Source organism: Rhinolophus sinicus, linkage group LG02 (genome assembly GCF_036562045.2).
Source record: "Rhinolophus sinicus isolate RSC01 linkage group LG02, ASM3656204v1, whole genome shotgun sequence".
Lineage (NCBI taxonomy): Eukaryota > Metazoa > Chordata > Mammalia > Chiroptera > Rhinolophidae > Rhinolophus > Rhinolophus sinicus.
Genome location: NC_133752.1, coordinates 9,642,496 through 9,786,674, shown reverse-complemented (window position 1 = coordinate 9,786,674; position 144,179 = coordinate 9,642,496). Strand labels below are relative to the sequence as shown.

General features: G+C 40.8%; 1 protein-coding gene and 2 long non-coding RNA genes across 3 annotated transcripts; 1 reads left to right on the top strand and 2 right to left on the bottom strand.

Moving 5' to 3' along the window:
* Positions 1-55,292: 55,292 nt before the first annotated feature.
* Positions 55,293-57,326, bottom strand: LOC141568238 (uncharacterized). The gene is made up of 3 exons (XR_012491312.1): positions 56,970-57,326; positions 56,080-56,264; positions 55,293-55,458 (listed from the first exon to the last, which is right to left on the bottom strand). It is a non-coding gene; the product is annotated as an uncharacterized LOC141568238 (long non-coding RNA).
* Positions 57,327-58,494: 1,168 nt separating this feature from the next.
* LOC141568236 (uncharacterized) lies at positions 58,495-63,832 on the bottom strand. The gene is made up of 3 exons (XR_012491311.1): positions 63,695-63,832; positions 59,032-59,107; positions 58,495-58,605 (listed from the first exon to the last, which is right to left on the bottom strand). It is a non-coding gene; the product is annotated as an uncharacterized LOC141568236 (long non-coding RNA).
* Positions 63,833-87,951: 24,119 nt separating this feature from the next.
* On the top strand, positions 87,952-141,848 carry TAPT1 (transmembrane anterior posterior transformation 1). Its single transcript, XM_074321651.1, has 14 exons — positions 87,952-88,511; positions 98,476-98,606; positions 107,076-107,194; positions 118,221-118,383; positions 121,195-121,330; positions 122,829-122,926; positions 123,107-123,176; positions 124,755-124,835; positions 127,166-127,275; positions 128,645-128,704; positions 129,099-129,167; positions 132,702-132,778; positions 136,894-137,054; positions 139,653-141,848. Exons 1-14 carry the CDS (start codon positions 88,025-88,027, stop codon positions 139,868-139,870), a joined length of 1,980 nt encoding a protein of 659 aa, XP_074177752.1. The 5' UTR covers positions 87,952-88,024; the 3' UTR covers positions 139,871-141,848.
* The last annotated feature ends 2,331 nt before the right edge of the window (positions 141,849-144,179 follow it).

Below are 144,179 nucleotides of genomic sequence, written 5' to 3'. Positions count from 1 at the left end.
ACTGAGAAGTCCTGACATTTACAGTTGGCAAGCTAGAGATTTAATAGAACTGATGGTGTAGTTTTGTTGGGAAAAAGGGCCTTAAAGTAACAACACTCCAGCAGCAATGAGCACACCTAGTACCCACATTGTCATTTCTGATACCATTCTTCAATAAACGGAACCAGAGCTCTTTGGAGAAATGGCTGACTCCAAAATTTGGAGACCTGAGAACCAGGAAAGCGAATGGTCTAAGTCCCAGCCCAAAAACACTCAGGTGGGCGAAATTCTAACTCCTCTTCCTCAGCCTTTTTATTTTACTTGTGTTTTCAGTTGATTAGTTGAGGGTTAACCCACATTAAGGAGTTCAATCTGCTTTAGTCAGTCTACCAATTCAAATGTTAGTCTCATCCAGAAATACCTTCACAGACCCCCCTAGCACAATGTCGGACCAAATGTCTGGCACCTATGCCCTGGTCAAGTGGACACATCAGATTAACCCTCACAGTTGGTGTCAACAGTGGTCCAGACAGCATATCTGCAGGCCTGGCGGCTGGGCTCCCAGCCTCTGTTCCACTGTCTGCACGGGGAATTCAGCTGCAAGGCCTTCTCTGCTCCCACGGTGAATGCTTTTAGGGGTACAGCCCCACTGCAATGATGAGGGCACTTGAACATCACTGCCTGGGCCTGTTGTGAGGACTGAATGAGAGCGGGGAATGCACCGTGTAAGCTGGTCAGTTCCACAGAGGGGAAGGCTGTCATTATTCTGCCGTGTTTCCCCGAAAGTAAGACCGGGTCTTACGTTAAGTTTTGCTCCAAAAGACGCCTTAGGGCTTATGTTCAGGGGATGTCCTCCTGAAAAATCACGCTAGGGCTTATTTTCCGGTTAGGTCTTATTTTCGGGGAAACACAGTACTTATTTGCCTACAGCCTCCCAGCATTTGCATGGTCTTTACGTTTTCTAGGCAGAAATGAAAAGGTAACATATCTGAAAAGCTAAGCTCACATGAATTCGCAAAGAAAGGATGGTTAGTATTGCCTGAATCAAAGGGAAGAATAGCAGCTCAAATTTCTGTGTTGCTTTTGGCACACGCACCACTTTCTGATGCATTGTCTCATGTCATCCTACCAACGTCCTGTACAATAGAGTGTGTTATCATTCTGCTTTTTGTAGATGTGGAGAAAGACTGAGAGGGGTTAAGTGACCGGCCCGAGATAACACTGCTAGGAAGTAACTGAATCATGTTTTAATGCTAATCTTCAAATTCTAAATCCATATTCTTTTCACTATATCACAATTCCTCTGCTAACAGGAAACAGTAAACTCAGCCCTTGGCAGCATAATTATCTATAACAAATTTCTGCTAATAGCTGAAAACCAGATTTTTGGTTCTTCACAATTTAAAAGAACATATCCAAGTGAGGGATAATAGTACAGTAATCCCTCACTTAATGTTAGCAGGCTCTGCCACTTTAAGGAAAACAGTGTATAATGAAACCAATTACATCGCAGGCTAATTGATGTAACAAGAGTTAAGTTCCTACAGCGTTACATCAACGTTATAACGAAATAATGTTATGAAACTACGTTACTTTAGGACTTGTTGTATCTGAGGAATCTACTTTTATTTCACCTGTTGATTCACACATTCTGCCTCCATCTAACCATCTAATCAAATTGAAGGCCTACTATGTGTGAGCACCATTATAGGGCCCTCACTTCACTACGTTGTACTCCTCGGTCCCTTTCTTTGAGGGTGAAGCCTTTCCCTCTGTGTCTGTCAGCACTCTGGGCTCTCCCATGCATTCAAACTGAGGTGCCTGCCCTTTGCTGGAAAGGGGAGAGCTAGGAAGAACCCTGAGGGTTATACCAGGGCTTTTTGGTTAAGTTCTGCATTCACTAAGGAATTGAGAATACAAAGGGTGTGAGGGCAGGGAGTTTGGGGGAACTGGATGGGGGAAGATGAAGTTCAGTGATGCTCTTGATTTTAATCCCCACATCACTCATTGCTGTGATCTTAAATAAGGAAGCCTGGGACACACACACACACACACACACACACACACACAGCACACATGACGAATCTGTCTTACCAGCATCAGCATCAACAACATTTTTATCCCAATTATTTTGGTTATGAGTATGTCATATGTGACTAGATGGAATGTCACAAAATCCAAGATTACAGCCAATAGTGTGTTGGTCATCAATATGGCACACACTCACTATGACAGGCATTGAAAGGAAGAGTAAAGAAGACACAATTAGCTGAACAAAATGAAGATATATATGCACAATAATACATGAGGCACACAGGGACAGATCCTCTTGGTGGCAGTGTATTGGGAAGAAGGACTTGTGATATTTGAGTTAAGAGAATTGTAAAGAACTTTTTTCCCCCGAGTAGACATCTTGATGAAAGCTTTTCATATCACGAAGCAGGGCTGTGTCTTTTGTTTCTTGTGATTTCCAGTAGGAAATTCTGCATTTTGCACCCAAGGGTGTGGGTTTGACTTGCTATGCTGGTACATAGTAGGTCTTGAACAAAAGTTGGTTTCTTTTTTTCCTTTGATCCAGGAGGATATTTGTGGAATACTTTCCAGAGGAGCTGCTTTAATTTGGAAAGTAACAAATTCCTCAGGAGAGAGAAGTACAAAAACATAAACGTTTTCCTGATTGCTTTTATATCTAATCAATGTCTCTTATTCCTCTCTAAGATGCAGACCAAATGTGGCTTTTGTCAGGAAGACTCCTTTCCATTCTGACAAGTACCACTCAGGGTCAATGCATCTGCTTCATAACCTCATGGGACATGTACCTGGGGAGCTGAACACACCTCACTGAAGTCTCTGCAGACATTACTTCTTCCCTATTGTTACTGGGGATGAGACACCATACTTCTAGCTTAGATGAACCCATTCATTCTTAAACTGGATCCTACCCCCACTTATCTACTCAGCTACAGCAATTCTCTTTCACTTATTTTCACATTTTCATTTTCTCCTTGGTCCTTCCCAACAGCAAACATGCTGTTATTTCATCTAGCTTTTTTAAAAACTCTGTTAACCTCATCTCCCTTCCATCTACTTCCCACTTAATCTCTGTCACATTTGTGCTGCGTCCTTCATGGAATTTTCCTCAGCCAACAAACATCAATGTTCCTCTGAGGAGGCTGACCATAGCCAATGATTAAGTGGCATGAGGTACAAAAAAGCTGGCCCATTGCCTTGAGATGGGAAGAACTTTGTGGTGCAAACTGTTTTCCAAAGCTTTGCTATGAGATCAGACTGAAGCTAGTTGTCAACTGAAACTGTATTTCTGCTTAGTTTTTTCCCCTTCCCTATACCACTTTCCTCACTTCACCTTCTCTGAAAAGTCTTTCCCCAATAAATCACTGGAATGAGAATACTTATCATTGGTTGGGTACTTTGCATCTAGAGAAGACTCTGCTTCTAGGAACCAACCCTAAGAATATCAGTGCCAGAAGTGGGTGGTCCTAGGAAGCTCTTAGGATGGGATTCTCAAATTGGATCTCTTGCTGGCTGAATGGCAATGAAGACCTTATCACTGGTGTTAGGTGAACTCTAGATCACTCCTGACATAGTCAAACACTGTAATGGCTGAGACTTTTACCTGTGATGAGCAGTTGGAAAGAGGTGCACTTAGCTGGTACATTGTCTTTGGCACTCAAGAGACGTAGAAGAAATAACAATAAGAACTGGGGAATCAGGTGGTTGATTCTAAGCAACATTGATTTATTAAAATGGGAAAATGACAGGGTCATATCTATTAGTCGACAATTTAAGCAAAGTGTGGGAGTCATCAGGTATTTTTGACAGTATTTAAAGACCTTTAGAGCTATAGGACAGACATTGCTTAAGCTCAGGCACAAGACTTAGTTTTAAGAACGATGGAACTTCAGAGAAATCTGAATGGTCAGCCTAGGCAAATATCCAATGAAAACGTGATTGGATACAAAACTAGTGGCACTGTGAGTCTTGAAATGGGGGTATCTGGATAAATGTACATGAGAACACTGACCCCAGACACCTCTGAACCTTCTGGGTCTACAGAAGTGACCCCGCGCTCCTGTTTTGGAAGTTAGAGATCCCCTTGTTTGAAAACTATGCAGAGGTCTAAAATGAAGCAGGTGACTTCCAATGTAACACAGGCATTCATCAGAATCTCTTTTCACCTTTACTGCTAGCCACCAGATATGTAATTAGAGGTACATCTCAGCTGGACAGGACTAGAAAAGCACCAATCCTGCTAAGCAAGGAAAGAGACTATGTCCCAAAGGAGCTGTAGGACGAAGCTTACGTGGACCAGACAGTGTGACTGGGAGTAGATCCTGAGCATGCTGGACCCAGGCAGAGAAGAATAAAGACAGTGGAGAGCTTATAAGTATGGGACACTTCTTTGTCACACAACATCTAACCTCCTGACAAGGGCCCCATGTGATGGGTCAAACATGTTTCTGGAATAACTCTTAGGAGCTTGAGAAAAGTAATGACCCATATTATAAGAAGGAGGGATGCCAGAAAAATTATGGAAACCCATGGAGGAAGGAATCATGAGCCTTAGAGAAGTGGGGATAGTGGGATATTGTCTATCATATGAGACCAAAAAAATGTGCCAACTAAACACATTCCTTGGGATGGATCAGAGCACAATTTTTTTTTACCAAAATGATAAAGAATGCTCCGGTGAGAGAACCACAAGCAGCGAAAAACTGAGGAGTGATTTTCTGCTGCAGGTGAGGACTGATGATAGCTGATGCTGCTTCAGAATTGGGTTCCCTAATAGCACTGAGGACGACAGGAGCCTGAAATGGAAGAGGCCAAGTGGCTGCACTTAACAATCAGAAACAGAGTGAACCTATTTGCCATAATGGACACCAAGATTGGAATGGCGGCCAGGGGTCCATGACTGATACGGATCTTGGAAATGGCTCATAAAACATGCTATTCTTAAGGACAATACAATATAGAGGGACAACCAACAAGTCTATTGCTTAAAATACATAATCAGAGAAGTTCTGAGAGAGCGTGATCAGAAGGCTCAGGTCAGCTGCCCCAGGAGAAAGTCATGATTTTCCAGATGTACAGACCAGAGGAGTTCTCAGATCCAGAGCCCATTGACTAAAGGGAAGACAAGATCTCCATGGGGAAAAAAGAAAAAATCTGCAACTGCTCACAGTAGTGGTTACCACTCCTTCCCCCAAATTAGAAAACAATAGCAAAAAAGAAATAAATAATTAAAAAGAATTATGGCCATTTACTTAGATAATTGTATACTGGTGACAAATAACCAATCTTTCAAGGGCTATAGAATACAGGGTGTGAGTACACACTAACATCCAGGAACCCAAAGTGCCACTCGTGTCCCTGTTGCAGTAGAGACTCTGGCGGTCAGATAATAAATGGAGTCCTGGCCCAGGTCCACCTCACAATGGATCCATTGGATCCATAGACTCACATTGCTATTTCCCTGACTCTTGAAGGTGTAATCAAAATGGCCATACTTAGCTATTTGGTAGAACTCTCACACTGACCTGTAGAGTAAAAACTATAGTAATAAGAAAGGCCAAGTGGAAGGCCCTGAAATTGCTCCTCTTTCCAAGATAGTAAATCAAAAACAATATCTCATCCCTGAGTACATGGCAGATATTAGTGTCACCCGCAAATCCTTAATGGACTGTCATATCCCATTTACTTCACTAGTGCAAAAACCCGATGGATCATGATAGATGCCTGTGGACTATCACAAACTTAACCAAGTGTAGTCTTTTTTTGTAGCTTCTGTGCCAGATGGAGTGTCTTTCCTAGAGGAGATTAACAAGGTCTGAGATATGTGGCTATTGATCTAATGAATGTGTTTTTTTCCATACCCATAAGACAGGAAGACCAGAAGCAGTTTGTATTCCCACAGGACAAATAAGAGTACACATTCACTGTTGTTGCAGGGCACTGTTAATTTTCCCATTCTCTATCATCATATAATCCACAAGGAACTTGACCATCTGGCCATCTTGAAGATGGTAATGAACACATAACTGGAATGTGTTAATCCTATCAAATAGCAACCCATTTAGAGGCAGTTGTTGGCCTGATAGTGATAGAATAACCTTTGGAGGGTATAGCTGAGGAGTCAGATTGAAGATGGGTGCTATCCCTTGAAGATAGAGTGCTAATGTGTGTGAGGTGGTATATACTTTAAACTAATGGCTATTATATGCTGATATGTGTCCAATAGGTAGAACACATGGGTGAGAGAACTAGGGATGGAAGCAGGATGAGCCACTTAGGAAATTTGTGGGTATTTTGCCTGCAACTTCAGAATCTGTAGGAATTGAGGTCCTGGCCTTCAGAAAAAGGGAAGCTTTCACCAAGGGATGCAGAAGAGTGCTACCTGGTCACTTGGGGATGGTCATGGAAGTAGACCAGCAGTCACAGAAAGCAACTGCTATACCAGCAGGGACAGAAGACCCTAATCCTCGTGAGGATGTAAGACTTCTGCAACATAATAGGACGAGGGAAAAATACATTTGGTATGGAAGTGACCCTCCAGAGTGGCCCTTGGTAGTTCCATGTCTTATAAATGGGCAAGCACAATAACTTTAGTCCATGGGATTCTATCCAATACCCTTCTTGGGGAAAGACCTCCATCAGTGACTGATTGACATGGGGGTACAAAAAGCTAGGCCCTGTCGTCTCAAGGTGGGACTAACTCTGTTACATTATTTGTGCTTCCGAGTTTCCCCATAGGATTGAACTAAGGCTAGTGTCCAGTTGAAATCACATTCTTGCTTGCCTCCCTATCCTGCCTCCTTCACTACCCTTCTATCAGCACTCCCAGGAAAAATCACTCGAGCAAGAACACCCCTTTCAGTCTCTGTTTCTAGAGAATTTTGCCTAAGACACAGGGGTTTTCGACAGTTTTATTCATTGATATATCAAAGTCTGTAGGACAAAAAATGCACGGTGTTCAAGAGGGACCTAGATAATCTGTGTTAACTAAAAGTGTAACTCGTCACTCCAAATTGTCATGCTTGGTTTCCTTGCATGTATTGGTTGATTGTCTGATGGATTGATTTGGTGGTTTATTTAGTGATTTATTCACCTAAAATCATATTTCCTTCCAAAGAGGACAACACTGCCACCATGGCTCCATGGCACTGCAGGCACTGGGCCCTGACGATTCCATTGGCACATTGGCCATGGGTCCTCCATAAGCTGGATGTCCCTGTCATAGTGGTTCCACTGGCCACCAGAATGGATTCTCCACTGTCTCTGTTCCTTGTATCAAACACTCACCATGTAGTCATAGGCATTTGTGTCTGATTAGCTGAGTCTAAGGCACCAGCCAAAACCCTGGCTGTGGGGGGAGCAGGGAAAAGTGAGAATCTGACTTGTAGCTCCTGCCATGGCTGGCAGGCTCTGCCCATTGTCATCAAGAGTCTTAGTGACAGGCTTCCCCAACTACAGAAAGTGGGTTCAGATTATAGGGAGCCAACAGGGTGTCCATATGCAGTCCATCACACACACTGCATCGCTCTTAAGTCCTGCTTGCTCTATCAAAGAGGCTCCAAGGCCAAGTCTTTCAACTGGTTATCTATCTTTGCAACCCCAGTTGTAACTCATTCCTCTCTTAAGATACCCTCTTTCAACTGTCATCACTGATTTGTGTAGACTGCCCACCTCATCCCTACGTCTTTCAGCTGAATATTTTGTTGCCCATTTACTTTATTGAATTCTGAGACCTTCAGTACCCATTTCCCCTTTCGCCACCCCAGTCAGGATTGTGACTAACATCTCCCAGTTATGAAATGTGGTGGGGCAGCCTCCAGACTCTTTTTAGCTTTTTTATCAATCCTCTTGGTCACCATTTTGTGATGATCTATTGTCAGGAACTAGCACACAGCCTGGAGAACAGTAGGCACTTAGCACAAGAATTGGTAAATGAACCCACGAAAAAAATCAATAGGGAGTACGTGGGTGAATAAATTGATGGATGTTACAAAAAGTTACCTCTCTGGCTAATAATGACATAGAGAACACACAGATTCTGACTTGAAACCACAGCAACACAGACAGTTTCAATCCATTCCTTGGAAAATTGTGTCTGTATTCCAACATGAGATTTGACCTCCTAAGGCTGCTTGGTCCATGGGAAGTGTGGAGTGGGGCAAGGGCTGTACTCTGTTCCTGACTGGGGGTCGTAGGGTGAGCCTACCCCCAGGCATAGAACAGATGGGGAGGACCCAAATGGTTAGTAATAAGAGAAGCTAGTCCCCTGGCAAGACCCTCCACTCTTCCCATCTTTTCCTCTATTTTTCTTGGCCTTCCCTTGGTGGCCAGGGACCTTAAAACCTAAAGGCTGAAAAGCTCATTCTCACCTGAAAGAAATGTAAGTAAACAAGGCATTACAATAATGAATTCTACAGCAAAAGGTAGGAACAGAGTGAAGGAACCATTCTTGCAAAGGATTGGGCTGGAACTGGGCCATTTTCCAGCTGCAACAGCAGTAGAAAGGCTTTTGTGGGTTTCCAGACATGTAAATCAAAAAGGATACTTCAAGACAAAGACGGAAGGCGGAAACAGTTTCTTCACCATTGAACCCTCGACCTGCATTCCAAAACCGGCTTCAAGGCTGAGAAGCTCTAATCCTTCAACCAAACAGACGGAGGTAAAAAGATTGGATTTAAAAAGACCTCTCAGGAAATGAGATTGTCAATAGCTCTGGACACAGCACGAGTCAGAGTACTTGGGAAAGTTAAAACGAGATGAAAAGAAGAGTCAAAAACTTCGCAGATTATGTATAAAGCAGGAAGCTGGAACCAGCTGAACTGCCTCACCAATTTTTTCCCCCTCTCCGTGGATGCTTTAAATGCCAAATCTGGGGTTTCAGGACCTGCCGTTGATATGAATGCAAATGCAGCGCTTCTTTTGGTGAATTGTATTAGTGTCAGGGACAGGGACTCTGCTTGCGATTTGAGTCACAGGAGCCAACTATTTCTGATGTTTTAGTAGCAATTTGGATAAATATGCTGAAACCAGTATGTTCATCCAGGTGTTGGGCAAATTTAGCCCAGGGTGGAATGGGGCCGGCACAAATCTGTATCCCAGATGAAAGATTCCGAGTTACAAATTAGTGCAATTGGAACAGAAGAGATTTGACCAAGGGAAAGCTTGAAGAGATCAAAGGAAAAGTAGAGGATAAATTGGATACAGTTGCATGCCAGTTCATTAGAAGGCAAAGGGTACTTAATTATTTTACTCCATTCCCCCTCCTCCAAAGAATTGGGTTAATGCTTGCACTCTTAACAGTTTGGCCCTAAATTTCTCCAAATTATAAGAAAGCTCTGTGTCACAGTGATACGTTAAATATGAAAAAATTGTCCTGCATCTTTATTAATCTGGGTCTGGGCAAGAAATTTCAAGCGTATTCAAAATCAGAACCCTGGTTTTTTGTGTGTGTTTTTTTTAAATGTATTTATACATAGGTGTCATCAAAGAGGTATATTTATATAGGGTGCCATCATTTCTCTGTATTCTCATTTACTTATTTATTATTTCCTCTGTGAAACATTGACGTAGGTGGAGCCATTTTAAAATAGAGTCAGAGCAGTCGTTCCAGAGGAAGTGGTTGTACATCTTGCTCCTTGAACCTATGAAATGTTTGAATTGGGCAAAATAACTTTTGGACTGGGCCAAAGCAACATGGTCTTACAATTGTTTGTAAAGCTAACAGGAAAGCAGACGTCTTGCCCACGAGCACTACAAATAATGGACAGTCCTTCTGAAGACAGAATCAGTAACAAGCCATGTGTAGCTGAAGACTAACTCAGTTTGTGAACACCAATAGAAATGCCTTTCTTCTAGTCACATAATTATTTCCCTTCCTTTTCTCGTAAAAACCCCTTGCCTTCACCCTGAAATCGGGACACAATTTGGGTTTCTTGCCTGAATCTGTGCCTCAGAATTTTAATTCTGTGATCAAAAGTAGATGGTAATTACCTCTTTCTTTGACTTTTCATTTTCAGCTTAACACCAAAAAATGGGCTTTCACCAGACACTGAATCTCCCAGCACCTTGATCTTGAACTTCCCAGCCTCCAGAACTGTGAGAAATACATTTCCGTTTTTTATCAGCCGCCTAGTCTGTGGTATTTTTGTTAAAGCAGCCAGAATGGACTAAAGCAGACAGAGAGGGTGAGAGTATAAGCAGGGAAGCCAGTTAGAAGGCGATGGCAGAAGTGCGAGAGAGGAAGGCTGGTGGCCTGGACTAACATGACCATAATTGTTAGGAAAAGAGGCAGAGAGGATATAACTTGGAGGTGGAGCTGACAAGGAGTCTGTTGGAATGAATGCAGGGCATTTTGGAAAGAAAGGAAATAATAATGAATGTCACCTACGTATATAATGTGTCCCACGAGACTAGGTTGGATGCCTTAAGCATGGTATGAAGCCATCATAACTAGTGACACGACAACTATTCTTCAGTTCATCCATCAGCTCTTTTTTAAATTTCTATTATATATTTTTATATAATATGTTAATATTGTAGTATATCTACATATGAATTCAATTATTCCTATATTGAGAGTGAATTTTATTGATACATGCCCAATCAGACTATTTTAGAAACCACTGACTGCAAAGTGCAAGACTTGAAGCTGGTTACTAAGTCTCTCTGGGATTAAATTCAATTGTCTATAAAATAAGGAACATGGAAGTAAAACTGAATATTTCTTAGACCTTCCCCTATGCTGGTATTCTATGAGTCTATCATTTTATGTCTGAAAAGTAATTTCTCAAAACCTATAAAAAAATGAAAATTAGAGCGTAGAACATAGAGTGCCAACTATGAGCCATACCCTAGGCTAACAGCAGACCGGGTCTTATATTAATTTTTGCTCCAAAAGACGCATTAGGGCTTATGTTCAGGGGATGTCATCCTGAAAAATCACACTATGGCTTATTTTCCAGTTAGGTCTTATTTTCGGGGAAACGCAGTATAACTTATTCAATGCAGCAGACCTGTGAGGGAGATATTGTTGTTCCCATTTTCCAGATGCACAAACAGAGTCAGATATCTAAATAAATGTCAGATAAGAAAGTGGACTCAGAGCGGTCACATAGTGAGAGAATTAGGAATTTAAAACCAAAATCACACTAATTGCAAACTTCTGCCCATCCAACATATTAAGATTCTGAAGCAGAACACAAAATTTATTTTGGGGTTTTTATCTGACTTATACGTTTATTTATAAGAAATGCTCTTTCATTTTCCTTTGGAAGTGCCAGGGGTCTTGCCAATTATTACTGTTAACTTGTATATGCCCCATTTCTAGTACAGTGCCAGGAACATGGTGGCGATCCATGAATATTTGTGGAAGGAAAAACTGACTGACTGACTGAATCACATGGTAGAACATATCCCATGCCAACTGAAAAGCCACTCTTGTAAACAGAGAAACTCTCCTACTCTGAATTTTGATTTTGCCATAACAAATAAATCCAATATGAGCCTTCCTTCAGATCTATATTGCACTGAATACAGAACCAAAACATGCATTTAAATCACTTATATCTAGCTTTTTATGATGCCATTGAGAATGGTGTTCTTTTTGCATTTGCAGTTAAAGGGTAGAACAGATGGTGAAAGTTTAGTTTCAAGTGATGGGCCTATTAAAATAACTTATGCTGTTGAGTGACTGTTCACTCTAATGGCTCCATTCATTATATCTGAGTTTATAAGCTCCAAAATACTTGGGAAGGGAATAAGACTTCAGGAAATGTTTGCTACATCAAGAGATTTCCTGGATTAAGACTGCCAATCCACAAACTCTATCCTTGAAAGTGAGTGCTTGTGGAAGGCTTCACGAAACAGGATGTCTGTTTCATGGAACACCCCACCTTGGGAAGAACCTTTCCAGGAAGAGACCTGGAGTTAGGAAAGAAGGTTCAGGGGAACAGGTGTCAAGCTCCCTTGAACCATATTTCCTTCCCCTCCTTTTCTGTCTTCTATGAGAGTGGGTTTGACTAAAGAATTTAAGAATCACAAAAACAACTGTAAAGATAGGATGAAAGAAGAGAGGAATCACAAATGTCAAATGAGACTGGAAAAGAAGGCTGAGAACCAACTGCAAGAGCTCCTTATTGACAGTGTAACAGCAGGGAAGTCCACACCAGAAGCTGGGTTACATCAAGTCCTTTCTATCTACTATCCTGTCCCACATTTACCTCAGTTTGGCTGGCCAAACCATAGAGTGGAACGCACGTCCTGAACTGGAAATGAGGAGATCTGGGTTCTGGCAACAATGGCTGTCAACAAGTACTAGGCACTACATTCTGTGCCAAGGAATCCAGTTACATCACTTCATCTAATCTCAACAGCTCAGTGACAACTTAATATTGTCTTCCTTTTGCAATTGACAAAGGCAAGAATGCCCAAGTCACCAAGCCACTAAATGGTATCTCTAGGACCCCAACCCAAGCCTATGTGTAAACCACTGGGTTTAGCCCACAAAGGGCACAGGTGACCTTGGAAGGATGAGGGGTCAATGGGGAAGTCAGAAGTGATGAGGGAGAGGCTGGCCAAGTCTTAAGGCAAATTATAATGGAAAGAGAGAGCTATGGCAGCCAGAAAGAGTCAAGGGGTGGTTTTCCAAGATGGCAGAGGCTTGGGAATATTTAGGTACTGATGGGAAGGAGACAAGAGAAGAAGGCAACAAGGAGATAAGAGAAGGGAAACTGAGGAGGGAGGAGATAATTAAAGGTGCCCTAGGGCAAGGTGGCTGAGTAGGTCACAAAGGAGGAGACAGTGCACAGGCAAATGGCTTATCCTTGCAATGGAGCATGGGAAATTTTCCCAAAGGCAAACCTGTGGGAATAAGTTAACATATAGGAGCAACACAGTAAGGGACAATCAACTCAGTTAGCCTTGATTGTTTTTAGCAAAATAGAAGGCAAGTCTGTGAATTCAAAAGGGAATGATGATTGGATGGCAGCTTAAAGGGAGTGAAGAGGTTTGAAACACTGCAGAGAATTAGAAAAAGAGCTGACTTGAGAAATGTACAAGTGTTGCCAGGCAACATTGAAGACTCAGATGAGCTCAAAGAACAGTGACTCAAACACACCATAGTTCACACTAACGTGGGGAGGCTTGATGCAGTCGTGGCCAGGAGCCAGGTGGGCACTGGGGGAAGAAAGCTGGTTAGATTGACCCAGGCATGGGGGTTACAGTTGCTCAAGAAGAATGACCTAAGACACCTCCCTCTCTTGGCCTCCAGTAATCACCAATCACCATATTCTGCTGAGTCCATTTCCTAAATTTCTCTTGTGTCTATACTTGCAGTCTTGGCCCGAGTTCAGGTTAACGTGACGTCTCACTTGGATTATTGTGACAGCCTCTCTTCAATTCTCACACTATATCCTGAATCGACATTTTTAAAAAGTAAAATGATCACATTCTAAATCCATTCAATTCCTTTTTTTTCCCTCAGGACAATATCTATACAAAAACTCCTGGGACTTAACTCTCACCAAGTAGTCATCAAACTTTCTAACCACACTGAGTGAGTTTCCCGTGGTCTCCCAAAAATGCCTGGCTTTTTTTTTCTTGACTCCGAGACTGTGCCCCTCTTTCAGAAATCATCTTCCTCCAGTTCTTCAAGGGCTAAACCCTTGTTTCTCTCTCAAGTCCTATAGGATACCTCATTTCTTCCAGCAAGTCCTCTCCAGCTTCCAAATCTGAATAGCTGCCTTCCTATTATGCTCCCATTAACACTTTTCCATCATAGCATTATCACTCTGTGTTGTAATAGCAAGTTTCTTTCTCTGTCTCCTGCCAGTAAATTTTGAGCATCGTGAGACACCGGTATTGTGTCTTGTTCACCAGTGGGTCTCCAGCACTTCTCCCCATGTCTGGAACACAGAACACATTCAATAAATTCTAGTCAATATTATTGAAAACCAGACCTCCAAATTCTGAGTCGTTCTTATCTGTAGACTCTCTTATCTGTAGCGTAGAGAGTTAAAAACATGGCGCACATTTATTTGAAAAAGGAGATTTATTCATGACAACTGAATGAGCTAACCAGCTAGTATCATTAAACAAGCAGCATTTATCCCTATGGCCTGAAAAGAGTCCATTTTGATGAAGAATGTGCCAGGTTTCCTACCATCAATGCCAAATTATTTCCTAATTAACTCACAGGTACTCTCAATAGGAAAGTCCAGTGTTGATTATAAATGAGAATTAAGATAGGAGAATTGCTGCCTCCTGGATTTTAAAAATATGTTGTAGTTATTACATATTCAAGGCAATCTTTGAAAAAGTTTTATGCAATGTCTGATCTGTTGTCAATCCTATTTACTATGTTTTTCATCTCAGACATTATAACTTTTATATTTAGAATTTTGATTTGTGTCTATTTAAAAATCTCTCCTATGTCTCTATTTCACATGTTCAGTCTTTTCTCTAGCTTCTTAAACATATGGACTATGGATATAACTTTTAATGTTCTGTCTGCTCATTCTATCTGTGTTATTTCTGGATTGCTTTCAATTGATTGATATTTCTCCTAATCATGGGTCATATTTCCCTGCTTCTTTGTGTACCTGATAATTTTTGATTGGGTGACAAATAGGATAAGTTTCTCCCCACTATTGATGCGAACTCTTGTTAATAAATGCCTTGTGAGAATTGCAAGGTTTTCCGTGTTGGCTGTTGGGAACAGGCACCATTCCCATGTCTATATAAGCTCTAGACACTGTTCTCTCTTATCCTTTTGGTGGCTCTTTCCCTGGTCTTGAATGCTGGCTTCAAATGCATGCATTGATGACTATGGGAAGCCAGGCTGGAAATTTTAACATAGATGGGACGACTCCCTAGGACTGCACTATAGCTGTGATCAGGAACTTTCTTTCACTGCCTCTCTGTCAGATTCCCTGCTCCCCAGATCCTATGTGATCCTATTTCTTGGTTTATACCCCTTTTATGCTGAGATACATCTCCCACTATCTTCCAAAGAATAAGAGTATGGGAGATAAAAATTTTAAATCCTTTTCTGTCAGAAAATGGCTTTAGTTTACACTCAGGCTTGATTGATAGATGACTTAATAGAGAATTATTTGTTGAAAATAATTTTCCTTTAGAATTTTGAAGACATTGCTCTGTCCTCTAGCATATTGTGTCACTGTTGTATTTTCTAATGCCATTCTGAATCTAATTTCTTTGTACTGACTTGCTTTTTTCATCTAAAAACTTTAATTTTTCTCATGTTCACTGGTAGTCTAAAATTTCTTGATGATGTGTCTTGCTGTGGGTCTCTTTTTATTCACTGATGGGAATTCGGGCTGTGTGTGGGGTTGCTCAATCCAGAGAGTAATGTCTTTTTATTCTGAGAAATTTATCTGTACTATTTATTTGAATTTCCTCTCAATTTTTGTTCTCTTTATTCTTTCTGGAATTCCTATTAGCTGAATATTAGAAGCCCTAGATTGGTTCTCTAATTTTTCTTATCTCTTCTATCCTAATATTCACATTTTTTGTTTTAGCTCTACTTTTTGAAAGATTTTCTTGACATTTCTACCAATATTCCTATTTAATTTTTCATTTCAGTTATTATATTTTTAAAATCAAAGAGTTATTTCTTATTGCTCCTATGCTGTGTCACCCTGTTCTTTTTCATGGATTCAATATCTTGCTTCATATCCTTCAAGACGTTAATAATAAAATTTTTAAATGTTCTTTTTCTCTCTCAGTTGTCTTTATTTCATCTGAGTTTCTTTTTCTCTGTTTCTATCTCTGTCTCTCATGTGGGCATCTTTCTGAAATGTTTCAAGTATTGAATGATACTTCATATCTGAGGAGACACTGAAACATGACAGTAAGCCTCACTGACGTCCTGGAAGCAAACAGATTTACGTTGGGAGACCGCCCCATGGTCAGGGGGTTGAGTCTGTAGCAGTTTTCTCTTGAGCAATTCCATTTCCCCAAAGAAGAATCTTGTGATCTCTGTGTGTGTTGGTGGTGGTGGGACAAGGATGAAATACCCCTGGCTGATGAACATCTAGAAGCAAGTTAGGGAGCTGGGACTGGAGGCAAGCGCAGTGTCTCATCAACTAGTCTACAGGCTTTCACTTAACACCTCTGATTTCAACATGATGCCTCATGCCTCCACCCTCATCTGGTATCCTGAGACTACCCCTCCAGTCCAGCAGAGGCAGAGCAAGGTGTGGGGGGTATGAGGTCTACTCTCTGTGTCAGATTTTCAATCTGTGTTTTCTGTTTTGATCCTTACATCAGCCTTCAGCAGTTCATGGAGTTTCCGAGCCCCCAGATTTTCTTGGGTTCTGTGGGGTAAACACAGACTCAAGTGAGGTTGGGTGAGGAAGTCATGGGGACCTAGATGGCCACAGATGAATAGACCGTTCATGACCAAATGAAAACCCTGAACAAAGGCCAGTGAGTAGAGTATGTTCAATGAGAGAGAGAATAGTAAAAGAGGGGTTGGAATGAAAGACACAAGCTACGTAACGTAAGGTTAGTGAGGCCAAAGAATGAGGCTTGGCTTCAGGTCACTGAAGATCTGACTTCCTTTTTAAGAGTTCCTGTTGCTGTTAGGAAACTGGGTATGACAAGATCATAAGGGGAAGCAGAGAGACCAGCTGGGATGGATGAAAAAGGTAGAGGCTTGGGAGCTGGGAGTAGAGAAGGAGAGAAGTGTTAAGATCAGAGACATATGTATTTGGGAGGTAAAATTGACAGCACTTACTGATGGACTGGATAAGGAAGTTGAGCAAAAAGGAGGAATGAGGGATGATGCCTTGGTTTCTGTCTTGGGTTGATGAAGAATTGTGGTACCATTTGCTGAGCAGGTAATGACAGGTTAGACGACCACGTGGAGGTGAAAGTAGATTGGGACTTCATTTTATACTGATCCACGGCCTACCTGGGGCTGAGAAGTGCTAGTACAGAAGCGCAGGCTTCGTCTTCCTTCTGCAGATTGCCACAGAAGGCCAGTTCAGCCTTCCACTTACTTTGCACAGAGTGAGGTAGGTGAAACCGAGTTCTCTATGAAGTATAATAGGCTGGAAACCAGTGAGGTTTAAATGAATGTATACCCCAGACTCCTCTGGGTTACAGAGCAATCACCCATCTTAAAGTATGACCGTTTGCCTCACATTTCTAATGCCATTTCAGATCTGCCATTTTATTCAGCTGGATTTCTTTTCAATTCAACCTAATTTTAACTCCAATGTCCAAGTTATTTTTTCCCCATTATGTCCATAAATGGAAGCAAATCATACCACCTTGTGTAAATACAGCTGTTTTTCTCTCTTCTCTTTTCTCATGTTAGGTGAAAATCTTCTTCCTTCTTTTTTTATTAACAATACCACCTCCTCCCTGTGCCCTGCTGAGTTCCCGCCATCAGCCCTTTCTGTTCCTCATCTCCTGTGTTCTTTCCTGTTTCTCTGCAGGAGCCCTGCAGAGATGTTTTCCTATATAATCAAATTATAGGTCAAATTCATCAAAGAGATAGCACACAGGTACATTTCCTATGAACATTTAAACTAATGCGGTAAGTGACACATCCTTTGTTTAAGTGGGCTCATTGGTAAACAGCAATGCACTTCGATAACGAAAAAGGAAGCAAAGCGTTCAGCTGAAAAGTGTGCCAAAATGCCTGGTTAAACTGAAAAGCTGTGCAAATGTACATTGCCATCACCGCCATTATTATGACCACATTTGGGTATTATATATTATGTGAGATAGTTTACATGTTTTCTAGTCAGTTAGTTGCTTGCAATAAATATCTCTCAGGTGCCTAATAGAAGGTACACACTGTGCTGAGCATAGGAGGTGCAGAAATGACAGAAGGTGGTCCTCTATGACAAAGGGAAAAGGCAAAGGAACAAAGCACAGAAGCAGATACCTTCGATGGAGGAAATGGAAATGCCGGCAGGGAGAAGGAGAATAATAACACTGCAGCGGGAGGTACTGTAGCTGAGTGCCTATGTGGGGTCAGGTATTGTGAGTATGCTATACATACATAACCCACGTGATTCGCAGGGCGGCCATGCAAAATAAGATTATGGCCTTCGTTTTGTAGAAGAGAAAACAGGTACAGCAAGAATAAGTAATTGGCTGAAAGTCACGAAGATAGGGAATGGCAAATAGGATGAGACAGAGAAAGCTCTCTTTGGCACCAAAGCTGATATTTCCCCTTTCCGTTTTCCCAGGCTTTATATTATCCTGAGCTTTCTTATGAGCATATATTACTCTTTACATTTTTTAAGAAGCTAGTTTATTTTTCAAAAATGCCCCAGCATATTCCAAACCATCTCAGCTAGTGTTCAGAGACACGGACCTCCTCAATTCAGGAAGCCTCTGGATTCTAAGACCTTAGTAATGGCGACTATTATTTACCCAGCACCAAGCTTCGCTCTCACAAACCCATCCTCACTTAGTCAAAGCAATTTAATAAGATGGGTCCATATCCTTACTTAACAGTTGAGTGAATTGAATAAACTGAGTCTCACAGGAGTAACATGACTCAAAACAGTATAAATAGTTAAGAACATGGGTTTTGTTCTCTGACAGATGGGAGCTCACATTCCATCTCTGCCACTGTGTGACCTTGGGCAAGTAGCTTCACCTCTCTGAGTTTCAGTGTTCTCATCTATACATAAGACAAATAATGTACCAAATTCATAGGAGTGGATTTTTTATTTTTTTATTCAGATATAATTGAAACATTTTATTAGTTTCAGGTATACAGCATGTTTCCATATTTGTATATATTCTAAAATGATCACCACAATATGTCTAGTTAATACATCATCACAAATAGTTACAAATGTTTTTCTTGTGATGAAAACTTTTAAGATTTATTCTCTTAGCAACTTTCAAATATGTCACACAGTGTTAACTATAGTCACCATCCTGTATATTACATCCCCATGGCTTACCTATTTTATTACTAGAATTATGTAGCTTTGACCACCTTCACCAATGTCGCCCATCTGCAAGCAAATACTTAGCTAGCTACATACAATACATACATACATATAATTTTCTAATCTTTTCTTTACACAGATGGCAGCATACGATATTCTTTCTGAATCTTACTTTTTTCACTTAATGCTTTAGCAATCTATCTTCCCATAAATATACATGGATAACTTCTTCCTTGTGTAGGTGAATAAAAATGTATTTAGATTGTTTCTGCTCTTCTGCAATTACAAACAATGATGCAAAGAATCACTAGCACATGCATCAGTTCTCCTGCATGAGATCATAAATGCTGGATAAATTTCTAGAATTAGAAGTGACAGGTCAAAGAATGCATGCATTTGTAACTTTCAAAGCAGCTTCAAATTGTCCTTTTGTAGAGTTGCGCAGATATAAAAGTGCTTGCTTTCCTGTGACTCCAACAATTTCCAAATTTTGGACTTTTGCCAATCTAGTAGGTGAATAATGACATATCCTGGGTAGTTTAAATTTTTCATTTCTCTTTTTACGAGTAAGTTGAACATCTTTTCATATGTTTTATATTTCCATTTATATCTTTTTTATTTTCTATCTGTCCACATCCTTTGCCCATTTGTCTTTTGATGGCGAGAGTGAAATAATAGAAAATATATATGTTGGTCTCTGCCTCTGGTTCCTGGCACAGAGCTCCTAAACCCCTTGTAATTTCCTAAGTGATAAAAACAACAGGAACATCTTTTGTTCTCCTATTTAGTTTTTGGCTCTGCTTCTAGACCCTGAGTTCCTAAATCCCTGGAATTTTCTGGGTGATAGGAGGGTCACCCAGGCACTGTTGTAATGAGGTGACTCTGGGTGGGTGCCTGGGTCAGGTCTGGTCCCCAGAAATGCTAGGCCATGATTAGAAACTTAGAGTTTTCAGCCCCACCCACCCATTCTCCAGAGAGCGGGAGAGGGGCTGGGAATGGACTTCATAAGTGATCATGCCTGCATGAGGAAGCCTTACTTGTTATAAAAATCCAAGTGGTGTGGGGCTCGGAGAGCTTCCCAGTTGGTGAACACGTGTTGGCGCTGGGAGAGTGGCACATCCAGAGAGGGCCTGGATGCTCCACCCCTTCCCACATACCTTGCCCTATACACCTCTTACATCTGGATATTCATCTGTATTCTTATCACATCCTTTTATAATAAACTGGTAAATAGTAAGTAAACTGTTTTCCTGAGTTCTGCTAGCCACCGTAGACAATTCATTAAACCCAAAAAGCGGCTTGTGGGAACCTCTGATTTATAGCAAATCAGTCTGAAGCAGAGGTGACAACCTGGACTCGAGAGTGGCATCAGAAGAGCGGGTGCAGTCTTGTGGGACTGAGCCCTTGACCTGTGGGATCTGGTGCTTTCTCCGGTAGCTAATGTCAGGATTGACTTAAATTTTAGGACACCCAGCTGGTGTCACAGAACTGGTTGGTATGGGGAAACACACACACACACACACACACACACACACACACACACACCTGGTGTCAGAAGTGTTGTGAGTGTGCTAGTAGGGTGAAAGTAAGGGAGACACACAGGAGAAGTGAAGGTTTTCTCAATAGTGGGTCTTTCTCTTACCATTTCCTAATTAGTCATTTGTCTGGGACATGAGTTGCAGTTGTTTCTCCTAATCCATCGTGTGTTTCTGAAGTTGCATTGTGTTTTCCTCTGCGTTTTTTTTTTTGTTTTGTTTTTTTTCCTGTAGAATGGGCCTGGAGTTGGAAGCCCTTGCCAAAGCTGTAAGCCTCTGGGTTATGTTGATTAGAGCTAGTGATCTTGCTAGAAAAATGACAGCAATTGCTACTAATAATACACATCAAGTAGTAAAAAGAAAAGGTACCCAGTTGTATGATGCAGTTTTCTTTTTCCTTAAAAAATGAAAATTTGCTTTTAAAAAGTGATTTGCTCTGAAGTCTAAACTTTATAAGGTTTGCACATGCGTTTCTCTTTTACTAAAGAGAACTCATTTGGATTTTTAAAACACCTTAGAGAAAGATGCTTATCTCTTCTCTCAGACTAGAATGGCTATGATTTTTGCTGTAATACTTGAACCATGTGACTTTACAAAGCTTCTACCAGAGGATTACATTCAGGAGTCAATTTATGAAAAGTGAACAAACTCCTTCGGAAGTTGGTTTGAAAAATGAAAGGTAGAAAGTGACAACTTTGTGATACCATTTAAGACCCATAGATGGTTTAGATAAATCCAACACTTATACTAAACCCTGGCTTAGGATCATATATAATCATTCTAAAACCTACCCATGAAGGGCATTCCTGGGTGCTTTGAAGTTCAGGGTGGTTTTGACCAGAGATTTTTCCATCATCACAGCATGTCACGTGGCAAGTGAGTGTGCAAGAAACATTTGCTGAATGACTGATACACTTTGCTACGCCAAGTACAGTTTCTAAGAACACAGAAATTTATCTGAAGAAGCAAAGCACCTTCATTTTTTAGTATGAGCCTTGGACATGGAAAAGCCTCGCATCTTTCTTTGCCCTTAACTGATGAGAATTACTTACAGGCTCATTTGACGTAGGAATAGCAGTGAACACTTCCCAGTTGGTGAACTTCAGCAGAGATGTCACTGGCTGCTCCTTGCCCAGTGCTTCATTGCAGCTCTAAGGCAGCTGATGAGCCATCCACACAACACACCCGCCTTGGCTCCCAGATTCCAGGGCTCCCAGATGGCCTAGACCAGGAGACCTTAAGCCGAACGGGCAAGAATACAAAATCACCATACTCTCCCTACCTCTCACGTCTCTACAGTTGGCACTATTAAGACATTAAACTCTTATCTATCATAGCTAAATACGCATGGAGGGATGTGAATTCTGTGAAAAGTCCAAGTTAGTCATGTATTATCATACATACATTGAGCACTCGCTATGTGCCAGGCACTCTTCAAGCTCGGGAGTCCCAGCAGTGAACAGGACACACAAGACCCCCAGCCTTCATGGGGAAGACAGAAAATAAATATGTGCCAGCATATAAGCAAACAGGGTCATACAGGGGACAGGGTGACTGAGACAGAGTAGTCCAGGAAGGTCTCTCTGAGGAGGTAAGTTTTGAGCTGGGAGCTTCAGAGAATGAAAATGAACCAGACATAGGAAGAGCTAAGAAAATAGCAATAGAGGAGCAGGGATCTATGAGGGGGAACACTGTACTGAAAGAAATTCAAAAAAGATTCAAAGAAGAAGAGGTGAGGGAGTTTCAAATAGTACACACACACACACACACACACACACACACACACACACACATATGTGAGGTCTGACAATTAAGTTTGCGAACTTGTTCCAATGATGTTGCTCACCTTTTTTGCTATCAGAGGGATTATTCATTATGAATTTCTACCAACTGGACAAACAGTTAACCAAGTTTACTCTTTGGAAGTGCTGAAAAGGCTGCGGGAAAAAGACAACCTGAACTTCTCACCAACATTTCATGGCTCTTGCATCACAACAATGCACCAGCTCACACAGCTCTGTCTGTGAGGGAGTTTGTAGCCAATAAACAAATCACTGTATTGGAACACCCTCCCTACTCACCTGATCTGGCCCCCAATGACTTCTTTCTTTACCTGAAGCAAAAGGAAATATTGAAAGGAAGACATTTTGATGACATTCAGGACATCAAAGGTAATACCATGTGAGCTCTGATGGCCATTCCAGAGGAAGAGTTCCAAAACTGCTTTGAAGGGTGGACTAGGCGCTGGAGTCAGTGCATAGCTTCCCAAGGGGAGTACTTCAAAGGTGACCATAGTGATATTCAGCAATGAGGTAGAGAGCACTTTTTCTAGGATGAGTTCGCTAACTGAATTGTCTGACCACATGCGTGTGTGTGTGTGTGTGTGTGTGTGTGTGTGTATGTAAAATAACCACCATTGATCCATCTCAACTCTCCCATTATACAGACATGAAAGCTGAGACTCAGAAAAATTAATTTTCTAAAGGCCACCTAGCTTGGGCAGCATGCATAAAGGTGACCTTCCTGAACCCTAGCCAGCTAGCTCTCCCTACACTATGATGCCTCTTTTATATACGCCTACATGTCCAACATTAAACTTCCATAGGTATTCCAAATCTGTAACATGCCTCAAACATAGAGGCAGGTAAAATGATTTAGCTATGAAGTTGGAGGCTGTGAGAAAAACATGCAAATGTATATTAAAGTCTTCCCTTCAGAGAACTACCCAGTCAGTCAGGATTCTCAAGCACCATAAAAGCAATTTTAAATGATTTTTTAAAAAAAAGTCACTTAAAAATCCCCAAAGAGTGATGGAAAAGAGAATGATGGCTAAGATGGCTTTAAAACAGTTACTTCAATCTTGTCAAAATGAAGATTTCAAGGGAGGTCTTATGAATAACGTGCTGGAAAAAAATTTGTATATGATTCCTTAGATATATATTATGAAAAAATATGGGGAAGGCTGCTGCATGCCCAGCAAAGACAGGATGGGCTTATTGGTGCTGCCCATTTCCAGAAAGAACACAGCTTCCTGACTACTGACCATGGGCCAGCTAAGAAGACTGGCGTGTGCTTGCTGTTCTTGTTGGGTCAGGCTTCAACCCAGACACACTCCGGATTCAGACGTTCAGGGGACAGAGCCCTTCACCCTGGATTCTTCTTTTCCAGACTCTCTGACCTCCCTCTGCCTCCCTTCCCCCAAGACACTCATTCCTGAAAGTCCAGCTTCAATCTGCCTAGAACTGGTATGGTCCAACCCACCATCTGGAGAGGACAAAGATGGCTTGGACTAGGGTTTTCCAGAGTGTTCGAGGAAAAGCATCTCTAAGATGAGTAAATCTGGGTGCTAATAGTGTGCCCACTTATTCAATACCTTGGATGCATTATTAAGCTAAAGGGCACTCTCTCCTTTCTACTGAGGATGAGAAACGAAACAGAGGAAGGAATGACGAGGACTGAGAGGCCCAGTCTGCGTCCTATGCACTCTTCACCCTCCAGAGAGGCAAAAGGAAGTTTTCCCTAAGGCCTTTGCTTGTCTAGCTCTGTCGATTGCTCCAGCTTCGGTTTCCTTTCAGAATTTTCTCCTGCTGGAGTGTCTGATGGAGGCCTGATCCTGCTTAGGGTTCAGCCATCATGAATCTCACCGTCCATTACCTGGGCCCTAAAGGGAGGGGAAGGTTGGAGACATTCGGACCAGGATCCATGCGAATCAATGTCATGCAATTCTCAGAAACTGGGTTCCTTTTGTATGGGAAGAGCCTCCTTCTCGCAGGCCAGATTGACAGAAAAGGGATAGGAGTGGCAGTCAAGAAAGTAAATTGTTGAGGCTCTGTCTTTTAAACCGCATCCTGCAGTTTGAAAATAAAGCTTCTTATTTTTAGAATGCCAGCAGAATTGTTCGGGCTCTGCCCCTGCAGTTTCAATAATGGCCTTGGGCTCTAAGCCCTGACCTTGAAAAGAAAACGTTTACATTGTAAATTTTCTGGCAGTATGAAGACTATTCTATCCGGGAATATCCAGCAGAGGCTAAGAGTTCAGAAGAGGCTTTTCCTTTCTTCTGAAAGTCCTAATCTATGGGGCTTTCACAGCAGCAAAATCAAACTCTTAACAGTAATTGTGCACGGGTTCTAGCTGTGAACTTGCATAAAATCTGAAATTTCACACAACCAATCGTGTTCTGGGGATTTTCCCACTGATCATCAGGAAATGGAGCTTCTCGAGGGGTTTGGAGGAAATCGGAGTGTGCAGGGCAGGCCTTAGGCGGGACACTTGCTAACAAAATGTCTTTAAATTCATCCCTTTTTTCCAAACACACACAGCTCTGCTTTGTTGGCCAGCCCTGGACTTCGGCAGACGAACACAGATTCTGATGTGAAAACAGACTGCGTTTATTCCAGATATCCTAAGTCAGCCTGCTAAGGCACTCTGACATTCTCGCATTTTTCTGGAGTTCAGCTGGAAAAGGAAAGATTGGGAGTGGCTTGATGGCTGACTCCAGGTGCTTGGATGGAGTGTCAGGTGGAAGGATTATGTCCATTCTAACCAGTGGGCAAAACAATAGTCAGTGGTTAAAAGAAACAGGAGAGTTGTGGTATATATACACAATGGAATACTATTCGGCGGTAAGAAAAGATGATATAGGAACATTTGTGACAACTTGGATGGATCTTGAGAGAGTAATGCTGAGCAAAATAAGTCAGACAGAAAAAGCAGAGAACCATGTGATTTCACTGATATGTGGTATATAAAACAAAAACAACAAAAGAACAGACAAACAAATGAGAAACAGAAACTCATAGACACAGACAATAGTTTAGTGGTTGCCAGAGGGTAAGGGGGGCGGGGGGGTGGGGGGTGGGAGATGAGGGTAAGGGGGATCGAATATATAGTGATGGAAGGAGAACTGACTCTGGGTGATGAACACACAATGGGATTTATGGATGATGTAATACAGAATTGTACACCTGAAATCTATGTAATTTTACTAACAATTGTCACCCCAATAAATTTAATATAAAAAAAAAAAAAAGAAACAGGAGAAAGATTTCAACTCCTATGGCGGGGGGGGGGCAGGGGGGCGGGGGCGGGGGGGGGATCGGGGGGAGGGGCGTCCTCTCTAATCAATAGGACTGTCTGAAGTTAGACTGAGCCAGACCCAAAAAGCTGCAATCACTAAAAGATGCCCAAGGAGCTTAATCATTACTGACATAGTGGGGACTCCTTCATTGGCAACCCCGATTCTGGCTCTCTCTGTGGCCATGGGCCAGCATCCCAGAGTGGCTCATGCTGGCCTCACAGAAAAGCTGGCAGCTTTGGGAAAAGGGGTTATAGGCATGGGTCACCTCTCTGGGGTCTGCGTCCTTAGGAAATTGTCCCTATGTGCCAGGACTGCTCTATGAACTCATTTAAACTGCACAGTGACCCCAAAGAAGTAGGTATTCTTATCATCCTACTTTCTAGAGGTGAAATCTAGGGCACAGAGGTTAGAAAATTTGCCCAAGGTCACCGGACAAGCAAGTGACAGAGGAGGGAACCCTGGCTGTCATTCTCCAGAGTCTACTTTCTTAACCTCTGAACTGATCTGCCTCAGAATGGGATCTGCGGGCTCGCTGACACCCAGCTGTATGACCGCCACTCTGCTATATCTGCCTCCCCTGCCAGATCTTCTTCCACTGATAGATCAGGATTCTTCTGATGTCAATTTGGTCACTACAATATCCCCTTTCCTCCCTACCCAGACCACGAACAACCCCAAGGTTATCCTTTTTGGTTGATAACAGGCCTTTTGGTCATTATAATTTTTAAATACACCTCCCCACATACACACACAGCATCCAAAGCTGAAGGAATAAAAGATTTGATGTCAGCATACACGTACTTTTTCACAGCTGAATTGCATGGGTATTGTGAAATCAGAAAGAAATGAGGTCAAGGCACATATATACAAAGACACTAAATCTATATATGTATCTATAACTTTAGTGTCTTAAAGGTTTGTGTGTTTTCTTAAATTCTTGTTTGAATATGGAAGACAAAAGGAATAATAACAGCTAACACTTGCATAGTATCATGTGCCAAGCACTATCTTAAACTCTTAATTCATTTAATCCTCACCCAAACCCTATGAGGTTAGGTAGCACTATTATTCCCATTTTAAAGATGAGAAAATCGTGGTATAAAGAACTTAAGTCACTTTTAGTTGTAGTACCTGAATCAAAAATCCAACTAGTATTGTCAGGTGAGAAAGGATGGTGGCCCAGACCAAAGTAATTTTGGAAGAAGTGCAGAAAACGTGATTCATTCAAGAGACATCATAGAAGAATAAATCAATGTCATTGGAAATGGGCGACAAAGGAGAGGACACAATCAAAGATAGCTCCCAGGCTTCTGGTTGGCAGAGATAGGACTGAGTTCCATGTACTGCCCACCACCATTCAGGATCTTGCATTACTGTGGTTTATTTGCTATGCTGATCAGCAAATAGAGATACATTACTATTAACAAAGGTCTATAGTTTACATTAGGGTTCACTCTGTTATGTATTCTGAGTTTTAACAAATTTACAATGATATGTGTCCACCATTATAGTGTCACACAGAATAGTTTCACTGCCCTAAAAATTCCTCATGCCACATTTACTCATGCTTCCCATTCCTTCTCCCAAACCCTTGGCACTGGTCTTTGCACTGTTGCCATAGTTTTGCTTTTTTCAGAATGTTAAATTTTAAAACCATATAGCACGTAGACTTTACAGGTTGCTTTCTTTCATTGAGCAACATACGTTTAAGTTTCCTTCATATTGTTTTGTGGCTTAATAGCTCATTTCCTTTCATTGCTGTGTAATACTCCATTGTATGGATATACCACAGTTTTCTTATCCATTCACCTATTGAAGGACATCTTCATTGCTTCCAAGTTTTGGCAATTATGAATAAAGTTGCTAAAAAAAATTTCATGTACAAGTTTTGTGTAGATAGGAGTTTTCAATTCATTTGGGTAAATACCAAGGAGCATGACTGCTAAATCATATGGTATGAATGTGTTTAATTTTTCAAGGAACTGCCAAAGCTTCTTCCAAGGTGGCTGTACCCTGCCCCACCCGCAACACATGAGAGTTCCTGTTGCACCATGTCTTCTGCATGTGGTGTTGCTGGTATGTTGGATTTGGACCACTCTATAATAATAGGCATGTAGTATCTCTTTGTCAATGTAATTTGCAATTCCCTAATGACAAATGAGATTCATTCAGCATCTTTCCATATGCTTATTTGTATACCTTCTTTAGTGAGGTATCTGTTCAGGTATTTTGCTGATATTTTAACTGAGTTGTTTTTTTCCTTATTGTTTAGTTTTAGAAGTTCTTTGTGAAGTTTGATTACCAGTCCTTTATTAAATATGTGTTTTGTAAAGATTTTCACCCAGTCTATGACCTATCCTTTTATTCTCTTAAGAGTGTCTTTCATAGAGCAGAAGATTTTAATTTTAACAAAGTTCAAGTTATCAATTTCTTTTCATGGATTGTACTTTTGGTATTGTATCTAAAATACCATCACCAAACCCAAGGTCACCTAGATTATCTTCTCATAGTTTTATAGTTTGCATTTCACATTTAGGTCAACAATTCATTTTGAGTATCATTTTATTTTATTTAGTCTTAGTGGTTGCCAGAATTCTAAGTCCACTTTCACATAACATTGTACCACTTCATAGGTAGTGCATGAATTTCACAGCAGAATATTATCAATTCCTGCCCCCATTCCTTAGGACGTTGCTGCCATTCATTTCACTTATCCATATGCTATCATCACATAATACATTGTTCCTATGATTGATTCAACCAGTTATCTTTTAGATTGATTAAGAGTAAGAAAAACAAAAGATTTTATTTTACCTCCATTTGTTCCTTCTCTGTCATTCTTATTTTCCTTATGTATGTCCAATTTTCTGAACTGTATCATTTCCTTCTCCTGAAGAACATCTTTAAATATCTCTTGCAAGACAGGTGATCTGATGAGTTTCCTCAGTTTCTGTTTGTCTGAAAATGTCTTTAGTCTTCCTTCATTTTGGGAGGATAATTTTGCTGGATATAGAATTCTAGATTGGTGGATATTTTTTGGAACACTTTAAATATTTCACTCCTCTCTAGTCATCTTTGTATGGTTTCTGATAAGAAGTCTGATATAATTCTTATCCTTACTCCTTCTATGGATAAGGTGCTTTATTTCATGATTTCTTTCAAGATTTTTCTCTGTCTGTGGTTTTCTGCATATATGATATGCCTAAATTTTGATTTTTTTGTTTGTTTGTTTTTATCTTTTTGATGTTCTTTGAACTTCCTTGATCTATGGTTTGATGTCTAGCATTATTTTTGAAAAATTCTTGGTCATTAATATTTTAAATATTTCTTCTGCTCTATTTTATCTTTCTTCTCTTTCTGGTAGGTCCATTACATAGATGTTACACCTTTTGATACTCCCATAGCTCTTTGATGTTACATTTTTGTTTTTCATTCTTTTTTCTTATGCAGCTTATTTTTAGGAGTTTTTACTGATCTAACTTCAAGTTCACTGATTCTTTCCTTGGTCATGTCTAATCTCCTAATGAGCCCATCAAAGGTATTTTTCATTTATCACTATTTTATTTTTTAAATTTCTAGAATCTTCTTTGGATTGTTTTTCTTAGAAATTCCATGTCTCTGCTTATATTTCCCATCTGTACTCCTATGTTATCTACTTCTTTCCTTAACATATTAATAATAATTATTTTAAATTTCCTATTGGATAATTACAATATCCATATCATATGTAAATCTGGTTTTGGTGAATTTCTTATCTCTTCAGAGTGTGTGTGTTTTGTTCCTGGCTTTTGGCATGCCTTTGAACTTTTTGTTGAAGGCTGGACATGTTGTATCAGGTAATAGGGACTGAGGGAAATAGGCCATTAGCATAATGATATATGTTAGTCTGGCTAGGACTTGGGCTATATTTAATGTTTATTGTGTCTGTAGATTCCTGAGGCTTCAAATTCCTTTAGTGTCATTCTTTTAGTGTCCTCTCTTGACTTTGCGTTTCCCTATGTACTCTTCCTCAGAGAGAGAGTTTGTGTCTTCAACTTCTTACAACTGTAATCCACTGTTACTTTAGAGCCCTTTTGGTGTGGTAGTATGATGTCAGAGAGAGAGAGAGAGCATTCTCTAATCTTCTGCTTAAATCTCAGCCTTTTAGTGGGCCTGGGTCTTGGGCCTGTGACTTTCACATTGTTTCTTCAGAGGAACAACTATGTTCCCCTGCTTCCTATTTCTATCCCTGGCTACAGTATTCCAAATCCAGTGCCTTTAAGCCCTGTTCCTTGATCAAAATGAGTTTTTCTCCCCTTAGGTGGGACAGAAAGGCAGTAGTGGGGAAGAATTCCCTTCTTTCATCTGGAATAAAGCCCCAGCAATGTCTTTTCCTAGGCGAATAGGCCTGTGTCATGAAGAAGGCTGTGGGCTTACTTCACAATGCCTGCTATAGTTACAAGTGTATTTCTCTCAAACCCCTCACCACCACCACCATGAGAACCTGATGGGATTTCTGAAGGAAAAGCCCATGAAAGTTTGGGGATCCCTAAGACTGATGAGCCCCAGCAGTTTCTTACTGTCACACCAGTCCATACTCCATATCTGGTAATTTGCTAAAATTGCCATTTAAATGTTTCCATGCGTTCATAACTTTAGTAGCTTCTCTCTAGGTAAGCAAATCTCTGTCTCCCCATACTCTGAGGTGGGAGTTTGCCCTGAGTTTATACTTCTGTCATGAATCTGATCTTACTTTTCTGATAGGTCCAGGAAAAGTTATTGATTTTCAATTCATCCAGATTTTTCTTAAAAGAATCGGAGTTGTGTGGCTTCTAAACTCTTTACATGTTTGAGATGAATCTCAAAGTCCCTGCTTAATGTTTTGTGTTGTTTTTTGTTGTTTTTTTTTTTTGATGCTTCTTTATTTTAATGCATTCCATTGGACACTTGTTGTGATCCCCAGAAATCTTCTTGGGCCTGTATTTTGTTACAGTAACTTCTGAGAAAGTTCCAAGCGGTGGACTTTGAGTAGCTGGGAAAGGGAATAACCACAGAGCACATGGCCTCCAGCTACACCATGCACTTCTTGTTTCCTAACCTGGAGCTTTTCTGACACAGCACCTGTCTCTCTGTGGGAACCTACGCAACACTTACATGCCACATGCAACCTGGAAGTAAAGGAGAGTTAAGACCAGGAGACCACTTTCCGCTAATAGGGGAAAGAAGGTGATGGATAAATGCTTTTCCCTTTTATATCACAGGAAAACAAGAATTTCAAAAAGCTCTCAGAAGATCCTGGTGGGATAAGACACCAATCCCCTGCAGCAGTGGCCAATCAACAGTTTGTTCTTAGATTTGCTTTTCTAGCTACTCTTTCATTTCCGCTCTCTGGAATTACTTTCTAGATGAACAACCTACAGGCAAGTCTTTGTCTCAGGCTCTGCTTTTGGGGAACCCAAACTAAGACATAATTTATTTTTAAAGAAATTCTATAATACAGCTGTAAATGGAGAAAAACAACTATTTGCCATTAAATAGATGATAACTGTCCTCCATGACTTTCGATGACGTACTCCTCTTAGCGTCTTCTCTCCATCCTTCTGCATTTCAATATCGCATTGTCAGTTTCATAAAAGTTCCTGCTTTCACATACCTCCCTCTATATTTTGAGAAGTTAAGAAGAAAAAAGAGAAGGAAAGAAAAGAAAATTATGCCATTAAACACTGTTGCTTGTGCTCTTATGGTTAGAAATGGATATTATCAAGAGTTAGCAAAGCACTACTCCAAGTGTGTTTGTGGACTGGCTATTGGTCTGAGAATGGCTTTTACTGTGTACAGCTAACAGCTTGCACACGAATGTAAATCAACTACATCATTACATGCAATATTTTAAGTAACTCTTTTGTAATTAAATGTTTTTATTATTTTAGTTGGCAACCTTTTTTGGTATCACAGCTACCTCAGTGAAGGAAGCTCTCTTATCTCATGGTAGACTGGATCTTTGAGTAACACTGAATTAGAGAGGTATAAAGTACTAACTGAACATTTCTTAGTATGCGCTCTATCCTAAGCAATGTTCTGTGGGCTTGAGTCATATTATCTCATTTAATTCTCAAAAAATCTTGTATATCAGATAGGTGATATTATTGTTCTATCCTATTAGTATTTGACAGATAAGGAAAATGAGGGCTAGTGAAGTTTAGTAGTATGTCCAACATTACACAGCTCGTAAGTGGCAGTGGTAGCCTCCAACATGCCCTTCGAAGTGGCCCCCTATGATCCTGGTTTCCTATTCACATTTGTGTGGTTGGCTCACGTATTATATCAACATTAGTATGTGTGATTAAACAATACAGAAATGATAGTATGTGACTTTCAGGGTGTTACAGACTGGATATTTGTGTCCCCCCAAAATCCATATATTGAAATCCTATCCCTCACTGTGATGGTATTAGGAGGTGGGTGGGTCCCTTGAGAGGCTCCATGAAGGTGGAACCCTCATGAATGGGTTAGTGTCCCTATAGAAGACAGTCTGGAGAAGTCTCTTGCCCTCTTTCCATGTGTGAGGATATAACGAGAAGATAGCTGTCTGTCCCTAAAAGAGGGTCCTCACCAGACACCAACTATGCTGGTCCCTTGACCTTGGATGTCCAGCCTCCAGGGCAATGAGAAATAAATTTCTGTTGTTTAAAAGCCACCCACTTTGTGCAATTCTGTAATAGCAGCCCAAACTGACTAAAACACAAGGCTAGGTCATAAAAGATACTGCTGCTTCCACCTTTTCTCTTCGATCACTTGCTCTGGGAGATTCAGCTTCCATGTCACATGAACACTCAAGCAGTCCTATGGAGAAGTCCATGTGGCAAGGAACTGACGCCTCCTACCAACGGCCAACACCCACTTGCCATTCATGTGCATGAGAAATCTAGGAAGAGGACCCTTCACCCCCAGCCAAGCCTTCGGAGGACTGCAGCTTAGCTGACCTCTTGACTACAACCTCATGAGAGACCCCAAGTCAGAACCACTTCACTTAGCCACTTCCAGGTTCCTGACCCACATGATCTGTGTAAGGTAATAAATTTTTATTGGTGTTTCCAGTCTTTAAGTTTTAGACTAATTTGCTATATAGCAGTAGATAACTAATACAGTAGTAGAACAGTCTGGCTCCAGAGCCTGCTTTCTTCATTGCTTTGTAAGAAAATTAAAGATGGAAAAGGAATGACTTCCTCCTTAGATGATATAATGTTATTTAATGGCATACCATCTACCATTATCTCAGCTAACACCAGTGCATTTCAAACGAGAAATACAGGGGTGGACAAGAGAATGTGAGATTGGAGTAAGATCCACCAGAATTCAAATCCAGGCTCAATCACATTTCTCATTTGGGGCATGTCCAAAAAAGAGGCCATCATCCCTAGAGAGAAAAATGACAACTTGTAAGGTCCAATCTTTCTAAGCAAGGCAGAGAGCTGGTGATATAGAGAGAGAGTAGAATTCAGAGATTGATGGATTTTTCAGAAGTGAGGGTGTTTACAGATTGGTTGACCTTTAGCTGCAGATGCCTATGTGACACTTGCTGACTAGATCACTTTCAGCACTGTGGCTGCTGATGCAAAGTGGCTATTGATCAATTAGGATGGGTTTAAAACCAGGGCTGACAGTTACTTGTTGCTTTGGCCAAGGAACAGTGAGCCTTTCCTAGGAAGATAGGAAATTTCTCTTCTCCCTTAAGCCATTTCACATCAATGTGCTTATCCGCAGAAGAACAAAAATATTGTAACAACAGCTACTGTTTATTAAGTACCTACTATGAGCTAGTTGCCATACAGTCTCTGTCACAACTACTCAACTCAACCATTATAGCGCAACACCTACCATAAGCAATAAGGAAAAAAATGAATGTGGCTGTGTTCCAATAAAACTTTATTTACAAAAATAGTCAGCAGGTCAGATTTGGTCTATGGGCCATAATTTGCTGATCCTGCTCTAAATTACCTGTAGTGCCAGCTATGACATGCTCTTTCTCCTCTCCTAGCTTCTGGATACACTGTTCCCTCTATCCGTATTACACTTTCCCTTCTCCTAAACTGCTTTCTCCCACTTGTCCTTTTGCTCTGTACTGAAGCATTACTTTGTTGGGCAAAGGTGCTCTCCACGCCTTTAGACGATTACAGATCCCCCTGCTATGTGCTTCCCAAATGTATTTCCTTTTTCCTGACCCCCAGCTCCCTTTATTGTAATTATGTGTTTCTGTATCTTTCTTTTTGACAAATGGAGCTCTGTGAAGGCAGGGATCAGGTTTGTCTTCTGCACCATTTGATCCACAGGGCTTAGCCCAGTTCCTGGCGCATAGTAGGTGCTTGATAAATATGGAGGAAGCATGAATGATATTACAGAGAGCATCTAAGACAACGTTTGACCATTTCTTACTTGTGTCTACCTATTTTACAATTTTTCCTAAGGCTACTTTGTTCCCAAGAAAGAGATTCTACGCTTATATATTTTGTTCAACTCACAGACAATTTTGCCTCTATTTCATAGTGTAAGATTCAAAATGAGGAAACGTCTGTGAAATTCATGTTTAAAGCACTTTCATTCTCTTGCCACTATTTCCCCGCAATAGTGACCTTTAAATTTAGCCTGAGTATAAGTAGGGTTGTCAGAACATCAGGTTACATTATGCAATGCAGCTATTTGTGCCTTTTAAAGGCGCTGTAAGGTCCAACAGGGACTGCACAGCGGGAAAGGTACTGATGATATTCTCGAAATCACAGCAGCCAGGATTGAATCTGGAAGTGGGTCAGCAGTCGAGAAGGCACACGCTTCTTGGAAATCAGTTCCATTGAAAACAGGTCCTCATTTATCTTTCCAGAAAATAAGTAACCCTTGGTTCTTGCGTGGCCTTGCCTCTTCAGGCAGATGGGAGTGAGCCTTCTGTTGGAGGGAGAAGCACGGAATTGTGCTGTGGAACTTATTTTCCTCTTTCAGAGGTGGTGTGTGGAGCTGTGTACTGGGCCTGCAGCACGTTATGGAGTCACTGACTGTTCCCCCTGATCTGAGGCTCGGGGGCTCCTGGGCTGGGGAGCAGCTACTCCTCCTAGGCACGGGCCATCTCCCCACTTTTGGAGCAGTTTGGTTACTGCCCCCATCTCCTCGTTAAGCAACAGCTCTAAGGCTGAACTAAGGGGCTGCTAATGACACTTCCAGCTCTGGGTCGTTTTCTTCAGGGCAGTTGCAGAGGCAGCAAGCAGGGTGGGGTGGAGAGAGGAGGGAGAGGGGATCAAGCCCCAAAGGATGAAGCAAGGGATTGTGCACGTGCTGTTGTGTAGCCATAAAATGAAGGCCTCTTGCTCAGCTCCTGGTCCCAAAGAATATGCTATCGGCTGAAATCTGAGAAGAGAGATGGGAAGGAAGCAAATGATGCAGACACACGGGGATCATAAATGAAAGAGGATTGGCTTGCTCTGTGGGGAACTTCAATGTGGCACTCATCAAAAGTCACCTTCCTGAGCTTTGACCCCGCCCAGTCCAGTTGAAATAACAATGGCCTGTGCAAATTTAGTTGTTAAAGCCCATTTGCTTGTAGGCAGTATCATCTAATAATAACAAGAACTACAGTTGGGCACTGACTGCATTCATTCTGAGTGCTCTACACATATTAGGTGCATCCATGAGAAACCGACATGCTTCTAAGCCCAAAATGGCTAAATACCAGCACTTTCATGTTTCCATCTAATATTAACTCTTGCTTTTTACAACAATCCTCTGAAGACTGTTGTTTTCTGGTGTCATGAGCACATGTGCCACTTTGGCCAAGGTGCCTGGTTTGCTTTCCTGTAAAATGGGACTAATCGTACTATTTGCTTCATAGGGTTATCAGAGGACGGAATGAGTTCATAAATGTAACAGTGCCTGATACTTAAGTGTTCAGCCAGTATAGGCCATTATCATTAACTCTCCATAAAGTGATGTTTAAGGTCTTCATTCTAGAAATGCCGGCTTCAGTGACATCTAATGTTGTTGTTGTTTTTCTGCCTGGTACATATTTTTTCATCTTCTGTGATAGCACCCCAATTTCCCCTTCAGATAACTCATCCTCCCCTGCCAGGGGTTGTCAACCAAATACTCTTGTCTCCCCTAGCTATGGAGTTGAAAGGGAGCAGTTACCCCAAAATATGCCTCTTGGGGATACTGATTATTTTTAAGAGACAAAAGACTCAGGGAGACCTCTGACTTTCTCCTAGCTGTCTAAAAGAATTTAGATAGAGAACCTGCTCCAGGAAAGGAGCTTCCATCATAGATAACTACAGTTCAATATGAACTAGTGTGTGATAAACCGGGAGGAACATAGCAAGGCCTGTTTGATCAAAGTCCCCTCTGTGTCCCATTGTTAAAGATGGCCGAGTAAACATTTCTTTACCAAACATTTGCTTTTCATCTCCATATGAATTACCTCCCTCCCCTTTGAAGTCCCAAAATACAGCCCCCTCTTTCTTCTTAACACAAGATGGTATATAAGGCTTAACAGCCAGATTTTTCCATGGGTCCCACATTCTTACAGAAGCCCCATATGTACGCAATAAATTTGGTTGGTTTCTCCTGCTAATCTGTCTCATGTCATTTTCCTAATAATTTTCTTATTTTCCAATTACAGTTGACGTACAATATTATATTTGTTTCAGGGGTACACCAGTTGATTATTAGACCAGAAGAACTAAGAGGGAAAAGAGGGGAAATTTCCCCCTCCCCCACAGAGTATACACGTGGGCCAAGTGGTTCGGTCCTGCATCCTCTACTTTCAGAGCCAGGCTTAACTGTGTTTCCTCTGATTCTGTAGCTATTCTGTGTCTTTTCAATAACACAGTTGGGGAGGGAGGCCAGTGGGTATGAGAGGTGAGTTAGCAGATTGCTTTATATCGTTGCAACCAAAGATCCTTAATGTGTATATCATTGGAAAGAGGCACGTTAACCTCTTCTTTCTAAACTGTGAAACTAGCTAGCATATGCGGACTCTCTGTCTAGACCTTTATTATGTGCTTATATATGTTTAACACAACTGCAACATTCGCCCCATTTCACAGATAAGGAAATTGAGGGCCTAGATTTTCATGCCAGCTCTCCTCCTCAGTGGCTGTGTGTTCTCCAGCAAGGCTCTGAACCTTTCTGAGTCTCTGTATCCTGAGGTGTGAGGTGGGATTGGTTATACTGCCCACTCATTGGATGGTTTTTGAGAATCAAACGAGATGACGGAGGTATAAAAGCACTTCATAAACTGGTTAAGTGCCATATAAATTAAAACTGTATTATGATTTCCTTTGGCCAAAGGATACATTTTAACTCTTCTTGGTGCCTAATTTAAGCCATTGTTCTTCTTTCTACATCATCACAATCTTTTTTAAAACTGGTTTTTAAGGGAAAGTCCCAACAAAGAGGCACCCCAGGATAATGAGCTTCTCTTTCTCTTGAAAGCAGTGTTTCACCTCCGGGGAGTTGCCCACGGCTTCATTCATTCCCTTGCCAGTTCGATCGTGGCTGAAGCTTCTGTTCTCCGCTTTTCTGATCAAACTTAGAGCCCCTTTCTCTCCTGTAACTCTTATTTCCTTCCTGTCTTTCCCAATATTCAGCTCCCCGAGCACCAATAAATGCCAGCAGTGACTACACACAGCCTTGTGGGGGTTTTTAGTAAATTAAGGATTAGATCCAACTTCCTGTATAAGAACCGGGATTCAAATGAAGGTTTTCCGAAGTCTACTGAGGATTATGTAAAGAGTAAGCAGAAATCATGAAAACTAGGGATATTATTTCCAAATGCCAGTATTTTAAGAGACAGATTATGCAGGGGATCAGGCTGCAGTATATTAGCAAAGGATAAAGAAAAATGAGGAAGGTAAACATATTTCTCTTGTGACCACTAAATGAATGTTCTTATTGGCTCATAGCGCCATCTCGTGGACCATTTTTAAATAGGCCTTAGTTTTCGTTTCTGATTGCCTTCACTTCACTGTTCTAATCACCTAAGGCATCCAATGAAGCCTGCAAACGGTATCCTGATAACCCCAGAGAGTACAGATGATCACACCTGATAGAACGCATATATTTGTTGGTCTCTCAAACTCACTAGGCATGCTTGACCAGGCAGCCCATGCTTCAACTTTTCCCTCTTGGCCCTCTGTAATAGATGTTCATGATTCCTTTCTCTGACAATTTCCCTCCAGCCTTCTTCACCAAATCCACTTACCTATGTAATTCTTAAGTTCTGATCTTTGCTGATGCATTCTACGTGCAGTGGTTCTTTGCCTTTTCATAGATTACTTCACCCATAGAGAACTTGGTCTGCCACGACCACGGTCCTTCCTTCCGGAAATAGGACACTATGACCATCTCCTCCACACACATACTCTGTCTCATACAAACACATGCACATACACACACACATACATGCTCACACATTTCTGCCAAAAATTTTAGGGGGCTCACGAAGCTGACTCCACATCTAGAACATTTGCTTTACAGTATTACCTTCAGTGAGGTTATGGAATCCCAGACTTGGAACCATCACATCTCTGAAAATACGTCTCAGATTCCCATGTCTCTTTCTATATAGTCCATTTCCAACTGCCCTCAGTTTCTGATTTGAACAGCCTGCTCTTCTTATAGCTTAGCCTTTAGTCATGTGATCCCCTCTCACAAAATGCCTCTGGGCACGTTCGAGTTCTGTTCACCATTCAAAGCCCAGCTCACAGGCCACCATCTCTGGGAAGCCAATCCCTACTCAGAGAAAATTAAACTTTCCTTTTTGTTACCTCTTAGAGCATTTTTTAAAATCTTCACATAAAATATTTAAGACCTCCCACAGTTTATAAATGACAAGTAGATGGTAGATTCTTGAGAAAAGAGAACTTGTCCTATTTATCTTTGTAGGTTCCATACTTGAGGGAGCACCTGATCTTTTAGCTGTTCCTTTAATATCTGTGAAGTTGGGAGACTTGGTTTCTCACTCTACACCTCCCTATATGACCATGAGCGAGGTGAAGCTTCCAAGCTTTGGTTCTCCATGTGCACAGGGATCTGATAGCTCCCACTTGTGGGTCCTTGACAGGACTCAAAGAGGTGATGCATGTAATACACTTGTAGATTTCCTCGCACACCGTGTGGGTCAAAGTATGTTTCTTGCATAAGAGGACACTCAGAGGAGGAAGAGGAGTTGAGGTCACTGTCTTGCTCTGATTTAGGAAACAAGTAGTTTGTCGCTTCTTTCACTAAAAAACGATTAAGAAATCTCTAAATGTTAGGCACTGATCTAGGTACTCGAGATAAAAGGTGAACCAGCATTTTGCTCTAATAAGTCCAATCTTTGAAACTTCTTAATCAATATTGAGATGCCTCCCCCAGGAGGCATTATTATAGAATCATATTTATGAAAGTAATTTTTTAAAGCACTGTTTTATGTAGGCCTGTGTGGCTGGCTTCTGTCTGAGCTGATGGCTAGCAAGAGGAATTTGCTATGGCCGGTTTCAGTCTCATGGCAGTAATGGTTTTAACAGCAGCTGCAAGTTGTCCATCGTGCGGTAGAAAGAGCACTGAAGTTCAAGGTGGAGGGGCTAACTCCAAAGGACACGTCCTTTTCTCCAAACCACGTTGCCCAGAAAAGAATGAACCCCGACTTCTGTCATTCATTGAGGTGCTCACAACTATTGATAAAAATGTGTTGATTGTCCTCCAGTATGATTTATTTATAAAAATTCTATCTAGAGGTTCATATTTTTAATTAAAATCTGTTTATCTAGTAACTGAAGAAATATCTTCCTGCATTCTGCCATATTACTTGCCAAATCCCTCCCCAGAATGTCGATCCACTTAACACTCCCAGCAGCTGAAATGTGAAGCTTCCTGTTTCCCCCCATCCTTGCTGTCCTTGTCAGACTTAATATTCTCTGACCATCTGCATTTTGTCCACCTGATTGGTGCAATGTGGTACCTCATTGCTGTTTAAATTGGGCACTTCATGAGTGAGGTTGAACTCGTCCTAAATTTGTAAGCCACCCTAGCTTTCCATTCTTATTTGCCTGCTCAAAATTTTGTCCATTGTGTTCATATTCATGCCTTTTTCTTGTTGATTTGCGGGACTACTTTCTATATTGTAGATACTAATTCATTCAAAAGTTCTACTATTTTTTTCGTTACCTTACAGGTTTATGTTTCACATTTAAGTCTTAAATTATCTAAAAGTAGTCCCATTTGTATATGGTGTGAGGCAGAGATCTCACTTTATTTTTCTCTATAATACAAATCTACTTCCCCATGTCAACTTCTTAAGAACCTACCTGTTCTTCATTGATGTGTCTTGCCATCTCTATCATCCATCAAGTTCCTAGATATGTGTGGATCTGCTTCTAAACTTCCTGTTTTGTTCCATTGCTGTAGTTGGTTATTCCTGCACCAGTGATATTTTTGTAGCCATGGCTTGGTAGTATGTCTTCATATCTACTAAGGAACTCCCTCTTATTTGCTCTTCTTTTTAAAAATGTACTTGGCTATTCATGGGCTTTTCATATTAGCCACAAATTTGAGAATTAATCTGTCAACTTCATCAAAAAACAATGCTGGAATTTTTTTGAATTGCATTTAATCTATAAATTAATTTTAGGAGATTTGACTCCATTATAATTTTAAGTCGTCCCATCTGTGGGCATAGTGGGATAGCCATATATTCAGGTATTAGTCTATATCCTTTAATAAAGCTTTAAATTACACTCTATTCAGATATTATGGATTCTTTGTTTAGTAAATTCCTGGATGTGCTATAGATTTATTACTATCATGTTATTTTCCATTATATTTTCTAGGTTTTTACTGTTCATATAGAAGAATACTAAAACTGGAATGGTCTCTGCTAATATTACTGACATCTCTCATTAGTTCTAATAGTTTGTGACTCTGTTGGAGTTATTATGAAGATTGTTATATTATCTTCCCTAGGTGGTTTGTAACAGGAGGAGGGGCTAAAGTCCAGTCGCTCGTTGCATCCTAGTAAGTGTAAGCAGGAGAGGGAACCATGCCTCAGAACGGTAAGCCTCCGGTTTTGTGCTTTGTTCTCCATCTCCCACATTTGCCTCCCTCACCAGGCAACACTGACCTCCATATTAGTTTCCTAGGGTTGTCTTAACAAAGTACCACAAATTAAGTGCATTAAATTGAATAAATTTATTGTCTCACAGATCTGGAAGCTAGAAGTCCAAGATCAAGATTTCGGCAAGGTTGATTCCCTCTGAGCCCTACAAGGAAGGATCTTTTTTATCTTCTCTAACTTGTGGTGGTTTGCTAGCAATCCTTGGCATTTCTGGGCTTGTAGAAGCATCACCTCAATCTCTGCCTTCATCTTCACATGACATTCTCCTTCTGTGTGTGCCTGTGCCAAAATGGCACCTTTTTATAAGGACCCCAGCCCTATTGGATTAGGAGCCACTCTACTCCAGTATCACTTCATCTTAACTAATTACATCTGCACCAACAGAGTTTCCAAATAAGGTCATATTCTGAGGTACTAGGGGGCACACACTTTAACCTGTTACAGCCTACAAAGAACCTACCTGGACCTCTGCCCTGAGGGCTACATTTTCATGATCTAATCATCTCCTCCTTGATGTCAAGAGGAATGCAGAGGAGGTTTGCCCTCACCTGTTATTTGCTTCCCACCCCATTTATATGGGAATGTCATTTCTTTGTGGTCTCAGCGGGGGCTGAGATTATGCTACTGTTTTTCTGATTTGCATTGGCAGAAAACAAGGAAGAGAGCAGCAAACAAGAGACAGCATCCTCCATCGGCAGTGCTTGCTCTCTTCACTCTGAGCTGCCATTTTTCCTCCAGATTGTGGGCTAACCACTGCTTTCTCTTTGGGAGTTCATTATAGTTTTTATTCACATTCTTAGCTCCGTCTATCTTGTTTCATCCATTTTAATGGATGCTTTCCAGGGAGGAAGACATAGTCTGTGTTCATTTGATATCTAATCAGAATCATCCTTTGCCTGAGGTTGTTTTCTAGACACCTCAGTACGCAGGTCAACCCTTAGTTCACCAGCTATTTCTGATTTAGGGAAGAAATAAAAGGAGCTTCCACAATTCTCACACAATGGAGGGACATGGGTAGGTAATTAAAGCTAAAAGCAAAGTTTTACAATATTTTTTGAAGTTAAAGATTTTTGTTCAAGAAAGACTAAGCAGCTATAGAAAAGTTAGGACATTGATAAATGATGGTTTTTCCAGACATGGTTATTGTTAAAAACAAAAGGATGCTTGTTAAAGGGCCATGGCTACATTTGTTCTTTCTCAGCATTATTCAGTTGGTACTTTGTTGTGGTTCTTCCTCCGGTTCTAATGCACTTTGAACAGCTGCACATAATGGCAGGAGCCATAAGGTGGGAGGTGAGAAGCTCAGGGCCTTGACTTTGTCACTAACTGAGTCACCTTGAGAAGTCACTGAGACTCATTTCTCTTCTCTGTCAAGCAAGGTGTCAGATTGTCCAAGTTTTCACCAAATGCAGCGTGAAATAGTGTGTGCTGGTCATGGAACGAAGATGAGTGTGCATTGTATTTTTTGTTAGTTTCTCTGGGGACTTAAGGTAACTAAATCTCCAAGAAATGTTGCTCTTACTTTCTCTGACACTTATAGCTCACAGATAGTTGAGATGACCTATTTGAAATGATTTGAAATCGAGTTGGTTTTTCTGACTGTAACAAGAGATTTACAAACCTACAAACAATTTGACCAGAATATCTAAATTTCTATTTGGATAAAGAATGAATATATTCTGAAAACATCTGAAAGAATGAAAAAAGAAGCAAGGGCTCTTTTGATTTAAGGATTTTACTTCAAAAAAAAAATGAAGGAGTTGTAAAAAGACCTTCAAAAAAACAAAATAAAATAACCAAGTTTCTGTGTACAGCCTGAGAACTCTGAGAACCACTATTTTCTCTTCTCATGGAAAAAAAATCAGACCCCTGCCTCAGAACAGGACAACTAAGAATGCTGGTTGTTCTGAGAGACAGGCCATCCACCTACTATGAGGGAAGGAAACATATACAATGTCTTTAAAAGTTCTTTTGGTTTAGAAATTATGCTTGCCCGATTGTTGCTTTTTTCAAATTGACTATTTGTCAGAGCAGTTTTTGGTTCATAGCAAAGCTTAAGCAAAAAGCAGAGCATTTTCATATAAACTCCGCCTTCACACATGCACAGCTTCCCCAACTATCAACCTCCCACACCAGAGCGGGACGTTTGTTACAATTGTGAGCCTGCACCGACACATCATAAGCTCCCAAAGTCCATAGTTTACGTTAAGGTTCACTCTAGGCATTGAACATTCTATGGGTTTGGACAAATAATGGCATATATCCACTATCCTAGAATCTATCATAATGTTTTCACTGCCCTAAAAATTTCCTGTGCTCTGCTTGTTCATCCCTCCTGTCCCTCTAATGATTGATTTAAAAAACAAATCAATAAGCCTTTTTATTTTGCAATAATTTTAGATTTTCAGAAAAGTTGCAAAGATATTACAAAGTTCCTGTACACATCTCAGCCAGTTTCCCCCACTGTAAACAGCTTACATTTCCATGGTACATCTGTCAAAACCAAGAGACTGATATTGGTATGTTTCTATTAGCTAAACTCCAAACTTTATTATGATTTCACCATTTTTAAATTAATATCATATATTGTTCCAGTATCCAACTCAAGATACCACATTGCATTTAGTTGTCATGTCTCCCCAGTTTCTTCTGGTCTGTGACAGTTTTTCAGTCTTTCCTTGATGGTCATGACCTTGAGAGTCTTGAGGAAGATGGGTGCGATATATCTTATAGAATGACCGATAATCTGAGTTTTCCTGATGTCTTTCCCATGATTATCCTGAGGTTCTGTTGTTGTTTTTTTAAACAAACTTACAGGTGTGAATTACTGTTCTCATTACATCACATTAGGAGATGCCTGATATTTGCATGACATCATAACGTATGACCCTGTGATGGTAACTTTCATCACCTGGTTAAGGTATAGTGCTTGCCAAATTTCTCCACTGTAAAGTTATTCTTTTTTCTTTTCCCTAAGCTAGTCTTTGGAAAGAGTCACCAAGTATAGCCCACTCTCATGGTGGGAGAGGGGGAGAGGAATGTGTGGCAACTAAGCTCCAACTTTTGAAGGGCAGAAGGGCAGACGATCTACACATATTATTTGGAATTCTCCTTTATTGCTTGCTCTTTCAATGTATATGTTCCATTTCATTTTGTTTTGTTTTGTTTTGTTTGTTTTAGCCATATGTCAATGATGTGGAACAGTTGGCTCATACCAGCTTGACAGAGCCTATTGTTACATTTTTAGGAATTTTGCAAGCTAATTGACATACGTTGGCAGCCATGGTGGGAGTATTTACACCATAGATATTGGCAAACACTACAAATCAGGGCCTCCTCCCCATCCCTCCCCCTGCCTCCTTGAGTCCTGGTGGTGAAACAGATTCCAGCATACCCTTGTATGGTATATATGACAAATAAACATAAAATGACAAAGAAGGCAAAGAAAGATAATGATTATATACCACTATGGGCCCTTTATTTCTTTGCTGATTGAAACAGAGAAAGGAGTCAAAACAGGTCCCCACTCTACCACCTCACCCCTGCAACAGATGCTCCATCACTGTGTACAAAGAGGCTCAGCTGTAAGTCTAGACAACCCATCTGCTGTTTGCCCCCATCAATGAGTAAAATGCAACACTTCAGACTCCCAGCTGATAAGCTTTTAATATTAACATTTATTTACATTATCCTGAACGTGAACATAAGGTGTCTGGATCGTGGCAATCATTATTACTTACTTATGGCAATGACTGCATCCATTCCTCAGGCCCCCATTCTTTCCACTCTGGATGGTGCAGTGACAGCCACACTGGCACATCCAGAGGAGTTACTCCCACCACACGGAGGAACCCTGAAAATATGAAGCTGGGGGCTTAGATACATACTGACCTTCCAATCCCCAGAGAGTGGGGAAAAAACCCAATCTCCTCAATCTATATGTATTCCCTTTGGTTAAAGAAGAGGAAAATTCCTGGGATTTTTACCATTTGGAATATAAATACGTGTAAATGTTTCCAAAAATAGATAGGACAGACTGGAGTACATAACCAAGGGCTTTCCCTGCTTTGGGGATGTAAACAGATGGAGAGATAATCTCCAAACCCTTCCTGAGGTCTCCGGGCAATTCAGTCACACTTTAACTGCCCAGGTTGGATTTTTTTTTTTTTTTTTTTTTTTTAGTTTCAGGTGCACAAGACAAAGCAAAACTTAGTTCCAGATTTCTTTGCTCAGAAACCCCTAACCATGTTGAAAAATAAACATATTTTCTCTACTGTCCCAACCATCTGGTAGGACACAGGAACAATACAGATTCTGAAGTTTGATTTAACAAGAACGAGAAAGAGAACAGAATGCCTTGGCTGTCCTCAGTCTCTGGGGTCTTGCATTTTATTTTGTTGTAATTCAAAATACCAATGTTACAGTTTGATCAAAATTGAACATATAAAGTTTCTGAGGATGGTGTTTGGTCTCATGAAGAGACATAAGTAGCAAAGCCTGCTTCTCCAGGAAAATAGCAAGCAAACTCAACACTCAGAGTTGGTGACATGTTTCCCAGTGAGCTGAAGCCCTCAGAAGGCAGTGACCACAAACACAGCCTATGGCTGACTCTGTCTCCATCCCCAGGGCCCACTGCAGACTTCCTGAACTAGAATCTCTGAGATTCTAGTGCCCAGGAATCCATATTTTTACAGTCTCCCAGGAAATCCCAAAAAGCAAACAGATTTGGCATTAACTGGTCCAAGTTTCCTTCCAACTCATATGGTTCTGGGATAGGTGTACAGCTCCACCTACAGGTGATACTCGGCTTCGCAGCAACTCAGTGTAGCCCACCAGTTACCAGAAGTATCTTTCATCGCGATATAAACATAGAAACCTGAAACATCTACTTTTTGTTTTACAATCATCGCCTTCATCGCCTTCTTTAGTATGTCCTTTGAAAAGTTTTGGGGAAATCTTGGGCAGATTCTATAACTTTCTAGACATATCCGGTTATTAAAAGTGCAAACCGATTTAAAATTTCAAACTTAAACAGTTTAAATTGTATCTGCCCTCTACACCCTCCCTCACCAGCACCCAATTCAGGCTGGATTGTAGGCGTAAGGGATTAGGGTAGAAGTTTGGGGCATGATCTACCCTTTTCTCAGATCCCTGAAGGTGAAAGGACAGATGTGGTAAGCCCTGAAACATAAAGGCCTTTCCCTCCCTCTTTTTGGTCTCGCTCTCCTGAGGTTCCTGGAAAGCAGGAGGCGCTATACTTGCTGAAGGGGCGGGAGATGCCCAGCCCCCTTCTGAGTGAGATGTCCTCTTCCCATCTGGGGAACCCCTCTGCTCCTGTCTTATTCTCCAACTTCGGTTTCCCTCACGTGAAGCCTAAAGGGCCATTGGTTCGTCTTCCATATCCTCAGGGTCACCCTGTGACAAAGCTGAGGTAGATGTTCCTTTCATGCTTTCCTTCTCAGGTCCTTTTCCTGCTGGCACAGAGGGCCCCAGCGAGCCTTCTGCCTTCAGGAATATAGAAACCAAAGCAGTTATGGGATCTTTGCTCGTGTGTGTCTCCAGGGGACATGTCACGCTCTCTCAAGAACTCACCACTCTGATGGCAGCACCGGGGGGGTTGGCAGGCTCTGCAAGTTACCAGGGCAAGGGAACAAAATGGCAGCCAATCTTTGTGAGACACCTCTGGTCCCTACACGTGGCTTCCTTGGAGCTTCACCTGGTTGGGCTTAAGCAGGAGGGAGGTATCCCTCTCCTCCCTACCAAGGCCAACAGCCCTAGATGTGAGTGAAGGGGAGGAATGATGAATAGTGGTAAGGCCAGTTTTGCCCACCTCTGTGTATTTCCTGGCAGGAGCCAAAAGATCCCAATCAAGAGTTAGCAGCTCTCTTTGTCTTCATCCGTGGGTCCTAGTTATCAACAATAGAGGGTAAGGAAAAACCCTGATTAGTACTCTAACACACAGTCGTATCCCCCAGGAGGCTGACTGGAGGCAAGACATTGAACCCCAACCAGTCTGTTCACCATTCCATTCCCCATATCCAACAAGGTGTCTGTGACATGGTAGGCACTCAATAATGAATTAATTAATTAATTAATTAATTAATTAACTAACTAATTGGTTCTATGTTGAGAACCAAATTAGAAAATAGAATCTGTACTTAGAGGTTTTGCTGGGGGGCAGCAGCCCGCAGTAACTAGAACTGTTAATAACAATAGCAAACAAGCACCCAACCAAAGGGCTGTGAAAGCATTCTGGTTTTAAATTCCTCATCACCCCTCTGGAGTAAGTATTATCACCATTTTATAGATGAGGAAACTGATATTTTGGTAAAATGCCCAAGTACTCTCAGGATATGCCAAGATTTCTCTCATTAAGCTTCCTTGCTTGACAAAGAACCTGCAAGTTTTCCTTTTTGACTCTTCAGAGTAGGGATGGCAACGAGGTGTCATTTCCCATGACAGCATTGAATGGTAGGGGTTGCCCCAAGTACAGTGCTGATGAGAATGCTGGGATTCCAGCCCTATTGATTAATTATGCCTGCCATGTGCATGTAAGGGGGCAAGTGGAGTGACACATGCCATCCCTGATCCAGGTATCTATTGATACTTTTTCTAGCCAAAGTTAGAAGTTGGCAAAGTCTATCTTTGGGATCTCTGGCACTCCCTCCCTCTGCCATCTCATGTCCCTCCTCTTTCTTGGACTCAGTGTCCAGTCTTTCCCCAACTCCCATTCTCAGATGGATCCCTTCTACTTCAATTTGCACATGTCTGTTTTGTCTCTCCGTGAGGTCCTTTGCATTCAAGCTTACACTCCTTGGCTGCTCTAGAACGTGCACTGGATCTAGAGTGAAATTACCTGAGTTTCAGTTCTACCTCAGTACATAATTCCCTGTGTAATCCTGTACAATGGACTTAATTTTATGCAGATTATCATGACTCCTGCCAAACCGACTGCCAAAGTTGCTTTGAGAATTAAGTAAAACTATGAAATTAAGGGGCAATATAGATCCTATCATTGGGACATGGCAGCATTTGTCTGCTGTTCAAGGAGGCTCAAGACCTGGAGAGGACAGTCTCCAGGACAGGTACAGCTTCTCAGACCCTCTGGCATTATCCCACGTGGGGCAGCATCGAGATACGTGGCTAAGATGAGGGGTTGGAATTTCAGCTCTACCACATACCAGCTATCTGACCCCGGGCAATCTGTGTCTCTTTTTCCCTTAAAAATAAAAGGAATAATGACAGTTTCAGGTAGAAACAGGGTTGTTATGAGGATCAAATGAGACAAAATGTAAACTCTTTTAACAGTGCCTGATGGTAAGTGCACAATAATTGTCAGCTATTTTCTACCTAAGCTTCCCCTTCTATTTAGTTCTGACAACCCTCATCTTGGCTTGGAAGGCCAGTTACTGACTAGGGAGAACTCAGGAGGGGTAAACTCCTTGGAGAGGTGAACACGCCTCTCTCAGGTATTTCTTTTGTCTAAACCAGTGCTTACACCTGCTTTTGTGGTCCCTGCATGGAGAACGCCATAACTGCAACTGCACAGCTATGTAATGAATGGCTATTAGCGCTTGTTTTGTCTATTAGTTTCCCCATAAGGCATTGCCATGGATTGTTAAGAGACTCTGACCAGGGTCAGTGGTTTAGTAAAAGCATACACTTTGGAAGTCAGCAGGTGTGAATTTGAATGGCTGTGTGACATAGCACAAGTTACTTAACCTCTCTAGTATGGTATGGCAGACACTCTTGGTTAGCCAATCTAGTATTTATGTGCATCTCCTGTCTCCTTTTTCATTTTCTTTTGCAATGGTTGGAAGGCTAAGTGCTCATTTTCCCAACTTCCCTTGCTGCTTGAGGTATCATGTGACAATGTTCTGGCATGTAATTAGAAGTCTTCTGGGGTTAGAGGAGGCTTCTGGGAAATATTCTACTCCTTCAGTTAAAAATAAAAATTAAAAATAAACCTAGTGCCACCTCTTTCTTTCCTCTAACTTTTCACCACAATGTGACATGGGGTGGCAGACTGCTAGTCATCCCCAATATCCATTCCCCCATCTGACTTAGTAATAGAACCTGCCTTGGCTTTAAAGAGCACATGGACAACCAAAGTAAAGATGTGATGCCTAGCTTCCCTTGCAGCTAGATGTGGCAATAGAACTAAGTTCTCTGTAATGGATGTGAACAGAAGTGGCTTATGCAATTTCCAGACAGGCTGTTGAAAGTGCTGTGTGTACCCTCACCTTCCCTTTCCTATGGGCTGGAAGGTGGATGTGGTGGCGACTTAACTTGGATCTTGTGGACAAGGGTACCTTCTCCCTACTCAGAGATGGGAACAACAAGATAGAGGGAAGCCTGGGCCTCTGACTTTGGCTGTTATGTGAGGGGTATAATATCCCTCCATTTTATCTAAGACACAGGTTTTGTGTGTCCCTGCTACAAGTGTCCAACTTGTATCTTAACTGAAACTGACAGATTATTATTATGGCCCTTTCACAGATGAAGAAACTAGTACTCAGATTGATAGACTGACTTACACGTCAGGAATGGGCTACCTCTGCCTGGCTCCATGCCTACATTCTTTCCATTATGCCATCTTGCCTCGAATTGTGGCAAGGTGGTGATGTGCATGTGTGTGTGTGTACATAATGTAGGTTATTTTATTGAGTTAATCTTTATGGAAAAAATAAAACTTTACAGATTAAACAATATTTTAATCACACCAGGGGCATTTGGGATTCAAAGACATTTTTTAAAAAAATCCCTTTGTAAGGTGGAGGCTAACTCCCCAGTTTCATTTTGTCTTGTTATGCAAACTCAGATTTTCCTAAACTACATTTAGTTTACCAAAAACAGATTACACACACACACACACACGCATGCACACACACACGTGCGCGCGCACACACACACATAGATAAATATGTCTCAATTGCCTTGGTAGCCTGTGATATTTGCTTTTAGGCTTCATTTATCACATTGGAAGAGGGAACAATGGTGAGAGGGTTGAAGGACAAGATGTGTAATTTACACTGCTGAATTTTTAAATAAAACTTCCCTAGGCAAATCACACTTGCAGTTTAAATTGTTTTTCTGTTGCACGAATGATTTAGAAACTAAAAAACAAAACAAAACAAAACAAAAAACATTAGAGGGAAGAGGATGGAGCAAACTAAGCAGGTTCCGAGCCTGAAATGACCATGAGTTTAGCGGGAGTGTATTACTGCAGCCCCTTAATTCTGCCATCTGGCAAGGTTTTCCATGGGATTAATGAGAGCCTGTGGTACAGCATTACCAGAAGGGGAACAATTCCAATTATCAAAAGAACTAAACCATAATTACTATGCAAATGATTTCAGTAATGTAATAGAATAGACTATTTGGTCATTACAGGGCAGACAATTCACAGTGCTAATTGGGGTTAGTCTGTTTTCAGAAAGTAAATAATATTAACAATAAAATAAATCCAAACTAATATTAGGTTTGATTTTGCTTGCAATCAAGGAGGATGGTCTGCTTCTGAAATTACATTTACATTAAAAGGATAAACCCTGCTTGCTGCAGTCTCTGTCAGAAGTAAAATGACTCTGGATTGAAAATACCGGGAACAAAATGATACTGAGATGGATTTAGTATTTGAGAGAAGAGGTCAGCAGTGGAGGGTCCTCAGGCCAGAAGACAGACTTGGATATAGACAATCTTTAATTCTCAGAGTTGCCTAAATATACTGGTGGCAGGAGATAATGGCTCAGAACTTGAAGAATAAAGGACAAAGAAAAAGGAAACTGCTGGTAATTCATCCTTTTTCCCCCCAATCTCTCTTCCATTACCCAATTTTGAAATTTTACCTTACCACCTACTTGTTCTATGATTATTGTTTTTTTAATTTATTTTTTTCTCTTGTCCATGTGTTTATTATTTTTATTTTTTTATTACTTTCAGGTGTACAAAACAATGTAATAGTTAGACATTTATCATTTATATACCTCACACAGTGATAACCCCCCTCCCCTTGTTTACTACCCTTCTGACATCGCATACAGCCATTACGTTTCCATTGTCTCTATTCCTCATGCTGTACCCCGCTTCTTGTAACCATATATATATATATATATATATATATATATATATATATATATATATATATATATATATATATAGTTGTAGTTGACATTCATTATTGTTCAGCTTCAGGTATACAGTGCAGTGATCAGGCATCTACAATATCCCTGAAGTGGTCTCCCTAATGAGACAAGTGTCCATCGGATACCCTACAAAATCTTTACATTATTGATTACATTCCCCAAATTGACTTTTGTATCCCCGTGGCCATCTTGTGGTTACCAATTGTGCTTTCTAATCCCCTCACCTTCCCCCTATCCCCATCCCCCCCATCTAGCAACCCTCAGTTTTTCCTCTATGTCTCTAAGACTGTTTCTGATTAGTTCATTCATTTATTCTTTTCTTTAGATTCCACATATAAGTGAGATCATATGGTATTTGTCTTTCTCTGTCTGACTTATTTCACTTAACATAATGTTCTCTAGGTCCATCCATATTGTTGCAAATGGTAAGATTTCATTCTTCTTTATGGCTGTGTAATACTCCATTGTATAAATATACCACAGTTTCTTAATCCAGTCATCTACTGACGGGCATTTCGGTTGTTTTCCATGTCTTGGCTATTGTGTATAGTTCTGCAATAAATATAGGTGTGCATAAATGTTTTCCAAATTAGAGTTTTGGATTTCACTGGATAGATACCTAGGAGTGGAATTGCTGGGTCATAAGGTAGTTCCATTTTTCAGATTTTTGAGATACCTCCACACTGTTTTCCTTAGTGGCTGCACCAATCTGCAATCCTACCAACAGTGCACAAGGGTTCCCTTTTCTCCACATCCTCACCAGCACTTGTTGTTTGTTGATTTATTGATGATAGCCATTTTGACTGGGTGAGGTGGTAGCTCATTGTGGTTTTTATTTGCATTTCTCTAATGATTAGTGAGGTTGAGCATTTTTTCATATGTCTGTTTGCCAGCTGTATGTCCTCTTTAGAAAAATGTCTCTTCATGTCCTCTGCCCATTTTTTAATTGGGTTGTTTTTTTTTTTGACTTGAGTTGAGTGAGTTGTTTATAAATTTGGGATATTAACCCCTTATTGGATATATCATTAGGAAATATCTTCTCCCATTCAGTAGGATCCCTTTTTGTTTTCTTGGTGGTTTCCTTCGCTGTGAAAAAAACTTTTTAGTTTGATGTAATCCCACATGTTTATTTTTTCTTTTACTTCCCTTGCCTGAGGGGATATATCAGTAAAAATATTACTCCGGGTAATGTCTGTAAACTTGCTTCCTATATTTTCTTCTAGGAGTTTTATTGTTTCAGATCTTACATTTAAGTCTTTAATCCATTTTTAATTTATTCTTGTATATGGTGTAAGGAGGTGGTCCAGCTTCAGTTTTTTTGCGTGTGTCTGTCCAGGTTTTCCAGCACCATTTATTGAATAGACGTCTTTACCCCACCATAAATTCTTGCTTCCATTGTCGTATATTAAATGACCATATAGGCATGGATTTCTTTCTGGGCTCTCTATTCTGTTCCATTGATCTATGTCTCTGTTTTTATGCCAGTACCATGCTGTTTTGATTACTGTAGCCTTGTAGTATAATTTGATGTTAGGTATTATTATACCTCCCACTTTGTTCTTATTTCTCAAGATTGCTGAGGCTATCCAGGATCTTTTATGGTTCCATATACATTTTAGGATTATATGTTCTATTTCTGTGAAAAATGTCCTTGGAAGTTTGATAGGAATTGTGTTGAATCTGTATATTGCCTTAGGCAGTATGGACATGTTAATGATATTAGTTCTTCCTATCCATGAGCATAGTATGTCTTTCCATCTATTTGTATCTTCTTTAATTTCTCTCTTCAGTGTCTTATAATTTTCTGAGTACAGATCTTTTACTTCTTTGGTTAAATTTATTCCCAGGTATTTTATAGTCTTTGAAGCAATTGTAAATGGGATTGTTTTCTTAATTTCTCCTTCTGATATTTTATTATTGGTATATACAAATGCAACTGATTTCTGAATATTAATTTTGTATCCTGCTACTTTACTAAATTCATTTATCAGTTCTAATAGTTTTTGATGGAGTTTTTAGGGTTCTCTCTATATTGTATCATGTCATCTGCATATAATGACAATTTTACTTCCTCCTTACCAATTTGGATGCCTTTTATTTCTTTTTCTTGTCTGATTGCTGTGGCTAGAACTTCCAGCACTATGTTGAATAGAAGTGGAGAAAGTGGGCAACCTTGCCTTGTTCCTGATCTTAAGGGGAATGGTTTTAGCTTTTCCCCATTGAGTATGATGTTAGCTGTGGGTTTATCATATATGGCCTTTATTATGTTGAGATATGGTCCCTCTATTCCCACTTTCTTAAGAGTTTTTATCATAAATGGCTGCTGGATTTTGTCAAATGCTTTTTCTGCATCTATTGATATGATCATATGATTTTTATTTTTCATTTTGTTAATGTGGTGTATCACATTAATTGATTTGCAGATGTTGAACCACCCTTGCATACCAGGAATGAATCCCACTTGATCATGGTGTATGATCTTTTTAATGTATTGCTGAATTCTGTTCACTAATATTTTGTTGAGGATTTTTGCATCTATGTTCATTTGGGATATCGGCCTGTAGTTTTCTTTTTTTGTAATGTCTTTGTCTGATTTTGGGATCAGAGTCACAGTGGCCTCGTAAAAAGTGTTTGGGAGCCTTTCCTCCTTCTGGATTTTTTAGAATAGTTTGAGGAGAATAGGTGATAATTCTTTTTTGAATGTTTTGTAAAATTCACCCGTAAAACCATCTAGTCCAGGGCTTTTGTTTGTTGGGAGCTTGTTGATTACTATGATCATCATTTTGAAATTAGTTTCCTTCTCAAGACCTCCTTCTTCCCATTCCATGCTATTAGTAAAGCATGAGCTCCTTCCCTCCCAGTAGAGGAATCCCATGCTTTCTACCTCAGGTGAAAAGACTGGAAGCCTTCTTCCATCACAACATTTTTCTCCCCATTTGTACACCCACTGGGAAGGCACATGACCTGAACTTGGACAGTCAAGATTCATTCTCCCAAGATTCCCTCAAAATGGAGTCCTTATTCCAGCAGCAGTGAATTTTGAGGCTTTCCTGAAGCTTATCTTCTCACAGCAGACACAAGTCTGTGGCACCTTCCATCCTTTTTTTAAACCACATTCTCCGGCCCTTGTCTCATTTCCTGATCCACACAATATCTCTCTAACTAATGCCCCTTTTATACGATCTTTGCCAGAGTTTGTTTTTGTGGCTTTCCAAGAGGAAACCCTAACTGATACACTTCTCCTAAGAAATTTAAGGCATATCTATATGACATCCAGTGGAAGGGGAACAAAAGAAGGTCATGATTATCTGGTAAATTTGGGGCTATTTCTAAAGATCTCTTGTAGTCAATTTAAATTTCGCAATATCCCATGAGTAGATGACATCACCAGAAGCAGTGGAGGTAACGGTTAAGAACCAAGCTCTGAACCCAGACTACGTGGGTTTGGACCTCACTTCCTCTGCTTCATAGCTGTATGACCATGGGCAAGTTGTTTATAAGTAAAATGGGGAGAGCAAGAGTATGTTCCTCCCAGGATTGACAGAAGGAATGAGTAGTATTCTATGAACGTGTAGAGTTCATAGAGCAGAGCCTGACACTGGCAAGCATTGTAAGCATGTAAAATATGATTATTAAGACTTCTGAGAGACGGTGCTAGGTATTTTTGCAGTAATTGTTTTTGTGTAAGCATTTTTCCGCAAATATTTTCACTGCACAGCTAATTGGCCACAAGGCAATTTCACTATAAAAGATAAAATTATTGGTTGACAGTTCGGTTTACATTTGGCAGACTTAATGTATTTAAGCTAGTTGGCAGTTTGGTTTCATTTCACCATTGACGAAGTTCTCACAGTTACTCCTATATTTATATTATATAAATCTTAGCCTTCATAATGGTCTATACAGTGACAAGTATATGTGATGGTCTTAAAATAGTGGATAATAACAACTATGTATAAATCCAGATTGCAAAGCTATGTGTCAAGTCAGATTGCAAGAAAATGATATCAGTTTGCGAATCTTTTGGTGAGCAGTCAACCCTCCCTCCCATCAACACCAAACCCAGCTATGGCAAATATAAAAGAGGCAGCTACTCATTCACAACAGACTTCGAAAGCATTAATTTTCAACTCTGTGTTTGTAAACTGAGATCTATCTTAACGAAGGAAGAAAATGTAGCCAAAAAGCCAAAAAGCCAAAAAAAAAAATAATAATAATAAATCTATGAACAAGACTTTGAAGACTTTGCAATAAAATCTGTTTAACTTTATTAATTTTTCTTGTTTTACTATGTCCTTTTTATTGTCCCGCTTGTATATTTTGTCATTTTATTTTTTTACGGCAAATTTGCCTTACAGCCAATTAGTGGTGCAGTGAAAATATTTGCAGCAAAAATGCTTACAGAGAAAATACCAGACACGCTGAAAAACGGGAGGCAAATAAGATTTTTAAAATAATGATTCAATACACTTACTTGACATCTGTGTACATGGAGTTATGTAGCATCCAAAATAGTCCCCTGGGGCTACAGATATTCCCACGATTCAAGTTGGGGTTTTTTCTTCTCAGAATTGCTTCTTTAGAACTTTATTTAGAGCCTGCAGTTCAGAAGTGTGATTGCCTTTGGTCTATTTCGTTGCTAAATACAAAAAGAAAGCAACTATTAAAGCATGTGGAGTATACGAGACCATCTGCCGCTGCGGTCCCCACACCCAAAAGCTCAGCGCTGCAGGTGCCGGCACAGGTGAGGAACTCTGACTCAGGGAACCCAAGCCCCGTGGAACAACTACAAATGCTTGCCTGGTACCAAAGTCTCCAACCCAAGACCCGAAGCCTCCTTGTGGTCTCTGCCTAGGTCTCAGATGGCTTCCAAGGAAGCCTCTGTCCCGAGAAAGGTTCCAGCTTGCCCCCTCATCTTGCTTCTGGAAGGCCTTGATCAATACCTACCGCTGCTCCTGCTAGTGCTGTCCCCCCCGCCCACCCCATGGCTGAGGTGGGTCATCCCCAGCCCTGTCCAGAGCTTTAGGAAGCTCTCCAGAGGTAGCCAGACTTTGCTGCACGTGACCTTGAACCACTTCCCTATGGACCTATGGGGTATTTGAGAGTTCACCAGTGTCTTACTAAGTTGAACCCTCTACACAGTTCCAGATTTGAAGACAATGTCACTATCAGTACTCTGAGTAAGATATTTGCGCTCCCAGCTGCCAGTGAGAGCAGGAAATCAAAAAGTCCTGGTTCTCCCGCCCAGGCTGCAATATACACTGTGCTTTGCATGCGGGCCCCTGATGCCAGCCGATGTCTTGGTGCAGGTGTAGCGGTGGTGGATATAATCAAGGGACAGGCATATTTCAGGGCATGTCCGAATCCGAGAAACAGTGGTGACTGAATGGCAGCGGGCCTTGCCCAGTCAGCTTCTGATCCCGAAGGGTGGTCCAGTACCCAGTCCTGTAGGGGACACAAAGGGTGCTACTGACCTCCAGCAGGAACTGAACTTCAGGTGGCGGGCAGCTGGCTTGCCAGTGACGCAGGCCCTGGGAAGGTTCTGAGCCCGACTGGTCAGGCTCTTCGTTGAAAGCTCGTTTGGTTCCCTATGGCCTCAGAGGCAGGTTGTCTCTGATGCCAGTAGGTGCCATGGGTGCCAAGGACAGCTCACTAAGTGAGAAGAGGTGTGGGAATAGAGGAGAGGTTGCAACCGTCAGCCAAAGCCAGAGCTGCTCAGAAACTACAGTTGGGGCATTCCCGTGGAAAGCACAAAGATCAGGGAGGGAAACCTCTGCGGTGCAGGGGACGCAGGCCCTAACATTGAGGCAGACAACCACAGAGGTGGCCATTCACTGGGCTTTTGGACTAGAGGTCCCCAGCATGCAGCTCTGGAGAGACCCCTGCAGCACTTACTAGGCCAAGCCCAGTGGGTTGCAACGGTGACAGGTCGGTGTGGCTCTCCCTCCAAAGTTTTGGCACTAGGCACGTAACCCCAGGCTAGCAAAAGGTGCCAGGTTGCAGACACCCTGAGTTCTGAGCATTACCAGATGTTGGGATCAATGAGCGTGGTCATTTCCATAGAGCCTCATCAACACCTCAGCCACATGCTGATGTAAAAATAGGATAGGGATGGGGCAGAGGGAAATTTAGATGTTGTGGGGTACCAACCTGCTCCCTTTCCCTTGGAAAACAGGGACAGTGTCTCCAATTCACCATTTGCACTCCAGCACCTAGAGCAGCGCCTCTCATTGAATTGGAGCTCGATGAATATGTATTCAGGAACAGTTCCAAAGAATGTTTCTAAGTCTTCAGTGGGAGACTGCAGGCGATAAAAAGACATTTTCCTTCAGTCCGACTCGTCTCCTTCTACTTCTAAAGTGAAACGCAGTGGCAGTCGTGACCCCTTGTCTCCCGGATTTTTCTCCCATCATTTTTTCTAATCTACTCAAGGAGGGAAAATGTATAGTTAAACCACTAACCTGTAGAATCAAACATGAGTAAATGTTTAGTGAGCTCTGTGGAAAAGGAACCTTGCAGTGTTCAGAGGTAAACAAGAATACGTGGCACAGTGATGTGAACCATTCCCACTGTATCCGGCCTAAAAAGCCCACCTCAGACGCGATCAGCTGCAAGTGTTTCCCTGTATCTCCTCATCCCGGAAGTAAAGCTTGCCCTTAATCTCAGGCACCAGATTCTCGTGGTACACTTTGCTTTGGTTGTTTCGGCTTTTTGGCTCTCTGCTCTTTGGGTTTGTGTTTTGAAAATAATACCAAAAAGTAAAAGAAATACGGAAATGTATAAAGTAAAAACTAAAAATTCTCTCAGCCCTTGAGGACTGTTTGTATTTCTGTTATAGGATTTCTTTATTTTCTTTTTACTGTGATATTTTAAAAAATTCAACTTCTTTCTCTTGGCCCTTCCTACTACTTGGAAGTTAATAGCATATATATGCATCTGACTCACTTTCGATGTACTTCAGTATTGTAAAATTAGCGATTTGAGTTGAATGGGTAGGTTTTAATAGAAAGGATGGGGACGCCATTTGGGGCTAGCACAGTGACTGGCACTTACAAGGAAAGTTATGTTTGTTGAATGAATGAGTGAAGGATCCATCCTCTGTGATAGTAAAACAAGGGACTGAGGTATGTTTCGGATTAATGAAGTTTATGAGTAAAAAGTTTCCTAAAAGATGTAAGAAGAGAAGGAGAAGAAAATAAACATCAGTCTTAGTGATCACGTCTTCAACAATGTTGGTAAATTTAAGCTGGCACAAATTAGCAGCTTTTGTTTCCCAACTTTTCATACTTCCCCCTTCCTTAACTACTAAAGCATGTGCACACAAGGCTGAATTACATGTAGTAATGCTTTCTTTCAAATTTTGAAAGTAGATATTCTTAAAGAAGGTTAGTCTATACTTTTATTTTTCCCATTGTCCTTGTTTCATTTTCAAGGGGATCCTGGCCTCATAAAATAAACTTAAGAGCTCTCTGTCTCCCTCTGTCACTGGAAGTTTGCATAAAGCAGAAAATAGACTATGAGTCTTACTGCAGTAGGTGACTTGCTTTTCATGTATTGGGAATTTCAAATGCTAAGAACTTTGCTGAAAAATTGAACAAATAAATCCCCAGAACTGGGCACAAAGAAGGTGGGGTGAAGGGCCATGATGGGAGAGGCCATGACTAGGAGAAAGTACTTACTAGTGTGGGGCCTGGTGGCGCAATGCTCTCTTCAGGCAAACACTCAAACTAATGATGACTTTTACTTCCCAGGAAATTCTCCTTTTTTTTTTTTTGAACTTCCACATCTGTAAAACAATTAAACATGAGAATTTTCAAAACAAAGCTATACGTAAGGATAAAACATTGAAAAAAGTAAGATGCCTTTGAATTTTATTATAGTCCTCCAAAAATCTAACAAAGTAACTTTTTATCTGTTAAAAAAGACTCAAAAACATACATATTCTATAGAGCTCCTATTTTCTAGAGCGTTTTCACTCTCAAGTGGTACAAAATCTGGGGAGGAGAGTAACACCAAAATTCCAATACAAAACTACATCTGAAATCACTGACATAGCCCTCCTGCTATGTCACTAGGTGGCAGCATGTAATAACAAATAATGATGTTACAGCGTGGTAAATAATAAAACTGTAAGAAGCTACCTTTATAACAAACATCAGTCTCACAAAGAGTCTAAAACAATAGAAAGAACTTCAGTGCTCTTCCAGCTTACCTTTAAAGGACAGTGGATCTATTTAGAGGCATTCTTTTTCTCCACGCATTCACACATTCTATTTTAAGTAAAAATGCTAGAGACAAAAGTAAAATGGATTATAGGTTTGGATTCTTTTAGACAATCTTTTCTTTGTTAACATTTAGCTAAAGGAAACAAAAACTCACTTCTAAGCAAAGGGAGCTTTCAAAGATACCAACAATCACGTATAATGAAGCCTTTCTCAAAATCAGGTTTTGAATTGTATTTGTCCATTAATGATCTAGAAAAGAAAAGTTGAAATTTTACCTCTACGGAAACCCACCAATGCAAATGAGATATTTAAGGCCACAGGTCGCAAAGAGGCATTCTGCAAATTCAGGGCATGGCCACGTTTTGCTTGGCCTGAAGTGTGTGTGTGTGTGTGTGTGTGTGTGTGTGTGTGTGTGTGTGTTTTAAGAATTGCCCATTTTCACTTTTGAGCTGTACTATGCACAAATCCAGGCTTCTGGCTTCTCTGGAACATTCAGGAGATCTGCGGACACAGGGCCTATATTTTTCACATGCAACAAGAGGCTGGAATCAAGGGGTGGCCACGCCTTTTAACCAAGCAAGCGCCTTCCAGTTTTTCTGGTTTGTTTATACTCTTTGTTATTATTTCCTATCTTTATTAGTTTTCTATTGTGTAACAAATTACTACCAACTGAGACACTTAAAACAACACCCATACATTAGCTCCCAGTTCCGTGGGTCAGAAGTTCCAGCAAGATACGGCTGCATTTTCTGCCCAGGGTCTCACAAAGTGAAAGTCAGTGTGTCAGCCAGCCTGCATTGCCACCTGGAGCTTGGAATCGTGTCCTGAGCCATCTGCTTGTGGCTGAGTTCAGTTCTGTATAGTTGTAGGCCTGATCTCCCAGTTTGCCTTACTGGTTCCGAGTGGGGATATACTGCATTCTTTGCCACGTGGCCTCCTCCATCTTCAAAGCCAGCAGTGGAGAACTTGTCATGCACCAAGTCCCACTCATGCCTCAGATCTCTCTCTAGGAGGAGCCCAGACCCCTCTAACAACTCGCCTGATTAGGCAAGGCCCACTCAAGTAAATCCCCCCTTTCTTAAAGACAAGGGCTCTGTATGACATAACCTAATCATGGAGTGATGTCCCATCACAGTCCCGGTCCCAGGGATTATACAGGCCATGGACAACATGAGGCAGGGATCTTAGAATGCTGTCTACTGCATTCGGCTAAGGGTCAGCTTGCCATTATCAAACATGTACTGTGGTGTGTTTTTTTCAGATTAGAGTTTAAAGGACATTGAACTATTTCTGAATATACATTTCTATCAAAAATTGAGAAAATGACAAGTGGAAAGGCTCTATAGTTTGAGGGGGGGGGGAAATTCCCACATGTTTCAAATGAAAATAAAGTGGACTATTTTTAGATTCAGGCCCCAGGACTCACTTATGTTACCCAGCTGGCCCCCTTGAGAGTTTCAGTCTGTACCCTCTGCTTTCAACCACATGCTGACATCTATCTCCACTGAAAACAAATGAGGTGCCCCTCAAAATGCATCTCATGCGACTCCTGGCTCACCACCTCTACATCTCCCTGTCCTCTGGAATCTGGCAACTTAAATCTTTGGGGTTCCCCAAGATGAAACAGTGGGCTTTCCTCTATCAGCGCTTCTCAAATTATCTGTGGCAAAGAAACTTTATTCCCCCAGGCCAGCACAGATTGATGCATTGCATTTGTAAAATGCAATCGAAATAAAATGGATCACTGATTATGTTCTCAGATGTTGGAGCAATGTTAAATTGCGATAAAAGTTTCTAAATTTGATCTTGTAATAAACTGTTCACGGACAGTTTGACCTTTCATCAAACATAGGTTCAGTGCAAATCATATATAGTATCAATTTGCACATATTGCGACAGCTATAACAGCTAACGTTTCTTGTGCAATCATTATGTTGCCAAGCATTTTTCTACCATTTTGTACACATTATCTCCTCCTGCTCTCAAAGTCAACTCTGAGGAGTGGGTTCTACTGTAATTTTATAGGAATGAAAACCAGGCACAGAAAATGTAAACGATTTTCCCACATTCACACAGAGACTGTGTCCCCAAATGCCACACTCTGTGGCCATTCATGTGACCGATATTCATGTGGCCACAGGGGTATTGGAAATTGTACGTGATTTGGTGGCAGGGACGAGGACTCCAACCACAATGCCTTCACCTCCCACATACATGACATGGATCACATTATTTAACCTCTCTGAGATTCATTATAGTCACCGAAGTTCAGTATCATAATATCTGTATATCTGATGGAACCTGCAGTGAGGGCACGAATTCCGTCGTGGGGGCCTCACCCTCATGACCGAATTACCTCCCAAAGACCCCGCCTCCTCATACCGTCCTATTGGGAGTTCGGGTTTCAACATATGCATTTTGAGCAGAAACAAACATTCAGTCCACGGCACTGAGAGAAACCAGATCAGGGACTTCCTGAGATTGGCAATAAGGGACACTGAATGCAAAGGAGCATGAGAGGACCCTTTGGGTGATGGAATCAAAACCATGTCTTGATTGTGCTGGTGATTACGTGGGCATATACATATTTCAAAACTCACCAAACTATGGATTTAAAAGGGGAATTATTTTATGTAAATTTTACCTCAATAAAAATAAAGTTAGTGAGCCAGCAGTAGGACTCGGTGACACGGCAGGGAAGAGGCCTAGTAATTGTATCAGCATAGCTGTCATCTGTAGCTTGCACGATCTGTGGGTAATTCTGGTCGTCAGGCCCCATGCTTTCCACTCTAGAATATACTGAGGACTCAACACAAATAGCAAAGAATTCTCAGTCTCTCTGCCTACACATGCTGCACACTTAAATCTATTGTTCTGCACTTTTGTACATCTGCTTTTCTTTCCATTATCCTCACTCCTGCAGTTGCCCAAACATACCAATGTAGCTTTCAAAAATATACATATACATGATCTGATTTACATAAAAATCCTGTCAGCCATAAGCCTAGCATAGCAGACTTTGGGACTAAAAAGCCTAATTGCTATAAAATATTAAGTGCAGAATACATCACGTGTTTATTTCTAGAGTTGTTATTTTCACCCAATGAGGAAGGAGCTGGAGAAAGTGGAAAGGATAAAAGCCAACATGTAAGCAGGAAATCTGGCCTTGAGGAAAACCCAGGACACTATTTATTGAGATGGAAAGGAAGAAGAGCTGAAAACAGAGGTGTTTTAAGGAGGATGCTACAGATTTGGTGGCCTTTTGTCTCTACATAGCAGGAGGTAGACAGGGAAGGTTGGGGCTTGAGAGAAAAGAGAGAAGTTGGACAGCCACTGTGAGGAACTGGAAACAAGCTCACCACAGAAGGGCAATAATAAGTTAGTAAGTCAGCATAGGATGAGCTGTAGTTAGAAGTCACCAGTCCCTGATGGTTCAATCAGTCTGAGTCAAAATTTGTCCCCTCCAAGAATCCTGGTTCTGCTTTATGCCTTTCACATACAGGCATTGAAGCATACAGGCATTGGAGAGATAGAGACATTCTGTTGGTGTTCATACACTCTCTATATATATCTGAGTGGTGAGAATATAGAGCTTTTACTATATGCCCCTACGTCTTCTCCTTTCCAGTTTAACATCTTAACCTGTAGCTGTTCTGCCACCTTGACAGCTTTCTCTTGGAAATAAATAACAACAAGAAAATCAATACTTCTTCACATTACTTTATGTTATAGTTAATTGTATGTGTCAATTTGACTGGGCCACAGTGCCCAAATAATGGGTCAACCATTATTCTAGATGTTTCCACATGGGTGTCTTTTGGATGAGATTAACACTTACATTGGTGGACTGTGGGTAAAGCAGATTGCTCTCCATAGTGTGGGTGGGCCTCATCGAATCAGTTGAAGGCCTGACTAGAAAAAGACTGACCTAACTGATGCAAGAAAGAATCCTGTCAGAAGACTGTCTCTGGACTTCACCTGCAACTCTTCCACAGGTCTTCAGCCTGCTGACCCATCCTGAAGACTGTGGACTCATCAAGCTTCCACATTGTGTAAGCCAATTCCTTAAAATATATCAATCGATAGAAGATTAAAGCGATAGAGATAGAGACATTCTGTTGGTGTTCATACGCTCTATAAAAAGTGTTTCACATAAGCTATCTATAGGTTCTTCGTGGAAGTTATGTGTGCTAATCAGCTTCTGCAGCCTTTTCAAACTTCTTTTCCTTGGAAAGGGACATAAACATTTGTCATCCCTCCTCCATTTCTTCTCACTAACTATAATTTCCAACCTCTAAAGCCACAGAGTCCACCGAATTTTCATGATATCTAGTATATCAATATAGAGCTTAAAAGAGTTATGGAGCAATATGTTAAGATTCAATTCATTATTAGCACTTTTAAAAAATAATGAGTGACCAGGAGCTTCTTTCTTCCCAACCTTTCCCACTCATCATCAAATAAGTTACTTTTATTCAAATAATGCAGGGTTTCTAACATACCAGATGTGAATATTATTTCTAAAGTGGATTGGAAATCCAGCACTGACTCTCTCAAGAATGAAGAGGATTTGTTGGAATACAGATGACTAAGCTTGTGTTATCCAGAGCGGCAGCAGCACAGCTACGGCTGATGTGATTGGCAACTCACCCACGTATTTCCAAAAGCAGACCGCCTTTTGTAGATGGATGACGTCATACCAGCATCCTCTGCTCATGCTGCGCTCTCAGGCTCCTTCCGTTGACCCGGTTCATTGACTGATCATTACTTTGAAGCAAACAAACCCTTGTTCATGTGTCTAGGATGAAAAATAAGTGGAGAAACCAAATACATTGGCTGTTTCCCTTTCCTTTCAACTCTAGTTATGTAGGGTTTGGTTTGGGGGCAGGGCTGCTTCAGATCATTGGCACCGACACAGCCAACTCAGATATTAAAACAGAAAAATCATTTTCTACTTAATGGAAAACGTCTACTATCCTATGCGAAACCCTTTTACCCTGTACCTACTCTCCCTCTTCTCTGTGGAAGAATTTGTGGGAATTTGTCATACATTCCATATTTCCCCAAAAAATAAGACCTAGCTGGATCATCAGCTCTAATGCGTCTTTTGGAGCAAAAATTAATATAAGACCTGGTCTTATTTTAATACAATATAAGACCAGGTCATATAATATAATATAATATAATATAATATAATATAATATAATATGTCATATCATATCATAAATATAATATAATGCCCGGTCTTATTTTGACATAAGACTGGGTCTTTATTATAATATAATATAATATAATATAATATAATATAATATAATATAATATAATAAACATAATACCAGGTCTTATATTAATTTTTGCTCCAAAAGACGCATTAGAGCTGATAGTCTGGCTAGGTCTTATTTTCGGGGAAACACGGTTATAACTAGCTTTGGGCTTAAGCCAAAATTCTAAGAAACAGGAAACTCCCATTTCTTATCATATATACTTTATTTTTAATTCTTTTCTCAGTATCAAATTTATTATCCCATTATAACCTGCATGTGAATAAATACTCACAAATCTGAAGTCTGATTTAGGAAGAATGACAGTATACAATAGTTATTATGCTTATGATATTGGGTTACAAATCTGAATAAGACATTCTAAAGACCTGTACTATAGAGGAATTTGTAAAAAGGGTCATCTGGGACATGTTTGAGTTTGAGGGAGGATGATAATTAATTGCTCCTCTTCGAAGGTCAGAAATAATTAAAAAATAGAATCAGATGCATGGAGGACAAAGCATCAGTCTTATAGTTCAGAAAGGCTGGACTGGAGAATGTAGCTTATTCTGTTGCACATGGAGGCCGCCCATAACTTCCCCCCACTACCAGCTCAGCAAGACCGAAACACCTGTGTCCAGAGCCTCACCATACGGAGGTGGGGGCCGTGAATGCATGCTTGTTGTTGGCAGGTAGATTCCAGAGAGGGAACCAAGTGGCCTACTTTGAAGGGAGGATCAAACAATCAGAGAAGCTTAGACAAACAGAGATCTGACTTTCTCCACCTTCCAAATCAGAACGGTGGAATGGTGGAAGAGGAGACACACTAAAAGTGGCCCTTGCATCTTTTTCTTCCCTTCCTCTTTTAAGGAAAGATACGATGGGGGATAAGAATGTCCCCTCCATAGAAAGAACTAAAGGCTATAAACATGCAGAGAGAAGACAAAGATCACCAAGAAGTGGAAAAACCTAAGGAGGTCAGCAAAATGGTGTCCATTTGTTCTGAGGCTGCAATGCTTCCTGTATAAGAAGCATTCCTACCAGAGGGAGAGTGTGAGTGAAGGAGAGGGGGAAAGGCAGTTGTGCTGGTGGGGGGAGGCGGAAGTGAGGGGCCTAGATTTAAATCCAAAAGCTTTGATGCGGGAATGGAAGAGGAGAGTGATAAGGCAGTCTGGGACAAGTTGGGGAGGTCCCTGGGTTCCAAGCCAGGGAAGTTGTATATTATTTGGCCACAAATTGGAAGGCAGTCAAAGTTTTTGAGTAGGAGAGGAACATAATTATAGCAAGAAGCTTTAAGAAGATTAAGTGGGCAGCAGGGTTCAGAATATATTATCTGGGGAGAATTGGGAAGCAGGAAGATTAGTCAGAGGCTCCTGTATGGGTTTTAAGTGAAATTAATGTTAATTAGTGTCATCACAGTGGGTCTGGAAGGCAAATGACATTTGTGTAGTGCTTAAGAGTTTAAAGTTCTTACCGCACTAATCATTTGACATGGCAATTGTGGGAAGTAAGTAGCTCAATGATAGTAAGTAGCACCGTATGTTAAAAAGACTCTAAAGGACTTGGTGACTATACACAAGCAGGAAGGCAAGTGGGGAGTCAAAGATGACTATCGCCTTCAAGATCTAGAACGATTCATCCGTTCATCAAATATTTAATGAGTTCCTACTATAGTGCCAAGAACTGTTCCAGATACCAGGCTTTGCAAAGAAGTTGACAAAGACCTTATCCTCAGGAAGCTTATGTACTAATGAGAAGAGATCATCCATAGATATGTAAAGAATATGAAGTTTAGGGGGGGAAAGAAAACAATCAGGGTAAGAGGGTACAGGTTCAGGGAGGTGCAATCAGAGAAGTCTTCTTTCTGGAAGTAACTTCTGAGCAAAGGCCAGAAGGGAGAGAGGGGGTGATCCACAGAAAGTTCTGGAGAAGAGTGTTTGGGGCAGAAAGAACAATAAGGGAGGGAAAACCCCAAGCGGGTACATGTGTGGTGTATCAGGAGACATCAAGGAGGGCAGGACCTCTGCTCATTGTGTAGAGGAATCTCTTGTAGAGGGAAAAGGGTGGATGTACGTGTGTATGTGGACCCGAGAGAAAGCACTATAGGACTCCAGGCAAGTGACGGTGGTGGCTTGGACTAATGTGACATTGCTAGAGAAGATGAAAAATGGCAAGATTCCCAATGTATGCTAAGAGAAGGGTTATAGGATTTTTTTTATTGGATTTGATGTAGAGTGGAAGAAAAAGAAAGAAATTAGGGCTGTGTCCAAGGTTTTTGCTCTGAGCAGTTGGGTAAGTAGCTGTGTCCTTACTGAGATGGGGAACAGTGGACAAAGGAATCAAGAGCTTGCTTAGAACCTGTTATCTTTGATAAACCTGCTAAACATTCAAGTGGAAATGTTGCAAAGGGTTTGATTCTGGAGTCATGGGGAGACGTCTGGGTTAGAGACATAAATTTGAGATGGCTTTTCCATTATCAAAAATAGAGGAGCCAGGAGGAGCTGGTTCTCGAGCGTATCCAGTGTTTATTATTAATACTTACTATGTGTAAAGCACTTTTCCAGGCCCCGGGGATGCAGAGACCAAAGACAGAGTCCTCTCCTTCAAAGAACTCACAGTGTAATTGGAATACAAGCAAGAAAACAACCAAATATACTGTTGTGTGATAAGGTCTCACAGAAGTTTCTGGGGGGTGGGGGTGGGGTGATGCTACAGGAGACAGAAGGGAGGTACCACATCCAGGAGTTCAAGGAAGTCTTCCTAAAGAAGGTGATATCTGACAGAGCTTTTCAGGGTTGTCAGGCAAAAAATAAAATAAAATAAAATAAAATACAATCCAGGGCCGGCCCGGTAGCTCAGGTGGTTAGAGCTCTGTGCTCCTAACTCTAAAGGCTGCCGGTTCGATTCCCACATGGGCCAGTGGGCTCTCAACCACAAGGTTGCCAGTTCAATTCCTCGAGTCCCACAAGGGATGGTGGGCTCTGCCCCCTGCAACTAAGATTGAACACGGCACCTTGAGCTGAGCTGCCTCCCGGATGGCTCAGTTGTTGGTTGGAGCACAGGCTCTCAACCACAAGGTTGCCAGTTCAATTCCTCGACTCCCGCAAGGGATGGTGGGCAGCGCCCCCTGCAACTAAAAATTGAACACGGCACCTTGAGCTGAGCTGCCGCTGAGCTCCCGGATGGCTCAGTTGGTTGGAGCATGCCCTCTCAACCACAAGGTTGCCGGTTTGACTCCCGCAAGGGATGGTGGGCTGTGCCCCCTGCAACTAGCAACGGCAACTGGACCTGGAGCTGAGCTGTGCCCTCCACAACTAAGACTGAAAGGACAACAACTTGAGTTGAAAAAAAAAAGTCCTGAAGAACACACTATTCCCAATAAAGTCCTGTTCGCCTTCCCCAATTAAAAAAAAAACAAAACAATCCAGGCCCAGGGAGAGGGGCTTTTCAGGTGGAGGGAACAGAGTTAATAGCACAGAGATATGTGATCACATGACACGGCCATGCAACTGCAGTTATTTAGGTCTGACTTGGAAAGAGGGTACTTGTGGGAGAGCAGCAAAAGATGAGACTGGAAAGGTAGGCAGGGAGAGATCATGAAGGCCCCATTAGGCCATATTAAGGAGTCTTTTTGATGGGAGGAAGACTCATTCAGTTTCAGAAATGCTGAGCTTGACATACACATGGGACATGTCTGGAGGGTAACAGAATATGGAAGATCAGACCTCCAGGGAAGGTCAAGGCTGGAATCATATTGTTAGTTCTATCTATCTATATCTATAATATTTGAGCTTCTCCCTCATAGAAGAGGAGAAGGAAAAGCACAGAGTTGTAGGCAACGCCCACCATTCAATGACTGGAAGAGGAGGGTGTTAGGATGAAAATCAGGGCAAGAGCACTCAGGAACATTTCAGAACTGGAAGAGCACATTGTCACCAGAGCCAAGGAAAGAAGATTCATGAAGGAGAGGGCAGTAGCGGTTGGCAATGCCAAACACTAATCAAGGTTAAAGAGGATAAAAATGGAGGAAGGTCATCATATGTGGTGACCAAAGGAGCACTTGGTGACCTTTGGGAGAAAAATGTAGGAGAAGGCAGAGGTAAAACTCAGCAGCAAGGGGTCTGTGTGCTTAGGATTGGAGGAAGAAAGTGAAGGCAGAGAAGGTGGACCTCCAAGTTCTTCATGCCCAGGCCCGTCCCTGCTTCGTGCCAGGCATCTGCCTTTTGTACACAACCTTCACTTGGCCCTTTTTCCTGGCTTTCTGTCCTGTCTCTCATTCCCACTGTTTACTGTCCCAGTGTGATGGCATCTCCTGCCAGTAACAACTCCAGCATCCAGCCAACCAGCAAGCCATGAACTGAATCATCAAATAGATTCTATCAGTTTAGGAAATAGGTCAACGGTTACCTCAATGAAACATGTGCTATCTTAGATTCTGTAAAATGAATGGAATCTCTTTAAGGACACCTTCAACCTGCAAGAATCCTCACCAATCTGTTAAACAATGTTTACCCCCGGGTCCTGGCCAGTAGGAGGTTACAATGGTGAAGGATACTTTTTAATTTTTACCATATACAACATTTTATTGTTTTACATGATTGCTGTTATTTTATTGTTGTTTTACATTTTAAAAAAAAGGTTGGTTTTCAAATTTAAATATTTTGGTTAAAAAAAAAGACATACCTCTATTCTTCTATTCTGTAGAGGTACAATTTGTCTAAGACCACCTATACTTCTTTTCCTTTTGTTTTCCTCCCTTCACTCTTTGGCAGTCATAATTAACTCAATGGAAATGTTGGCAAACTCTTGAGTCAGACATTTGTTCTTTTTAGTGTTATGGCCATATCTAAATAACTGTTCTGTATCAATTGATATCTAGCTTTTAATGGAATTGGATCTTTGCATATCCAAAAGCCACTTATGCAAATTAAAACAATGACTCCACTCAATAAACTGGGAATGATAACCACAGTCATCACGAAAGTAAGTGAAGCTAATCAAAGCCCCATCTTCATAATTTTCTTTTTAGATACCAAGAGCTGAAAGAAGTGGAATCAGGAAGAGAATAATTGGCCACTTATTCTAATCCCCACTATTTATAATAGTAATAAACAGCACAAATAGCAAACAAATTAAGCACTGCTCCCCCTGAGCCAATCAATTACCAAGCCATGACAACCTTACATCCTACGACTTAAATCTTTTCCTTCTTTCACTAGTTCATTCAGACCCTATCTGTCTCCCCTGGGCCATGTCAGCCACCTCCCAGAGTCTACTTGATCCTCTTAAGTACATCCTCATTGGTCACTGGAATGAACTCTCGAATAAAAAACTCAAGCCATGGCCTTACTTAAAACTCTACAACGGCGCTTCAGCCACCATGGAATGTTTAAGCTCTCTATCACAGTGTGCAAAATCCTTGGTTTCCTGTGCATCTTCTGAGCCCAGGCTCATAGCAGCTCTTTCACCCTGACTTGGGGCTATTGTGTGGAACTCAGACCACTGCATGACTCCACCTTCTCTGGTGCAAGTTTCCCTTGGGGGAAATTTAGTGTCCTCTTCTGTCACTGCATCTTGGTCAGGACCACCAGAGACCACAGTCCACTGTGGCAGGTTTTTCTAATTTTAACATTTGGTAGAAGGACTCGGTGCCTCACTTCCTTCCCTCTCAGAGGCATTTAGGAGCCATATGCAAATACATGTACTCCTTCCTTAAATCTCTGCAAACTGAGGGCAAGTATTTGCTAAATCACAGGAGTGGAAAAAAATTGTTGTAATTGTGTACCATCTTCCAAAATCAAGATATGCTTAAATTCTTATATTTACCTGAAGGCTACTGCTCCAATATGACTTCTTCTAAATAAAATTTCCATCATACCAGGCACTCTGTTACATACATATCATTGGATTTGTATAAAATTCAACTCACTATAGATATAAATACACACATATATCTTAAATCTTCATATTTCTGCTTAGAAAATTCCTTTTCTGATAGCAACCTTTAATAATATTATTGCTGTTTGACAGGTGGCCTGATAGATCATTTCCTTGGGTCAATAGAACCGAGGTTAGAGCCTTCTCTGACTTTAGTCAGAATCCAAATGAATGAACCCTCTCAATTAACTGTTTATTATTTCTTCTGCACCAGACTTCTAAAAGAAAGAATGAAAGAAGCTGATATTTACCGAAACGTCAGAGATCATTTTCAGGAAATGTTGAAATAGCGTCTGAATCAATAGCCCTCAATTACACACATACACACACACACACACACACACACACAATATCTACACTGCTTAGGATCTAATGACTCTTTGGAAGACAAGGTTTTCAACTTGGCCCCTTCAAGCCCTTTCACTATGTGTAACCCTTCTCTTGGAAGATCTTACTCACGCATCTAGAAAATGGTAACTGCAGAGACAGGAATTTCCACTAGATGAAAGAAAAGTTTAGAAAAAAATGCTGAACGCTATGAGAGCAGTAAAAATATCTACAGGACATCGTCAACTACCAAGCTATGATCTTTTTAAAGATCCTTAAATATGTAATAATACAAAAGTCAGCCAGATGTTTGTCTTCCAGTCCTCCACCTCTCTGAGGTTATCCATCCTTAAAAATCCACGTTACAGCAGACCAGGCACTTATCTAAGGGTATTAGGTAGCTCTAGACTCTCTGGAAGTGTCAAGGAGTCACATCTGGAGCTATCTAGGATTATTCCTACAGTCTTACCCAAGTTACATAGGACATCCTACCCTTTTGGCTTAAGATTATTGGGAGAGCGAAATAAAGCTTTGTGCCCTTCTTCACATTATAGCTCTTTTGTTTCCCCAAGTAATAAGAACATTGTAACCCAACACTTATCCCATTTTTGCCTTAGCTCTCTGGGAATGCAGAGCTGAATTCCGAGCTCCCTGAAGTAGCTAAAGGGCTTGACAGCATCCACGTCTCTTTTGAAATTGCCTTGTTTATACGGATTAAACATTATAAAACCAGGATGGAAATTCCAAATAAATTAATTTAATGAAGTAGAAAGTGTAACATATAACCATAGTCAATTGCTGCTAGATCTATATACAGACATAATATAGTCATGGCCTTTTAAATAGTTTCTAGGTGATAAAAAACAAATATCTGCAGCTTCACCTTTGTTAAGTCCCCATGTCATCTGAGGTCATTATTCCTTTAATATCCTAATAAAATTGCCTGGGGCCCCGTACTGTATAGCTTGGGACACTTATTACGTGCCAGGCACTCTTCCAAGCCTTTTGCATATTTTATTTCACTTAATCCTCACCAAGACTGAATGTGACAAGCACTGAATGTGCAGCTCAAATGACAGGAGGAAACTGAGGCACAAGGGGTTAATAAGTTGCCGAAGGAGTCAAAGCTGTAAGTACAGAGCAATGACAAACCCAGGGGGTCCTGTTCCCCAATCTGCAGGCTCTTCTGCTCACCTATTCTGAAATCACCCAGGGGAGATGTATTGAGAGACTATCCTAGGGCCATGGGAGCTGGAACAGTGAAGAAGAACAAACAAACACTTGCAGGGTGAATGGAAGTGAGGCAAAGAGTACAAATAACCGGGGTTTCTAGTTTCCGTGAACCAAAGGAAGGGGGTCAGAATGAGTAAGAGAGGCAGCAGCAGCTTCAGGGGTAACAATAGTGTTTTCATGTGAGGCAGGCTAAATCTGCAGCGACATCGCAGTAAAGCACCAGAAAATGTGTATGTTACTCCTAGTGTCCCCTCCCTCCCTCAATCTATGGCACCCCGTCCATCTTCCACAACCCGGCGTGGTCACAGGGGCTCTGTCCTCTGCTCTATCCAAGTGGCTTCTCAAGAAAGTGCCTACTGTTGATGTGTGATACTGTGATTTTATAAGAAATATTTATTTGGTCTTCTTCTGGGTTCCTGGCAGAGAGCTCCTAAAACGCTTGGAATTTCTTAAGTGATGGGAATGTTAAAGGTGCCTTTTATAAATCATTGAGGTGTCTTTTGGAAAGCACTTAAGGGTGGGGGCTGGTTGCCAGGGGAACCAACCAGGTGATTAGAGGGTTGGAACATTGACACTCCACTCCCCCCCCATCTCTGGGGAGGGGACAAGGGTTAAATCAATCACCAAAGGCCAATGATTTAATCAATCATGGTTATGTAATGAAGCCTGCATGAAAACCCAAAAGGACAGCATTTGGAGAGCTTCCAGCTTGGGAGACAAGAACACATCCACATGTCACCATGCCAAGCCTCAAATTCCACAGGGACAGAAGTTCCTTTGTTTGGGACCTTGTCCCATGTGTCCCTTCATTTGGCTGTTGATGCAAATCTTTTAATATCGTCTTAATAAACTGGTAATCTAGTGAGTCAACTGGTTTCCTGACTTCTGTGAGCTGCTCTAGAAATTAGATGAACCCAAGGACGGGGTCATGGCAACCTCTGATTTATAGCCAGTCGGTCAGAAGCACAGGTGACCATGTGGACTTGGGATTGGCATGCAGTGGAGGACAGTCTTGTGGGACTGAGCCCTTAACCTGTGGAATTGGATGTTATGTTTGGGCAGATAGTGTCAGAACTGAGTTGAATTGTGGGACACCCAGCTGGTGCCTGCCTGAGAATTCCTTGGTGGTGGGAGAAAACACCCACATGCTGGAATTGGTGTCTTAGAATCATAAGATGCTATTGACACATTTGTGTGAGCAAATGTTCTCTTACTGGGTGGCTCTGATTGTAAACACGAGGCTTATCCCTGTCAAAGGAGTCAGTGACGATCAAGAGAATGTGCTGGAAGGAAGGCTACCTGGCATCACAGAGAACCTACCCTGCTTACGTGGATGAGTCAGCCACCTGCCAAGACAAATCCAAACAGACCAGGTTCTCCCACTAATCCAAGGGCTGTGGAGGGACAAGGGTAGTTCTTGGGGTCCCCCCAGAAGGCACAAAAGCCATAGGGACTAGAGAATACTTTAGGATGTCAGCTAATTCCCTACAGTATCCATGCTTTCTTTTGAAAATGTTCCTGTTCAAGGCACCATCTTTTTAAATTTAAGCATTTCTCTTCTCTCTCTCTCTCTCTCTCTCACTCTCTCTCTCTTTCACCTTCTCTCCTAATTGTTTGTATTAACAGAAAGTCATTGAAAGATGCAAAGGACTACTCATTGTGTCATTATTTATAATAGCAAATGATTGGAACAATCCAAATATTTATCACTAGGGAACTTACAAACTATGATATGTTCCCATCATTCTGTACATTCAGCCTTGAAGAAAAATGAGGCAGACCCCTATGTGCATGTCCCTGGATACGAAGATAAACTGTTATCTGTGAAAAAACAAGGCACAAATTGCTAAGCTGTATGCTGCCTTTCATATATATATATATATATATATATATATATATATATATATATATATATTCTTACATTTTCCAAAAGGAATACTGGAAGAATACACTAGAAACAAAATTAATTACCTGTCAACAGCTGAGGCAAACAGAGGGGAGAACACAAAGATGGAAGCAAGAGTCCCCTGCGTATAACTATGTAATTGACCTTGGAATCACATAAATGTTATAAATACTCAAAAAAGTAATTTAAGTGTAAAAAAGCAATGAAAACATTTCATGAAGAAATTCAAAGATATTTCATAGAAGCAAACCATACATAGAAGTCAAACCGTGGTGTATGGTGCTTTAAATAAAACCCAAGTAGGTGAGCGGACGAATGCCTGGTCAGTCCTCTACACGGCTTTCTTGTGATGGGTGTGAGATGAGCATGAAGGACACTAGCAGGGGAAAGACAGGAAATGGGTGGAAAAAGGAAGACAATCTGGCTCAGGAAGAGAGTGACAGAACAGGAAGGGAGGAGCAGCACAGACAAAGACTGCACTTCTCTACCCCCACCCTTGCAAGTCTGCAAAAACCTCTCCCTCAGTCTTGCCAGAAATCCTTGTCATTTGCCAATACTTTTTTAGGGGACCCTCTTCTAAATATTTAGGGTACCCTCTTCTCCTTGAGCAGGAGACTATTTAAGACACTAAACGGTGTCTTTTTCCTCCTTGGGCGTCCTCTTTCTCTCCCTGCTCCCCGCCCCCACTGGGACACAGGTACCTGCCGTGCTCATGGCATCAGGCAGCAGATGTGAAGGACAGTACAGGAAAGCTGTCTGTACATTCACTGGCCCACCGCTACCTCATCCTAGGGGAGGGTGAGGAAGAAGGAGAAAATGACCACTGGGGTCCTGAGAACGAGAGGATCCAGCTCTCATTCCTGGTAGACAGGAGAAGACTCTGGCCATGGGGCTAGGACCCACCTTAGGTGGCCGGGCCCTGGTCCTGTGCTCTAAGCAAGACAGGGGAACTGCCAGTGGTACCTGGTGTGCACGGGTTATGCAGAGATGGAGCAGCAGGAGCTGTGAACAAAGACCAGAAAAGTTCCCACCCATTCATCGGCAGGAGCCCGGATCCAAGAATGGTGACACAGGTTGGGAAGAGGGAGCCCTGGAAAGGAGTGAAGGCCTCCTTCCCTTTCCCAACAACCTACCGTAACGTGAGCCTAAAGTTAGCATTACATGGGTTTACAGATCATAGTTTACTGCACACTTCAATTTGGGGGAGGGGGGGAAATGTATCTCTGATTCTTAGTGAACCTAATTAGACACACTTAGACCCCAAGGGAATAGTGGCTTAGGGCAGGAAGAAAAAGCAGGCTGCCTCTGGACTTTGAAATCACATAAACATTACAAAATTGTCCAAAAATAAAATCACCTGTCCTATCCACACCGGTGCCAGTGCTGGGATCCAGAGGCAACAGCATGTCGGTGGGATCAGGAAACAGGAAAGCAAACAAAGACAGACGCTGGAGAACTTGTCAGGGGAAGATGCAGATCATGACTGCTTGGTCCGCCTTTATTTCCTTCATGTGCCCAGAACTCAGTTCCACAGAGGTCAAACAAATACGCTCAAGAACGGCCAACAGAATTGGCCTGTACTTTGTCCTAAAGGAAAACAACAACCCAACCCAAGAGTCAGAACAGGGACCAGGTAGAAGGGGATGCTAGCTAAAAATATAAAGGAATGTCCTCTCTTCAATGTCCTGGAGACGCAGGAGCTGCTCTTGGTTGCTAGATAAAGAGGTAAGTTTTCTTAAGGTAATTGCTGTCCTGGAACCAAACCAGCTTCATTAAACAAAGTTAACCTTTAGAGCTGTGTGAACTGGCAGGTGAAATGATTACATTAGGATAAGAAGAGTGCATTTCATATGTTCAGTTGGCCTCATAAGATTATTATAGAATCTACCAAAAAAACCCACAAAAAACTTCAGGCAACCTACCAGTCCCTGCTTACCTAGACGAACTGGTTCTTTACCTTGCCCACCTCTCCCATAGTATTGCAACAACAAACTCACCTGCTGGACCCAGAGCTCCAAGGGGGCTGGGATGGTGTCTCTTTGTGTTTCTACCTCTGCTAATTATCACAGTGCCTGGTGCTAGCACCTGCCCAAGAACCAGGAAGTGAAGAGATGGCTGGCTGGTTAGGTAGGAGCTCAACGGACGGATAAATGATGTGTGATAGCTCTTATCCCATTATTTGTTTTTGCTGTAACTTGTGCAGTCTCAGGACAAATGGAAGGAGCCGGGAATGGGCGGGGTCATAGCAGAGTTCTGTTGCTTTCTTTGATCTGACCTGTGAGTGATGGATCCAAGCAGATATAGTAACCCCCCGCTAACAGATAGAGAGCGAGGGTATCAAAGCACATCTGATGTCATGGTGACACGTGACAGCAGAACATTTTCAAAAGCAATAAAGGTCAAGGGTTAGGGCAGATGATAGCATTATGGGCTTAAGGACAATAGATAAAATCCCTTTACTGAGAATTTTTTTAAGTGTTGAGCAAATAGTGATGGTTCAGGGTAGAACTCCAAGTCCAGTAAGGAATCAGAGGATTAATTGGGACAGCAAAGTAGAAGCCCAGTTGGATGGGCCAACTTATTATGGTTATATCTTGTGGGGCACGTGATGGCTGAGGACTCACTGGATATGGAGCTTTAGGCAGCAAGACTGATGTTAGCTTCCACCCCTGCAAAGCACTGAGGTCCTAATATGCTTTCTGGGATCCCATTCCAGCTCTCCTGTATGTTTATCCTCTCCCTCCAACCTGTCAGTGCTTAACCATGTTCAAATCTCTCTCCTATTAAAAAGAAATAACAACTAAACAAACAAGCTCCCCTTCCTATCGCCAATGTTGGGAGTACAACTGTCCCCACTCACTTCCTCTCACTCTTGTGAATACTCCCAACTGGGTATTTCTCCACTCATAGGATGGCTCTCACTGAGAACGTCATGGTATCATTGCTGCTAAATCTAAAGGACATGTTTTAGAACGTCTCCTGTGTTCCCTCTGCAGCATACATCATCGTTGACCATTCCTCTGCCTCGACTTGACTCCATGATAGCGCCCTCTTGTGGGATTTCCTACCTCCTGCCTCTCGTTCATGGACTCCTCCTTAGGCCATTTCTTTCCGGAAGTGCTCCTTGTAGTTTGTCTGGTGCTCTTCTCTCATGCTCTACATCCTATTACGAGATATCACCCATTCCCTTGGCCTCAACACTAGATGCAAATGACTCCTAAATTTATATTTGACCCCAGATTTCTCTCCAAATCACCAGACATATATACACATACTATTTCCTGGACGTCTCCCCTTGGCCACCCATAGGCTGAATAATGCCATTTTGAGTCTGTCAGTCTGAGGTAGTTTGATCTGAAGGACCAAAATGAAACTGACAGGGGCCAAAATAATACATAGTAAAATTTGTTATAATGAAAAGTTGACTTGAGAATTATATACCATTGGCAAATTTAAAAACTGCAAAAAGTGTTTCAGGAAAATATTAGGCTGGGCAAAAAACAAAAAAGTAAACTACTGTTGACAATAGCAAGGGCAGCAAATGTAAAAAATATTATTGCTTATGCATTGATGAAAAATAAAAAAATTGATAAAAGATTACATGTGCAAAACCTGACACAGTAAATTTGACATGGTAAAAATACTGAACCTAAAAGAAAACTTACCATGGTCAAAGCTATAATCTGTAAAAAATTGACAAAGATGAGAAATAATAAGTGGAAAAATCCAACCTTCATTGTAAAATGTACACGAGACAGATTTTATCTGATGAAAACAATGTTGGTAAATTAAAATGAAAACTGAAAAAATTGGAAATAGTTTAAATATGCCATATAAAAAATGGATCAAAGAATTAAATTGGCTTAATGGAGTTCACCCCAGAATAAATATTTGCCACAAAATTCATCAGTGTTGATATCATCCTTATGGAAATGTTTATGTTCAGGGAAAAAACCCCAGCAGGGCCAAAATATACAAGAGCTCAAAATGATTAAGTTCAAAATGTCCTGAACTCTCCATGGGCACTTCATATCCCACAGTTTCCAAACTGGACTCCCTTTCTATTCCCCACTGACACCCCAAACCACTTCTCTTGTGTTTCCTCTCCCTTCTTTACCACTGCCCCCCACCCCCATCACATCTAATCATGTCCTGCTTTTCCTGGCTCCTGAGAATCTCTCAATATGTTCTCATCGCCCCATTCGCATGGTAACTCCTGCCATGGCGGCCATTATCACATCTAGGCAACATCCTCTTCACGGTCCTCCTGGTTCTCTGGACCATCTCCAACCACTCCACAGGCTGCCAAGGAAAGAGATCTTTCTGAAACACGAACGGATCATGTACTCTTCACAGATCCCCTGTGGTATTTACATCTCCAGACTTGACCCTATGGCCACTGCTATATTATGCCTTTCTCCGTGTCTTGACCTACTATCCTCTCTCTAGCTCTAAGGCATTGCATAGACTTCCCTTTCCACCCCAAATAACGATGCCTTCACCATGACCCACAGGACCCTTGTGCTAGTGAATTCCTACATGTCCTTTGAGACTTATATCGCAATGGTCTGCTTTCTGGTCTGTCTCTCCCACTAAGTTATAAAGGTCTCAGGACAGGATCATGCCTTATTCACCATTATATTCTTAGTACCAAGCATGTGTAATATACAACCTCTCTATGTTTTTTGTTAAACTGATGGATGGATCCTATTTAATCTTCATAACAATTCTGCACAGCAGGCATTACTATCTTTATTTAAAGAAGTTAGTAATGTCCTTAAGTTCCCACAGCAAGTAAGTAGCAGTTAGGATTTAACCCATAGAAATTTAACTATACATGTTTTTTCTATTCTACCACTCAGTGCTTTTTAATTGGATGCAACCCAAACACAGATATGGGGACACAATTTCTACAGATATGGCACTGAGAGTCAAAGAGGGAAAATAATGCATTAAAAAATAAGTACAACACAGTGCGGTCCTGCAGTTGTAGATGCATGGACGATGGGTATATACAGAAAAGAGAATGGCCATAAGGGAAAGGGAGGTTGGGGAAGATGGTGAGGGGGATGCTAGAACATGGATTTAAAGGATCAGTAAGAGCCCGACTGGCAAAGCTGGGAAGCAAGTCCTGGGCAGATGTAGAAAATGAATTTAGTTTTCTTACACATCAGTTTCTGCATCAGAATAAACTCAGAAATTAATATTCTCTCTGAGTGTAATATAGATGATGGAGCTGCAAAGGCCAATAGTTTGACATTCCCAAACCTTAGGGGGATTAAGTGTATAAGAGTAGAAGTGCCAGTGAAGATGTTTCTCAGAAGCACCGGGCATTACAATGGAAGTGTCTTTCTTGGATGCTGCCAGGGTCCTCAGGCAGCCACTAAGAATGGATTTCTTCATGTCTTGGACCTTATCGACCTATTCTGCTGTGCTCCAAGTGCTAATTAAAATTGTGTGCCGAATGCCAAAGTAAAAGTATTTCCATTAAAACAATGTGTCAGAATGAAATGGTTCAAAACAGAGTCTGCTTCCAAGTTGACATACAGTTCTTACCCGACCCCATAATTGTGAGGGTAGAGGACTGAGATTAGGACATAAATTTTAATAGTGTATTCTTTCTGATGTTTATGATTACTCAAAATAACCTAAAGCATACAAAAAGCAACTTCCAAGCCATTATCCCATTTTCGCCTTGACCGTTTATCCTTGAAATGGTTTGATTTGGGCTTTTGAGATGAAATGCAATATTTTATATGTGAAGAAAATGTTGCCTAGTATCAAAATGTATCTCTGATTCCCTGTCATACCCTAATCCTTTGTCTTGAAGCCTTTTTCTTATGGCTAAACAAAACACATTTCCAAAGAAAGTTTGTCCTACAGATGTTATACTGAGATACATTTTCAAGAAAAAAGATGTTGGTGGAAGTTCTTGACTAGGTATTGGACTTAGACATTGAGAATAAGGCTTAATATGTTGCAGAATCCAAGACCAGAAAGAACCCAAGCGGCACTCAGAGAGTTAGGAGAGTCAGCTTTATTACGCCAGCGGGCTCAGTGGTATCCTTCCCAAAAGACTGAGCCCCTAGCTAGCAAGGTTTTGAGCAGGTTTTTATGGGTTGGGGACTTCCTTGAGTTGGGGAAGGGGTAGGTGTCATCTGGTGATTGGCTCGGGGTGTGGCTTGGAGGGGGTTATGCAGAAGTGGGCTGGGGCTTTGACTGGGGACCTCTCTCTCCACTCGGGCCACCATCTTAGCTCAGTTCCACATGGCAGGGAACCATTTTAAGGTCAGTTTCCCCATCAAATACACAGTAAATGCTCAATAAACACAGACTAATGTTCTCATCGTTCTAATCCAACAATAGGGCAAGCAAATCTCTACATACTACAAGGCTCAGAAAAACTATGAATTATTCTTTAACTTGTGAGGAAGGCTCAGAAGTAGTGTTAGCAACCTTTTATCCCCCTAATTCCTCATTCCACTTCCTGACCATTTTTGCCCATTCTTCTGTCTAGTCATTGCCCTGCCTCACCCGCCATTGGCTCCCCATGATTTAGCCCTGGAAACTGGATCTCAATCACGAAGTTCCACTCAACCACTATGCCATCTTCCTACCTCTCTCACGCTACTGACGCTCCTGCATCTGCCTGTAAGTCCCTTCTGGTACCTCCCTCAGTCCCATTTTCCACCTGGCAAATACATCTTCCAAACCCATTGAAATGCTACTTCCTTCTAAGCTGTCCTGGCTGCCCCAACGCAGAATGAATCAGCCTCTCCTTTGGATTACCCAGGCACTCCATTCATCCCTCCAGCGTGGTACTTATCACATTGCAGTGTAATTACTGTGGACAAGAAACGCATCTCATTTATCTTTGGTACTCTAGGGCTTTGTACAGTATCTGGCACATAAAAAACATTCGAGAAACGTTTGCCAAAGAAGAAATACTCAAGCCTGTTGATTGAAGGGAAGAAATTTAAGATAAATGTTACAATTTAGAATAGGGTACTTGAGTCCATCAGAAGAAAAATAATAGTACAAGCTTATGCCAAGTCAACATTTACCTTCAGCCTAAAATAACCAAGAAGTCCCCAAAATCTCATAATTCTAGAACTGAAAGGAAACTTGGAGACAATCTAGCCCACTGTCTGCTACATGGATCAGGAAACGGAGGCCCAGAGATCATCGCAGGTTTCATGACTAGTCAGTGGCAATACAGAATCCTAAACCAGCCTCCTGGTCCCAAGTTTCTAGCTTTCTCCATTTTACTCTGCTGTCTCTCTATGTGAAGACTTTTTCTAGTCTACTGCCACTATTTGAAAATAAATTCTGTGGTTTAGTCTCAAACAAATATTTTACCCACTTTGGCACAGAAGAAAAAAAAAAACCCAAAACACGCTTGTTTTGAGAAAACTGTTAGCTTGCTTGCATGGGTGAATCCACCTGTGTGTTTATATAGGTCTCTGGAGGATTCATGGACATTGCCTGTCTGAATTTTAGTTGAAAAAATACAGATTTAGAAGAAAAATCCTCGCTGATGTGTTTTTGAAAATATATATACCCTTAATACAAAGAAAACTATTTGCTTTCAAGGGAGAAGCCAGTTACACCATCCATAAAACAGGACACTGTACATAAATATAATACCAATTAGGCTTTCTCTATGGAACAGTATTAATATGTTAGAGGGAAACAAATGACAGAAAATTTAGAGCAGACATTTAGTTACCCAAAATCAATGGAATCAACTTATTTTTGTATCTTTAATTTCTTAATATGAGATTGATTTTAATTACTTAATAGATTTTATTGTTTACATTGAGATAAACTAGAAACTGTGAAAGAGTATATCAAGCCTATAAAAATAAAATCAAATTTCATGAAACAGTATTGTTTGGAAAAAGGATATCTAATTAACCATGTCAGATCACAAATTCCAGCACCATAACGTTAAAATCAAATATTAAAAAATGGTTTGCAGCACTAGAAATGAATTTGTATTTATATAATTGGCGTTATTAACACAGCTAAGTATATGAATGAAAGGTCAGAATAAAAGTTAACAGATAATTAATAATGATCAGTGTCTGATTTAGTCTGTTTTCTTAGTAATCAAGTATTTATATATAAATTATACATGCCAGATTTTTAACTCCAGCTCGTATCCGTCACCAGTGGGCATATGTTTAGGACAATGTGAATCAACGTTAGTATTAGCTTAGGCAAAGCACTATTAGGAAGCTAAAACTGTACCAAGATGATAGTGTTTGCTACAGCCATAATACTTTTTTCTTTTTATTGCTATTTTGAAAAATTAGCCACAGCACTGTTTTCCTCCATGAAACTTTACACCCAAGTTAATAGTATTTATTAAGCATCCATACAAAAGATAAGAGGTAAAAGTTGTTCATTATTTGACATTGATACTAAATTAGCAAATGTCAGAAATTACAGAAGGATTTTATGTATAAATATAAACTTAGAATATTGAAAAAAAGAGGGGAATATAACAGATGCTTATAAAAGAGCAATTTGAAAATTTGAGGCCTTGAACTCAGATAAACAAATTTCTAAAACCTGGAAAGCAGAAACCCTAAAAGAGGAATAGTTTGAGAACCTGAAAATGTATTATGCATTTGCAATACATTTCTTTAATCAAGACAAAGAAAGAAGCAAATACTTAGGATTGTATAAAGAGATAAAACTTAAATAATAGATCTTTATAAAATTCAAAGAGTACATTCACTGGTAACTGTCAAAAACAAAAAGGAGAAATAGAAAATGTATTAGAACGGAAACTCTGATTAACGAGCAGAATGAAAGCTAATTACAAGGGTAGGAATGCATGATTATAGCCCAGAAAAACTTAATGGGCATGAAAGTAAAGAGAAAAATTATTCAGTTATCTTGATCCATGCAAGTTCAACTAGAAACCCTAGAAAAAAGTACAAATTTGTCCTAAATATCATGTAAAATCTTTTGATTACAAACTACTATTTGGTAAGTGGACAAAAGAAGAAATAAATCACCCACCACCAGGGAATAATGTAAAAAGGGCAATAAAAAATTCTGAATGGCAAATCCAAGAGCTAATAACATGAATTAGGAGATAAATAATATCTCCTCTGTTTTGTGAATTATAAAATTAAAGCTTTTGCTAGCTGTAATTATAGAAAAGGGATTTTGACAGTTATCAACAAATTTACTGGAAAGTTCATTCTGCAAATAGGTTCTTGTTAATTAACTGACTAAATGATTAAAACCATTCTAAACATGACACATCAATTTTTTATGGATATAATGAAAAATGAACATTCTTCTTTCTCCTTGCAGAGAGAAATCTGGACAGGAAAGCTTGCCAAGTCATCACCATGGTCCCTTTCAGCAGTATTTTGGAATTTTCCAGAAATTTAAAATCTAATACAAAATAAGCCTTACATCTGATCATGTATAACAGGTCCTATTAGCCAGTAAATCGTGGATTTATGTTCCCACACTTTTACTTCATAAACAAAATGGACTTGAAGATCTTTAGAATAGAGTACCTTTTGTAAAACATCCCTCTTAACAAAATAGTTTTCAATAGGTCCTGTTTAGAATGGTTTTAGTCCTATATTCTTGTGCCAGAGAAATGCTTTTAGAAATAAGATTTTGCTTATTTGACCATTTTAGTTAAGTTGTACCAGGTACGTTAGAATTAAAGACACATTATTCAATTTGTGCTACATCTTCCAGAAGCAAAGAGTTGATGTCCTTTAGAAATCCATGGAATAAAGCCCAGACAGGACTAAAACTAATGAGTATCAGTCCAAAAATGATTGCCAAAGATAGAAAATATTATTGCTGAAACTCAGAGGTTCAATAAATTTACTGCAAAGACTTGCTCTGGGCCCAGCAATATATTTTATTATTATTTTTTTAACTTTTATTTATTTTAATTGTGTTTTTCCAGGACCCATCAGCTCCAAGTCAAGTAGTTATTTCAATCTAGTCGTGGAAGGGGCAGCTCACAGTGGCCCATGTGGGAACTGAACTGGCAACCTGTACTCTAACCAACTGAGCTAACCAGCGTCCCCTATATTTTATTTCTTTAGAACATCAGTTGCAAAGCTGTTCTGGTTTTTTAAAAACATCAACTCTTGCTTTTCTTTTTGAAGACAAAATAGTGATAAATAAAATTCTGCACTGCATTGTGTGTATGAGACATGTGGCATTTATGGTTGAGAAACTATTAGTCGTGTCCTGCTGAAATAAATTTTCAAATGAGAAATATAGAATTAATTTAAATTACATCGATCAGTGGGTTGAATCTATACGACCAAAATTAAGCATATAACAGTAATCATCTCCAATCCCATTTCAGCTGAGTGCCAACTTAGAGCACTGTGCTTGGACCTTGATATATCTGGGTACAAGATGGGAAACTTGTTCAAAATGTAGAAATCCTGAGGTCTGGGGTGGAGATGGGAAAGGTCAGCAAGAACCCATTAGTTCCCACGCAAAAGGGATGAAGAACTAATGCATAAATTATAAAGAAGTTTCATTAAAGACTTACAGACCTTTCGTGTGTTATCAGTCAAGTTACTGCATTTGAATCCCTGCACTGAGATTTTAGAACCATTTACAAAGTCATTCTCTAATTTAGGATTCCATGCTTTTCTACAAATATTCATAGTGTAGGCATATCTAGCTATTTTTAACCCAGGGGTCCAAGAGTCTGAAAAGGAGTTGGCAAAGATTTTAGCACAATATTTTGGAAGAGGCCATTTAGTACAACATTCCGTACCCGGGAAAATGAAGCAGAGAGGTCACATGTCTTACCTTAGGTCAGAAGACTAATTGGAGAGCCAGAGAGTTCGGCCTTCAGGGTTCTTTTGAGTCATCAAAGTACTTGATGTTTATTTTTACTCAGGAAAAGCATATGAAACTAATTTCAAATATATTTTAAAGGCGATATACTAGAAGTGCTATCAAGAGATAAATTGCTTTGTAGTTAAAAAGTAAAACCTACTCAATCTAAATGAAAAAAAGCATTTAAAGTTACCACTAAGGGGAAAGAAGAAGGGAGATTTCATTTTTTCCAGCTCCTACTATAGAATAGATATTGCCCCATTTACCAGTGAAAGACACTGAGGGCTAGAGTTTATAAGCTTCATACGATAATTTTCTGGAGGTTGAATCCATGGTTCATACACAATGAGTTCAATGTATTTTGTTTGGTTACCAAATCATAATTATCAAATCTTTACTAAAATATGAAGTTATTCAATTTATTTTTTTTAATTGTGTATACTACTCACCAAATTTTCATACTTTTAAAAAATATTTGGTGCTTTGCTATTTTCAAAACACATGGTAGATATTACAATCAAAAGGTACAAGAATATACTTAATTAAGAATACATGTCGTAATTTTACAAACTTAGTTGAATTTATATAATATTTATTATATTTCTATATTAAAATATAATTTTGAATATATGAATCCCTTAACAAAACTTTCTTAACGCATTGAATTTTTTTTGTTCTATGTTGTTTACACATAAGACTCTCATTCTCCTTCATCACTTTTCTCTATTGAAACTATTTCCCACCCATGGAGTATTTCTTTCAGTAGAAGCTAGTACAGTGACAGGCTGACAGCACACCACTCACTATTTGCTGAATTAATGTTTAAGTTGAATTACTATAGCTCATTGTCATTTAAATCCTGTTTTTATCTTTTAACTTAACTCAGAATGTTATTTGATGTCTCTTTAATGGTGAGGTTTGTCATGTTTTTGAAATATTCCTACTATTTCCTAATGGTGGTATTATAAATCTATGCCTCTACCTTTCTTTTTACAACTGATGTAAAGAACATTGTATCTTAACGGCTATTCATTTTCCTCAGAGAACTGCTGGTTCGTCTATGCTGTGTAACTCTTTCTTACCTTAAGATTATTTGGCACCTAATATTTTGAGGATTTAGAATATGGTCATTCCTCACTATCCACTAGGGATGGGTTCCAGGACCCCCTTGGATACCAAAATCCAAGGATGCTCAGTCACAAAATGGTGCAGGATTTGCATATAAACTACACACATCCTCCTGTGTACTTTAAATCATCTCTAGATTACTTGTGATACTTAATACAATGTAAATGCCATGTAAACAATTGTAATACTGTGTCATTTAGGAATCAATATTTCTGGATTTTTTTCAGTATTTTCAGTCTGAGGTTGGTTGAATCTGGGGATGCAGAACTGGTGGATATGAAGGGCCAACTTATTTGAAAATAACCTTTCCTAGATTCTGAATAACTTGCAATAGGTTGAATTAACTCAAACGAAAACAACTTTTCACATCCAATAAGCAATCTGATGATCTAATCATCAATACCTATACAAGGGAATAGTGTTAATTGAAAAAAATTACTTATGTTAACATGTTTTAAAAATGTTTTCAGCATGTTGACTTCGTTATGGGTTTGTTTCATTGAATTATTTCACCAAGTGTCATATAAAGTAATGTAGCTCCAGTGAAAAGACCCAGTTGACGAGAAACTACGAGTCCCTCAGCTTTCCCATGTCCACTTTGCTCCTCTTGCTCCCCGATACCTTCAGTAGCTGGCCTGGACCCCGCTGCTATCTTTCTCTCTTTGCAAATTATTTAAAAGGATAGACACAGCCTTTGGAACACCATGTCTTTCCACGGGCCTGACGTAGAAAATGAAGAAATCCATTCCTACAACTGGATGCCTGAAGAAACAGAAATTCTGTTTTTTTTCCCTTCCAGATCCTGTGGCGTTAAAGGCAGGGGCAATAAGCCAATAAACTTGGTAAGACAGTAAATGGGAACTGACATAAATAAGCAATAAAACCCTACTTCCCTCTGGACAAACAATAAATAACAGAATGGGGGTGGTTTTACACTATAAAAGATTAGAGCATAGAATTTGAGCTGTAAGCAATGTTACAGGCCATAAAGTTGTCGGTGCCATTTGATTTTCAAAATAATACTTAAGATTTGCCCAGAGCATTTGTTTTTGATGGATTAAGGTTCAGTTTTGACCAAGTATAACCCACACAGAGAATTTCATGGAGGAGGTTAGTGACAGGAATGTTTGGAAACGTAATCCTGTGAAATGTTCCGTTTTATGAAGGATGAGGATTTTCCAAAGGTATGGTTCCTTTTTTCAAGGGCTAGTTGAGGGTTAGTTCCCAGCTGTGGGGCTCAGTCCATCTTGGTCCCTCACCACTGCTTCCTGCCCTGTGGTCAGACTGTCAGGTGGCTGTTCTCAGCATGCTGCCCAAACAGCCACTGATTTAAACTTGCTGCCAGTTTGCAACCGTATACTCACTAGTGTCAAGAAACCCTCAGGGTCTTTTAATGAATCAACACGAGCTCGGTTTTGCCTTATGCAGCTTCTTCACATCTGGTTCTCAAGTTTAGGTCTAGGGAAGTTTCATGTTCGGGGAGGAATTACAGTTTTCCTTTTGTTAATCAAAAGGGCAACAGAGGGACAGGTGAGTTCTGAAGTTGGCATTCGAGAAACTGACATGCCACGGTTCGCCTAACTGGAGCACGCAGCAAATACGTGGAAAGCAGGTGACAAAGGTCCCGGGGCCGTCCCCATCACTTCTGCTATACCAGTGGCAAGTGGTCTCGACACCGCGCTCGGTGCCGGTGCCGAGTCACACGCCAGAGCTGCAAAGGACAGTCCGCCCCAAGGAAAGTGGACGCCCAGCTGATGGAGCAAGGGCCGCGACGGCCAAGAGCCTTATCCTAACTCTAAATCCGAAGGGCAGTCTAATTATGTCCGCTGGTGCGTTAAAAGCATAAAGCATCCTGCTTCTTGAGCTGGGTCCCTGAGGCCTGTAGCTTCCCTCCGCGCCCCCACCTGTTGGGGAGCATCCCCGAGATCATTCTTGCCCAAGTGCTTTGGAAACAGTCAGCGGAAACCCAGAGGCCAGGGAATGTGACAGGCGACCATAAACATGCAGAAGAGATGGAGCCCAAATAGCGGACATATGGGGCCGGGCCTGGCGGGGGTCGGGGATCTGGAGCCCGGCCCTCGCCGCCGCGGCCGCGCGGGCGGTGCCAACGCCGAGCCGGCGGCGCCGACGCACTCCGGGCACCGAGCCTGCAAAAAGGGCCCCGGGCGGGCGGCTGGACAGCTCGCAGACCGCGGGCAGCAGGCGCAGCGGCCGCCTCCCCAGGGCTCCTTCGGCGACCCTCCGCCCGCCGCAGCTGCCGCGCCCGGCCAGCTCCCGCCCGGCCCCGGCCCCGAGCCCCGGAGGCGCGCGCTCTCCCCAGCCGCGCGGCCCGACTGCATGGAGCCCGGCGCGGGGCCCCGACCCGCGGAGCCCGCCTTGGTGCGGGAAGCCGCCGCGCGCCACGGCGAGGTCAGGAAGAAGATGGCGGCGGCCGCGGCGGCCTCTCACGCGCCGCTGACGCCAATGGCGCGCGCCGGCCGACGGGCCGCGGACGGCAGCGGCGGCGGCGGCAGCGGCGGCCTGGGCTCCGGGGAGGGGCGGGGCGAAGCCGGGAGGGGGCCGGCCGGAGGCGGAGGCCGCGCCGGAGTCTGGAGGGAGGCGGCGGCGATAGTTTGTTCTGCTCGGAACATGGCGGGCGTCGGCGACGCGGCCGCCCCGGGAGAAGGCGGCGGCGGCGGCGCGGACGGCCGGGAGCGGGACGGCCGTGGCCAGGCGGAGCAGCCGGGCGGCAGCGGTCACGGGTCCCCGCCGACACCTCAGCACACGGAGACGCTGGGCTTCTACGAGAGCGACCGGCGGCGGGAGCGGCGCTGCAGCCGCGCAGGTGAGGCGGGCGGGCGGCGCTAGGCCGCGGCTTGGCGGCGGGGGCCGTGGGACTGCGGGCAGCCCGGGCTGTGGGCGCGCGGGGGGGTTGCGGCTCCGGAGGCTCCCGCGACTCCGCGGGCGCTGACAGTTCCTCGGGCGGCGTGTGCGCGGGCACCGAGATCCCCGCGGCGCACAGCCGGCTGGGTGGGTCTCCGAGCGAGGGCTGCGGCCCGGGAAGTTCCTCCCCAGGTCCCTGCACTGCTTTCGAGAGGTCCTTTAAAAAGCCCCCGGGCGCATCCTACGCCCCGGTAACGTGGGCGAGCATCTGCCCTGTCTCAGGGAGCTCACAATTGACACGCTCAAGGCTGATTTCATTATCTTCATGCCAAGGTGACTTTTGTTGTGCATTTTAAGCGAACTTGAGCGGTAGAAACCTGTTAACTTGCTCTGCACAGTGTTTTCCGCTGCCGCAGCTAACAATGTGGTAATGACCGTGAAGTTCAGTACTTTTGCCCAGAACAGAAATATTTAGCACTCTTCAAAATGTTACCTGTGAACTTTTCCCATACTGGAACTTATGCCCCTTAAAAAAAGAAAAATGGCTGCAGAAGGAAACATGCACTTGTGAAACCTTTCGATGACTGGTTTTAAGCGTATTGTTATAATACCGTTTCTTTCAGCTATAGGATTTTTTGTTTTTAAAGCAGTTTTTAAAATTGCATTTGTGTTTATGTTGCAGTTGTATATTAGGCTTAAAAGAAAAAGGAAGCGTTTTCGTTGAATACAGAGTGATCGCAACATTTTAATTCTTACATAATTCTAAGTTTTGAAAAACAACCAAAGCATAATCCCAGTAAATTTCTAACCCCCCAAAATTGCTTCTGGTGCACAGTTAAGGGCTGTATTAGCCGTTGTTTTCTGCAGTTCATGCAAATGTTTAAGTCATGAGGTTTACTGCATCATTGATCATGCTGGGCTATTGAAAATGTAGAAGTGCTTCAGTGCCCCAGTGCTGATCAGGTGAGATCCTGAGTGATTTGCTAATTCACAGAACTACACATAGTTTGGTTTTAACAAAGTCCGTATCTTTGAAAAAAGTACAGACTGTGCCTCGTTCTTTTGCAATTAACCACTTAAAAATTTTCAACTCTGGTTTAGTTGTCAGTTAAACACTTGCTTGCAAGAGTATTTACTTTCTGAATTGGCAAAGTATTAAATCACTGAGCTGTCTGTTTGCTCACTTTAGACTTGAATATTAAAAGCACTGTGTTGCAAATAGAAACAAATGTGGCCAGATGTCACTGTAATTTCTTTAAAATATTTCTTGAGTTTCAGGAAAGCCAACGTTTTTATCAAAAGCTGTTTGTTTGTTTGTTTGTTTGTTTTGCATGCACAGAGAATGAAGTTGTCAGGAGCCTTTTGATGAGCACGGTTGTTGGCTCCTGGGGTAATCCTTAACACCCCTTCCCTGGCCCTTCCCAGAGGGGTCTGGATCCCCGGTACTGTGGCCTTAACCCAGACTTCATCACACCACTCATGCATTCTTTTCTTCATCAACATGGGTTACTGAGCAGGCTTTACTTAACATATTCGAAGCTGGACTTTTAACCTATAGTTGCAAAAAGTCGTTATCAGGGAGACAGACGTGTCCAGCTTTGATTGTCGGAGTAGTCCTCATTGTTTCCCCAGTTCCATCAGTTATCTATGAGGAGAGATGACACTGTCGCACTTGGGGTCAGGACTTAGGTGAGAATCCCAGGAATATTTCAGCTGGAGTTACCAGCCAGTGTTGTTCCATCTGGGCCTCTACCAGGTATCTGTCTCTGCTCCGCTCGTCACACGACTCTTGCCACTGCTGGTGCCCACTCTACACCTGATGCCTCGCTGGTCAGACACGTCCTCCCTGGAGATTAGAATTCTGTTGGCCCTTAAGCTCCCCTGCTGCTCAGTGACTTCTGTGTTCACCCTGACCCTCCAGCACTGCTCCCCTCCACTGCTCTCTGACCTTTCCTTCCTCTTCTGTCCAGAATTTAGAAAACTGTCCTTGGGGCTGGCCTAGGGGACTCAGAGGACCTTTGAGTGGCACCACCTAGGGTCATGTGAGAAGCATTTCTCCCTGAATCAACTGTCTTACCAGACTAGGTACTTGCACTTACAGTGTTACTAGTTGTTTTTTATGTTCTGGTACTGCCTCTGATACTCTAGTCCCCTTCCCCAAATTAGGGCAGCCTATGTCTTTCCTTTAGTGTCGTGGTGGCCTAATCATCACTTAGTTCCATTGTTCTCAGTATCATTTCTCCCAAGGAATTTAGGGCTCTGATACATGTTTGTTGGCTTCTTGTAAGAGCCTAGGATTCTGTGAATGGATATGCAGATTAGGTGCTTATCCAAACCCTCCCCACCAGAGTGAATAATTCAAAACATAGTGTTTGAGGTTCATGTTTTTGTTCGTACTTGTCCTTGTGCATTTATATGTTTAGCAAATATATATGAATATTAGTTTGTGTATATACAGCTGTCTATACCATACACATGTATCTACATCAAGCGTCAGCTTTCCTTTTGTTTCTCTTTTCAAATTCTTCTAAGCATTCGGTTCTCTGAACTTCCTTTTTGACTTATATGTTGCCTGGCAGTGGACTGAAACTTTTCTCACGTGCTAGTACTTACACCATAACGTAGTTAGAAGTTTTTACCCCACTCATCATTCTTGTTGTTGTTGTCTCTCTCAGGATGGTCAGTGTGCATTCCTCTGTTGTCTTACGTGGTCACTGGTCCTGGATTCTGGTTGTAGTGGTCATCAGGAACTGCGGATTCTTCTCATCTGTCTCTATCCTGACTCTTAATTAAAAATACTACCAACTTCTTTTGTAGTATTTTTGACATAAGACCAGATAATAAGTACATCTTACCATGTTTTTGTGCTTGTTCCCCACTTGACTCATCTGGAAAAGTTCTCAGTGGGAGAGTGTCTGTGGAGCCATAGTCCCGTTTAGGATCTAGGTCTAGCACGTCAACCTTGGACTGAGAATTAGGCAATCTGTTCTTGGCTCAATTCGGTTGTTGATTTGCTTTGTAGACTCTGTTTGCTTAGACTGCTTGCCTAATCCACTTGGCTCTGTTTCATAACTCCAAGACCAGATATGTAGTATCTGAAGTATCTAAGTTGGCTGTCGGGACTCTGGAGACCTAACAGTAGAAGACTTGGTGTAAAATACGAGTAAGGGTAACACCTACTGGTGAGGACGAAACAATACCTGTATAATTCCTACATATATTGGAGTATGCCTAGGGGAGGGGAGTGCTTGGAAAACAAGAGCCTGAGTAAGGTATGGCTCGACAGGTTATTTCTGGCTGTAGCCATATCCTGGGCCCATTTTTTCCCTTAAGTGGTGACTCTTCACTTCTACAGCGTAAGCTTGTTATCCATCTCTTTTGCTTCTCTTCTCTTCCTTTACCCATTTTAGACCTCTTGTTTACCTCCGATAAGAGTGAGCAGAGGCAGGGAGAAAGACTGAAACCCAGAAAAACCAACGGATCTCTTTTTTATCAATTCCCACAAAAGATTTCGAGTGAGGGAAAGGTTTTAACTGTTCATGTTCTCTATGTCCTATATTTTGTGTAATTGAAAACTTAAGTTCTTCTTACAAATAAAGTGTTTTTAGTAAAATATGTTTTCATTTAACCAGTTCTCATTCTCCATAGGATCTCTTACATGGTTACCCCTGTGGACCCGAACTTAACCTAATGGGTGATTAGAGGCTGTGATTCTGAAATTAATGCTAAAGGGTCCATAATTAACTTCTCATTTATAAAGAAAAGTAAGAATAAAACTGGCTGGGAAATTACTTGGAGTAACCACAACCCTGATGCAGATAAAGTAAAATTAGCTTCTCTTCTGAAAACTTTTAAAATTCTCACTTGCTTTACCTAACTAGTACATGTAACCTAAACAAGCAGTGAAAAGGTATTCATTTTGATCTTTGACCAGTTCAATATCTTGGCTTTTTTAAATGTTTAACTTCAGCCTAATCTACCCTCCAAACTTCTGCCCTAGCAGCTCATTTGTGGCCCAGTTTGGGGAATGCTTGCATAAAAGAGAGCTTGGGAAAGACTATATAACATTGACTGTCAGAATAATGATATTATAAATTTATGACTATTTTAGCTACTCTTTGCTAAAGTAATGAGTCCGTAAATGAGATTATTTGTAAATAATTTGAGGGTCTTAAAAACTTGAATGGTACCTTTACTACATTTGAGTTCAGAATTGTTGCATTGATTCCTGGTTGGCTTTGTATAAGGGTTTGCCTCTATATTGTGTCATAAACTTACAGTTAGTGTTTTAGCATAACCTTAGTAAAGTTTGTTAAAAGTTTTATGTCATTTAAGACCATGGAGATTTGCTTGTTTCTTTATATTTTCCTAACAGTTAACCAATATTACTTTCCAATTTTTTTAATGGTCAGTGCTATTTTAAGAAAGATATATTTAGACATACTACTGAACATATAAATATATTTGTGATTACTCATTACTTTTAATTAATTCTTTTTTGTCCTGGCTTCTTATTTCTAAAGCAAGCTATCTTAGTAGGTAATTAAACATGATATTTCTTCTTTTAGGGATGAGGAAGAAACAATTTATTCTATACTTTTTCTCAATTTAAGATGCTGGATCACAGAGCATTTCTCGTAGGAGATGAATATTGATTAAAAATACTGTGGAGGAATTGATTTGGATTTATGATTGGTATTATCTTCCTTATATTAAATATTCACAATTGGCAGAACTTAGTTCTTCTAATGTAGAAACACTTGTTTATATTATAATTAAATAGTAAAATATTTTTGTTTTCAAAAGACTTTTACTGAATGATATTTCTTTTTGGTGAGAATTGGATAAATGAACTAAAATTGGTTGACATCTAAAAAGTCAATGTTTAGAAAATAAAAATTTTAATTATTTTATTTTGGAAAAGAATTTGCTCTTTAAATATAAAGACAAATGTTTGGCCTAACCAATGGGAGAGACTCATTTGCTCAGAAGGAATGGAAAAGTTAAGGTACACTTAGCTAGCAGAATTCTCGAAGAATGGTACCCATGGGTAAAAGAACAGTAGCCTTCCTAAATAATTGGTCAGGCAGCTATACCCAGTGTCACAGGACAAGTTCAGGTAAGTCTGTAGAATGCTGGCGAACAGTGTTTAAAACAACAAAAGTAAACACACACACTGAAACAGCTACACTTTGGGACAGAAGATTAAGGAGCATCCTGCAAAATGTATCCGCAGCCCTGGAAAGGTGGGCGTGGACCTGACAAAGCAGCAGGGGAGGCAGCCCACTCCCCTAACTCTGTGTGACCCAGAGGGCTGTGTCTGTGTCATGGGTTGAAGCCAGAGTAGCACTAGGTAATCTTCTCTGTAAGATTGTCAGGTGATGGATGATAATTATGGTGTAGAGGAGAGCACGCTGGACTTGAAGTTCAGAGATCTGGGTTCTACTCCCAGTGTACCCCTTTTCAGTGACATTGGACCAGGCTCTTAACCTCTGTGAGCCTCAGTTTCTTCACTTGCGAAATGTGTACACCATTATCTGCTCTCTTTATCTCTCAGAATTGTGAGAATTTTATGAAGTAGTGTGTGCAAGACCTTTGTAAACGGTCTCTTACCCTAAAGGGAGAGGATCCTAATTCCTTAAGCAAGGCAAGTCTCCAGGAGGGTGGAAGGAGGAAGGAAGACAAAGCTTTGGAAATATTTCACCCCATGAAGCTTGGTTCTTTTGTTAGTATTGCTTTCCTGTATCTTCTAAACCATTCCCTAGCCCATTTCTGTGGTATTAATTGTAGGCACACACTACCCTTAGACTGAGAACTCTGGGGGCTGGACATTGAGAGGATTTGGATGCGTTATACCTGCTTTCAGAAAGCTCAGGCTGGTGAGGGAGCCAACTAGAGTTAAAGTGTAACTTCAAGCAAACCCAGGGTGCCATGGGAGCACACAGAAGGAAGGTGGGGAGGGTTCCAGTTTTCCAGAAAGAGCAGTGGCCGGTTTACAAAAGCACTTGATGTAATGATAGTCAAAATAATCTAGTGCCAAAAGCACACACTGCATCGTGGCACCCCCGCCCTCTTAGGGGTGCAGGTTCAGGTGCCTGTTGGGTCACCCTTTACCGTCTCAGACACACACACTTGAGGGGTAGACTGCTGGATTTTGAATTCTGGCTCTACTGCTTGCCTCCTCTGTGACCTTGGAGGCCTTAACCTGTCTGTGCCTTGGTGTCTTCATCTACAGAACGGGCGTAACAGTAGAACCTGTCGCACAGTTACGAGAGCTGTGCACTCAAAACATGTTTTTATCATTTGATTTTTAAGTGCTTGCTTTTAAACTCTCAGTTGTGGAATGTAAACTGGTGTTTATAACTACTGCATATTTAGAGGTGGAATCCTAACACCCCCGTTTTTTATTTATAATATAGTTAAAACACCTTCGTAGGTTTATAGTGTAAAACTTTTTCTTTTAATAGAAAGTGAGTTACTTAGGTCATATAGTTTGTGAAACATACTTATTTGTCGTGTTAGCTGTCATCCATGGAAACAGGATACAGAAGTAGCATCAATAAACGTTAGGTAACCACCCACAGAACTGGTTAATACTACAGATCTTGTGAAATTAATAGTAAGTTGTTCAAGACATTGTGTCTCGGTTCGTGGTCTTCCCCTGCTTTCATGTAAATCCCCTCAGTCCCTCAGCCATCCTATGTGGAAGGCAAGCAGGGAGCAGGCGGGACAAACCGCGCTAAGCCTCGTTTTCTCTTCTGTGAAACAGATCTGTGGCTTGAGCAGGTCCTAGGGCTGATGTGTGCCTGCTGGTGCCAGGGCCCCTTCTGATGGCTGATCCCGTGCTTGTCTTGTGGGTCATAACAAAACTCTTATTATGATAAAAGCTCGGTCATCTGCTGTCATCAGGGAAAACACCATTGTGGAGGATACTTTCTAAATAAACAAGAGTATAGCTATCTTAACCTTTGGATTATGCTTTTTTAGATTTAAAATTGTGTGATAACCTGTTTCTGTATCTCCGTAACATGGCTGACATACTAGCAGGCTGCCCAAGTCCTCTGCCACACTTCCTGGGGGCAGTGCGAGCGTCCCCTCCCTGCATCCTAGGGCACTCCCAGGCTGTGACTTTATCATGCACCCCACTCTCTTAGGGGTGCAGGTTCAGGTGCCTGTTGGGTCACCCTTGACAGTCTCTTAAACACACACACAGAGAAGAGGCCCCTTGTCTTCAGTGGCTGGTGAACCCAGCGAGGCACCAGGAGCTTTTCACTCTCTCCGCTGGCTCCCCAGTCTCGGACAATTCTCTCTGTCTCTGTTCTTGAGAATCTGGTATTTTCTGCCTTTGCTACTTCTGACTTCTGATTTTATTTTTGTTCTCTCTCTGCCACACTCTTCTCTATGATTATTCTTCCTCTTCTCTGATCTGCACATTATTTTAGCAAACATTTGTTGAGCACTTATTATGTACTATGCCCCTAAGACGCAAAAGTAAAGGCGAAAACGAGACAAGAAAATGGGTGCAGTAGGACGCAGGGAAGCACGGGCGAGGGTGAGGCTGTGGGAACCGAGTCGGGGAGGATGGGTTTGCCTGGAACAGGTGGGGACGTCTTCGCAGAGCAGGCCGTGTCTGTGCATGTTCACCTGTGGAAAACTGGAACGGAATTCTCGGGCCCACGAACAGTGTGAACCGACTGACATGTTTGCAGGAAATGAAAAGTAGTGTAACAGGAGGTTTGTGATCTAGAGCTTCAGAAGAGGCAGGTGTGGCGCGACCGGAAAGGTAGCCAGGGGCCAAGCTCTAGGGGCCTGGTCCTCACTGCTGAGGTGTACGGCCTGCCCTGGAGCTAACGAGGAGTCCTGCAGGCTGTCCATGGCTGGTGTGTGGGCGTGCTGACTCTGCCAGGCCAGGGCAGGACCGAGGGGGGAAGACTGGGAGAAGGGCACCAGGCAGGAAGCTGCAGAGAGAGGGTGAGGGCCCCATGAAGGTGGAGTATAGAAAGGAGAGGGAAACGTTCAGTGTCGCAGAGCAAGAATCAGTAGGGCTTGGTGAGAGGACAGAGGCATCGTCAGAATCCACCCTGAGCTGCTAGCGTAGAACTTTCTGGTGATGCTGTGAGCTAGTCAGGGCTGCAGGGAGTGGGGAAGTTAGTGCGTTTAGTTTTGCACATTAAAAGCATCTGGGATTTCCAGGTGGAGTTGCCCAGGAGTCCGAGCTAAAGATACGGTGACTTTCAGATTTTGATGATGGTTAAAAACTTAGACTGTCCAAGGAGAGTATGTGTAGAAAAATAAAGGAAAGAAAAAGAAGGTAACTGAGGACACCTCAGAGAATGCCGCCTGAAGGGACGGCCAGCACGCTCGCTGCTGGAACTATGTTCCTTAGGGCTTGGTGTATAGAGCACCAAACCCGCAACAGCTTCAGGGTCAGGCGGAGGAGCAGGAGCTGCCAGAGACTTCGCACAGAAAAGTCGGCCACTGGAGAGAGAAGTGCCACTGGTGGAGGGGTGGCGGGAGGAATGGGGAAGCCGCGGGGCCAGATGCTGCTCGGGTTCTGGTGAGGTGACATTTGGGGCTCATGACTCAACTAGCGCCCTGGCATCGGTGAAAATGTGTGTGAGTGCGTCTTTTCTGCTTTCTGAGTGTCCCGTCACTTCTCAGCGGTTACATGAAGAATTGGTATTTATGGATCTCAGCGAATCAGAACATCCTTTCCTTTCTCACTGGAAACCTGCCTGAACGGAGTATGAGTATAATGTTTGCGCCTCCACGGGTTTTGGCTGTTCTTGTTTGCTGCTCAAAAGGCTTTTCTTTCTCCCCTTCTAACAGCAGGTCTTGTCCTAGTTCTAGCCAGCCTACAACACATTAGAAAGTCCCCACCCCCCCAGATGTGCCTCAGTGGTGTGCTGATTATTTTGAGCTAAAGGCAACCAAGACTCTCTGGGCTTGAGAGAAACTTCTGCACCTCCCACTCCCCTCCCCCCAACTATCTAGAAGAATTTAAATTAGGGGCCTGGCCTATGATAAGAGTTACTCAGAAATAACTTTTTATCTACCTACATCGCAGGGCAAAGTAATAATTCCTGAACAGGTGCTCTTTCTGCAGCGACCTTCTGAAGCCTCAAGGTGCCTAACCTCGTCCCTTGCTCAGAATGTCATGTATCCCTCATTTTCCCTTTCTGTCTCTGAACCTCTCATGTATGTGGGGGTCTCTGACTCCATATGTGCACTGTCCCCGTACATATGTAGGGATTTGAGTTTGGTCATTTTCTCTAGTGACTGTCTTATGCGCGTTTGATTATTAGACTAGCCCGAAGGAGAACCTCGAGGGTAGAGGAAAGTTTCTTCCCCCCCCACCCACACGATTATTAGCATCATGTTGGTAGTCCTTCATCTAAGGAAATGGCGTGATTTAGACACCTTTGCAGAGCTTCTGTGAGGCTGAAGCTGTTGCACAGTATCCCTGTATGTGCTTCACCCAGGATAGTTCTTAGACTGAAGCAATGCCTGTTAGGTGACTTGGCTGCCTTTAAAAAAAAAAAAATTATACACACACACTCAAACACTCTCTCAAACACACCCGTTTTATGTATCCTTGCTACATACCCTTCTTACCTGCATTCGTGGTCCTGTATCACCTGTAAGACCCAGTACTAGGCTCTCACTAAACACTTTTCTGACTGCTCTGGCTCATAGTAATCGTCCTTTCTGTATTCCTGTGGAATTTTTAGTTTATAACACACAGAGCAGCAATTTTCTCAAGAGTCTTTGGTGATGATTTGCGTGTCGTCACTTCTGGGCACAGAATTATAGATTACTTTGTTTTACTGTTGTTTTATATATGTGTTACCTGTGGCCCCAGCTAGCATGGAAGTTCCTTGATAAATACTGTTCTTTTTGTTTTGTGTCATTTTCTTTTCCTGTAGAGCTTTCATTGTTGAGGTTCCTCAGTGCTGAACTAACAAGAGGGTACTTCCTTGAACATAATGAGGCCAAGTATACAGAAAGAAGAGAAAGAGTATACACTTGTATGCGAATACCAAGAGAATTGGAAAAGGTACTTTTTTTTTTCTATTACCAGACATTATTTTAAAAGTTATGTCAATGTGTTAATTATTTAAAAAAAAAAAAAGTATGAAAAGCCTGAGTTGAGCTTTTAAAATATTGGAAATAATGTGATCATAAATAAATACATTGGGAAAGTAGGAATTCCCATACAGGAATAGACTTTAAAGAGTATATTTTTAGTGTAAGATCCAATGGTTCTGAACTTTGCTTATTATTAAACTTAACGTATTTCCTTTTATGTCCCATCCAAATAATTTTTTCCAAGGACTTAATCTCCACTTACTCCTTTAGTTCTCTTCAGTTTTGTTTTACCAAATGCAGTTTCTTTGTCCATTCAGCATGATAAATTATTTAATTTTAGCTTCTTTTAAGGTTTCAGTTTTTCAGAAAGCTCTCATATTTAAAAACATAAATGACAATCTCTTCAAAGAAAAAGAAAACTCGTTTTACCTTCATCACAGAAAACATTACATTATAGGATAAGCATAGTTATAACAGCACTAAAATTTTTACACGCCGTATTCTGTGATTATCTCACTCTGTCAAGGCCAGTCAGGTAGGACAGGAAGGCCGCTCTTTTTCCTTTGCATTGCTAGGGTTTGTGACTAAGCAATACCAAAATTTCTTCCTAGAAAGAAATAATTAAGAAATAATTCAGGTTTAGCTATATTAAACTATGTCTTCATACTTTCATAGTAACATGAAACTTACAATATTTCAATCACTTCCTTGGAATTGTACTTTCTATCAGAGTGGCTTTCAGAAGAGTTGTTGGTTTGCTTTATCAGTGTATTATAATGACAAGAGGTGTGGAAGACAGAAGTAAGGATCTAGCTGGTTTGGCTGGTGTGCTTCCTTTTTTTGACAATCCATCAGTTTGGTAGGAGAAAGAGAGTTGGATTTAGAGTGACAACTTGAAAAATGTTGCATTACATAGGTTATTGGTGGCGTGTCCCGTGCTGAAGTTTTAGGAAGTTGGGTGTAGTAATTTATGTAGTAGGGTGAGGTGTAGAGAGCTGGGGAGCAAGCAAGGATTCTGGGAGAGAACAAATGTGAGGGGGCAGCCATTTGTCGCCTTTGTCAGGATCACTGAATATGCTGGGTTCTCACTGCGTTGTTGCTTTTCTTGCTTTTCTAGCGAGTTCTAGGGTTCTGAGAAGGAGCCAGGGGCCTGGTAGATGAGAAGGGAGGAGGAGGAGTGTGTGTGGCGCCCTCTGCAGCAGCCCTCCTCCAATGCAGGACTGCCTTTGTTTTGTGTGTTGGAATGTATTTAAGATTTTGTTGCGGGGCTGGGTAACATTTCTTCTGCTTGAAAAAAAAACAAACTAATTTTTGTGTCTTTCTTAAAACACTTTTAACTTGCTTTGCAAAGTTCACTTTTTCTTCCAATAATAAGCCATGAGATGGATGTGTGGCCTGTGTTCCTGGATAGGACAATGCCAGCCACATGCAGTTTTTACTTACCTGGTCTGTACAGAGGAATTTTTTTCTTCCACCTGTCTGAGCAGTTCTGGACTCCCATTTTTCTCTAGGGAGAACACAGAGGGATTTGCCTGCAGCGCACAGCCAGACCAGGGCCACACCCAGGGGACTGCTTCAAAGCGGGGAGGTGTCTGTGTGACCCCTTTTATTACTCCTCCTGCGGCAGAAATAATGAGCCTGGCATCCCCTCATAATTCCGTCACCTCATCACAGGCAGGTTCAATACGCATGTCCTTCTCTTTATTAGTCACATCGAAATAACAAGCAAGCTTCTGAGTAGATTTCTCACAGAAACTTGTAAGCATTTTATGTTTGTTATGGTGAGTATTAAGTTGTCTTCTGGGGAAAATGGCCACAGGTCTTGATAAGACTTAAGTATAAATTCATGTTTTTCAAATGATGGTCCATTATAGGACCATTGATGGGTGACCCGTAAGGTAAGTTGCCAAGTAAGACGTTTTTTTCAAAGAAAAGAATAGGGAACATATTAGAGAACATTGCCTGTACTAACGGTAAGTGTTTTTTCATGGAACTTCGGTTTCATTTGTACGTATGTAAAATGTGTAACGTCAGAAAACTTGCATCAACACTGCTCACACGCAGTTGTAATAATTTTCTAATTCTGTTGCCCTTAAGAGAGGCTTTTGGCTTTAGGCCTATTTAGGGAAATTTGATTTAGTCTCTTAGAACAGTACTTTCAGAAGCTTTATTGCTTAAAATGTGTGATAGGATTTGGAGCAATTTCTTCTAAACTTCTAAGACTAAGTGCAACATAGAGGAAAGGAGAGGTAGATTTCAGTTGAATTATAGGCTTACATGTCTCTGATAACAGCATGAATTCACTCGGATACTCGGAGGCCTTTATTTCATATGCGTGGGGTTTTGCTCTCGTTGTCAGAGTTGGGGGGCCAGAGATTCATCGAAATTGTTCTTGTAGGTTTGCTTTGTGTTTACACTTGTCTGTTCTATTAGATGGTACCTTACTCGTTGTTCTTGTGTTTTGGTGAACGTTATATTTTCACCTAGCCTTTTGAGGAAGAGAAATTTGATAATTAAAGAGTACTTCTGCAAGCGTTGCAAATACTATAAAACATGTAACGAGTGTTCATACTCTAAAGTCAAGAGAAAGGTCAACTTAATATCTGTTACTGAACCTGTTTACTGATGTAAATGAATCCCAGGTATCCACAGGCTAGTTTTGTCATCTGTGTGAATCCAAAACTTCAGGCAATAGTAAAGAAATGCTTATCATAGTCATTTCTAAAATTGTCTAATGTATTTAAATGCTAATTTAGGGAAGTACCGATCACTTAGTCACATATTTACTTATTTTCTCCATTTTTGTTTTAAATACTTACTATGTTCCTGGTACTTGTGTATTGTGGAAGTACAGAGCTAAACATAAGACTTGAGATAGTAACAGCAAGTTGATGAGAAAAAGAGATAGATTTTGTATGTACATTGTAGGGCATATGTGTGTGTGTCTGGGGGGTGGTTATGCTAGAAAGATCCATATGGGAAATTGTTAGGTACGTACAAGAACGGACAGTACACTGGTAAGATAGGTTGGATCCAGGGTGCTTTTTGTGGTTAGGATCAGGAGTTTAGACTAGCTTCGGGAGGAAACTATTAAAATATATTTCTTAGGGATACTTTAGCTGTGTATGTAACAGAATACCTCACAGCGGCTTAAATAAGATTTTGTTAAAACAAGTCTAGAAGAAGGAGAGCTCATTGTTGCAGCAGATTCATGAAGCCGGCAGGAACCCAGTCCTTTTTGTCTGTCTATTTGGCCATCGTTGGCACATGGGCAATTTGGTGCTCTTGCTCATTGCCTTTTAATAGAAAGATGACAGCTACAACCTCAGGCATTATGTCTGCCATGTAATCAGAAAAAAGAGGAGATGGCCAGTGCCACCTTTTTGACTGTCCCTTTTATAAACAATTGAAAACTTTCCCAGCATACTTCCTTCTGCTTCTGTCTTCTTTGCCAACCTGAGTTATATAGCCATCCCCAGCTGCATGGCCAACAAGGACGGTGAGTATTCCTATGCTTTTCCAACAAAAGGACAAACAGATCGAGAATGGTCATTGGGTTAGCCATCCCCAAGCTGTGCTTCCGAATAGTATAACAGTGTTCAATGTGGATTGGAAATAAGAGAAGCAAGAAAATCTCAGAAACTTTCCATGTGCGTGATCTTTCTTCAAATTAAAATCAATTGATCGATTGATTTACCTCTGCATGTTTCTTATGTCAGATGTAGGTTGTAATTACTAGGAAGTCTTTAACAAAATTACGTCTTTTCTGTGGTTACATGTTTATGTAACCTTATCTATCACAGAAGTTAAAACTAAAATGAAAACACATTTTTGAATTTTCTTTACCTGGTAATTCTATGCTTTTCGGCAATCCTATATTTCAATTACCATGTTTTGTACATTATAGTTATTTAATACATTTCAAAAAAAATTGAATTCAACTGATTAGTCTTAAATGGAACTATTTAGTTGCCTGAAAAATCTAGTGACTTTTTATTTTTAAGCTTTAAATTTGTCAGGTTGAAGATATACATGTTGCTATAGGTATAGAATTCATTATTTTTAGGCATAGACTATTGCTATTATTGAAAGAGAGAAAGGGTACTGTCACACAGTGGAAGATTTGGGGTCAAGATTCAGTACCCTTAGCTTCTCATCTCAGGTCTGCAGGTAATAGCCCTGTGGCCTGATCAAGGCCATGAACCTTCTTTGGCTTTGACTTTCTTCATCTAAGATTAGACGGGTGGACTAGGTCATCTCCAGTGGGCTGAATCCCTGACTGGGTCAGTTTGCCTACACGCAACAGGAACAGGAGTGAAGGGAAAGGTTCCATGTCTGGTTGAGGACCTTAGCTGTGCTTGTTTGAGGATCGGGGGGGTAGCATTCAGGACAAATCATTTAAGAAGTTCCTTTCAAAATAATGAACTTAATCAAAGTGTCACATGAAGCTTCCAAGTGACACTTAAAGAAGGACAGGAGATTGTTGTATTTCTCAAAAGGAAAACAGTGGCATATGACGGTTTCATTACTTTCTAGTCACACCTTGTATATTTCTGGAAATTTTCGTTAGACGTTACTTAAGACTGCTTGTTATGGTTATTTGGTCCGAATAAAAAGGAAAAAGTAATTGCCTATTTTGTCAAGGTGTCGTACAAATTATCTGAAGGTGTGAAAGTACACATTATTCTCATTAGTGATATATAGCAAAGCTTTTAATTCTGAATAACACATTTTCAAAGCTAAGAGTAAATCTAAATATGAAATTTTTATGCCTTTTGTAAGTTTGATTTATTAAATGCCTATTATTTCTGCATTTTTTTATGATGGTAGGCAAACTGGCTAAAAAGATGAGTTAGCACAAAGAAAATTACGTTAACCCCTTTGTCTAGTAAAAAATAGTGAGTGAGATCGTTTTGTTCCGCTCAGACTGCTTCAAAGATGGTAGGGTCTTGGGTCAGACAGACCTGGGCTCGAAAGCCAGTTCCTCCCTCTGACCTACTGCTCTGGGCAAACATTCAGCGTCCAGAGCTGTGGTTTCCTCTTGTATTGAGCAGGGATGATTAGAAACTACCTCAAGGAGCTGTGAGGAGGATGAGGTAGTCAGCACTTACCACTGGCTTGGAGGGCCACAAGCATCGGGGATATTCTTTGCACAGCCCTTTCAGACTCCTGGGTCGCCGTGCAAAGTAAATGAGATAGATAGCTATTCCCTTACAGCTTCCGCGAGGGTGCCAGGCTGTCCTTACCCTGTGTGTACTGCTTTACCTCCTTCGAGGAGGGATGAATCTTGTTTACGTTTTGAGGAAATTTTCTCATTTTCGTTTGTAAAGAATTTAAAATGCTGTATCTTACGAGAAAGTGTAACATTCTAACAATAGGTACAGTAGTTGGGTCACTTTTCCACATTTCCAAACCCTGGGAGGCATTTCTTTTGCTTGTGTGTTGTGTATTCTCACACCCACAAATGCCTTCTTTCCACCCGGTTGAAATTTATCAGATCTCAGTCACCTGTTTTCTTTCCATTTTAATGTCGAGGCCTATTGTATTGATAGAGTGCAGTGTGGGAAGATGATTGTGTTCCCTCTGAGTTTATTGGGCTGGTTTCAAATGTGAAGGGGCAGGCGCATTAGACTTTAGTTCCTAGTGTTTACCATAAATAATACTCGCGCAGATTCCTCTAAGCCAAAGAAAGGCGCCTGTCCTTCTCTTCTTCATAATTCTCTTTTCTCCTCTGTGCTCTCAAGAGCCCATGCTTCCTGCTCCTGGAGAGCTTCCTTCACCGTCCCTGCCGCCCCCAGCTCCCACCCACCCCTCCGGTGCCCAGTCCACCGTCTCCACGTGGCAGTGGTCCTCCACTTCTCGGATGTCGTTAGGGATGTCTTCTTCTGTGGAGCTTCTTCTAAATCTCCCCAAGCTGCTCCCTCCCTGCATCCTTAGTTCTGTCAGCACTGTTACCACGGCTTCAACCTTCTTTATGTACCTGCTGGTGTCTCTGCTGAAACTTGACTGAGCTTACTGAGGGCAGGACACCATCCTTGTGTCCTGCCTGGCTTTGTGCCCCCTGGACTGATCATGTGACATGGCTCATGTTAACAGCGTCGTGGACATAGGATGAATGAGTATTGTGTGCGTCCCGGTGTAAGGTCGCAGGAAAGACAGCTGCTTACGCCCCTTCGCAGCATGCTGCATACACACTGAAACACCTCCTGGGACTGTCGGGTTGCTGGCAGTTCCTGCCTTTGGAGTGGAACAGTCCACCAGCAAACACAGAAAGGTTTCTCAGTGACCAGTGACAGGAGACAAATAAATAATGACCACTAGCTTTACGTGGACTGTGTTCAGTCTTCTGCAACACTCCGTTGTGTGTAAGTGTGTAAAACAAGGAAACAGACTCAAACCAACTGCTGGCGACAGACAGAATGACTCATTCTGAGCAGCTATCATGGGAAGACTGAAAACGTCATCTGCGACACATGACGATAGTTTAACATTGTACCAGGTGTGCTTGAAAAATATGGTGAATGTTTAAATAAAAAAAATTATTACAGTAAAAGACACATTGCCATTAATCCCCTTCAAAATGCTCGCCCTTGCTTTGAACACACGTATCTCATTGTTCTTGACACTTTCTGCAGCAGTTCTAGAAGTCCTCTTTCGTAAGTGTCTTTACTTCATCCTCCATCTTGACAACGCTCCGTGTCACACATCACTTCTGGTTCGGCAATTTCTGTCAAATAATAACATTACGGTGTGTCCTCATCCACTTTATTCACTGGATCTGGCACTGTGAAACTTCTGGCTCTTCCCCAAAGTCAAAATGACCATGAAAGGTAAGCATTTTGACTCGATGCAGGACATTGAGGCAGCCACAACAGTGCAACTAAAGACACAAAAGAGGACTTCCAGAACTGCTTCAGAAAGTGGCAAGAACAATGGGATAAGTGTGTTTGAAGTGAGGGGGAGTATTTTGAGGGGGATTAATGGCAATGTTTTTTACTGTAATAATTGTTTTTATTTACACATTCACTGTAGTTTTCGATCATACCTTGTACTTTAATTGTTGTTCATGATGACCCTAAAAAAATTATTAGGGTCTCTGCATTCTGAATATATGTATATGAGAAATACATTTTTGAGGCATCTTGCAAAAATTAATGTGTCCTTTCTTTTAAAGGTGTGCTATTAGTTTGCTAAGGCAGCTATAACGAAGTACCACAGATGGGGTGGCTTAAAATCACAGCTCTGGAGGCTGGAAGTCTTAAGATCAAGGCATCAGCAGAGCTGATTTCTTCTGAAGCCTCTCTCTTTGGCTTGTAGGTGGCCGTCTTCTCCGTTTTTGTTTCATCTTCCTTCTGTCTGTCTCTGTATCCAAATTTCCTCTTCTAGTAAGGACACCAATCATACTGGATTAGAGTCCACTCTAATGAACTCATTTTTAACTGAATTACCTCTTGAAAGACCCCATCTCCAAATACAGTCACATTCTGAGGTGCGGGGAGGGGTTAGGACTTCAACATGAATTGGGGGTGGGGGTGCAATTCTGCTTGTTAACTGTGGATTTTAACTATTTAATATATCATACTCGTATGCAGGACAGTTTATTGACTAAGGATACATGGGGTGTTATGTGTGAGGGAGGGCATATACATCATACCAGGCTCGTGTGTCAAACGTACAGGAAGTCACCGCTCTTACAATTACAGAGTTTGGTCACATGGGTGTGGCTACTTCTCCAAGCCACCAAGACTCCACCCTCCTTCTATGAAGTATAGTCGTACATTTAACGGGTGAAAATGTATAATGTTACAAAAAATAGGAAGGATGTGGTAAGGACGCAAGAAAGGGGGAGAGAGACAAACATTAGCAGCTACTCCTGCAATTAAGAATAACGTCTTCTGGACATAGCTAGTTGAAGTGCACATGAAATTGTCTTAAAAATAATCATCAATTTAGATATTTTAACATAAAGAAACAGTATTTTAATACAGTGTGTATTTCAATATTTCCCAGTCATGAAACACTGTGAAAAAGAGGAAATAGCAAAATTATACAGAGTAAAAGTTAGAGTTAAGAGTTTTATCCAAAGGTTTTCTATACTATCTTTAAAATTTGAGGAAGTACTCAGAAAGCCATGGCAGACGTTGCATAGCTCTGGTTAAGGGCAACTTGTCTTTTGAGTAATCGACTTCTATAGGTGGTAAACCAAAGACTCTAGAAGAAGAAGTACAGGTTTATACTTTAAAAAAAGGATTTTTCATTAAAATATGGCTAATATACACAAGTAGGATTATTAACTTGTTATTCTCATAACTAAGTTATGACAAATGAATTTCCCACAAAGTTTAGAAATTCCTTGTTTAAAATTTTCATGTATAATTATTTAAAGAATATTTATTTTATATTTTGTTTCGTTTTCTTCTCTCCTTTTAAAATCCAGCTCATGGTTTTTGGAATCTTTCTGTGCCTGGATGCATTTCTATATGTGTTCACCCTGCTTCCTTTACGAGTTTTTCTGGCACTATTCCGGCTCTTCACTCTGCCTTGCTATGGCTTAAGGTAAGTTGAAGATCATGAACTATTTTAAGTTAAATTATTTTTACTGCTTGTAGTTGTTAAACTACATAATCACTTGGATAGGTTTTTCAGAATAGGGATAATTCATATACTTTCATTCACATTTTGGTCTTTAATGCATACACTAATGTTCTTTATCTTTGTAATGAATAGAATATAATATGTTTATATAATATTTGTACTTTGAATATGTGTATTCATTTTCTGAATGATTTTGAACCAGAGCCTTGCTTTGGCCAGTAAGTGAACGTTATTAACGCAGGAGGCTGTGTACAGGGAGAGTAGGAAGGGCCTAGGACCTGAGAGTCAAAGACCTCGTTGCCACTGCGCCACCTCACCCTGCACCGTTATTTTCTGCAAGTCCCTTGGCCACCTGGGCGTCAAGACTGGGTTCTAGGCTGGGAGATGGGGATGAGTGGGTGGTCTCAATCTACTAGGGAGTCCTTACTACAGGGGTTTCTCCTGCACCCTGTTTGAGAATCACTTTTTAGTGGCCTAGGGAGCCTTAGTAGCTGATTACAGGTGAGACTCCCGCTGATTTGTGAGAGGGGAAAACTCTCGAAGACTCTTGTCCCGAATGGGAAGGATCAGACAGCCCGAACCAACATGGATTAGCTGGTGAGCTGTGGGCCGCTACTTGAGTTCTTGAAGCCTGTTTCCCCATCAGTAAAAAAGGGGGTACTGAGAACCTAGCATCTTTTACCGCAAAGATGGTGAGGAGTAAATCGAATACCCAGCGTAATGCCTGGTTCACAGTAGTCCAGAACAAATACTAATTTCCTTCCCTTTTTTTCTCCACCAAAACTAGGAACAGTACGATGAAAATGTTAAGCTTACATGACTCTTGATGTGTTATTGGTCCTGAGGTTAGAAGAAGTTTCGATATTACGGTTTTCTTTCTTTGTGTAGTTATGTCGACATGTCTCCACTCCGTGTAGTCACTCGCTATAACATTACATGGTTCTTAGCATAGTTGCCCAAGTGACATTTCTGATATGCATCACTTTTCTAAACGCATTTTATTCCAGAAACGCTTTGAAAAACGCTGAAACGCACAATAACATGTGAAACTTCATTTAACTATAAAGTAGGTGACTAGTCTGTGATATATAATTAAAATTATGATTAATAACAGCCATGGAAACTGAGTTACAAAATTATTGGTTGATCTACAGACTTACATGCTGATTTTTTTTTTAAACACTAAAGTCATGGAAGATTCTCTTTTAAAATAGTAAATAAGCAGATACTTAATACTTAGTAAGCACTGAATAACACATATTGTTCCTTTTGTTTTTTTATTTTTTTTTATATTGTTCCTTTTAAAAATGATCCTTAATCAGCTTTAATAAGGAAGAAGTCCTTTCAGTATATATGGAACAATTTATTGATCATGGTGATCAAATGGTGAAGAGTAAAAATTCTTCTTTGCATGATCACGCGGAGTAAAACAATTACGAGAACACCATTGTTATATGTGATACTTTACACTCTGTAACCTTCCTCTCCAGAATGAGAGGATTGCGATATGTTTTTAAGTACGTGTTAATCAATGGGAAAATCTTTTTGGGAATTTATCATCAACTTTAAGATATATTCAAGTACATCCTTTATACTTTTGGGAGAATTTTTAAGAAGGCTTTATTCTTATTAGCAAACCTTTTTTAAAAGATGTTTGTAATATTTGTAGCACAGTTAATATTAACAAAGCCTAACCTCCGGTATTATTTTCTTTTATCACTATTGGAAGCTCAATAAAATCATGGTTATTTCAGTTACCTTTTCAGAAGACGATAAAAACAAATCTAACAAGACATTACTAAATATAAAGCTTCATGTGTGATTGCATAACAGAGGTGAACACATGGACGTGTAGGGAAAGCCAGGTGAAGCTACCTGACAAAATAACTGATGCCATGTAGGTGTTTTCACGTTTACACTATGAGCTAAGTTACCTTTTAGTTACTCTGATCTACCGTGAGGCAAATTGTGTTCTAGCCATCTTTAAGTGAATGACTTTTAAATACATGTCATGTTCTAAGTGGCCATTGGCATGAGGAGATAAGATATTCACAGGATATTATTCTGAGGCCTCTCTTCTTCTGGAGTGGGTCCTTCCTTGGGGATGTCAGCACATGGCAGAGTTCACCGAGTGACAGTAGGGACTTGCAGTGTTCCCCAGGGCCCCTTTTTTAGGCTCTTACTTGAAGAACCATCTTGTTGTTGTATAGGCATTTAACTGTGTCATTTCTTTGTGTTTCTTGTCACTTGGGGAAGCAGGGCACCAAAGTAGCATTGGAGAAGTCTTTCAGTGTTTGCAAACTAAGAGTTATTGTGGGGAGTTCAAAAATCTTCAGTCCTCTACTCCCATTTGCTTTGTTCAGTGGCTGATGGTCCCTGGAGCCAATGGTTTCTATATATTTTAAGGTTTTTTTAACACATAAAAATGATTGCTTTTGTATATTTATATTCTCAATCTAAATTAATTTCAGTAATATTTAAAAACAAAATTAAAGTGTGTTCTACTTTTAAGGTTTTATAACGAAAGTAACACTAGAGGGCAGCCTATTATGTTGCACCCTGCATTTCAGACTTAATTTTAAGTTTCCCTGTGCAAACAGTTCTTAACTATTTCTGCAATTTGGATCAACTGAAAAATTACTTTTTATGTTGTCACTAATAAATATATGCTATATGTAAAATGTGAAATGCAGTTAAAATTATGTAACAAAACTTCCCGCTATTTTAACTACCTCTGTGAGTGAGTATAGGCTGGGTTACACAGAATATGAAAACACTGCCTACTGTTTCAGTGCCTTCATACTTTATTAAAATTGAGTAATTTGTGCTTACAGTGATATGGGGTACAATTTGTATTTTCTTTGGTCAGTTTAGTAAACAGTGTCTTTTTGAGCATTATTTTTAAAAGTACCAAACTTGAAATATTTGAAACTTAAAATATATTGTGAAAAAATGTTAAAGCTATTAATATTGTGTGTAAGAACTTTCAGATATTTTAAAAATATAAAAATACGTTTTATTTTTGTAAAATTATTATTCAGGAATAGCCAAATTTTGCCTTCCTATAGCTTTTCTCCCAACCTTCTCCACTCCCATTAAAGATTATCTAATTTCTCTTGCCTGTAGCTGTATCATGTTCCGTCTTTCTCAGCCAGTAAAAAGTGCTCTTTTCCTCAGTCTGACTTTATTTTTTCCAAGGGATAAGAAGAAATTAAAGAGACTAGCAAATAAGTTGATTATATTCTTTTTGTTTTCTTTTTTTCACTCTCCTCTATTTCAGTCTTTTCTGTAAAAAACAAGTTATTCTCTTCCTTGTCTCTTAGTTCTTTGAAATTATTCCCCCAAAAGGGGGAAAAAAGGTATTTGTCAAAGTAATCCAGAGGCTGGCATGAAAACAGTAATTTGTAGTCTCTGCTATTGTTTGTTTCAGTATCATATCTGTAGGAAAATAATATTATTGTTGCCTTTTCATATTTGAGATTAGTGTTCTCACCTCCTCCTCTTGTAGTTATATCTGGTACAGAATCCAGGAGAGGCTTTTGAAAGCTGACACCCTCCGGGATTTTCTGCTTTAGAATCTATCTGAGCCTATTTCTGAATCTTCTGTAAACTTGCAGTGGCTTTTGGTGTCGGTTTTGTTGTTTTGCCAGCATGTAAGTGAGTGCGCAAGGACTCTGCCTCTCGCTAAAGCTGGGACGGGGGCGCAGGGGGCGGGGGCACAGAGGGCAAGGGGGCCTGGGCGCAGAGGGCCAGCAATTCTGCAGCTCTTTGGGAAACCCAGCCTTCATCGTGATTGCTCCACTGCTGGGCATCTTGCCGGCTGTTGACCGTTAAAATATTGTTCACTTTAAGATGTTGACAGGATAATTATCTTGACTCTGTAGTTGTGTGTGTTGTCTGCAAAGGATACACTGCTTCCATAAAGAGTGTGCATCTGTCCTGAGTAATCTCAAGAATACTGAGTTAAAACTATTCTAATAAATACACCTAGATTCTTTTTCTTTTTCCCTCCCTTCTTCCGCCACCTCTGCCGCCGCCCCCTCCCCCCTTCAAGCTGTTGTTTCTCAGTCTAGTTGTGTAGGACACAGCTCCCTGGCCCATGCTGGTATTATGAGCCTTGCCCACCCCCCCTCCAGCTGCAGTAGTCGGTAGGCCGCTCACGGCAGCTCACAGCAGGTCTTGCTGGCTGCTGGCCGCTCACGATGGCTGCTGGCCACTCATGCTGGCCACCGGCCACTCATGGCAGCACATGGTAGCACACAGCCGCTGACGCTGGCCGCCGGCCGCTCATGGCTACACAGTAGCCCAGGGCAGCACTCAGCAGCTTAGGGCAGCTTACGCCAACCTCACAGCAGCCCAGCTCCAGGGAGAACTGTTGTTCACAATCTTAGCTGTAGAGGGCGCAGCTCACTGGCTCATGTGGGAATCTAACCTGCGACCTCGGTGTTAGGAGTATGGCCCTCCAACCACCTGGGCCACTGGGCCAGCTCCTTAGATTCTTTAAAAGCAGATGCAGTTAGGTATTTCTTCCCTTTCCCAAATAGGGTAGTATCGTTTTAGAAAAACATTCACGATGCTTCTTGAATGAGGATAACTTTTTTAAAAATAAGTTTTGATTTATTATATGAGGTATCTGTGTTTCTCGGAAGAATGAAATTATTTTGGTTTTTTTTTAGAAAAGTAGACTGCTCTGTATTATGCTAAGAGAGGTACCAAACATGATTTTCCCAAGTTTACTTGTAGAATAAAGAATAACCCATTGTTGAAGTTTTTTCTAATTTGCCTGGCATTTTTGTAACTCCTCTTTCCTCCTTGAACTTGTGACTTCATGTTGTGTTTTAGAATTCTCAGTCATATTTGAGTTAAAAATTGAGGGAGATTATAAAGACAAATGATACTATCTGGTGCTGAGAACTGATAGTTATTTTTGAAAACTTTTAAAACACTTTAGACCGGGGGTGTCCAAACTTTCTTCAACGTTTTTCACCTAGGACCATATGCGGTAAAATACACAAATAGCCGGGCGACTCACTCGAGGTGAAGTACGTATTGCCTCACCTGGTTTATTTAAGTAAACTAAATATATTTTTGGAATTTGCTGCGGGCCAATTAACAATGGATTGCAGACCACAGTTGGCCTGCGCGGGCCGCAGTTTTGACACCCCTGCTTTAGACAGTAACAAGTGTAGAGTAGGTTTAAGTACTAAATACTAGAGTATTTTTCTTTCATTATTAGAGCAAATAAAATATGTACAAGCAAATTTGCTGATATCTCACCCTGGTTTTAGGCATTTTTGAGGCTTCTTGGACTTCTTTTTATTTAAAGAAGCAGTAGTGTCTTTTTCTTTTGAGAGTTTACTTCATAGGAAAGCTCTTATCTTCCAGAATAATTATGAATTTAAAATGCTTGAGAGTTTCTTAACCCATTGGGTTACCTCTATATGCCTTACTTTCTTCAAAATAGTTCTACCTAAAATTAACCGCACACATACAGTCGATTTTTCTTTTTAGACATATGCCTTAATCTTGGCCTGAGTGATTCATGCCGTCCTGTAACACATGTAGGGAGAGCTCTTGGTAACTTACTCTGGGGAAACAATTATGTCTGGTATGTCCTCTTACCAGGGACGATCTATGTGGCTGATTTGTAGAGAGCAGTATGTTTGTTTTATTAGAGAGTCTTCGTAACAACAGGTTTTGTTGTCCCCTTTCCTCACCATGACGCTCTAAGCAGGGTAGCAACATTACAACCTTCTCTCTTTCTTTCTCTCTTGTAAATCAGACCGAAGGGAGGAGCACTTTCACTTCCTTTATAGAATGGAATGTGGTGTCACAGGGACTCCTTGTGGTGAGTAAACCCTGATTTTTCCTTCTATATTCTTGGCCAAATTGACATCAGTACAAACAAATTATGAATTAAAATGCAGAAAAATAATAATAACAGCACAGGCAGATATAACCATTTGGGGATGGACTCATAGTGAAGTGTTACTTGGTGGTAAAGTTTTGTCCACTTTGTACAGGATTTCACATGATCTCACCTAACATAGGAAAATCACTCAGTAAAATGATCTTGGATTTAAACACGTTGGTCCAGATGTGACAGCAGATACTCATCCCCAATGTCACAGCAGTCCACTGAGGTTAGTCCCTTCCACGTGAGCAGTTTTTATTTTGTATCACTCTCAGCACTCAACGTAGCTTTATAAAACTAGTTATTTTTGTTTCTAGTATCATTTGAAATTATTTTAAAGCCCAAGGAAAGTGTTAGTCATTCAGTTAAAACATCTTAATCTCAATACTTTATTCCAATTAACTTTAAAATTATAAAGGGACTTCTCTTTCCACAATGGGAACCATATTTAATATTTAACATTTTTTATTTCAATAGTGCTTATATTTCTTCATTCTTTCAATTGTACCACAAGTAGCTTAAAATGTTAAAAGAGAGAAAGAGAGAAAGAAACAAAGATCCAGCCTATGTATTTTATAATGAAATATCTCATGCTGACACTTTGGCATGTTTTAATACCAGTTTGAAAATGAACTAGGTGGGGGTTACCCCATTTCTCCTGCTCATTTTTGTATTGTCTCTTCTTCCTTCTTGATCTTTCTGTCCGAGACCAGTTTTTACTTTAATCTTGGCCAACATATATCTTCTGCTTAAGAGGGGGAGGTCGTCTTTGCTATATCATCTGTTCCCATGTTAGCCCTTTGAGGCAATGGGAACACTTCAGTTGGTAATTGTGCATCCAGTGGAAGTATTTGAATGAGTAACATAAAATTTAGAAATGTAGAAAATTTGGTTTCTGAAAGAGTGGTTTAACTTGCAAATTAAAAAAAAAATTAAGTTCCGTTGAATGTCTTGTTTAATATTACTTGTTTTGCAGTAACTCAGAGCCAACCTGTAAAATAGATTCGTAGGTTTTCACAGCTTACTCCACTTGTTTATGCGTTCGTATAGGATTTTCAGCTTTTGCAAAATGAATTGCCAGTGACTGCTGTTTAACAGACATTTATAAGGAAGAGCTTTGGCCTGAAAGTAATGTTCAAAAGCCAATTTAGAGTTGATTGGCAGGGCTGTGGATAAGCTTCTTATGGTGTTGGAAATGCTTATCAGAGTGTTCTCTAAAAATATCCTAGCAGAGAAGAAAACAAATACTGGGACTGGTTCAAGTTGTTACAAACCAGATGAACTTATTTTGAGGTCGGGTGTTTTCTTATGCAGAGAGGCCATGGTACATACAGATGTCTTTAAGATGCCACCTTACAAATAATTTTTGTTTTGCAACTTTTCTTTTTCATTGACAGGGACATTTATATGAAAACAAGACCCTTGTTTCCTAAGAGTTGTGCTGCTTTTATTTGACTGATGGTGTGGGGACAGAGTCCCCGAGAGCAGCTTCCAGGCTCTTGGCCTGAAAAGGTGCTGGCTCGGTTATTAGATAGCCATCAGCTGTAATCAGATGGCCATGTGCTGTGGCTGGGTGGCCATCCGCTGTAAGCAGTTAGCCATTAGCCACTAATACAACTGCTGTGGCTGCGTTAGGGGGTTGGTTGGTTGGCAGGGAAGCGGATGGCGGATTGTGGCCAGCATATGCGGTTAGCATGTGGATTGTGGATTGCGGATCGTGTTGATCCTACTTCATGTGTCTCGTCCGGCACTGGTGAGACTGGGGTGCAGGAGGACCCCTCCTTGGGGTACTGGCAGATGTTTACTTTTGTATCTCGACCAGTCGCCATCGAGAATATAGTGGTATGACTCCCCTATGTATGGCTCCGTTGTTGTTCCTTTTTGGGCTCACCATACCCTGCGTTGTGGTGCGGGGAGCAGGAGCTGAGACCCTGCATGACAGATGGTCCTGATTTTGAAAATCAGAGTCATCTGTGTGGCAACTAATTATGATAGATTTTCACCAGAGCATCGAGTGCAAAGAAAGCAGTGGATCCAATGGGCAATAGCCCTATTTTTTCTCTTTTTAGAAATAAAGAGTAAATGTGATATGTTTTTAGTACAATAATTTTTCCAAATGAGATTACAACACAGTCATAAATTGTATTGTATTATGCTCAAAGATTATGCTCAAAGATTAAAGGTACTGAGTTGTTGATTCCTGTAAGTTTAAAATTCCTTTTAAGGAAAAGTGTAGAATGGCAGGTGGTGGTGAAGAGCATGCCACCTGGAGCCAGGCTGCCGAGGCCCAGGTCCCTGCTCCCCCACTTCCTGATTTACTGACCACGGCTGCAGGCACACTCTTGATGACTGTTGGCCTCATCTGTAAAATTGGGATGGTGATAGTACCCTCCTCAGAGGATTATTGGGAAACTAACCTGAAAGTATGCAGGGTGCCCAGAATGATACCTGCCACATAATAACTGGATGGGAGGTCACATAAGGTGTTTCTACAACTTTTCTATTGTTTTTACAGCCCAGTTTAATCCTGGGCAAGATAAAGCTCATAAAATTTATGCAAAATTTTTAAAATTTAATTTATTATCATCTTGGTTCAGAATGTGTGGCATTATTTTCCAATGTTTGGTAGCTCTAATTTCTAACAGTGACTTGTATTAAAGATAATAGTTCATAGTTATACTAACACTTTGGTCCTTTGCTGCAAACGTTTATAAGGAATTACAGTTGATCTATACATTAAATAGCCCTTTATGTCTTAGATAGAAATGCTTTGACTAAGATCACTTAACTAAATAAATGCCAATCTAATACCAAAGGCTCTAAGTATAGTTTTCTACTTTAATTAGTTATCAAAATCATTTTGGTAATTAATGATGATTCATTAATACCACCTTATTTTTCATTCCTATCATTTTCTTTCATTCAGAAAGCATGACCTGTACTTAAATACAAAGGCCTACGACTATTGGTGATTTTCAGCATATGCCCAGCTGGGCCCACACTCTGAGGAGGAGGTGGCTGGTGTACTCGGTCCCGAAGCCACCCTTCGTCCCCTGGCTGTCCCAGAGGAGACAGTCGCACATAGGCCTGGAGCCCTGGAGTGTTCAAAATGTCTCCTCCTCTCATTGTTTGAATTAAAAATGAGATTAGCTCCAATTCTCAGCAAATGTAATCCCTCTTCCATTTTCAGTCTTGTGGGGGTGAGGGCAGGGAATTGATAGTTGAATAGCCATTGGCAGAGATCTGTGTTCTGGGCTGGATATTTGGAGGCAGGAGACGCAGTTCACTCTGGGTTCCATGAGGAAGAAAGAGCCCGAGTCTGTCTGGGAGAGGGAACGGCACTGGAGAAAAGGGGACAGAGAAACAATGAGAGAGATTGTCAACTTTGTCCTTGATACAATTTCTCCCAAAACTTCAACTGCTGAGAATAATTGCATTCAGTTTATGATGAGGTCTCAAGACTTGTCATCTGACTTGGACCAAGTCTGACCCGTCCCCCTTTCAGCTGATTGGTTCAGCCCAGTGTCTTCCCTGGTACTTCTAGCCTTTCCTGGACAGTCTTCACAGAACTTGCCTCTTTTCAGGACTATTGCAGTATCCCTTATTCTCTCTGGGGACAGATGAAATTCATTCCTTACTCAACCACATGCAGTGTGCCCTGTAGAAAACAAGAAAGGAGTTCTGTAGCAACTGCTCACAGAGTTGGCATTGCTGCATCATCGGTACCTTGTAAAACAGTGTTCCGGGTATCAGTTGGGAGACTTACACGTTCCTTGTTGAAGGATCTTGGGAGGAAAAGAGCCCCTGACCCAAATGTGACAAGAGTTAGGAAAGCACTCCAGAGAGCAGGTAGCCAACGAATAAAACACTTCAGCAGGTAGCTCAGCTGGGAAGTGAGCTCACCCGTGCGGCGCTGTGACACTGTTGTCACGATGGTTGGAAATGAAGAGATTCTGCAGCTCCTACTGAAAATACGCGGGGCTTTCTGTTGATGGCACTGTACATACAAGCTGCCATAACAGGAGACAGCATTTGCTGCCCTGAGGCATCAGCCCACAGTGCACTTGGAGAAAACTTCCCATTTTTGTCACAGGAGTTTATATCCAGTGAAAGAAATCCTGAATTTCTTCTTACCTCCTATACTTTTTTCTGTGTCTTTGTAAGATGTTTCCAGTCACAGTTTAGGTTTAGCTCTTCATACTCTGACCTCAGAAGTAAGGAATGATTCTACTCATATTAATTAGGGGAAAAACCTATTTTCAACTCATGTCACAGAGGGCTAACTTCTATAATGTAAAAGCTATCTTACAAACCAATAATAAAAAAGTATGAGAGAATTCACAGAAAATATAAATAGTTTAAATACATTAAGAAGATGTCGGTCTCCTAATGACAGAAATTAACATTGGAACTATACTAGGTACCATTTTTCACCAGTAGTATTGACAAAGATCCATAAATTGATCAAACACCGGATTGAAGCACATGGGCTGCAGGCTTTCTCATGTTTCTAGTGGAAGTATAGATTAGTTCAACCCCAGCAGAGGGCAGTTCAGATGCTTCACGCAAAATATCAAGTGAACATAAACTTGTAATTCCAATTTTAGGAATTTATCCTATAGATATACTTTCATATATGAGGCATGATATATATTTCATCATGGTTGATAGGTGCAAAAAACTGGAAATCTGTCAGTGATCTGTTAAATAAAACTACAGTACATCCACACAGAAGCTGTCGAGCTTCACGATGAGGTAAAAGCTTATGTCATAATCTCGGAAAGCCATTGCTTTAAAGCACTCTCCACAGACACCTGCCCTCTGTGCTCGCTTGTCAGGGCTGCCCACTTCAAAGAGTAATTCTGCTTTAACGTCTTTACATTCTGTACTTGGGCAGAAAATTTCACACTGTTGAGTAGTCAGTTATATAACGTTCCTTGTTAGTTTGAAGTTTTTGAAAGATCAGCCTAATTCTCATTACCTTTGTATGCCAGTGTATGTCCAATAAAGACGATTTATTTTGAGAATTTACGAAGTAAAACTCATATTTTTATTACTTCTCATATGTTGCAGGGACAGACGTTTGCTGCAGCCTGCCCAGGTGTGTGACATTTTGAAGGGTGTCCTTTTGGTAATCTGCTATTTTATGATGCACTATGTCGACTACTCCATGATGTATCATCTGATAAGGGGGCAGTCGGTCATCAAGCTCTATATCATCTACAACATGCTCGAGGTGAGTGACAGCCCTCACCTACCCGCCGGGTCAGCCCAGCCCCCGCCTGCACAGGCTTGGTGCGAGGCGCCGCTCAGCCTGAAGCCCGCCAGTACAGAGAATTTTCCTGCCGCTCTGGTCAGGGTGTCCTGGCCTTCCATATGTGTCCTGTCGCTGGGGGACCTTGCTAAAAGGCAGATTCTGATTGAGTGGATCTGGGCCGGGTTTGGAGAGCCTGGCTTTCTAATGAGATGGTGCCTGTGATGCTGGTCCTGGGACACTTAAGGCTGCAGGTCAGGGCCTGACATGTCCTCCAGGAGGGAAGAAGGGTTCCTGTTGCCTACATATCACTGCCCCCTCGAGAATGTAAATTGTCAAATGGTGGGGAAATTGGCTTGGCATATTTGTTGGAAACCCATATCTACTTTTTGCTAGAACTTTGGAAATTATGTTGAAAATGATAGGATTATATACTACGTATGTTTGCTGTAATAGATTTATATTTAAATTGCTTTGAAATTTTTATAGAGAGCAAGTAAACGTGTTCCCCAATTTCTCTAAGTACTTAACAGTTTTAATACAATATATCTCAGTTTAAACTTAAAGCAGTCAGCATGTGACACTCTGCATTTATATAAAAAATAAGCAGTTACACAAAGCAAAAAAAATACTTTATTTATAGGCAGAATCTTAATAAGTTTTTTAAACAGTAAGCTACCCTACGTTGTATAATAAATTTGCATTTTTCTATACTACTTTTTAGGAACATAAGTAAGGTCTGCCTGTCTTAAATTAGCTAGGAAGGGATTTTTCCTAATGAGTGGACAGATGGGGTGACGTTGGGGCTGCTGGTCTTTGTGCTCTGAAGCTGCATTGCTGTGGTTCATGAGGGCTTCCCATCTCATCGCAGAAGACAGGGAGCCCAGGCCATCCTTGTTAGTCCTAAATGCATTCACCCCTCCACCCCCAGCTTCCTTATTGTAGCTCCATGCTGTACACTTGCTTTGCCCCACCAAGTAGGATGCAGGCGGTGGGTGTGCATGAAGTCTGGGAAGCACCATAGCCGTCCTGCTCCCTCCGTCCCCCCAGAAAGAGGCCTGGGCCTCACTTCCTCTTGTGCTGTTTGAATACTTCTTCGTGCCAGTGCCCTGCTAGTCTCCTTTACTGCCTTCCCTCTAGGCGATTACAGGTAAGGAGGGCTTCTCCCTGTCCCCAAACTTGATGTGTATGCCTCCTGAGTCACAAAGCCCTCTACAATGTGGTATTATTACTATTACTTGGAAATAGGTCAAGGAAAGGGATCCATGGATTGCTGATCAAAATGGTTTTAATGTGTCCTCACTTGGTAGACTGTAGTAGATGATGTGGTTTAAACACAGTGGACAAGAGGAGTCCAGAGCGAAACCATCTCCGGTCCTGCACACAGCTGCTGGTTGTTGAATGTCTCTAACCCTTGATTTCTCACCTGTAAAATGGAGATACTGGGGGAATTGTGAGGACTAAATAAGACGGTACATAGAAAGGGCTTAGCACGATGCCAGGCACGCTCCCTACGTGGTAGTTGTTATTCTCTCAGCAAGCATTTGATTGGCATTTCATATGCCAAGCACTGTCTGACGCCCTGCAGATCCAGAGGTGAACAAAGCCTGATCTCCTGGAGCTTACATTCTAAGGTGGGAGATAGACAGCCAACAAGGAGGAATCAGGAAATGATACCTACCGTGATGGAAAAGAACAGGGTGATGCCTTAGAAACTGTGGAAGCCACAAGCGATCGATGGTCAGGAAAGGCCTCTTAGAATTGCCGTTTCAGCTGGGTCTTGGATGATATACCCTCGTTTTTCTTTTTTATGTGCTGCTTTTTATTACTTATTATGCTATATTCATGAAGATCAGTGCCTGAAAATGTCTTTAGAAAGTAAATCTGCATACTATATTCTATATAATAAACCTCAAACAAATTACAGCTACTGTTTACAAATATTGGATATGAACAGAATGCTTCAGATGATATATTTGGCCTCAAGGATTTAAGTTTGTGTGACGGGCCAGCCGCCACAAGTCGATCGGTTCCCGAATGGGGGAGTGGGAATGAATAAAAGACACTCTCACATATGATGATGGCGATCGCGGACCCCAGTGATGCTGGAGACACTAAGTTTATTTTACTGCACCTATATATGCAGTTTGAGTACGTGCAACTTAGCAACGAAAGTATGCATTATCTTAGCAACTGTAAATTCTTTAACTTTTACATAGGAGACACAAAATTCACTGAAACTCCCAAAAGTAATTATCTTATCAATTGCCCTGATAGGCATCAGCTTCTGTGTCCGGGAACTGGCCGTTCCCACCACATACCTGAGCAGCTTACAAGCTTAAGCTCCCCTCAGGTGCAGGCAGAGACAATTGCCTTAGGGGGAGGAAACAGGTAGCATAAACCGAGCCATTCTGTAAAGCTCAGAGTTTCCTGTAACCATGGCTCCCCACAAGTTTGAATGCTGAATTTGAATTCAGAGAGTTAAAACAAGAGAAACTATAATTTTGATATATCGTCTCCCTTTTATTTTTGCCAGCATGGAAGACTTTTCTTGTTACACAAACATAGCTGATTAGACAAAGTCTCATTCAAATAGCACAAGAATTTGAGCACTCACTGTGTGTGAGGAAGAGACACATCAGTGAGTAAGTGACAAAGACCCTGCTCTTTGGAAGCTTACCTTCCAGTGGGATTTAAAAAGTCAGATTTCTAGTATTTGAGTTGCTTCTGAATTTTAGTAACATATTTAAATGGAATAGTAAGAAACACCTTTACAATATTTTTTCTCTTTAGGTAGCAGATCGTCTGTTTTCATCCTTTGGTCAAGACATATTAGATGCTCTCTATTGGACAGCAACGGAACCTAAAGAAAGAAAAAGAGCTCACATTGGGGTGATTCCTCACTTTTTCATGGCTGTTCTCTATGTCTGTATCCTTTTAGGCATATCAGAAATTCCAACAGCCAGCGCGATTCTGCGTAATTTTAATCTGGTTAACTGTTTCTCAGATTTAAAATTGCGTGTCTGTGTGTGTGTACCCTAAACACTAATGTGAAATGTCTGCTTTCTTTTGAGAAATTAGTTATAATAGTGATTATAAATTAATTTAAAGAGCCTCCTGTATGCATGTTCCTTTGAACTGCTACAAAACAGTTCTATTCTCAGTGTAACTGATGATGTGGAAAGCTTTTTGAATGAAAAGATAGTGTTTATAGATACTTTACATTTCTATAGCTCTATGTAACTTTTTTGTACTTATATTGGATTTTTTTGAAGTTATCTTTAAGCCTGTAAATTCTTTGTTACAACCTTGGGCTTAAAATGTATACAGTTCATAAAGAAGAAAAGTTTGAAATTGGTTGGGAGGAATTTTAGAGGTTTTACTCTTCCCCCTACATCCATCTTAAAGCTTTTCTTTTGAAGAGTAAAGGCTTTACTACTGTGTTTTCCCAAATATAAGACCGGATCTTATATTAATTTTTGCTTCAAAAGATGCATTAGGGCTTATGTTCAGGGGATGTCATCCTGAAAAATCATGCTAGGGCTTATTTTCCAGTTAGGTCTTATTTTTCGGGGAAACACGGAAGATGTAAATAGTATGTGTGTGTGTACCTGTTCATATATATTTACACACACATCTATACCTACATTTAAGTTCCATATAGGCTCAGAACCTGTTCACAGGACTGAGTCATGTGATTTTTTTCATACTGTCTCTTGATAGTATGAAAGAATTGGATTAATACTTGGAAAGTTAAGGGACTCAGTGGGAAGATTTCTATGAGTAAAAACTTGTTTCAAGTATAATGGACTAAAACAGTTACTGTTCTGATTTAAATAAACTCTTCTGTGTGTAATATGAATATAATTCTGCAACTTGCCATGTCTTCAAAAATGACATACGAAAAAGAATCTTAATTATCAGACATTTCTTACTGTCTTATATTCCCATCCCCTGAAGAACCATAGAGAAAGATCACTTCCAGACTTTTACTTTGTGATCTTTTCTGCTTTAGAATGCAAGTTATCTTAATACAGAATGTATACTGCTAAGTGTCTTCTTTCAGTATTTACCATAATTTATTTGTTTAACAAAAATTTTTAAGGACCTATTTCCCAAGCGTTATGCCAAATTCCAGAGATCTAGAAAGAACAAGACAGGACTCCCAGTCTAAGTGAGTGGACGCACAGAGGTTCATTGCCGCTTTTATTTGTTTCGTATGGGAAGTGTAATCTTAATCCTGTCAAATTTATATCAACTGCATCTAATAGAGAAATCATTAAGATAATAAAATACTATGTGAGACTTGTTTTAGAAAGCATGGTCATCTTTTACCCCATTATTCACTTTGAAAATTGTTTAGTATTCTCTCTTAATATAATACGAAAACAGACTTAAGTTTTTTCTTTGACATCACTTACTGCTAGTTTTGCATGCAATTCTTATAATGGTTCAAGCAACAACTCTCAACGTAGCTTTTAACTCACACAACAAGTCCCTGCTTACTATCATGATGTCTAATAATGTAAGTATGAAATTTTTATTTTACATTTTTGAGGTGATACAGGCACTTTAACGCAATATTCTGGATGGGATAAATAATTTTTTCTAAATGTTATTTATTGTCCAGGAAGTTTTACATGTACTATATCCATTTTTAAAACTGTTTTAATGATAAAGATGCTATTTCTGTTTGCTGTTTCAGTTTGTTGAAATTAAAGGAAGCGTTTTCAAGAAGTTTGAAAAGAACAATCTTTTTCAAATGTCAAATAGTGGTATGTACAATTTGATTCTACTTGCAGCTTTGTTCGGTATTATTTTGCAGTTTATTCTGAAACTTCAGTGTCTCATTTCATTTGGACTACTGTTACTTTGACTTTAGCTGTCCTTTTTCTTACTCTTCAACATTTTTACTAAATTTGCATATTATATTGGTTATTGCAATCTCAGGATATTTAAGATACAAAAAAATTATAAACATTTACATAGCACCTTACCATACTTTCAGAAACTTCTCATGAATCCGGAAATTTCTTTGTAGCAGATGATATTATTCTATTCTATTGATGTGGAAACTAAAACACAGAGAAAATGATTTGACTTTGCCAACTTCACTAACTACTAAGAGCAGAATTATGAAAGCTCAGACCTCTCACAAACAAGGGCTAAGAGCTGAGCTACCCTGGAAAAGGAGGCAGTGCTCCTGACTAGGGATTCAGGGAGACACACGTGGAAAATACCAGCTTGCTTACAGAGCCTAAGGTTTAGCTGTAGGATAAAAGTCCAAATCATTTGCTCTAACAGGGAAAGGTAGAAATAAGGGAAGCCAAGACAATCTGAGGAAAGACTTCAAGGTGAAATTGAAATGCAGAGGGTTATAGGGGTTCCCACAGATGGATGGCGTGGCGTGGCCTGGAATTGCCGAGCTACTGGAATATTCTGGAAACAGTAAAATGTGTACAGCCTTTGAGATGCATCACGTTATAGGAGTGATTGCTCTGGCCACAGCCCGTACCACTCACTGCATGCGCACACACACATGCACACATACCCGGTGGGTGTGCCAGACTTACTGCAGATGCAGATTTATTTCATTTTATTTCTTCATTACATAGTATCTTAGGCTGTAATAATTAAATAGCTTAAAAAGTGAAATGTGTCAACTCGCTGTAAGCAGGAATTTAGTTATTTACTTTTATTAAATAAATTCTTTCAGACTAAGCTGAGCATACTTAATAACTTATGATACTACATATCATTGTGAAACCTAATTTGGGGGATTGTTTTTTCTCCCTAAGTTATATATACATCCTAAGAAATGCTATTGTAATACTGATCCTCTTAGCCAAAGGATTCATCAGGTCGGGGCACTTACTTGTGCACTTACTATTTACCAGATTGGAAATAGTCCAGGATACAGGGGTTTTATGTTCCTTTTTTACTCTCTGCTTCTATTTTTTCTTCTGTAAAATGAAGACAGTCGTCATATATCCCTAAAGACCATTGAAGGAATCTGACTCAATCTCAATCTGAGCAGATTGATGGTTTGAATATTTTTTGAAGTTTGTAGAAAACAGGACTTCTCGATACTAGAATTATGTTGGTGAAAGAAGTGGCTTACCAATATAATACCATCATATATGTGTGTGTGTGTGTGTGTGTGTGTGTGTGTGTGTGTGTGTGTGTGTGTATATATATATACACACATATATATGTTTATATATATAATAGTATATTTATTTTATAGACATTTGTACCTAATATAATAGTTTCATCATATTCTGACTAACATTTATTTTATATGTTCACTATGTTATTATATGCACTACAGTATTTATGTTAATTTTTTTCAGATATTAAGGAACGATTCACAAATTATGTGCTTTTGCTAATAGTGTGTCTGAGAAACATGGAACAGTTTTCCTGGAATCCAGGTAACTTTTAACAAATACAGTGGCTTCTAATTTTACTCTTGAACCCCAAATCATTCTTTTGCACAAGATAAATAAGTATTGCAGAAAACTTTAAAGCGTTCTAGCTGTTCTACTCTCTAGTATTAGAAATACCTGTCTCAGTAGAATGCATGGGGTATATTCTCTGTGATGTGTTGGGGTGTCACACCACATGGCATGACACCATGTCCCATAACCATGTGGCGTCTCTAGCACTATGTACTCCATGGGTGAGGGAATCCTGCTAAGAACCACAACTCCTAAGCCTCTTTTTTTTTTTTTTAACTGTAGTATTCTGTAGTTATCTAAATAAGTTCAATTTATTTCATTTTAGGGGCTCACCAGAACTTTTGCTCTTTCCTAACATTTGTCTTTTACTTATTAATTAATTAGCATTTTGAATGAGGATAAATTAAAGAAATACAATGTAAAGCAGTAAATTGTTACTTACACACAGCTCTGAATTATGGCTGACAGGAAATTGTCAAGATTCCATGAACATTCACCATCCATTCAGTTGACAGACATTCACTGAGTATGTGCTGTGTGGCACATGTGAAAAGTACTAAGACACATTAGGACTCACAGGCTTACAGAGGAAATAGACAGGTAATTACAGCACAGTCTAGTAATACCTAAGGGAGCTTGGTGGGAAACGATCACGTGCTTAGGTATCTCAAGTAATTTATTTAGAGTTTTCCAGTGTGTGACACTTTCATACAACTTTGTTCTTAAGAAATGAGATTGTGTTTTGCGTTTTATTTATTACCCCCATACCATGCATGTTGTAGGCATTTAATAACTTCTTGTTAATTTATTTTGATTCATTATTGTTAGTTTTCAGGCACCTGTGAAAAATTAGAAACAGACGTAAAATGAGATGTATGATCGTGGAAGTATATTTCCAGAAGTCATTTTCTTGTCGAAACCATAAAATCAAACAGTGTGTCTTACAGCTTGAGTTCTAATCTGAATGGATCCAAAAGCTACCTGACTTGTGGAGTCAAAGCCCCTCCTCCACACACACACCTAGATTCTCTGTGTACCTGGATTCTTGGTTTATAAGTTAGTTAGCAGGGTGTCCACCCTGATGGCTGGTCCCAGCAGAGCCTATGTGGATCAATGTCCCCAAGCAGGGTTGTTGTGCCAAAGGACAGTGTTCCCTAAGCCTGCTAACAACTGGATGCTTGAAGTCTTATTTTACACTTGACGTTCAACAGATTATCTTACGTTTTTGCTATCATTGTGGTGGGTATGAGAGAGGAACACTTCTTTGTTGGTGAATTCATCATTCTTTTACTTCTTTTAGTTATTGTTTTTATTTCCTTCTCTTTTTAAACCAACGTACCATTGATGGAAGCTTTCCCTAAGTTCCCATGATTATGAATAACATAAAACTAGTACTGGCTCTTTTGTATGCCAGGCACATTGCTGTGCACTTTACATCATTCTCTCTTGTCGCTCACATCATGGTGAAGTACAGATCTTTTATTCTGTAGGTAAGAAATCTGGCACTTAGATCATTAAGGAACCTGCCCAAGGTCATACAGCCAGTTAGTGGCAGAGTTTATGTTTAAAGAGATCCCTTGATTCCCAAACCTCAACATGGTGACAGACTCGCTGAAACTGCTTTGTCAGCATGTCTAGCCCCAGCAGCTGCCCAGGTCCTGAATTGCCATAGGTCATCGTCAATATTTCTGACTTTCTTCTTGTTCTGTCCCATTCTTACATCCTTCTTCAGGATCTTAGGAAGTTACCTGTTTGCATTTTTTAATTAGATACTTGATACTGAATTGACATTTTAATAAATGTAAAGGTGAGCAAAATTGACGAATTACATCTGTATGACAGTGAAATAAATGATTGATCTGTGTATTTGTCATAGTGATAAAAGAGGGGAAAAAAATTGTTCGATTGACTTGTCCCTGGTGGCACATGTCCCTACTAGCTATTTACTGTCACACTGAGGCATCTATAGAATGAAAGGATTTTATAAGGAACCTGCTTAATTAGTCATCCCACCAGCAGTCCCATGTTGGCTCCAGGAAGGGAGGCAGGGGCTCTGTTCCCCACTGGGTCTTCCCCTAGTAGTGCAGAGAAACTACAAGGTAAATGTTGGTTGAATGAATTATCCTTTAGCTTGGTAAAATATGGCTCCTTTGGTAATTAATTGAATGCAAGTTCTCTCTCTATTATCATTTTTTGAAAGCATTATAGTTTTGCCCTGTGGATTTTAGATGTCTATGGTAGCCTCTGATATTATGAATTTTGTTTATATTAAGTGATTTGTCTTTTTTCTCCATACTTTATAGATCATCTCTGGGTATTATTTCCAGATGTCTGTATGGTGATTGCATCAGAAATTGCTGTGGATATTGTAAAACATGCTTTTATCACCAAGTTCAATGACATTACTGCAGATGTATGTATTTTAATAAACATTTCAGTGTCTGATGTTGACTTCTGCTACTTAATATTATAAAGTTGTAGAAGGGCAAGTTTAGGTTTACTGCATTTATGAAGATAATAGAAGAGTACTGCTTTAAAATTAGAATTATAATTTTAACTTTCTAAAAATTATTACATTACTGAAAGTGTAATGTTTCAATATTAAACAGTTCTGGTGCCACATTTTTGAGTGGCGGTGTGGATTGACTAGTAGTTGAGGTCAGAGTGTCACTAACTAACAATTAGTGCAAACTGTTAATACTACGTCATCTGTTTACTTAAACTTTTAAAAATCACATTGTTTGTGTTTAAAACATTAGACTGTCAAAACTTTTCTCTCTGGCTAGATTTTTAAAGACTTTATAGTTAAAAATTCATTTTTTTTTTTTCCTATGGGTATAGGTTCTGGTAAGTTTTACAAGACAAGAACCTTACATTTTTCTGGTGAAAACGTTTGATGAAACAGAAATGTGGTTTATATTGTAACCAGATATTCTGTACGGTTTCCAAAAATAGACATGTGGCCACAGGCTCATCTACCAAACGTGGGCGAGTTTTCTAGTGCATCCCTCATTCCTTCAGCAGTACCCAAATGAACAGTAATTTCAACAGTTTTCTAGATTTTATTTGGGTTGTACTTTGTCTTACTCTGCTACTTATTTCAAAAGGCAAAGATTTAAAGTCTGAAGCAGTTGCAACTGCTACAATATGATGATTTGATAATGGGTTTTGGAATGCTTTAATATATTTGAATAAAATACAATTTTACACTTTTCAGTAAAGCACTGATGAAGTAATTTCACTGTTTAGTCTCTTGGCTTCCTCAACATAGAATGATTCCCTTTTCATGGCATCATTTTCTCAACATCTGAAGTCGAAATTAATAGGCATGATTCAAGTACTCAGTGCAGCCTTCAGTGGAAATGGCAATTTACAGTACCTTCATGACTGCTGTGTTCTAAGAAGGCATTGTTACGAGATATACAGTAATAATAATATTTTTAAACTGTTTATTTAATTTAAATTTTTTAAGTTGTTTTATATATATTACACTACTTAAAATACCCACTCTTCCCAAAATTCTAAACTCTCAGGATTATAATCATTGAGTATCCCTCTTTGAAGAGAAACTTTTAAAAGGCTTGTGAACATAACAGGTGGGGGAATTGAGGCTGTGTTTTATCCTTATTGTAGGAAAACAAATAGAGAAACACTACCCAGATGTCTGCTTGGTTCTTAGGACCTTTTTTCTGATGAAATAGCGAATGTTTTCATCTACAAAGTCTTTCCACATGACGTATTTGCACTGTATTATTTAATATTGCCTTCTTATTTGTCTTTAGGTCTACAGTGAATATAGAGCCAGCCTTGCTTTTGACCTTGTTAGCAGTCGACAGAAAAATGTGAGCATTATATCCAAAACATAATCTGGAATTAATTGACAGTGATTTAATTTAGCATGGAATATTGATGAATGGAAAGCTACATAAACTTAAACTTCTTACATAAACTCTGTTCTTGACACTAAATGTTTACAAATTAATAAAAATAACACTAATACTTAACATAAATAGGGTATGATCTTTACAGCACTGTAACAGTTATGTAACTTTGTATTTAAAACTTCTTATAAACATTTAGATTTCCACATTGCTTTACTAAATTACATGGTAGATGCCTGGTTCTCTTCATGCTGGTAACCTCACCTGTTTAGAAAATAAGCTGATGATGAGTGAATAGCACTTTTACAAATGCAGTTTAAATCTCATAAATCTTTTTTCTCCTTCCTCTGTCCAGGCGTATACTGATTACAGCGACTCTGTAGCGCGGAGAATGGGGTTCATTCCTCTCCCACTAGCTGTTCTGGTAAGTCCAGACTTCCCTCTTTTTCTAAACGTTTCGATAGCCATCATTATAGGATAGGAATAAATGGATTATCAGTAAGTTTGTTTCAGAAGGACTTGATATAAAAATGAAAGGTAAATGACTTGGAAGGAAATTTTGATTTAAATTATAGCATTATCCTTTTGGAATTTGAGCCATCCAATAGATAAATGATATTAAAGAACTGTTCTTATATAATGGCTTTTCTAACGGTGAGAACATTCTTTTGCCATTTGTCACTTGGCAAAGGTTTTGTTTTTTGAATGGAAATACCTGGTGGTAGGCATTGGCATGGCCACTGTAACCCATATTGGTACAAGTATGAGTTGATCCAGCATTTCTAAAGGGCAGTTTGACAGTATTACGGAATAATTCCAGTTCTAGGAATTTATCCTAAGGAAATAGTTATAAAAGCCACATGATGATTTCTAGGCAAGGTTATACACTACAGTGACATTTATAGTAGTAAAAATTTGGAAACAAATGAAACATTAAATAAATTACAATATGCTCAAATGAAGAAATATTCTGTATTCATTTTCCAAAGTTTTTACAATGAAAATTTCTACTCCTATGTTTGGGAAATATATGTGTGTGTGTGTGTGTGTATATACATACATATATATATGTATATGTATATATGTATATATGTATACACGTATTAAATAATAGCACTGAAATTTACTAAATGAACTAAAAAAGTTATCAATTTTTAAAATCTTAATAAATTGCTCAGGATAGCCTTGTAAGTAGTTACTAGTCACATCCAGCTGTAATAACGTTCATTAAGAAGACTTGCTGGCTGCACTTGTATTTCATTATATTCCTTATTGTGTCTCTATTGTCCTCACTTCAAAACACATGCAACCATCTTTTTTGCTAGAGGTCATCTAGAGTTCTCCCTTAATGCAAAGTCTCATGGAAATCAACTAGGAGATGGATAAAGAAGTTGCAGGTCATACCAAACTATATTTTAGACCAGCTTGCCTGACTTTTTTAGAGAGTGGATGATGAATAGATTCAATGTCATTTAAATTTTAGTGTGACTCTCCAGATAACCACATCCTAAATGTTTTCAATTATATTAGTGGTTTATTATATAACAAGATAGCTTTCTTTTGCTTCAGAAAAGGAACTCCTAGAATTTTGGAAAAATGGAGGATTCTAAAGAGTAAAATAATTATTTAAGGTTTAAGAGATTGATAAATTAGAATATTAAATTTTTCTACATTTGTTTCCTATAGTTGGGAACAGCGTGAGGATAAACCTAGATAGCCTGTTTGATTTTTGTTTTAAAGAATTGGTTAGGTGATTGGATTTAAATATGGCCCTGCTTTGCCAAATAATGACTATCTAGTAACTTATTTGCCAGAAAACTCTATTCATGATGAGTATGAATTTTTTAATTTAGTATTTAAAGACTTTTTGTTTTTAAATGAGTTTTCATGGTTGTTATAACAAAAGATTTAAACTTAATTGGTAATTGATCAACAAAACACTCGTGGAAAACCTGTATTTTCAAAGGGGTTGTTATCACTATAGTTACACAGTGATCTATCTAGTGGGTTTTTTCTTTTTGGTTTTTTTGTTTTTGTTTTTGTTTTTTGTTTTGTTTTGTTTTTCTTTTTTTGTTTTTTTTTTCTTTTCTCAAAATGACACCATAGTTTTGGCAAACATCTAGGACTTTTAGGCATATACTAAGGTCTCAGTAATTAGTTCTTTAATTGAGGCCCAAGAATGGCAATGCTTACTTCTAAATGTTACCTTAGCTCCTGAAATGAATTCATATCCAAAAATAGTAGAAGGAATCATGTATTAAGGTCTCATGGAAATTAACCTTTGTACTTATGTATCTTCAAGTTATCTAATGATATACTAGATAAAAATGAAGTCAGTTAAGCCTTGAATGTGATCATTGGTTTGCCTTTCATATTAACGAATAAAATCCTAGAGCCATATTAATTTCCAGCACAAATGTTTGTACAACAGGTCACTTCCCCGTTAGAGGAAATGATGATGACTTCCATATCGGTTTTCTCATAATGAAACTTGATTGAACATATGACAATCTATTCCCTCTATCTCCTCCCAATTGTTCTTTTATTAGCAGCATTTTAAAAGTATTGTTTAATGTATATCTTATGATGTTTATTTAGGATACCCTAATAAACTCTTCCATTTGATAACATTACTAGATAAGGTCAGTTATTTTCCATTTTCGTATAGCAGTCACCCTAGACCCTAATACAGGTTTCCCCCGCTGTCTGAAAGTAGAGCATTTCTGTGAAACTTCTCATAAGCCGACATGATGTAAATTAAAGAAGCAGTAGTTAATTTATGTCATTATTTCATTTACTATGATTAAAACACTTAATTACACCCAGTTTTACCCTAAACATAACCTTCCAAGCTATCTTGGACTATTCTGATACCTGAGGACACACCTTGCTAACAGATGCACAAAATAAATCAAGATAAAGCCCAGATGCTCACACAGTTCACAGCTTGGGGGACCTGGTGCTGAGATGCTGAGTGTCGTTCCTGGGGAAGGAACTCGGCGGGCCACTCTCACTGCTGGGGGTGTGAGCTGTCTCCAGAACAGCTCACTGCAAATCAAACGCTGAACGCTCTTTACACTTTTCGCATTTTGAAGTAAAAGCGAAAATTTCCTTTGGATTTCTTTCGGCTAGTGAAGAAAACAGGTACTAATGTAGGTCTTTCATAAAAACAGTGGCATGAAGTGCTCCTTCAAAAAGCGGGGAATGCCTATATATGGGTATAAAGCTGAAGCTATAATATATAAACATTTTCCCCTGACAGATCCCACCAGATTCAGTCATCAGACTTCCAAGGGTAATGGTTTTACTGCTATATTTCTGTGAAACAAGAAGTAAAATAGGTGTTCAGCCATAACTATCCAACAGACAAATTTTCCGTTCTTTATGTAATTGATTTTATAATAGTATTTAGTTTTTTTAAACAATACAAACATCTTATGGTTTCCTTTTCTCCCTGCTACCTACGAGTCACTGGGGGGTTCTTAAAAAGAGAACAAAGGACAGAAAAAGCAAGAATAGGGGAAGTGCCCACTAAATGGTTCTAGCTCTGGTGGGGATACCTGTAGCGTGATGAATTCATTTGTATTTTCCTGAATAATGTGTCATTTTCACAGTCAGCTGAGTTGCATCTCTATACGGTATAAGTAAACGTTTCATTCATGAACTAGATGTAGTGTCTGACTTCAGAGAGTCAACAGTTAAACGTAGCATTAGCTACAGGCGTCTGAGATTTGCCTAAACAACACAAATCTACCACAAAAGGTTTCACAAGCTGCCACAGTTTGATATGACTCAACAAATCTAGAACTGTTTACTTGGATTTAGACAACGGCCACAGGTGTGTGCCCAAAGTGTTAAAATCATCATAGAGAGAACTCTATTTAAATATTAACTAATAACTCTGTGGTTGTGTGTTTTGTTTGTGTGTTTTTTGTTGTTTTGGTTTGTTTCTGGCTAGCTCATCAGAGTTGTAACAAGCTCAATTAAAGTGCAAGGAATCCTGTCTTATGCCTGTGTCATACTCTTCTATTTTGGGTAAGATTAACTATTCTTGAATATGTTTTTGGTTATGCGGTAAAGTCTAAATGCAAGATGTAATTAATGGATGTTAACAGTGACCAAATCATACTCCACCCACTAACTGCCTGGGGAGCTCCCTACCAGCTCCTGCCTACAGATGTGTTTGTGACTCAGTTAAATATGCTGCTGTTTGGTAGCATTGATAGCATGGTAGATTTCATTTTAATCTTCAGTGAAATTGTTTTCTTAAAACCCTTTTGCTTAGGATTTAAGTTTCACTCATATTTTCTTTTATAAAATGAAATCTGCCGTTGCGTATAATTGCCTATGTTCAAAACCACTTTGAATTTCTACTGTTTGCCACATTAATGATTTAACACACTCAAGGCCTATGTCATATAAACCCAAAGAAGATGCAGAAATATAGTTTCTTTGCCTATGACCGGGTTGGGTGAACTTTTATCTGTAAATTTGTTGGTCTCATTAGCTTACTCTCTGGTTGGGAGAGAAAAATGGTAAGAAAATAACAATATAAAGTGATGTTCTTGCCGTTGTTAGTTTTCTCAAGAAGTGAATTTGTGATAAAGTACCCCGGCCCACCTTTTGATTTACTTACTTAAAAAGAAAAAGTGACCCCGTCCCCACACTGGCTTCAGGAGTGCCCGAGGAGCTGAGGGTCTGGGAGACAGAGCGGAGCATCTCGAGGAGAAAAGTGAGGAGACATTAAACAGAGTGGTCGTAACTCCAGCCGTAGGTTCACTCAGACTCTTCCCCTAGGCTGAGGCCAGCTTTCCAGAGACATCCCTGTTCCCTGTTTCCCATTTTGAGTGTGTCCTACATTGTTCTCTGCCTGGTGGCTGGCATACGACAGGTGCTCCGGAAGCTTCTGTCGCAGGAGCGCAGGAGCAGTCACTTCTCATTGTCTGCACCGAGCAGCAGGAGTGAGGTACATGCTCCCACACCTCCAGGGCCGTGTTGGGGCCAATTTCAGTGATATCCTAAGCAAGGTATAATTCTGATCAGATTACATACCCTTTACTGCTTTCTGTCTGAATCAACACGTAAATGCTTACTGCACTGAGGTAACGCTTCAGGCTGTTGACATTAAAAACACGAAATCCTTCTTGTCTGGTGTACCTCCCACAGCGCCCTTCAAAGGTCTCAGCATTGTGCCTTGTTCTTCAGGCGGGGATGCTATAAGTGCTCTCATTTGTTTCACAAGCTTGTTCTAGTGTTTTTCTTTTGATGTGAACAAATCGGGATGGGAAGCATGTATATGCTACACCTGAAAACCTTTGTTTAGTTTCAGCTGCCTGTGCATAATACACTGAAGTGTATGTGCTCTAATCTGAATTACTTCAAATTCACAACTGCCCCCCGCCCCCCACCCCATGTCACCTCTCTCCCAGCATCTCACCACTTCTCCCTTCGATAGACCAGCTAGGCACATCTGCTCACTGACTTCCATTCTGTTGATTTACTCTGATAATCCTTGTATCAGGGTAATGGCCCAATTATCCTCTCCTCCTTTAAAAACTTTCTCCAAGCCACCTGATCTGCAAAGCCTTCTTTAGTCCTCAATCCCACCAAGCCCAGGAGTCTCCCTTCAGCAAAAGCAAGTCAGAGTTCAGTTGGGCCCCCTGACATAAAATGCTGTGCTTCTGCCGCGCCCTCCCGTCACCTTCCCCCCCAGCCTCTTTCCCTTCAGACCTGCTCTTGCCGAGCTGTGGAAGGAAGGCCCTCACTGATGTGTTCAGCACTCCTCAGCCACAGAAATTCTAGTGGAAAAATAACAACCAGAAAAACAAATCATTATACAGTGGTACCTCGGTTTTCGAACATAATCCATTCCGGAAGACCGTTCAAGTTCTGAAACATCGAAAACAGCCGACAGCTAGACCTTAGGATCTTGCACTCAGCAGAAGCCGCGTGTTCGAAAACCAAAGCATTTACTTCCGGGTTTACGGCGTTGGTAAACCGAAATGTTCGTCAAGGGAGACATTCGAAAACCGAGGTACTTCTGTACAGTGATAGTTGGTAGTAAGCGTCAGGAAATCAAATGTGGTAAGGAGATGAAGCATGACAGAGGCGATTCCTTTAGAGAAAGCGGGCGGGGAGGCCTCTCTGGTGAGCTGATATTTCAGGGAGGGAGAAAGCCATGCACGTGCCTGGGAAGAGAGCAGACCTGGCAGAGTGGATGCAGAACAGGCCCGATGCGAGGAGCAGTGGGGCATCAGGGCAGCTGGAACGCAGCTGTTCAGGCGGAGCCATGGGAAAGCCCGGGTTTCAGCTCTGAGGGAGGGGTAACCACTGAAAGCTTCTGAGCAGAAGAAAACTAGATCCCCTTGGCTTTTTGCCAGGGCCCCTCTGGCTGCTGTGCAGAGAATGGACTGGAGTGTAGGAAGAGGAGAAACAGGAGTCAGGCCAGGTCAGGAAGTTGGTCGTTGCAGGGCAAGGTGACTGTGGCTGGAATCGGAGCAGTAGCAGTGGGGTGGTAAGAGTTGGTCAGCCAGGGGTGTATTCTGAAAGTGGAGCCAGACAGGTCTGCTGATGAATTGACAGGATGTGAGATATGAGGGAACGAGGAGAAACTAGTGCAATGACAGAGTTTGGGGCTCCAGAGTTAGGGTAATGGGATTGCCGTTTACTGTGACAGGGAAGCCCGTGAGATACATGCGTGGGGTTTGCTTTGTTTTGTTTTGATTTGGGGGATGATTGGGGTTGGAATAAAAATTTCTGGTTTGGATCTTGTAAGTTCGCAGTCCTGTTAGACATCCGCTAGGCAGTGTGAGGAAGCAGTGGAAGGTATGAGCAAAGCTGGGGCCTCGGTGAAGTGGGGAGTGTGTGCCTGTGGGAGGGCCTCCATGTTTGCATTCCTGGGGTGCAGAGCCTAGGACATGCAGGAAGTCTTTTTGCTTATGGCTTTGACCTCCCTCCCGGCCCCTCCTCAGACTTTCCCCCACTGACCTGTAACCTGCAGTTACCAGGATTTCATCTTAGACATAAGAAGCAGCACCCTGCTTCTTCACTCACTGAAAACCAGCAGTGTGGCCCTTGGTGCCATGTCACTTAGGGGCCCCATGTGTGAGGGAATTCCCATGGGAAGAGTTGTTTGAGAACTTTTGCTACATTTGTGTGAAATACCTAAAAATATCATGTACCTTTTGGCCTAGAAACCTCACTTCTGTAATTATAGCAATCTAGGAATTTATTTTAAGGCAATATATAAGTTTTCCTAATTAGAACCTCTTTAATAGAAGAAAAATATTCAAAATAATCTAAATATCCCAAAACTAAGGGCTCTGGGGGGCTTTGTTATATGACAACTCATACAGTGAAGTGTTTTAAGTCCATTGAAATAATGTCAGTAAGGAACGTTAGATGATGGGAAAAATATTCCTGATACATTGTTTTTTAAAACAGCAATGATAATAAAAGAACACAATTGGTTGACATTTCTATGTGCCAAGCACTGTTCTGAGCATCTTTCCGAATCGTCTCCTTTATTGATTGACTTACTAAGAAACTCGTCAGGTCCACACAGCCTCTGAGCAGTGAGTCAGGGTTTGAGCTCAGACACTTGGCCCCCAGGTCTGTACTCTGGCCCCAAACTCCAGCCCCTACCGCCTTGTGAAAGAGACCCCATTCTGAACAGCGAAAAGGACAGGTGGGTGAATAGCTCATAGCCCAACGACTGAAGGTAACACACCACATGTCACAGTTATTAGCACTGGGGTGTGGAATTATAAGTTGTTTTATTTTTTTTGTTCATCTGCATTTCCTAAATGTATTTGGTTTGTAATAAGAGAATAAATGTTAAATAATTTGAAAGGTAAAACTTTAAGTGATGTAAGAAGAGAATAAATGTTAAATAGTTAGAAGGTATAACTTTTAAATGGTATAAGTTCTTCTTATATGTTAGAAGAGAACTAAGGAATTTACCTTAAATGTCCTCCATGATAAAAAAAGCCCAGGAAACTCAGGCTTGGCCTAAGAAACTGTCAGACCCCAGGCTCTCCCTTTCCTGGGCCCGTCCTCTTCACCACGCCCCACCGCCTTCCTGTAGTAGGTGGCGTTTGCGTGATTGAGGTGAATTCCAACAGTGGTCGTTTGTCTCTTTCTGGCTTTAGGTTGATAACCCTGAAAGTACTTAATAGCATTGTGCTATTGGGAAAATCCTGCCAATATGTGAAGGAAGCCAAAATGGAAGAGAAGCTGTTTAACCGCCCCCCCACCAGCACTCCCGGCAAACCACCCAGCAAATCCCAGAGCAAGTGTAAACCCTCTCAAGGTAGGTTGGGCTCTTGTCATCACTTCTCTGCATCATTTTCTAAAGAGTTGTCCGAAGTCTCCCTAGTAAAAAAAATCACTGTTTCATCAACGTTTAGCCAAAACTTTCAAGATTTGATTTCACTTTGCTTAGTTGTTATTTTTAATGTTTCTATTTAGATCTCATCACAGATAAACCTAATGCAGTGCTGAGTTTTTAGTTCATCCGTCGTTCAGTAGAGGATCAGTGAGCGTCTGTTACGTGGGGACACACAGTGGGACAAAAAGGCAGGCGCATTCTGCCTTGTCAGGGAGAGGGGAAGAGCGCGCCTGAGGGGATAGCATGATGTCTGGTGGCAGTGAGTGAGTGCCCAGAGAGACTAAGGTGAGGTCAGGGGAAAGGAAGTGTAATGGGGCGCTGGGGCACTCCCCCACCCGCGGGGAGGTGGCACCTGCCTGGGAGGAGCGTCCCCGGAAGAGAGCCAGCATGCACGTACGAAGGCCCAAGGCAGGGACGCGCTCGGCATGTGGACGGACAGCAAAGACCAGGATGGCTGCGCTGGACTGGCCGATCCCAGGGGAGGGGACTGGAGAAGGAGTCAGAGGCCGCTGAGGGCTCTCGCTGACCCAGGGCCCTGCGGGCTGTTGTGAGGGACCTTGGCTGTTACTCTGGGAAGGGGCCACTGGGGGACTTGGAGCCGAGGTGTGATGTGATCCAACTGACATTAGAAAGAATCATCCTAGAGGCCACGGCCGGGGAGAGGCGGCCTGGCTCCGAGCAGAGGTTAGTGGTGTGGGCGGAAGGACTGACCAGATTCGGGAGAATCTAGGGGAGCACAGGATTTGCTGATGAGCTTGTGCAGCGTGAGCAAGAGAGAGCAGTTAGGATGATTCCAGGGTTTCCAGGGTTTCTGGCCTGGAAGACTTGGAGGAAGAACGCGGACACTGACTTCATTTTTCTTCATTAGATGGCAGCTCCCTGTTCAGTCGGATATTGGTGTTCATATGACTTACAGTTTAAATGGTTTCTTTTTAAATACATGGCACCACTGTGTGCCCGGAAGGTACAAAGGAAAATAAATCATGTTCTCAGGGCCTCCCAGACTGACAGGGAGATGACACAAGTGGATAATCCAGATAGGTGACTGAGGTTAGAGACAGGCCTGGAGGGGAAGGAGAGGTCCCTTCCTGGATGTGGTGATGCCCAACTAAATCTTGAAGGATGCGAAGAAGTAGGTGCAGGTGAAGATGGATGGAGAGGGCCCTTCAGGAAGGAGACCAGCATGAGCTAAGTCCTAGAGGCCTGAAGCATTCACTGAACTAACAGCTCCGTATTCTGAGAGTAGAGTCAGCTCCGGGAAGGTACCAGGAGATGAGACTTGAGTTAGGCTGGAGTCCAGTCAAGGGAGGGCTGTGCTCATCGTGTATGTTACAGGGAGTGGAAATACAGTAGAAGAAAACCTTGTATAATCACTGGAAATAATTTTTCATTGTAAAGAACATGTAAGTACTGTTGTTAACAGGATGGCCTACGTTTCAGCTAAGTGGATAATTCATAGTGGGTTCGTAGGTATCCCATTATGCTAGGCTCCTTGGCTCATTAAGAAATTAACAAGTGGCAGTCTTGTTTTCAAGGAGCCTCCAGACTAATGGGGGCATAAAACTCTAGGAACATACTGCAGTTCAAGGCCACTGGATCCAGAGCCGTGTATAAGAAGTGCATTTCAGACGTGGCTCTGGCTGTGTATAGAATGTCTTGGGGTGGGGCAGGAGACCACAGGCTGGACACCATTCAGGAAGGTATTACAAGTCAGGCAGCTCAGGCCTGATGCAAGGATGAGAAGAGGGACGACTCTGAAGACAGCATGGGGTTCATGGTGTTTTACAGCACAGCTGGGTTGGGGGAGCAGGGGGCAGGGTTACCAGGAGAGAGAAGAATGCTCATTCCCTCAGTGGTGGGGATGGGTTCAGCAGGTGTGTATGCAATGTCAACACTCATCAAGTTTTTCTTCAAATATGTACAGTTTGTGGTACATCTTTTTACCTTAGTGAAGCTTCTTTAAGAACTGAATGTGTGATTCAGAGATTGGTGGGTCCAGGTCCCAGCCCAGCTGTCCTCCAGGCCGGGTTCCAGGATCCCTGTGACCCAAAATAAACATTTGGGGTTTTCTTGGTTGGTTTGTTTTTACCTCTGATGTGGAATGCTCACTATGTCTAGCCAAGGTGACTACACATAAGAGGAGGAATGTGTTGAGAGTTTACAAAGCCCTGATGTCCCAACTATAGGAGCTAATGTTAGTATTTCAGGTCTGGCAACAATCATACTAGGACTTGTTTATATAGGAGGGAGTTTGTTATGTAAGAGTTCTGATCTTTCCAAGATCAGGCAATGGCGTTATTTGTGTGATATGATTCATGTAATAGCCCTTCTGTAAAATTTTGGGTGAGCAAACAGAAATGGCATAGCCTCTAAGTTTCATTGTAAATTATGGCTGCTTACACAGCTTGCTTCTTGGTTATCATTTACACTGCTGTTCAGGACCACTGCATTTGCTGAGCTCATATTTATTATAAGTTAGAGGGAAATCCTTTTCTAATTAAGGGCTCTGTTTTTCCACAGAAGAAAACCTGTCTGCCTCAGTCACCAGCCAGCCTACCCATCAAAAGGAAAATGTAATACCACTACTTGTGACAAGCAATTCTGATCAGTTTCTGACAACTCCAGATGGAGATGAGAAGGACATCACGCAGGAAAACTCTGAATTAAAACACAGATCCTCAAAGAAAGATTTGTTGGAGATAGACAGGTTTACAATTTGCGGAAACCGAATTGACTGAGCTCTGTGGCTCTGTGTGCCCAATTGCCACATCCCGGGGCAGCCAAGCTGTGCTACCAGGACAGACAGATGCTAAAAGGGGCACTAAAATATTTATTTAAAAACTTAAATTATTAATGGAAAGCAATTCTTAGTATCTTCCTTCCAGTAATGTGGTCTGACTGAAGGTCAGGTCACGGAACAGCAGCAACCTCCAGTCCTGACTATTTGGGAGCTTCCTCCTGCTTGGAGAAGCCGCAGTGTCACTTCCGGGCCGACAAGAACAACCTCAGAGTCACTTTGCTCTTTCCAGTCTGTGCTTCCAGAACATCGAACTTTGCGTCTCAGTCCCATCAGTATAAGAATATATATGTGGGAAACTGTGAAGCTTTCACCATGACGTTACTTTCCCTTCTCATGCTATTTTCACAAAGTTTTCAAACTCCACTTCATCTGCCAAAGCATTTTAAAAAAATAATTAAACTTAAGTCCAGATAAATGTTCTTATCACCAGAATAATCCTTGAAGATGTATCTGAATTAATCAGAATGAGGCTACCTTAAATAAGACAGATGACTGGTAGCATTTTATAGGAAAAAAAAAGCCCTAAGCCAGTTTGTCTGTTCACAAAATATTAATGAATGAAGGTTATGCATCACTCACAGGGGAAATGTTGCATAATTTTTCAGTTTACTCTTTAAAGCAAAATGTGAGCTGTGTATTGTTTAATTGCAGTGGCTAAAATAGAAATTCCCTTACAGAAAGTTACTTTTTATACTGAAAAAGCATAGCAGTGTTAACTTTAATGTATAGTTAACTGGTTTCACTTCAAAACTACTTGCATCATAAATTATTACAGTTAAAAGGATTTGATGTTCAATAGGCTGAAGAATTGTCCATGTACAAAATTCCAAGTTGTTGGCTGTAACTGGGTTTTTTAAGGAACAGTTTTAAAGTAAATATTTTAAGTGGATTGGGCAGGGTCCTCTTGCTTGGGCTCATAAAACACACGGTCCTTCTGTTTGGAGTGTCAGTGGGGCAGGGTCTGTTCTGTGGAAGAGTGTGTGGGAGGTGTAACTGAGGGTGTGCCTGTACTGGGGGTTGGGGGGAGAGTCCAGGGGTGTTTGGGCTTGTGGGGCGCCCATCTGGTGTGGGCGGATGTCTGTGTACGGATGTTGGGAACAACAACCAAAAGGTGCTTTTTGGTTCTTGTTGAGATAAAAAAAGTACATTTCTGCTTAATCACTAGTTGTGGCCTGCATCACAGGACAGATTATTTTCCACATTTTTTTCTTGAGAACGCCTTTCTGCATTTTTATAAAAATTTTACATCTAATTTCAGAGTGTCCAGATGTCACTGTTAACTGTTATTTCCTTTGATGTTTTCATTTTGAAGTTCAGCTCCTGTGCTACTATTTCAGGGATATGATATTCAGAGGTAAATTTTAGGTGATTTGTCTGTTTCCTGGGTGAAATGTAAAGCAAGCTTTAACGCATTGGCTTCTGCATTTGAAATACAAAAGTGAATTTTAATGTTTCGCATTAACTAAAGAAATCTGAAGGTTAATGTTCATATAGGGTAAAAGAGAAACCTGTATTACAGAAATGCTTTTGTGAGACCTGCAGTATTTTATGTTAAAAATGAAAAGACAGTTGCATTGTGCATGTTTCAGTGAAGCCCCATTTTAGAATTTTTTTTTTTCCTCATCTTCTCCACCTAAAAGGAGCAGTGTCCACGGTGAACGAGAATGAGTTTTGGGGAAAACTTTGCCAAGCATAGCCCTAATCAGAGCAAGAATAAGATGTGGGTATACCTTTCAATTCAGCTTGAGTTACTCTGTTATTGTGCCGTCACTTTTGAACATGGTCATTTCCTTTGCAAAGTACATTGGGAATTCAGAATGATGTTCATGTGTTCTGTTAAAATGGCATTCAGTACTAATTTTATAAGTGCATCTTGTGTGAAACAATAAATTCAATTTTATAATCTTTTTTAAAAAGGTCACTGAATTTCTTTTGATAATGTTTACTGTTATATTTCGTGGAGAGTGAATTTCCCACTCTGTAAAAGAATTTATTTCTAATTGACAAGTGACAGGACTGTCTGGTCTTAATGGTGACAAAATGTTTGATTTTGATTTTTGGGGGGGAGGGGGAAGGCCAGGCTTTGGTCATAGGCCATTTACTATCTCTCACCAAATCAAAGTATTTGCATTTTATAGGTTTTGAATGTCACATAATATGCTTTTCTTATTTGGGAGTCAAGTTCAAGAAAGTACTTTGGTCTTAAAAATAATCTAAGGCATGAAATAGGTCAGACCCTTTATTAGCTTTTCCTCGGGAACAGAAGCATAAATACCAGGGGTCATTCAGGAGCTAGTCCAGATTTCCTTTGTACTTTGTACTCTGACTAGCATTTATACTCTACACATATCCATGGAAGAAACTTGTTATAATTAGGTCCCCCAAATTCTTCCTTCCACTCTTGGTAGCTAAGCAGAGGAGGACATGCTCTCACACAGTAATTTAAAATCACATTATGTTTCCATTTCATCTGTCCTTTCAACAGAGATTTATTAACCACCTATGTGTCTGTCAGGCACTATTTTAGGTGCTGAGACCAGCAGTGAACAGAGGCCCTGTTCTGGAGGAGACCGATAGTGAACAGTCAGTGAAATAACATCTGCTGGAGACTCGTCCAGTGACCACATGATCTCTCTGGTTTATTTCCGTTCTAAAATCTAGTGCTCTCCCATTTTTGTGGAAGTCTGATTTTCTTCCTATTGGATTTGCTTAAAGTAAGATAACTGGGCAGCAGTTTCAAGTGCTTCTATGAAATAGAAATAAGGAAATGCTTTTTACTAAAGACCACTAGTTGTCCGTCAGACTGTTCTGTTCCTACGCAGAGTTGTAGCTGCCTCGTTGGGAACTGCATTCCCGAGCCCATCTTGCTATTCCATGTGGCCAAGTGACCATTTCTCACCAAGGGATGGCAGTTGTAGGGGTATATGCCACTATAGGTCCCCTCCACCTTCTCTCCCTTTCCCTCCAGAGAAGGTGTGACCTCACCCCAACCGTGCAAATGAATGGAAGCCCTCAGGATGGCATAGCCACCGGAGGAAAGGAACCTGGGTCTCCAAAGGTGCCCATCAACTTGGAACACTCAGTTCAGTCTAGACACGAAATAGAAATAGATGCTTTTGTTTTGGTGCCACTGAACATGGAGGGTCTGTATGACAGCCCACATCCATTTACAAGGACATCTGAAAGGGCCTCCAAGGAATGAGGAGTTAGACCTAACTCTAAAACACATGTTTCAGAGAACACTCTGGATTCTTACATGTAGTATTTGTTGTTTTTAGGGAAAAGAAAAGATGACTATGCCCCATTTATTCAGCAGTTAGCCCCCTAGCACTTGCGCCATCTATTAGGTTGGTGCAAAAGTAATTGCAGTTTTTGCAATTTAACCTTTTAAACTGCAATTACTTTTGCATCAACTCAAATAGAACCCAACATTAAACTTATTCATAGTGGCAGAATCCTTTTTGTTCATATGTTCCACCAAACAGATAGGACTTGGCCCTTGTCTCTCAGGAAGTTTATGTGCACAGTTAAAAGCAGATTATTATCAGAGCCTAAGAGGCACAGAGAAGTAAAAGCAGAGTTAATATTATCAAAAAGGCAGCAAAAATGTCATCTGGGGCAAGTTTGAGGCAAATGGGGCTGTACAAATGACTGCTGAAAATGTCCGTATGTTACGGCCCCATGTGATAATGTGGCGTTCGTAAGTGCCAGAGACATCTAGGATGGTTTAGATTAGGTTCAGTCTGATTAAGGAGGAACGTGTACAGTGGAGAGGGGAAGTTGTTAAATTGGCGTTCTGAGGGAGTTGCAGTGATCTGAAAAGTGCCTACAGGGAACAGTTGATGCTCAACAGCCTTCTCTTCTAACTTCCAGTAGGAAAAGATAGTCGACACACACGGCAAATCAGTGAAAGACATGTCTTGGTGTCGTAGTCAAGTTGTACTTGAAGTTGTTTGATATTTAAAGTAACAAAAAAGGCTAGAATGTATTTTGCTTTTAACTTACAGCTTTCTTTTTGGCAGGTGAGGAAACTAAGGGGATCTTGAGAGTACACTTGGCACCTTTTTAAGGGGATAGATCAAGGATTAAGGAATGAAGTGTGAGTCACCTGCAAAGTGGGTGTTTTTGAAACTGCAATTTTTTTGTTGTTGCTTAAAATCTTTGTCTTGTTAATTTTCAGTTACAGTTGAAATTCAATATTATTTCATATTAGTTTCAGGTGTATTGCATAGTGGTTAGACTTTTGT

Bases quoted from the DNA above. Each gene is read 5' to 3' on its own strand.
- TAPT1 (XM_074321651.1), top strand. From the start codon at position 88,025: ATGGAGCCCGGCGCGGGGCCCCGACCCGCGGAGCCCGCCTTGGTGCGG. The intron at 121,331-122,828 runs GTATCCTTTTAG...ACTTACTGCTAG, and splicing joins CATGGCTGTTCTCTATGTCT to TTTTGCATGCAATTCTTATA. The intron at 127,276-128,644 runs GTATGTATTTTA...ATTTGTCTTTAG, and splicing joins TCAATGACATTACTGCAGAT to GTCTACAGTGAATATAGAGC.